This window comes from Rattus norvegicus, chromosome 4, assembly GCF_021556685.1.
Source record: "Rattus norvegicus strain SHRSP/BbbUtx chromosome 4, alternate assembly SHRSP_T2T, whole genome shotgun sequence".
Taxonomy (NCBI): Eukaryota; Metazoa; Chordata; class Mammalia; order Rodentia; family Muridae; genus Rattus; species Rattus norvegicus.
Window position 1 is genome coordinate 163,871,987 of NC_141537.1, and position 128,895 is coordinate 164,000,881.

The 128,895-nt window shown below is 43.5% G+C and overlaps 3 protein-coding genes, 5 long non-coding RNA genes and 1 pseudogene across 20 annotated transcripts in view; 4 read left to right on the plus strand and 5 right to left on the minus strand.

The window, feature by feature from the left end:
* A2ml1 (alpha-2-macroglobulin-like 1) overlaps nucleotides 1-12,068 on the minus strand; it is a 42,258-nt gene extending 30,190 nt beyond the window's left edge. The window contains 11 exon segments of one of the 4 annotated variants that reach the window (NM_001431784.1): nucleotides 169-327; nucleotides 660-769; nucleotides 1,030-1,141; nucleotides 2,144-2,261; nucleotides 5,905-5,989; nucleotides 6,556-6,724; nucleotides 8,533-8,553; nucleotides 9,115-9,167; nucleotides 10,660-10,816; nucleotides 11,288-11,471; nucleotides 11,801-11,962. In NM_001431784.1, coding sequence (NP_001418713.1) covers nucleotides 169-327; nucleotides 660-769; nucleotides 1,030-1,141; nucleotides 2,144-2,261; nucleotides 5,905-5,989; nucleotides 6,556-6,724; nucleotides 8,533-8,553; nucleotides 9,115-9,167; nucleotides 10,660-10,816; nucleotides 11,288-11,471; nucleotides 11,801-11,865 — 1,233 coding nt within the window. In that variant the 5' untranslated portion in view covers nucleotides 11,866-11,962. 4 annotated transcript variants of the gene reach the window in all.
* Nucleotides 12,069-24,088: 12,020 nt separating this feature from the next.
* Nucleotides 24,089-26,537, minus strand: LOC147995079 (uncharacterized). Its single transcript, XR_015687030.1, has 2 exons — nucleotides 26,215-26,537; nucleotides 24,089-24,338 (listed from the first exon to the last, which is right to left on the minus strand). It is a non-coding gene; the product is annotated as an uncharacterized LOC147995079 (long non-coding RNA).
* A 3,897-nt stretch (nucleotides 26,538-30,434) lies between these two features.
* LOC147995080 (uncharacterized) lies at nucleotides 30,435-31,604 on the plus strand. The gene is made up of 2 exons (XR_015687031.1): nucleotides 30,435-30,621; nucleotides 30,919-31,604. It is a non-coding gene; the product is annotated as an uncharacterized LOC147995080 (long non-coding RNA).
* Nucleotides 31,605-46,210: 14,606 nt separating this feature from the next.
* Nucleotides 46,211-64,215, minus strand: Klrb1a (killer cell lectin like receptor subfamily B member 1A). Of its 10 annotated transcripts, none has more exons than XM_087658271.1 (6): nucleotides 64,101-64,215; nucleotides 61,904-62,002; nucleotides 60,710-60,781; nucleotides 54,764-54,918; nucleotides 54,306-54,421; nucleotides 46,211-49,687 (listed from the first exon to the last, which is right to left on the minus strand). In XM_087658271.1, exons 1-6 carry the CDS (start codon nucleotides 64,186-64,188, stop codon nucleotides 49,666-49,668), a joined length of 552 nt encoding a protein of 183 aa, XP_087514397.1. In that variant the 5' UTR covers nucleotides 64,189-64,215; the 3' UTR covers nucleotides 46,211-49,665. The 10 variants fall into 10 exon arrangements, with proteins under 10 accessions (XP_087514397.1, XP_087514402.1, XP_087514400.1 ...); XM_087658270.1 differs by lacking the exon at nucleotides 46,211-49,687 and adding an exon at nucleotides 50,721-52,344; NM_001010964.2 differs by lacking the exon at nucleotides 46,211-49,687 and adding an exon at nucleotides 50,722-51,189 and having other exon boundaries at nucleotides 64,101-64,204.
* Nucleotides 64,216-84,800: 20,585 nt separating this feature from the next.
* Nucleotides 84,801-85,905, plus strand: LOC147995081 (glyceraldehyde-3-phosphate dehydrogenase pseudogene; annotated as a pseudogene).
* Nucleotides 85,906-92,338: 6,433 nt separating this feature from the next.
* LOC134486846 (uncharacterized) lies at nucleotides 92,339-93,208 on the minus strand. The gene is made up of 2 exons (XR_015687032.1): nucleotides 93,046-93,208; nucleotides 92,339-92,478 (listed from the first exon to the last, which is right to left on the minus strand). It is a non-coding gene; the product is annotated as an uncharacterized LOC134486846 (long non-coding RNA).
* Nucleotides 93,209-95,938: 2,730 nt separating this feature from the next.
* On the plus strand, nucleotides 95,939-99,902 carry LOC134486847 (uncharacterized). Its single transcript, XR_015687033.1, has 5 exons — nucleotides 95,939-96,625; nucleotides 96,715-96,823; nucleotides 97,539-97,655; nucleotides 98,897-99,108; nucleotides 99,493-99,902. It is a non-coding gene; the product is annotated as an uncharacterized LOC134486847 (long non-coding RNA).
* Nucleotides 99,903-106,483: 6,581 nt separating this feature from the next.
* Nucleotides 106,484-116,009, plus strand: LOC147995082 (uncharacterized). Its single transcript, XR_015687034.1, has 4 exons — nucleotides 106,484-106,688; nucleotides 108,845-109,021; nucleotides 114,462-114,554; nucleotides 115,921-116,009. It is a non-coding gene; the product is annotated as an uncharacterized LOC147995082 (long non-coding RNA).
* Nucleotides 108,233-121,507, minus strand: Klrb1b (killer cell lectin-like receptor subfamily B member 1B). Its single transcript, NM_173292.3, has 6 exons — nucleotides 121,391-121,507; nucleotides 115,997-116,095; nucleotides 115,300-115,374; nucleotides 113,917-114,071; nucleotides 113,459-113,574; nucleotides 108,233-109,176 (listed from the first exon to the last, which is right to left on the minus strand). Exons 1-6 carry the CDS (start codon nucleotides 121,473-121,475, stop codon nucleotides 109,035-109,037), a joined length of 672 nt encoding a protein of 223 aa, NP_775414.2. The 5' UTR covers nucleotides 121,476-121,507; the 3' UTR covers nucleotides 108,233-109,034.
* Between the last annotated feature and the right edge of the window lie 7,388 nt (nucleotides 121,508-128,895).

Below are 128,895 nucleotides of genomic sequence, written 5' to 3' on the forward strand. Positions count from 1 at the left end.
GAGAGTGGTAGCATCTCATCTTCTGAACTCTGCTCTCACTGAGTACTGAATGGGCAAGCAAGTCACAGAAAAGATGCTACTATCTAAGAGCCTTCTATGTTCCAGGTCCCTAGCATTGGGGCTACAGTGGAATTCTTGACGGTCTCTGCCAGCCCTTGGATGTCTTACTTTTAAGCTCATCTGTGCCTCGAATATCTCTGAAGTGTTAATGGAAAATTGAGCTTCCCCCTTCTCATCTGTGGTGTAATTCCCTAGAGGTTTGCCATCGAGCTCCAGTTGCAAAAGCTTGTTCACCATCGGTGTGTTATTGGGGCCAGAAAATTTAAGCTGTAGAAAAGCAGAAGTGTTAATATTCTTAGAACATGAAACTCTGAATTTCTACAAGGAATTTTTAATCCATGATAGTGATTTAACAGAAATTTCAGTGAATAGAAATATCTATCAACTGTACTAATTGTGCATATGTGTTTACACATAAAGCAGGAGAAGCTGCTGCCTTACACATTGGTTTCTGTTAGCCCTAGAACTTTCCAAGCAAACCAGACATCATAATGATATTAAAATTGGCTTGTGAGCCTAGAATGAAAGTGTCTAGAAGATTTCAAGGGATGAATGGAGAAAACCAGAGAGGTTTCTTTAAAAGTACCCATCAAACCTACAGTTCCAAAATAAGGGATCCCTCTCCTGTAGAAAGAGTCCATGTTCTCGAAGCTGACAGTGCCAAGCACTGAGGTGATAAAAACTGAGTGTGTCTTACTGATCTGTACACCTGTAAGAAATGATGAAACAGAGCGTCAGGAAGAAATTCACTATTTGAACCAACACCCTCAGGGCGGGGCATGCATCCTGGTATCCTCAGGATCTGTGAGGATACGGATTCAATCCCTCCACTCCCCACAAAAGCCACCTTTAAAGAGGCTTCATTTTACCACAGTGACGGACAACTAATTCGTAATTAATAATTGATGTTGCTAACTTCATATTTTTCCCCTCAGTGGGAGGAAGTTGCCTGTAAGATACAATCGTTACCTGTTCCAGATTCTGTAATGACTCCGTTGATATTCAACGTCATGAACAACCCAGAGCGGTACAGCTGGAAGACTTTCGTATTGACAATGTAAGAAGCACAGCCATCTTCCAGCTGAAAAATAAGCAGAGGTGGAATGGAAAAGTTAGCGACCCAAGAGGCTCATGGGACTCATGGGACTTTGTCAATACGAAAGTCTTCCGCCCTTGTGTACCCAGATTTCCCCTCGCTGAGATATTGAATGGAAGAAAACAAAGAGTTAAAGCCGGGAGACTTCCATCAGAGAAGGGGATATCTATGCTTCTCCTGAAAGTAGGGTAGGCATGAAACAGTTAAAGGCTGCGGATAAAGCTAACGATCTCCTGAGAATAAGAATTTAAGCCCTTGGAGAAACACTAACAACAGACGGACCAATGCTCTTAGATGAAGCACGTTGAAGTCTGCGGCTGTTAAGGTCTGCTATTTGAAATAGGGAAAAAGTACGTTTTCGCTACTTACAACAATAACTAGAAAACTGTACATTTAGTTATATTTAAAATAAGAAAAATGCACTAACTTCAAATTTTAAACATCGGAAGGACACGCTCATTCCTTTGGACCTCGCTATCACTTGCACTAGGTATCATGTAGGCATATGCGTGAATTAAAAAAAAACCCTTAAAAGAGAATTTAAAAAGATAAAATTAAAACCAGTGACTTATAGACACGCAGAAAAAAAATATTCATAAAGATAAAGCCCAGTAGACTAGGTGAGGCGTTCAAAGCTGGGATTTAGAATGAAGGAGACCGGAAGTCTGGAACAACGAACACAGAGCATTCTGGGTTGCGGTGTCTCTGAATGAGCTGCGTGAGGAAGGATTCTCCAAGGAAAGACTGTGGAGACCACCCAGATAGTACAGAATTTAGGAAGCCGATGAGCAACTCTGCAGGTCTAAACTTCTAACGGGCAAAAGCACCCGGAAGTCGAGGAACTGGGTGAACCATGATCTTCATGTTCCTCCCCTGACTTAGCTCTCACCCCCACTAGCCACACAATAACAGTGCTGGGAATCCTTTTTAGAGGTGGCCTTAAGTCCCTGTGAGGAGTTCCCTCCAGAGTAAGCCCGTGGTCCGCACCTGCAGAGTGAACTGCTCGCAGATTTCATTCTCGTTGCTCTCACAATACCCCGGGGAGAAGAGCTCTCTGCACACTTTGATCTGGGCTTTTCCACGCACAGGTTGGCCATAGATGTACCTAGTGGGAAAAGGAGCACTGTGATTACAGATGGGCAACATCGTAGTGACAATTACTGGCCTCACCAGAAATCGTATATGAAGTCTAGAAACCGGGTGTTTCCATCTAACTGCCTTTAGGGCTATTTTCTCCCACAGAGTTCAGGTGAAATTAGACATTTAATTTATGAAGAGGATCTAGCTGGTTTAAAAAAGAAAACAAAGTTCAATTTCATTTAATTTTAGATGATCAATATATCAGTGGAGAAAAACTTAATGAGCAAAACTTTGAGATAGACATAATTTGTTAAAAGTGTTGGAAAATGAGCTGGTTTTGTTAGTAAACGCATGTGTACATAGGTAAAACTTGATGATTCTGGATGTTGAAGTCTTTCCAGACCAGTATTTTAAACCTTATTCTTATTTTACTGCCATCTAACATAAAAACGCATTAGATGTGTTGACATCAAGTGTATGCAGACGCCAACATTGCATTCACAGCTTTTCTCCTGCTAAAGCACACTACCTTTTTTTCTTAAAGTCCAAAGCAAAACCAGGCATTATGTTCTTCGTTTGTTTTTATAATTTGAGGATTATTTTGACTTTATTTATAAAATTAGCGACAAGAGCAAAATTTGCGTATAATAAAACGGAGTGTTTTAAGTTCGAAGAGTACAATGCCCTTTCAATAACTGTCCAGCACTGGTGTTGGTCCTATGCTTAATGCAACATTTAACTTATTTTTTTCCCTCTAGTAATTTTGGTTACAAAACTGAGAAGTAACTCACTTCTCCACATTGCGTTTCCGGGAAACAAAGGTCAAAGTCATTCACCTCTGCCACGTTTGCGCCATCCGTCCTGCTAATGTGCTCTGTGCTTGTGAGATTTCAAACCAGCCTATGTCACTAAAACCATCCACGAGTTTTGATTTTTAACACAGGTGAAATAGAGGCCAGACCAATGCTGGGCTAACAGTGCTCTTCCCAATGGCTACTCTTCTGGCTTTTGTTTATAAAGTAAGATTCTTTACAGGTTAGCATACGGCTTTGGAGTGTAGGTCACCATCTTTGTTTGAGACAGAATGTCCTTCTCATTGTTGTGATCTGGGCGACTTTTAGTAGATGATGAGATAATTGTGGGTCAATATTCTGTCTTCACTCTTAAAAACCTACTCATTCCCGAGATTGCTGATATAACCTGGCTTGCCACTGCTTTTTCTAATGGTTCCAAACTAAATCTGCAGACGAGAGGAAAGTGTGGGCAGCTGACCTAGCACTCTTCACCTCAGCGGTTGCACTGTCAGACATTCAGACCACATCAAAACTACTAACGCCACACAACGTCACACAACGTCACACAACGTCACACATTTATGTACAGGTGCTCTGTCTGCATGTACACCTGAATACCAGAAGAGGGCATCAGATTCCACTATGGATGGCTGTGAGCCACCATGTGGTTGCTGGGAATTGAACTCAGGACCTCTGGAAGAACAGCCAGCTCTTAACCACTGAGCCATCTCTCCAGCCAAGGTGCTGGCTTCTTATTCATCCCTCTGGCACCTATGTTAAGGAGGTTTCAAGAAGTCAGAATAAACTGTGTTAACATTTGGTCTGCATGTGTTTTCAGGATAACCCAAGAAAAGACAGTGGGCTCTCCAGTGTTCAGTTTGGTTGCTTTTTTTTTTTTTTTTGCACATTTAATGATAATGTGGGTTCTTGGTTTGTAGAAGGGTTCTCTAATGAAACCCTTCGGATCTTGGATTTCTTCATCTTTATATTATCTATCCCAGCATTTCAGCACAGATTATCTATGATCTCAAATATATTGGACACATTCAGCTACTCTACCCTGAAACTCAGAGAAATGTCTGATCCTTCTCTGAGAGAGACAGACTGATTTCAAGATTCTCGGGGAGATCATGAAGACCCCCCTCCTGCCTCCGGTCACGTTTCCCAGGTAACCCTTTACAGACTGCTGCTTCCGTATATTAAGAAATGTTCAAAGGTCAGTGTTTAAATGTCATCTGTTAAGGCATCCCACAGCTCTCAACAGGTGTTTGTCAAGAACGGCACCAAGCTGCCCAGGGATAACTGTCCACTCAGAAGACCCACGTGCCTGGTGTTGTCCCAGTTCTTACAGCTGATCGTTCTCTATAAAACTGAGATGATAACAGCTCCTATCTCATGGCATCGTGAGAATAATTTTTGTAGCTGTCACCTAGTAAATAGTTTCAAATTATTGTTACACATTTTTGGAAAGATATCACAAGGCCATTCAGAGCCTGCTCCACATGTGGCCCATATATATACAGCCACCAAAACTAGATAAGATTGATGAAGCTAAGAAGTGCATACTGACAGGAACCAGATATAGATCTCTCCTGAGAGATACAACCAGAGCATGTCCAATACAGAGGTCAATGCTAGCAGCAAACAACTGAACTGGGAACAGGACCCCCTTTGGGGGAATTAGAGCAAGGATTGAAAGAGCTGAAGGGGCCTGCAACTCCATAAGAACAACAATGCCAACCAACCAGAACTTCCAGGGATTAAACCACTACCAAGAGACTATACATGGATTGATGCAGGGCTCCAGCTGCATATGTAGTAGAGAATAGCCTTGTTGGGCACCAGTGGAAGGGGAACCCCTTGGTCCTGCCAAGGCTGGACCTCCAGTGCAGGGGAATGTCGGGGGTGGTGGTGGGGAAGCGGTGTGCATGGGTGGTAAGGGGTATGCATGGGACACTCTTACGGTGGGGGAGTGGACAGGGGGCTTATGGACAGGAAACTGGGAAAGGGAATAACATTTGAAATGTAAATAAAGAAAGATATCCAATAAAAAAAAGAAAAGATTTCACAAAAAGGATAAAGGGCATCAGAAATAATTTTTCAAATAGAAGATAAACGCTGCCAAGATCAGGTAGGATGTTTTTATGTTAAGGGACTCAGATAAATTCAAACTAAATTATAATGTTATAATTTCTATAATTAATTTCTATAATTATATAATATACTATAACACAATAATATATTATAATATATTTTCTGGTTTTAAGTGAGAACACTTGATGATGGTAAAGATCTAGTGAAGCCAGTCCCTTCATAACAGTTTCTGGAGTTAGGGGGAACAACATGGCATTTTAAAGACTAGAAGAATCTATGTTTTGACTTGGCCATTCCCCTTAGGGAAATGTTTCTTAAGTAAACAATCCAGTTCTAAATCAGGCTACTATACAGTTTGACAGACGAGCTCTACTACAAATGTACCAATTACTAGAAACACAATGTGATAGATTACATGTTATATCATAGAACAGTAAGTAAAACCCCTATTTTCCTAAGAAGATTTACTTACAAGGTATGGAATTGGAATTGATAGAAAGGCTAGAAAAATATGGAGTCACGCATTTTTAAATATTAGATAGAATGGACAGAAAAGAATAAATATAACCAGAGAAAAAATTCAGAAAGCACAAGGTGGAAATCAGCTACAATGTGTTAGCAATTGGTAGAATGCACTGGAGTTTCGTTACTATGTTTTTCTTTAGAATTTTCTAACATTTCAAAATGTCTACAATAATTTTAATATAGGTGTATAAATAAAGTTCTATGGTGAAGCTTAAGGTGATTTTACCCTGGGGGGATAAATGAATATACACTTACTTTGCACACATAACCACTGGAAACTGATTGTCTGCGATAGTTATGGTCTCTGGAGCAGTAAGCTCAACTTCAAATCTGGGCAATACTGAAAACAAAACATACAAACAAACAAACAAACCAACAAAAAACCCACGCGTCAGCTGACAAAGTTGGAAAGCAAAGCTACAGCAACTATAGCAAACTGTTTCCATGTATCTGTGAAAGTCCCTCATTAAAGGTCAGTTTATTGTTTCTGTTGTTGTTGCTGCTGCTGCTGCTGCTGGTAGTGGTGGTGGTGGTGGTAATGGTAGTGATGGTGGTGGTGGTGGTGGTGGTGGTGATGGTGATAGTGGTAGTAGTGGTGGTAGTAGTGGTGTATTTATTTCTTTAGCCTAAAAAGAATCACCCACTGTTATATTTTAATCTCCTAGATCTTTTCTAGGAGACTACCTGAATTTCAGAAAATGAGATATTTCTTAGGCGAGGGAAGGAGTGGGCAAGGAACAGAGTAAGACCTGGGCCCAGAACGAGGCATAGAGAGGACCCAGGATGAAACAGAAGAGCAGACAGCAGAGACCCAATAGGAGCTCAGTTCCTATGCCTGTGTCTAAAGTGTTGTGTTCTGTTGCTTTGAACTTGTGTGTAGGAGAATCAGAAACAGTACTCGGTTACCATCTTGGTTAACGGTGAAATGATCCACCACCGTCATTCCTGATTGTTTTTTTATGACGATCATGTAATCCCCCAATACTGGCTCTGGAGTCAGTTGGAATGAGAGCTGGGTGATGTTTCTGAAAGTGGTCACGTTTATCCATTGAAAAATCACATTGCCTTGGGGATTCTTGAAAACAGTGAATGAAGAATGACAGTCAGAGGTTGTCTGTGAAAATTCCCCTTTCCATTTTATTCTGGGTATTCTCCATAATTACTGGAAGTAGAGTGAACTGTTATAATACTTAACTAATGACCTCAACACTGAAACAGTGTAACTACTGCAACATTGTTCAAATCCAATCGATACATTCTTAAAACTATTATTCATGGAAAAAATAATTTATAACTGATACCTTTGGTTTTTATCTTTCCAGAGCAGAGTAGCATAATCAAAGAATTAAAAATTCAACATAATTACTTCAAAATAGTGTCCTGTTCCCCAAAGCAGAGTAGACTCATACTAATAAGTGTACAAGAGAACACTCATTCTAACAAACATTTAAAATGATTGTCACAGTGGGGCTGCCTGAGAGATGGCTCAGAGGTTAAGAACACTTGTGATCCTTCTAGAAGACTAGGTTCTATTCCCTGCACCTTCATGGTGGCTCCCAACCATATATAACTCTAGTTCCAGGGGATCTGAGGCCTTTTTCCGGCCTCTGCAGGCCCTGCATGCATATGGTGCAAATACGTACATGCAGGCAAAATACCCAGGCACCCGTGCATGATGTAATTAAAGCAATAATATGTCATTTAATTAAAAATGGTTGTCACAGATTTCCACTTGGTCCCTTTCTATGTTGGTCATGGGTTACGCAATAGCACCTAAGTGGGATTTCTGTGGTTTTTAAAAGGCAGGCACAGCTGTTGGAAGGCAACCTTCATTTGCTTTCAGCCCACTGCCACACATACAAGCTCACTTGAATATTTTACACTCCGATTAAAGAGACGGTGTTTAAAAGATTTGATTCAAAAGGTCTTGTTTAACAGATTGTGTAAGGAAACAAATAGTTACTTACTGCCATTTCAAAAGTTTTAAAGTGGTTTGTTTTACTCTCCTATAATGTTTAGAAAACCTAATATCCTGGACCTCCTTTCTGCTAAGCTGCTCGTGAGACCCCACGCTGGCTTAGGCGTGAGTGGATGTCACAGGGCAGAATAAATTCTTCCCCAAAGAGCCGTTTTACAAGGTGGCTAAAAACACTTCACCCTGTAACACTGATGCTGTTCAGAGTGCCCACACGGACACATTGTGACTTGGGAAATGTCAACTTTTATTCATCTAAGCCAGAGTGAAGCTTTGTGAGAACACAATGTTACCTGGGTCAGATGTGAAAGCAAACCATTGGGTAAGGTAGAGAACCTGAGACAGCTCACCCGAAATTCATGTCACTAGGGGTGAGCGGTTCACTTCAATATGAAAAGTTTAAAGCATCCACACCGTAGGACAGCAGGAAGTTTATGAGTGCCTTGTGTTTGCCCATCTGACTGTAAATTATGAGCCTGGATCCCATACCCCTAAAATTAGCTAATATTGGTAGCCCACACTGTATATAGAGGCAAAACTACAGGTGCTGAGATCTGTTGTTATTTACAAGTAAGCTGTAAATACAACCAATTAAATGATGAGTGTTTGATTTGATGTAGAATGGTATGATCTACAATTATAACATACAGTGGGAAAAACAAAGGAGTCTGCAATTGTCAGCACATTATTCTTAGGGATCCGTGGACAAGAAATCAGGATTCCCAGGTATCTTCAGAGCTCTCAAAATTACATTTTAATCATACATCTAATTGTCTTCAGATGCAGATTTCTTTTCTGTTTGCTTTAATCATCTTAATTTTCACTTATATAAAACTGAAAATTAGAAGCACCCCATTCCTAATCTGAATGTTTTTTTTAAAACTGGATACAGAAAGTAGATGCCTTACCTGAACGGTGATCAAAGGGTACTGAAAGGAAAAACACAGATTAATACTTTAGTGAGACAGATAGTATCAGTTCCAAGATTTATTTTTAATTAATTCTTTTAGCTAGTGTATAAAGCAATGGTCTTTGTTATGATACTTCCCATACATATATATCATTGTGTCGTGCTCGTGTTCACTTCATAGTACCCTCTCCTGTCCACCCCACCTCTCCTTTTGCTTCCGTGTGTGTGTGTGTGTGTGTGTGTGTGTGTGTGTTGAAAAAAAGCATGGTCTTTATCTTTTGGGTTTGACTAATTTGATCTAATACCATGACCTCTAGTTCCATTTATTTTTTTTCTGCAACTGGAAAACTTTCATTCAAATAAAACGCCATTATGCACACCACATTTGCTTTGTCCACCTATCTGCCAATGGACATCAGGCTGGCTCCCTACCTTGGTGATCGTGACTAGTACAGGAATAAGAATGGGTGTGCAGGTATCTGATGTATGCTGGCTTACATTCCGGGAAGGTGCTCTGTACAGCAATGGATTTGATGACTAGATTTCAATCTCGTTGTACCTTTAGAAGTTATGGACTCACCAATTCATCAACAGGCTTCAGCCAGGTGTTCAGTGTCACAACTCGAAAGTGAACTAAGGAAAAGAGAGGACAGCTGTAAAGTGGTTTTTCTTGTGATCCCCACCTTATGGGGATGATCACTTTAAGATATATTCCTAAGTAATTGCCTGTCCATCACAGGATACCACATTCCTTTCCCCCAACCTCTGATCTGAGCCTTTCAGGTTAGGAGTCCACTGGAGAAAATCTATTTTTCTACTTGTTATCCCTCTTTTGATGATTCTTGTTATCCCCCAGACTGACATTAGAAGCTTTTACCCTATAAAACTGAGATATCTTGGAATAGAATTAGTGAAGACTTATCCATAGAGACATAAATGTAAGACATTTGTGGGAATGGATAAGTATAATTTTCCTTGAAAATGGTACTAGCAAAATTAAGGTATTTTAGCAGAACTACAAAAGACAGATGTTGGCTCTTTAAAATGTACAGCGTATTCTAATATCTTAGTAAGAGCAGGAAAGGGAATATCAGGAAGTGAAAATCCCTCTTTAGGCATTATCTTTGTAATATTAAATAGGAAAATAGCATAATGAAATGCACTGCCTTGTGGGCTGACTTAAAATTAATTATAAAAGAAAAAGGAAAGAAGCCTGCATAAGCCTGCCGTTTAGAGTACAGTAGAGACTCCTTGGAGGAACTCCCCTGCCCCAGACACAGTTACATCAGTCAGAGCACAGCAGAGAATCCTTGGAGGAAACCAGCCCCGGCACTTCCACATCTGTGGGTGCTTCAGCTGCCAGAAATAAATGTCTATTGTGTAAGCCAAAATAAACTCCACGTTCAGTTCTTCTGTTTTTTATTAAATCATAGAAATATGCAATATGAATCAGGATCCAAGGGACAGGTGGTTTCATCTCTAACCCTTTCATTTTGCAAATGAAGAAAGTATATCTCAAAGATCAGAATTTTCTTGCCAAAAGTCAATCACTGCTCAACAGAGCTAAGCTTTGAAGCAAGAGTCTTTGAATTATAGCTTGGTATTCTTTGCTCTACAATCTGCTTAGAACAATAAGAAAGCAGAAAGGCTCTGGCTGACTTTCTTGTGTTATAACAATTGACATAAAAATAGAACAGTAGAATTCCTAAATGTTGCTGGTGAGGTCTTTGCTGTTATTGGCACTATTTTCTTTTTTTAAACAATGACTCTCATTGCTTCCCTGAAAGTCCAAAGAAACTTTCATTACCTTCACTCAAAGAATAAAATAATTGGCTTGAAAAGGAGAATTAATGAGCTTGTCAAATGGGTATGTAATGGATCACTGGTTTAGATCAAACAATTACAACTTTGCATTCTGCCAACCACTGTACCGTGAAGCCTCGTCAGTAGGACTTGTGTGCAATCAAAGAACGCACAGAGTCTTATGAAGCCATACACAAGCTCCCGGATCTAATGGCACTGTGACTATAGGAATTATGAGAATGCAGCAGTCAATGATGTTAAAGACAAGCTTTATTCTGTTTTACACGTCACCTCGTAGGAAGCGTTTTTTAAAGTGACTTACCCGTGTCTCCAGGTTTGTGGACCGGTGTGTCTGTCTGCACAAAAGTGGCGTTCTCCTCGGCAGCGACTGCTACAGCTCTTCTCTCAGAGATTATAAGAGTGTTTTGCTGAACAAGTAGTGTCACAAAGGCCAACTGCTCCGGGGACACGTGAGACACCTGTTTGTGATGAAGAGCAGAGAGGGGAAGACTGTGTGTCTTCATTTAGACGGAGAGACAGACAAAGCCTTGTGTCTCTTCCCAGCAAAGGCTCTCTGCTGCGATTGCTAGCTCCGTAGATGAGTCTTTTCTAATAGACTCAGGTTGATCTTCCTGGTGTCTATTTCTTTTATGTCTCCCTGAGCCAGAGCCCTCTACCCTTTAACCCCCCCACCCCATTTCCTTTTAGGCTCTGTGAGGCATGTTCACTGTCTAAAACAGCAGTCGTCTCATTTCCTATAGCAGAAAATCACCAATAACAGCGGCAAGGTATGCTGCACATCAGAAGTTTCCCCTTTGTTTCTTGCTTCTCTTGAAAATTTTCACATACCCCGTAGATTTTGCGAATCACACAAAATTAAGATTTATCATTGAAAAGAAACCTTAAGAGAGCAGGTTCATATTCCTGCGGCATTGAATTTGGTGCCTCACTTTGAAATTTGCACAAGCATAGAAGTTCCCCTCTTTCACACGCTGGTCAAAAATAGTAGTGTTGACTCCGGCATACTCTAGGATGACGCTCAAGGACACAGGCTCGTTGAGGTTTACAAGGTGAAGGCAGGCTTTTTCTGAGGAAAACCGCTGTACCACAGCAGAAACCCACAGGAGGTATCGCCTGCACAGAGAGAAGAGCCGGCACTTTGCAAACAAGTCTAGAGAAGTCTTTACACCCACCCACAGCAGCTTGAGCTATTGACGGATTCCCCAAACCGTGCGTTTTTTTTTTTTTTTCCACAGGCAGGATAACCTTAAACTGGATGCACACCATGGTGACTTAACAAAATAGTAACCACTCTGGCATTTTCTCGACACTTAGAGGTTAGCCCAGCACTCGGCTGCTGAGGGTGAAATAGAATAACGAACCAAGTAGATTTTTAAGGTGGAATCCATTTAACAAAATGATATTGTCAGTACTTCGATACAGAGAGTTTGGAATTCCCTTACGGTTCTGAAGCCACAACGTTAGTGAGATGAAGCACGAGGGCACTGAGCACGATGGTAGGCACCATGTCGTCTCAGCGCCTGGACGGTAACTTCAGAAGAAGCTGCCTTTTCCCTCCTCTCGCTGGAAGTCAGCTACCTAGGTGTTCCACGCTCTCCCCCTCCTCTTGCTTAGTCTGCCTGACGTTGCTTTTATAGTCTCACGGAATGCAAGATCAATTACCTTTTGGAGCAAGGATCCTGAGAGTGATCACTTCAGATCGCCTCTCCGGTTACCTCGCCAGGGGGCATCGGTTTATGTGTAACTTCCTGCTAATGCTGGATGCTGGCCTGGCTGGAGTCGGCAGTGCAAGTCGGACAGGAAGAGGAGAGAAACAAAGAAAGTAGTTGGGTGACACGTAGGAGTCCATCTGATTTGGATTCTCCACACAGGGCTGACGGCAATAGCAGTGCAGCGTGCTGAGGCAGTGTCTCTCGGAAGAGGATATCTCTGTAAAACCTTATCTCGATAGCGATTCTCAGAAGAAAACTGTGTTCAGGGGATCACGCCTTGCAACACGGACTCATTCTCTGGATAGTTAAGTGTGTTGTTTTCCTTTATAATTTTATAATATAGAATTCAATGTTAAAATGTTGGTTTGTAGTCAATATTTAGCATGGCTTTCTTAGTGAGGTTCATACACTGTGTTCACTGTCTCCTCCAATATCATGAGAAATTTAGAGAAAATGTAAAAACACAAGCACCACTGGCAATAAAATAATTATCAGCCGTAAAGTACAACAACCTAATTGTAAGTTCATGCCAACGAAATGCTGAAGTCAGCTTTCTTTCTATTGTTGCTGTTGTCGTCAGTCGTCGTCGTCATCATCATCATCATCATCATCATCATTATGACAGGGTCATAATAGACAGGGTCTCACTCTGTAGCACCTGCTGATAGTCTGGAACTCCCTGTGGAGCACAGGCTACCCTTGAAGCCAGAGTGATTGTCCCAGTGCTGAAATTGCTGATAAGAGCCACCACACCCAGTTGAATCTGGTAGATATCCATCAGCTCTCCAGTATGGCAACTCTCCCATTTTCAATGACTTTCCTTTTTTTGTTTGTTTGTTTTTCTTAGATTTTTTTTTTTAACTTCGAGTAGTGAAAAGTCGAGTTCATGGGCACCGAGGAATGTTAGACTGGGTAGGAAAGGCAGAAACTGGCTTCAATCTGTAGAAACTACTTATCTGATGGGGCAGGAGTTGATACTGAAAATATATAGGGAACTTTATTGAGCAGTAAAAAATGACAATTGGATTTTAAAATGGGCAAGTTATCTGACTAGCATTCCCTAGGGGTACATGTGTAAATTGTGGATAAGTATATAGAAAAGCTCAAATGGAAGCTCTTCTAGAGAACCCGGTTTGATTCCAGCAACCGCATGGAGGCTGACAACCGTCAGAAGACCCAGTGCCTTCTTCCTGCCTCTGAAGCCATCAGGTACTCATGTAGTACACAGACACGCATGAAGGAAAACACCTATATACATACCAGTAAAATAAAATAAAACCATGATGAGAAATCTGCTCCAACCATGGCAGCTACTATCAACATGCACACACACACACACACACACACACACACAGAGAGAGAGAGAGAGAGAGAGAGAGAGAGAGAGATTGATTAGAGGTACATGCAGAATGACATCATCATTATGGAAAGTGTCCTTACATTTTCTTGAAAATATGAAAATAGAATTATCACATGACCTAACAACTCTAATACTGGGCATATATGTAAAGGGAATGAAGGGGTTATAACAAAGAGATACTTATATCTCATGTTTATTACAACCCCTTTCACAGATGTCAAGACATGTAATCAGTCAAAGAATCCACTGGTGTTGGATTGGTCTGTCTACCTATTTATATATTGACATATAATGTGATATTATTCAGTCACAGAGGTAGTAATGTTAATTAACTTGACTGAATAATATGTAATATACACATATATTAAAGTATAATGCTGAATACGTGTCAGAACTACATTAATTAAATATAATACTTTGGTGGAAATAAGTTCTAAAGCCATAACCATCACACATTGTGGAAGCAGCCATTATCCATCATAGAAGAAAGCCACTTATAAATAGGGTTCAAGTTTCTGAATGTAGGGGCATAATAAATAAAATACTAAGGAAGAAATAAAGATAGAAGGAAAGAGTAGAGAAAGCCAGAGAGAACCAAGAAAGGGCAAAAGGAAAGAAGGAGAGAAAGAAGAGGGAGAGAGGTAGTTCTACCTGGCCTTTATTCTACCTACAATAAACACAGGAGAGAGCGATACACCATCTGCTTGTATTCTCAGTGGGTTCTGTTGAGCTAGAAGCTGAGCAAGAAAATGAACAAAACCAGATATCATGTTGAGTCTCATCAGTCTATGTTCTGAAGGACCGCACTCTGGACTTCTCAGGCCCTAAGATGTCTTCCTGAAGGACTGTCTACTGCCTTCCATTTTCTCACCAAGGAGGGCCATAAAAATTAGGGATTCCTGTCTCTTGAAGGAAGTCATAGAAATGAGTCCCTCTTCCCCAAAGGCCACCCTACAGCCTGAGACATTTCCTCAGAGGTGGCTTGAATCTGAGCAGTGTCCCCCAAGGGTCTGTTGTAACAAATGCTTGGTCCACAAGATGGTGCTGTTGGGAGATGGAGGACCCTTTGCAGGGTAAGGCCTAGTGGGAGACTCTGAAGTTTCTCTCTTTGATTTCCTTTTTGGAGATCTAAGATCGTCCACACACAAGCACTTGAGCCTTTGTGTGCCGAGTATCACCAATGGTCAAACCAACGGACTTTGAGAGTCTTAAGTTCAGAACTAAATAGGTCTGTTCTCTTTACAAAATTAGCTGCCCCTGGCATTTTTTGGTAGCAATGCAACGCTGACTAATCATTGCTTATTAAAAACAAAAATAAAACTTCCCTGATCCTCCTCGGCTGATAGTAGATCTAAGGATCTCATTCTAGGGGCCCTGCTTCGTTCTCAGAGGCCAGGAACACTACACAGAGACAAAAGTAGAACTACAACAGACAGGCATAGCTGGGATCCTCTCCTCCATTATCACACGGTCACAAACATTTGGACCAATCACAATTCTGCATGAAAATGGATAGTTCAGGGCCATTGTATCGCTGTTTCTAAAACTTCTATCCAGTAAGTCTGTTTTAAGGGCCTCTTCCCAGCCTGTCTTTTGTTTTAGAAGTATTGGCCATGAGTATATAATTACCGAGGACAGTAACAGGAATTTCTGTCCCCTGATAGATTTAGTACCATGCAGGTCATTGGTGTTCATCAGTATACTTACCTAGGGTGCTTAACTGAATGCATAACTAGTCTACTAGCGTTATGGTAGGTGGTAGACAGGAAGAGGTAAATGTAAGTGGCTGAAGCAATCTTCTTACCAGAAAGACCAAGATTTAATGGCTAATCAGACAGACTACTATTGCGATATCACAGCATAATAATATAGTAATAATAATACTATATGATTACTAAGCAGTAACAATACTATTTCAGCATAATACTATAGTAATGATAATACTATATGATTGCTATGCAGTAATAATACTATTACTATTCCAGCATAAGGGTGTGGAGAATGTGTGTCCTAAGGGTCTCGGGGACGCGCCATGGTATGGTGACAACCCAGTGAACAGTATCCAATGCTTCCTAAGAATAGCTCGCAGTCTGCTCAGAGGAAGATGCAAATATAGACACCAATGCCAGTGGACACAACAGACAGTTTATTTTGGAGCTGCGATTGGTGTTCTGTGGAATCGAGTTAGCTCTGTGAACGAGAGGACTACAAAGGAGCCTAAGGAGGTTTTGAGGCCTCGGGGATTGGAAGTGATAACATGATTAGGAATGTTGCAGGTAGGAGAGAAAAATCAAGGCCAAGTCGGGTTACACGGTGAGGCCTTGTTAGAGGAGACAAGGAAGGAAAGTCATAAGAAAAACAAGCCCTGCGTTCCACACAGACTAGGGAGGTGGACTTAGAATGGTGTGGGGAACACACTCAAAAACCACAGGAACTGTTCGACAACAGTTATAAAGAGAAGGGCCTGGGCGGTGACTTTGGATCTTACCCCGAATCTTAGACTTGAAGCTGCTCTGATGTGGATTTGAAGAGGGAAGAAAGTCCGACTGGTATGAAGGCGGGATTGAGGGTCTGTATAGAGGAAGTAGGAGGTGGCGTTATTGTCAGAAGGCCTCCTGAACAAGGCATGTGCTGTGAGAACAGCTAGACAAAGGTTCAGGACCTGCACAGCATGTGGGTGATGTTAGCCTTGTGGGCATCGATGTGGTTGCAAGGTGCAGCCATTCAGTTTCTGAATGGGGAAGTCTGTGCTGCCAACTGGCTGCGCAGGCCTGGGGCAGCATGTGCTTGTTTCCCTGGCCACTGTGGATGTGAGCAGAGCGCCACGAGTGGTCCTGGCATGACCTGCTTTAAGGCCATAATTAATCATGGTCCATTTTAAGAGGGAGAATAGATGTGAGGTTTATTCTGGCATTTCTGAGAACATCTTGAACTTCAAGTTTGCCTTTGTGAAATGGTAAAGTCAACACAACTCAAAGATTATTCAAGACCAGTAACCTATATTCAGCTAATTATGTCTTAAACTAAACGAAATTACTCAGTCCCGATGTGGCAATCCTTTGAAAGGGAACTTGTCTTTTCCTCCTTGAACAATAAGTTGTTTTACAAGTCGAGGTGCCCCTCTGTTCTCAGATACTTAATTCTTGTGTCACTTCACCATTGTTGGCCAAGAATTTTTCCAGGTACAATGTGCGACGGTGGACAAGTGATTGAAAAGAGGTAAGTGGGGGGAGAAACGGGTGTTGCTAAGAAGGTCAAGTCAATCCATCCACCTGGCTAGTCTGCAGAGCCAAGTACGTGCCAGCTTCCGTACACAAAAGCTCATTTCTAATCTTTCCACTTGACAAGGGTCCACTATCCTTAAATGTCACCCCACCCAGGCAGACAAACAAATGTGAAGTGGACTCTTTATTGAAGATGACCAACAATCCATCAGTGGAGACATATTTTCTCTATTAATTTATTTATTCACCTTGCATTCCCATCCCAGCCCCCCTCTCAACTCCCCCCCTTCACACACAGCTCCTCTCTCTACCCTTCTCCTTCTCCTCTGAGAAGGGGGACACCCCCAACCTCCCCGTCCCTCTGCCCTCCCCCGCCACCATCAATGGAGACATTTTAACTTCTGGCTTTACGCTGGAGGAAATACCGAGCACTTGGAGCGATGGAGACACAAGTTGGAGAGATGATGTGGGCGAGTCATAAAAACGTAGCGTGCAGTTAAACCACCCTCCTTCCGCAAGAAGCTGGGGACTTTAACTGGAGGAAACACGGAACCTCAGCCACCCACGGAGCGTGGATTTATTTGTGGGCTCAAAACTAATTAGAGGTATGAACTCCAGGAATTGAGATTGGGTGGAAATAAGGAAAATAATATAACGGAGTTGATAGGCCACGAACCAGCTCAACTCGGAGCCTGAGTGTTAAATTTGAAGGTGCAACTTTCCTCTCTCCGCTCTGTAATAAAAGATGAAAGGGGTCCCCCCCCGAATTAGACTCTTCCTATGTCTACAATCAGCTCCCCGATTATAAATCTAAGTTTTAATACATTGAAGGACGAGAGAGGTAGTGAGAAGTTGTGCCCTATTTTGTGAATATCATTTCTCTTTCTTGCAACATAAAAAAAAAAACCCTAAAATTAATTGTAATATCCTTTGCCGGGTAGGTCAGGCCTGTTTTCCGACTGGGCAATGTCAAATCAGCCGGGCAACCCCTTGGGCCGGGTTGCCGAGTTCACTGTGATTTCTGTGGTGATATCTGGAAGGTTATATTTAACTGTGACTTGTGTTGTACACACCGGTCTTTCCACCACACTGTTCTATCCCTGCACCACAGCGCTGGTGTGTGTAAGGGAGAGAAGCTTTGTTGTTCGGCCCCAGATGGATTTTCAAGGTGTTTCCTTACATCTGGTTTGCTTCATCGTAATTTCCACCTGATTCTGACATTATTTCCGTGAAAGTAAATATAAGTATGTATAGTCACACAGTCATGACAGCTGATGACAAGATAAGACATCATTTACCATCAGACTCAGTGGCTCTACAATCCTTTTGCTGTTGATCGTAAAGTTCTGATTAACACAGAGCCGCTAGTTCCTCTTATCTTTGGCTTCTTACCAGTGCCTAACCCATTAATATAGCTTTGAAAGTCCTCCAGGTAATTTACTGGGCAAGGGTAAAGCCTAGCGGGATAATTCCTGTAAAATAATCTGCCGTTCATTGTCGAAAGCTGTGAGTATGCGATCATTAATTAATAAACGTATATAGTTTCCTCTCTGAGACTTTTCAACCTAGCCTGAGGCATTTTAAACGCAAGATGTGGAGCAGGGTGGATGCAGAGTGGTTCCGGCGAGGTCAGCTGCAGGGAGGAAAGACAGCGAAGGTGAACGCGTGTTCAGACTCTCATGAGCAAATCTTGCAGGTGCAAGGAATCCAGACAGCTAAAATGGCTAGCGTGTACAAGAAGCAGGAAGCAGGGAGCAAACTGAGACACAAAATGGTAACCTCACGTTGGTTCTCTTTTCACCAACAGCAACTTGACTCCACTGAAGTCGTTTGAGGTAAGAGAGTAGCAGCCACACCCTCTCTGTTGGTGTGATTTTATTTGTTTGCTTGGTTGGTGACTTATTTGAAGGAAGAAGAGGGGTAATCTCAAGACCCGCAGTGAAGAGCTGGAGTCCCAGCGGGGCTGGTACCCTGACCCATTTGGGCTCAGGGGCCGGAGGAGGAGCATGGTGGCCAATGGTGTAATTTCTGCTCAGATCCAACACTAGCAACGCTTTTATCCAAGAGCAAGGCAGACAAAACCTGATGTCTTAGCTCCAAAGTCACGCAGAACTTGGCCTTTTTGCTCTCTGTGGTCTCCAGTTGATTGGAGTTGGCCCAAGTGGAAGGAGGGACAGGCAGCTTTGTTCGGACACCAATTAAAATGTTTCCTCGTTGAGAATGAGGAAGAACTCACATGTCCTTCAGAGAAGCGCCATCTTCTCTCCCTGTGTCTCACCAATAAGCCCTTTATCCACTCAGCCCTCCTCCTGGCCTTTCTTTAAAAGATTTTTTTTTCTTAACTTGGGGAAGTTACAAGTTAGGCATCTTTTGTCGATTTTCCAAGATTTATGTTATATTATTGTATTGTGTAGTTATCTTAGAGATAAGTTCACAGCTATCTCTCCAAAAGAGAAACACCCTTACATATTCAAAGAAATACCTGTCTAATTCTGGTTAGGTGGGACATAGTGGTGTTAGGACTAGGACCGCATAGATTCCATTCTGCTCCCTGTAAAGAGTCTCATTCTGTCATTTATAAATGGACCTGATCATAGTGGCCAAAGTGTCAGCTCTCTGAGAGTTAAGTGCATTTTAACAGAAAATAATTACTGAAAATACCCAGAAGTCAGAGTTTCTGGCAGTAAGGGTTCAGGCACAGTAAACGGGGTTATTTCATGTCAGGAGAACAACACTAAGTTACACTAACTTTCTTTTAAAGAGAAAATTATGGAGTGATATAATTTCTGTAAAAACCTAAAAAGACAACTTAGTACATCTGCTCAGTAAATGAATACCTTGTGGCTTTCAATCTCTCTCTATCATCTATCATCTATCTATCCATCTATCTACCCATCCATCCATCTATCTATCCATCTATCTGTCTGTCTGTCTATCTGTCTATCTGTCTCTCTGTCCGTCTGTCCATCCATCCATCCATCATCCATCCATCCATCCATCCATCCATCCATCCATCCATCCATCCATCTATCTATCTATCTAACTAACTATCTACCTATATCTGATTCTCAAGACAAGGTTTCTCCATGTAACCCTGGCTGTTCAGGAACTTGCTCTACCAACCAAGCTGGCCTCAAACTCACAAAGATGCCTGCTCTGACTTCCAATGCTGAGATTAAATATGGTACCACCACAGCCTGGTTCATACTCTCCAACATTGGTTGGTTTTTTGTTGTTGTTATTGTTGTTGTTGTTGTTTATTAGAGTATCAGCCTCTAATAGTTTCCAATACAATTCAAAACAAAGCTCACAGAACACACTGGTTCTTGAATCAGCCGGTGTTCCAACTCACTACAGAACGTGGACAGCAGGGCTCAGCCATGTGAAGGAGTCTGGCCAGTGTCAACCTGCCACACATATACTAGGGCGGAACCCGGAGAAAGCATAGAAGTACTGTTCTTGGCCTGTCTGGTGGGGCCATGGCTTCATTGTCCCGTCTTCTGTTCACATGCTCAGTTTCTCCTTGCGATCCCTTCACTGTACAGAGCTTTGCCTGTTCCTTGGATTGACACCTTGGAAAAGCTGTTGTTTGCTCAGGGAGGACACACTTGTTCTGGGGCCTCTTGACAATTCCCTCAGAGTCAAGAGTGGTTTCATTACACAGCTCAAAAGAGGCTTCAAAAGCACAGTGATCGTTCGACACACGGGCAAGAATGGGGACTTTGAGAAGAAGGGCTCTTTGTTCTAATAACATAGCCAAGTTGTAAATGTGACCATCATGAGCCCAGGGAGCGCTCTTTGGGAGGTTCCCAAAGTCAAGGCTGTTGCTTAACTCCTTATGAAGAAAGAATCTTTTCTTCCTGGGATATTAATGCCAAAGTATATCACCTGTTCTGGGAAGCAGGGGCAGAGTTCTGGGCCTTTGGGTCAATTTATTTTATTTAATAACAAGTGCACATTTTAAATGCCCTCCTAGCGTTGGTTTCAATGTCCACATTTTCCATAAATGACACATTGATTAAGGCCAGGCCTGAGTATATGTACCTGCAATCCAGTCAAGATTGGGGGATGGAGCCAAGTGGTAGGTGCCTGTCTAGCATGTGTGAGGCTTGAAGCTCCAGTCCTAGTGGAAGGCAAAGCCAGAAGGCACAGAAGTTCGAGACCAGCCTCTGTTTCACAGGGAGACAGTTTTAACAAACCAGAATGGAGGTATAACTCAGCGGTAGGTTTGTCGTGCACACCCAAGGCCCTGGGTTTGAGCCCCAGCATCCCACCTACACGCACGCACGCATGCACACAAGTTCAGTGTTTCTAAATGTAGCGTTTAGTATTTCTATTTATTATTTACTAACCAAGTTTTCTCAATGCAAGAAGATGGTTTCCTTTTTTAAGTCTTTTATGTTCTGTTCTGTTTATTTGTGCTATAATAGTTTGTGGAGAGCTTTTGGTGCAGCTCATAGACAGTTTGGCAAGTGCCTGTCATTGGACTCAAAGAAGTGGGCTCAGATAAGAATATTCACACTTGGGCTAATGCAAGGATCAAGGTAAACACAGCCAAGAAATGTGTGACTTCCCTTCTGTCTTGATAATTCCGTTAAGCCCCCAGACCCAGTGACTTTGGGACCTCATTGCTCTTGAGAGATAGGGTTTTAAATTAGCTAAAAATAAACTAGCTCAAAACTCAGCAATAGGATCTGACTCAGGAAGATAGATTGTTAAAAATACAGGAGAACTGATACAAACTCACTGACGTTTCGTGAGTAAATGAGTAATGGGTTCTGTTCTGCCCCTGTGATGTTTGTTCAAGCCCCCATTGTGCCCTCCAGCCTTTGTGTCCTGCAGAGAGCATTCCAGGAAACCACAGGCTGGCCAAAGTCTAGCCAGATGTGTTTCAGATGCAGATGCTTCATCAACTCTGATAAAAGGACAGGAGTTAAGCTTTGCTCTCAGAACAATGAGGACCTGAGGACCTGACCTTTCTCCTGATTTAGTAGCTCTGTTCCAGGAACCAGGGAGCCATAAAACCTTTTGGTGTCCCCTCATCTCCTGGGGCCATAAACAACCTGACAATCCTGTAACTTGTGGTATCTTTGGCATTTCCCTTTGATGTCCCCCCATCTCCTGGGGCTCACAGCCTCTTCCTTTAAAAAGCCCTTCTCCCAGCCACCGACACCTCTGTCTCCTGCGTGAGATATGTGTTGGTCTGGAGATCTCCGAGTAATAAACCTCACCTTTTGCGTATTACATTCAAGATCGGTCTCTCATGTGTCTGGGGTCCTCGACTTCTCGATACTTCAGGGAGGGTCTCCCTACGGAGATCTTTCACTCTGTTTGATTACTACCTGGTCTTGTTTGTTCTTTGCCTTGCTTGATCACTTTTTCTTTGATCTGAGAACTGTATTCATTGAATGTACCTAGATTGATATGAAAGCAGACTGAGGAAAAAATAAAGCTGCTTCAGCCTCAGCACTGGCTGGAGTCATGTTATTGTTTTGTCTAATTGTCTGTTTTCTTTCCAATCCTCCCTCCCTCGAGACCCTGCTGACTGACTAAGCCAGCTTGCTCAATAGATGGCTGGTCATGGTGGTTCATTCCTGTTACAGTTGGATGGGCTATAGAGTCTCTATTAAAATTGTAGTTCCCAGTCCTGCAGTCTGGGCGGTGAGAGGCTGGCTGCCTCGGGCCTCAGGCCTCTCTGCAGCTTTGAAATCAGTGTTTGCCGAGAGCCTCAAGGGATGTGTGTGCGATGAGGAAAGGACTGGATAGACAACTAAGGCCATTTAAGTTCTCTTCCCTGTGCTTACTGCTGACAAACAAAACTACTGAAGCTTTCAGCCCTCGATTCTGTATTAGACAAGGCGACTTCTGATCTGAGTCCTGAAAGTCATTGCCAAAGTAAATTTGCTAATACAGCATAAATTTCAAGTCACTCTGAGACAAGAGGCAGGAGCTGGACATATGGGTTACGAGTACTGATTGTTTACTTCCAGAGGGCCGAGCTTCGAGTCTCAGCACCTGCATGGTGGCATACAATTGTCTGTTGCTACATTCCCAGGGGATTCAATGGCCTTTTCTGGCCTCTCAGGGTACCAGGCACACACATGCAGGTAAAACAGTCATATACGTAAAAAATTAAAGACATCTTCTTTAAAAAGTTTACGAAGCCATTTAAGAATTTCACAATTTGGAAGAAGAAGCACAAGTGGAGAAAAGTTCAAAATGATTTCCGTAGGAAATGATTCAGTAACTACGTAACCCAGTTGCCGTTTTCTATTTGACTTGGCTTTTCTTCAGGTTACCATAGAGCATTGCCCTGCTTCTCATTCTCTGGAACTGCACTTGTTAAATTGACCATAGAGTTCCCTTCTCCCATGATCCAATGGCTTTAGGGATTGACATGATTGGGGTAATAAAGGAATAAAGAAAGGATAGATAGACACACAGACACAGACACAGACACAGACACAGACACAGACACAGACACAGACACAGACACACACACACACACACACACACACACACACACACACACGCTAAAAGGCTGAGATCATGTAGCATGTGACCTGTTGGACATGCAATAGCAGTGACCTGGAAACTCAGTATCTTGTGCATTTGAGTGGAGGAGGAAGTGGCTTTCTTGTCTACAGCTGAAGGAGGAGCGGGTTTAATTAATCTCTGTAGGAGGTCTCAGTAGGGGAGTCTCTGTAGGGGAGCAGATTCAGACTGTAAAACTTCTGGAAAAGAGAGCCGTCAGCCACAGTTTCTGTATACACTGGCAACACTGGCAACACTGGCACAGGGACCAGGGGAAACCCTTGCCATTCCCATGCCTGAGGCATTGACGTCTTTGGCATGGCTGTGCCTGTATCAACCATACACATTCACAGAGGGTTTCATCAGCTCTCCACGCATTACACTTGGATACTGCAAGTAAGAAGGATGTTTGGCCCAGTGCACTGCAGGGACTCTGAGCTTGGGTCCATCTTGTATAGCTGGGACATTTCAAATTCCTATCAGTATCTTATCATCCATGTGTGTATTGGAAGATACATAATTTGCTTTAGAAAACACTAGATTTCTATACTGGAATACATTCATTTAGTAATCACTCACTGTTGGGGTTTAAATCTCGGCCCGCACCTGGACAAAGAACACCAAACCGACACGGTTCCATGTGGAAAGGTTTAATGAGAAAAGAAGAGTAGAAGGGGGGAGAAGTAAAGAGGCCAGCCATGGGCATGTGGAGGAAAGTGGGGGATGGGAAGAGAAGGGACAGGGAAGAGGACAAGAGCAGGGAAGAGAAGAACAAAGAGAATGAGGAGGGCAAGCAGCCCCTTATATAGTCAGGCACAGCTGGCTGTTGCCAGGCAACTGTGGGACGGAATATACCTGGCTATTGCCAGATAGCTGTGGGGCTTAGACAGAATACCAACATTTCCTCAATTTTTTTTAATTAAAAAAAAAGAAAAAAGAATTAGAAAGGCGATGGTGGAGCAGGAATAGGGTCGTTGTGATCTCTGACTACTTCCTGCTTGCTTTAGGGTGACATGTCTCTAAGGAACCAAGAGAAGTGGGTATGGGATCTTTGTCTGGTCTTAGAGTTGGCTGTTTCCTTGTTGTCCAGGGTCTGTGGAACCATCTGAGGAGAGGTCAGAAGGAACAGGTCCAATAGAAGCATCTGTGTCTGTGAGAGAAGATTGGAACATCTGGATCCAGAGATCACTTCTCTGGAGCTGTCCTGGGTGTAGTAAGTGCCTGGACTTGGCAAGATGCTGGAACACACACAGACACACACACAGACACACACACACACACACACACACACACACACACACACACACACACACACACACACTTATTATAGGTAGAGAATAAGCTTAAGCACATTTGGGAGAAAGACAATTTTTCTTTTCTTAGCTGTACATTTGAAACCCAGAGGAATCCCACCATTTGGAATAGGTCGTACGTAAGTGGGAACTTTAGGCAGATGTACTTATCTGGGTGGAATCTATTTGGTCCATGAGAGGTGGGGGGGGGGGTGCAGAAAAGCTGGCTACACCATAGTGTCAGACACAGAGGTGGTAGAGGCGCAGGCCCTCCCTGCTCATACTACCAATCAACAGGCTGAACTAATAGCCCTTACCTGTGCCTTTCAACTGGCACAGGGACAACCCCTTAACATCTACACAGACTCCAAATATGCTTTCCATATCCTCCTGTCCCATGCGGTTATCTGGAAGGAGCGCGGGTTACTTAAAAGGAGGATCAGTAACTAATGTGAACCAAATTATGGCCATGCTAAAGGCCTCCCACTTCCCCACAGCTACTGGGATCGTCCACTGCAGATCCCACCAGACGGATGACTCTGTTGCCTCCAAGGGAAACAACTGAGCCAATGAGGCAGTTAGAGCTACAGCCCTTAGGGGCCTAGACTCATCTCATCCTCCCCAGGGAATTCTTACACTGCAACCGACAACCCCACTTTCACTCCCAACACTGGCTAATCTCTGTCCTGTCTTCACCAACACTTTCATTCTAACAGCCAAGAGCTGTCCTATTTTGTTAAGACCCACCTACAGCCTACTCCTGAGGACTTAAGTTTCTTAAAATCGATCACTGCTTCTTGCAAATTCTGTCAGGTGTCAGACTCCAACTCAAGGTATCATAGTGTCCCCTTCTCTACCCACCAGGACAGAGGCTCCTTTCCTGGAACCTACTGGCAACTTGACTTCACCCACATGCCCACTGTCAAATGTACCAAGTACCTCCTGGTCTTGGTAGACACCATCTCAGGGTGCATAGAGGCATTTCCCACAACTAACAAAAGGGCTCAGACAGTTTCTGATCTCCTCCTCCAAGAGATCATCCCCCGATTTGGTGTCCCAGCCTCCCTCCAATCAGACAATGGTCCTGAGTCTACCTCCCAAATCTCTCAAATTCTGGCTAAGGCCCTAGACACCTCCTGGCATTTCCACATTCCCTACCACCCTCAATCATCAGGAAAGGTAGAAAGAACTAACCGCTCTTTAAAAACTACTCTTGTCAAGCTGTCACAGGATCTCCATCTAGATTTGGTAAAACTCTTACCTCTGGCTCTCTTCAGACAAAGAGCTCTCCCTACTTGACCTCTTCAAGTCTTACCTTTTGAACTCGTGTATGGACTCCCAGTCCTAACCCCTGGCTTTTCACCTAAATGCTCTCCCCTCCCAGATCATCTACTTTCCCCATTGCTTTGTCACCTTCGTTCTCTCCTATGGAACTTTGCTGACCACCATCTACCTTGGCCACATGCTGTCCCTTGTCCACTGCTTATCAACATTGGAGATCAAGTTCTGCTATCCCCCCCACCCCCAGATCATCAGCCCTCACCCCTCTCCCCTAAATGGCAGGCCCTTTTAAGGTGATTCTCGTGACATCTACAGCTGCCAAATTGGAGGGATTCCCTCATTGGGTCCACCTTTCCCACCTCAAACCTTTTACCCCTTTTCCTAAACATTCTTCATACACATCGAACCTAAAGGACCATGCTCTGTTAAGCTCCAGAAGACATCGAGACCCACCTTGTCCCCAACTCCAGAAAATGAGACTCTACTTCACCAGCTGGGTTCAACACCACTGGACTAGACATGGGCTTCTCATCCTCTCCTTGCTGCTTGTTTCTATCCAGAGTAGGCCATACATCTGGAAATTTGAGGTTCAAGAAACTCCCACAGATTACAAACAGTCTTCCAAATAGCGTCCTGAAACTGCTCCGTGGTCGGGTGCCAGGAACCAATCCACATTGCTGTCATCCCTGTATCAGTTATCCCATCTAAATATTTTGATCTCTTTTCTTGCTTTCTCATTGACCAGACAAAAGATGATTGTAAAACATGGCCAGACACATACGGGGGCTGCCAATATTGGTCTTATCAAATACATATGCTAGGATCACGGACCAATCACTTCTATCAATGACGCAAGACACTTTTCTTCTACATAGGAGATCTATGGAATCCCAGGTGGGAGACAGGAGTTGTTGGTAAGCTCTACTAGAAAAATCAAGCCGGGATTCCAATAAGCACTATCCACATTCAGAGAAAATATGTCTCAACTGTCCAACCTCTAGATATCAGGAAGGTAATCAAACACTCCTCCGAAGTCCTTACCTCTTTAACATCCCCCCTCATAAATGACACCAACCTGTCATTCCACCTTTTGCTCCAGACCTTGACCTCAGCATACCAACTCTTTAATGTCACCGGACACGGTCGCTTCAAAGATTGCTGGCTATGCGTCCCTAAGGAACTAACTCACAGTGACCACTTACAGCTTTTCCAGTGATACAACCCGATAACTTTACCTCAACCTTTGTCAGCTGCCCTGACTCTGATGTCGCCACAACTCCATACCTTTCCTCTACTTCTCCTTTTGGTGTGGCAAACTCTTTTAAAACCTCTGGGACACATTCTAGTCTAGGGAGCGCTAGGCTCCCTAGACTGCAATAGAACCACAACCCTTGATACCCCATCTCTGCCACAATGCCCTGCAGTCCAAAACACGTCAATCCTCCTGGTCAAGAGTTTGCACGTTGGTGCTCCTTTTCCCTGAACTAGGGGTAACCCAGGGAAACGAGCCCCTGCCAATCCCAGTAGTAGGTATGATAGCTGCCCAACGTAAGAGGGCAGTTCAGGTCGTGCCACTCTTGGTCACCGCAGGAATAGCCACAGGTGCTGCTGGCACTGGGGTTGTAGGGATAACTACTTCCGTGACCCAATATGATAAGTTCACTTACGAGCTTGACAACGGTTTTCAGAAAGTGTCTGAAACCATGCTTACATCCAGAAACAGATTGATTCTTTAGCAGCTGTGATGCTTCAGAACTGATGGGGGTTGGATGTCCTGACAGCCAAGGAAAGTGGTCTTTGCCTGTTCCTCCAAGAAGAATGCCGTCTCTATGGCAACCAATCAGGGATAGTGAGAAATAAAGCCCAGGAGCTTCAATCGGACATGCAGAATTTCAAGGAACGTGAGGCCTCCAGTTCCTGGACTTTCGAAAACCCTATAGGGAAGTGGAGACTCCCTTTTGTAACACCCTTTCTAGTCATCTTTCTGGCGTTACTATTCACTCCCTGCCTTGTTAATCTTGTCTCTACATTCCTTCAACGACAGGTACAAATCAAACTACTAATCAGTTCCTGTCACAGGATTACCAGCTGCTGTCCACTGAGGGGCCGGATGCGAACATTTACCAAGAGGAGCCTGATGGTGAAAGTCAGTGGTACCCCGACACTGATGACACCCCAAGACAGTAGGAAGTAGCCTGAGACACAGTGCCCCTCTCTCCCTTTCACCATCAGCTTCCCCCTCCCTTCCCCCCCCCCCTTCTTTTTATGCTAAGAAAAAGGGAAGTATGTTGGTATCAGGAATTGCCTTTACCTCCAACAGCGACACCGGTTGGTCACTGTTGCCATGGCAACGGCCGTACATTCCCAGTGTTCCTTTAGTTTAATTCCCACCTCCATCTGGGAGTAGTTACCTCACATTCCAAATAAAAGGCAGCCCTCTTCTGCCCTCCTTCTCTTCCTCTTCTTTCTCTCGATCCTTCCCCTTGTCTCGTTCTCCCATTAAATCTCTCCACGTGGAACTGTGTTGGTTTGGTGTGCTCTATCTGGACGGGCGTGGGCCCATATTTAGCAACAAGGAGATTTTAACAACAACAGTAGGTCTGAGAGGGTTTCCTGTAACTTACAAGTTTACAAGAGAGATAACAACATGAGTTAACAACATGAACATTCTTTAAGATAAGCTTTTTGTGGAGCAGAAGGAAGAATTTGTCCTGTAGAAAGTGTCCTGGGTGTCTTAAAACTGTTTGTCATGACAAAAAGGACAGTTAAGACAGTTTCCAGATCCTATTTGGAAAGACTGTTTAGCAACAGAGGGGTTCTGGACCTCCCAGACTCAGGGAGGTCTACCTGAAAAGCTGGTAAAGGAAGCAACATGTCCGTGTTAGTAGGTTGGCTGGCTAGGAGAAGCAGAGGAGTGCAGGCGAGCTTGGTTTTAGGCAAATGGGTGGAGCAGAGGAAATAAAGGCTCCCAACTTAGCTAGAAGATCCCTTCCCAAAAGAGGACAGGGCATGTCGGCACCACCAAAAAGGAATGAGTGGGAGGTACACCCCTAAAATTGAAACTAAGCAGTAGGGTTTGGTGAGGAAAGTTAGGTTACCCCTTACCCCGACAATGGGGAAACGGGAGAAAGAAATGGGTCCCCAAAACGCCATTAGGAGTAAGTGGCCCCGGTGTCCAAGAGGAAGGAGATGGGCTACCCACATACCATAATGTCTCCCTGCTGGAAATGGCAGTGGTCAGGTCCAGGGAACTCAGGACCCTTCAGTCATCCATAGCCAAGCCTAGAAGATCCTCTGGAGGGTTATCTGGGCATGATGTCCCCCTGTCCTGCACAACATGAGGGCAATCGACAGCCCAGTGTCCCTCTTGATGGCATCTAGGACATGGACCCCTTGGTTTTCAGAAGTTAGGGCAAGCCCTCGCCCAGTGACCTTCTTGACCACATTTTTGGCAGGAGCCTGGTGGTCTCTTAGCCTTAGAAGACCAGGAGTTCCAGGGAGTGGCTGAGGCTGGTCAGACAGCCGTTACCAGCATAAGGTGCTTTTGTCTGCAAGCCTTCCCATCTCTCCCATGGTACACCTTGAAGGTCAGCGCCAAAATTTCTGCCTGCGGGGTTAGGGACCCCCTCTCCAGCTTTTTAAGTTTGTCCCTTTGGGAAAAGAAATAGTTCATCAGAAGTTGTTTACCTTCTGGGTTTTCCGGGTCTAGATTAGTGTATTGCAATAAAGCCTTTGTAAGGCGTTCTAAAGATTGGGGTGGGTTTTCCTGTTTCTTCCTGGATGACCTCTTGTAGTTTTTTCAAAATTCACTGGTTTTAAGACTGTCCTGCTCCCAAACTTGCCGGTGTTCCTCAGGAAGTAAATTATTAGTAAGGACCATATGCACATCATGAAAGGTCAAGCTGTAAGATTGGGTAATGTACTGGAACTCTTTAATAACAGTGAATGAATTAGAGGTATAGGAACCCAGTCTGCTTTCTATTTGAGAAAGTTCATTCAGTGAAAAAGGAGTGCCATTATGCAGCCATTTTGAACATTATCTAATGAATACTGCATAGGTGTATCAATTTTGATGTCCTCAGATGAGGTGTTAATTTTGAAGTTTTGAAATTCTCTAAAAGACATCCTGACGGTGAATTTGGGGGTACGGTCGAAGACCTCGAATTTCCCATTGGAGGAAGTCACCAATTAAATCTCACCAGCGTCCCAGGAGAAATTAATGGTAATGGTAATACTCTGCCACGCCTGGTGTTTGAGTCGTGGATTAGACTCCTGGCAGCTATAAACGATGGGTCCCAGACACACAAGAAAGCGTTCCTATCCAGGCCTGGGATTTTTTTTTTTGTTGGCTGTGAGAGCCCAGAGCAGGAGGGGAGCGAGGAACCACTTTTGAGGGAAACTCCACTCAATGATCAAGAAAATTCCCGTAATCTCAGAAAAGCTGGCCAGACTTTATCTGGGAAATCAGGGTCCTCCTTGCCAACTGGAATATACCTACCAATCTGCCGGTGTTTGTGAAGAGACTGTAGCTGCAGTCTGGTAGCAGGAAAAGAGGAACCGTGTGGTTGGGGCGGGCCTGTCTAAGCAGCAAGAGCTGGCACCACGTGGTGAACCGCAGAGGGCAGCGGCTCATGCAGAAGTCTGCATGTGGGCCAGCTGAAGCAGCAACTCATGTGGTGGAAGCCAGCAGGTGGTGGTGGTGGTGGTCGGATGTGTAGATGGCATAGCAGAGGCAGCAGCTGCAATTGAATTGGGGTGGTGCACACAGAAGCAGCAGTGAATGTAAGAGTGGAACTCAATGGCGGGACGTGCTGCAGCGATCTTGGGTGGTGCATGCTCGAGCCTTGACAGGTGGTGGAGGTATGCGGTGGAAAAGGCCTATCTTCTGCCCCGAGGTCAGCAGTGGCAGGGTGCCAGGCCATGTAGGCACGGGGAGATCAATCTCTTCATATGGGCCCCCACTGTTAGGGTTTAAAATCTCAGCCCACACCGGGACAAAGCACACCAAGCTAACATGGTTCCACGTAGAGAGGCTTAATGAGAGAAGAAGAGTAGAAGAAGGGAGGAAAGGAGGTTGGCCATGGGCACTTGGAGGGAAGTAAGAGGGAGGAGAGAGAAGGGATAGGGACACTCACTGTGCTGTGTTTTCCTCCCAAGGACAGAATCAACACAGTTCATCACAGGCCTTTGTGCCAGGCAAGAACACAGAACCTCAAACACAGTAAGACGGTAATAAGTGTATGTTAGTTTAAGTCATCAGTAAATGCAAGTTTTATGGCTTGAAAGTGTTTCTCAAAGGATGCAGGTCCCTCAGTAAGGAACATTTTTTCATTCACGCCTCGCTGTTCATGATTTCCTGTTCTTCCTCATTGTGAACTTAAAAACATTATGTATATGGGTGTTCTGACTGTATGTCTGTGTGTCTCAGAGGCTAGAAAAGGATGGAGGCACAGCCCCTTATGAGCTGTCATGTGGATGCTGGGAGTCAAACCCGGATCCTCTGGAAGAGCAGCCAGTGTTGTGTTCTTAACCACCAAAGCAGCCCTCCAGCTCAGTGTATGGTTTCATTAGTTGGCAGTAAGTGGAAGACAGGTTTGGGGTGAATTATGCTCTTATGACTAATGGAGTCCCATTTGGTTTTGGCCACTAGATGACTCATTAATGAGGGCAAGGAAGAAAGGAAAAGACCAAAGAGAGAAGAAAAGAAACAAGAAAGAATGGGGGAGGGAAAAGAAAAAGCTCACACCTATCTATCATCTTAGCACTCGCTTGAAAGGTTAGAGCAGGAGGATTAGAGTTAGAGTGAGTTTGAAGTCAGCCTGGAATCCTTCATGAGTTCTAGGCCAGCCTGTCTCAAAAAACAAAGGACAACAAGACAACGTAAGAAAGACATACCCGCTGGATCTGTAATTCACACCGATTCTATTAGAGTCTAATCTAATGCTTTAGGATTAGTCAGGACTTCTGACTGGACACGTTTACGGGTACATTCTCCATCACAGTGAAACTTGGCGCTCATTATCAACAATGCCTTTATTTATGTATTCGACCAATTTAATTATTTGCGGTCTGATAAATCTTCAAACTTCCCCCAACACATCTCTCCATCTGCAAGTCCTCCTCCTCCCTGGACTGTGCTCCTTCCTGCCTGGCTGTCCTTCTCAGCCTCAGCACCCTTCCTGCTCCCAGCAGGGCTCCCTAGGTCCCCCAGCACAGATGGACTCTGATGCCTCCCGTACTGGAGGGAAAGAGAGACAGGGAAACAAGAAGAGTTAAAGAGGAAACGAGAGAAAGGAAGACACGGAGGAGGAATCGACTTTTAGTTGTCATTTTATCTAGGTGCTTGAAGAACTATTTATCTTTTTATTTTAAACTTTGCTTCCTTGATCAGTCTTGGTAAGCTATTGTCCTCAAAATATTTTTGGTGGACATAGTGCTTGTTGGACAAACACAGATAGTGATCACCTACATCAGGAGCGATTTTTCTGCGTTGTGAAAGCTGCTCGAAGTTTGAACCGAAGCCTGACCTGTGAGGCTCTGTAGGACTGGCTGCCACCTCTCCCTGTAGCCTCAGCTTCTTGGTACAGAGAAAAATGAAAATGAAGGCATTATTTAGGAGATGGGCTTCACTGCTGTATCTTTCTTCTTGACCTCACTATCAGGTCTTTCCGTAGAGAATGCCTTTGTCCCCACCGCCAGGCACTCCTTCCTGCTGCTTGGCTGATATAGCATTTGTTACTGACTCTGGGAAGCCTCCTCTGCCTCCCCCGGGGACTCTGTCTCTTCCCAAAAGCCATGATTCTGCAGGCATCTCATTTCCCTAGATCTTAAAACTATGCGAGTGGGTATTCTGTCTAAGCTCTACCCCCAACAGCTACCTGGGAACAGCCAGGTATGCTCTGCTCCACAGTTGCCTGGCAACAACCAGCTGTGTCTGACTATAAAGGGGGCTGCTTGCCCCCTCCTCTCCCTCTTACCCTCTCTTGCTCTTTGTTCTTCCCTGATCTTCCCCTCTTCTCTGTCCCCCGTCCCCTTTCCCCCCACGTACCCATGGCTGGCCTCTTTTCCTCTTCTCTCCTCTTCTCTCATTAAATCTCTCCATGTGGAACCCGGTTGGCTTGGTGTGCTTTATCTGGATTCGGGCTGAGATTTAAACAATGTGTGATCAGATTTTTATCTTTCATGCAAGCTCATGAGTTAGTCTGCCTGGCCCATGAATTCAAGCAGAGAAGACATGGACTCTGGGGGACAGAGGCAGAGGACAGAGGGACTGCACTTTGTTTTGGATCTACTTGTCCACCCAAGTTCCAAGTATCTTACAGCTAGGCTGTGTAGAAGCATTTGAAAATACTTTGAGTTTTCCAGGGATATAATGTTATACCTGTATCTTAAATTGCAACCGCTTCTGATATGTCTTTTCCACTTCTCTTTGAGGAATTACATTTCCAGATTATAATTTCACAAGAGGCAACTCTGACTCAGATAACTGCATGGTTCTTCCCCTTCCATTAAATTCACTCATTCATTAAACTCACCGTATTGACTGAGCGCCTCCTGTGCCAGCAATGGGGGAGGTCATCCTGAGAAATTCAAGGCCAGGTGGCAGTGACACAGAGCCTTTAATCCAAACAAACAAAAAATTCAAATAAGACACAAGCTGAAGTGTTTTAACTCAAAGGGGGAGGGGGCAGTACTGATTACAAATTAAGTTTTCTCAGTGTTTATTCACTAGAAACGATGGTATAATGTTATAGTACGAAATTTGTAAAGCGGTATTTGTTGTTCATTTTGGGGATAAAACTGAGGAAAGCTGAAAGCTGTTGAAAAATCAACATCCTTGTCTGTCAGGCGAGGAATGCAGCAGCATCCACAACATGGGTTTTAAATAAAGACCGAGCTGGGGGAAGGACTGAGGGAGCTGGAGGGGTTTGCAACCCCATAGGAAGAACAACAATACCAACCAATCAGATACTCCAGAGCTCCCAGGGACTAAACCACCAACCAAAGAGTAGATGTGGAGCGACCCATGGCTCCAGCAGCATATGTAGCAGAGGATGGCCCTATCTGGCATCAATGGGAGGGGAAGCCCTTGGTCCTATGAAGGCTCAATGCCCCGGTGTAGGGGAATGGTAGGGGGTGAGGCGGGAGTGGGTGGGTGGGTGGGTGGGGGAGCACCCTCATAGAAGCAGGGGGAGGGAGGATGGGATAGGGGGTTTTCAGAGGGGGAACCAGGAAAGAGGATAACAATAAAAAAAAAATAAAGGTGGAGTGGATCATTAATGACAAAATACTTAGAGCGGTGCTTGGCCTGCTGCAAGAACTCAATAAATTGCGAGGCTGATAAATCAGTAGAGAATCTGGGCCTAGGACCACCTTGGCGATGGTCCTGGTGCTGTTGCAGAATGTGGCCGCGGTACCGTGTGCTCTGTCGCTATGGTTCCATGCACGTTGTACAGCCTCATCTATGGCTAGCTTAACTGATACTCCAAGCCAAAGAAAAGGTCAGTTTACTTAGGAAAGCAACCGGTCTCAGGCTGTCTGCCAGGCGGTGGTTTGCACTGTTCCAGGAAGGAGGAGGGCCATAAACATTGTGCTGTGCCTTGGACTCTGCCTAATTGATCTGTCACTGCGCAAATGATTACAACAATGTTTGCTTGATTCAGTTCAGCCCATGCACAAAGACGTTGATTCCACGCTTCCGCCTTCTTCCAGGACTCAGAAGCTTTGGAGGGGAGGGGTGAGGCGACGAAAAACAAAACAAAACAAAACACCAAACCACAACAACCCCAAACAAAATCCAAGTGTTTCTCAGATCTTTCAAAGACCAGGCATTTTCTTTTAGTATAAATAAGGAAGTTCTCATTTGGGATTAGAAAATATTTGAGCGGCCACATAACACTAATGTCTCTGTTAAGCCTTTTACGATCTGAACTGTGTCCAGTTTCTTTTTGTTCACTGTCCTGTGATACCTTCAAATATTAGAAAGAGGAACAGGAAGACTCTATGGATGCCATTGTCCCATATCAAAGGGAAACCGTTAAAAAGAAAAACAATGGAGGTTTTAATTTTTTAGGTAAAATGGTTATTATGAAAGATAGCCCTCACCAAAAATAATGTAAATCGAAACATGTAATTTTAGTTTTGAAGAAATTAAGCAGCCACACAAGTTAGGGCCTCATAGAACAAGACCTTTGGGGGGTCCAAGTACGTGGGATTCTTTACTGCCCCAAAGGTCTATCCCTTTACACCAGTAAGATTAAGAACAAGTCTTCTGTATAGCTAATAACTTCATCTAACCATTTTCTATCTGAAACTATTCTGCTCGAACTATTTTTCATGGTGTAAACACTTGGCATGAAATCTGCTATCTTAGTAAGTTTTAAGAGCAGAATTTAAAACTGTTAATAAGCACAGTGTTTCATAGTAGACTTCTAGAAATTGCTATCTTGTATAACTGAAACTCTATACTCCCCCCTTATTTCCGTTTTACTCTCTTTTCTATGAGATCCATTAGTTTGCACGCTTCTTGTAAGGGGACTCAGATGACACTTGTCCTTAAGATTAAGTAGAATCTGGGGCTGGAGAGACGGCTCAGTGGCTAAGAGTAAGGACTGCTCTTCCGGAGGCCCAGAGTTCTATTCCCGGCACCCACAGAACAGCTCACAGCTGTCTGTGGCTCCAGCTCTAAGAAGAGATTGGACACCCTCTTCTGGCCTCTGAGTGCAGCTCCAGCAGGTGCACAGACACACCTGCAGGCAAACAAATACACATAAAATTAAAAATAAGCGAGCTAAGCATGGTACTGTCCTCCTTTGATTCTAGCACCTGAAAGGCAGAGGCAGGAGGATCTCTGTGAGTTGAAACCAGTCTGATCTACATAATGAGTTCCAGGTTACATAGAAAGACCCTGTTTCAAAACAACCAACAACGACACAACAATAATAAACAGCAAATCTTTACCTTAAAAAAGATTAGTCGAGTCCCACTTAAGCTCCTCTGACTTGCAGTATGCTGTGTTATTTGCTTCAGTGCTTAAATGATGCTACCAGTGTCTTCTGAACTGAGCAGGGCGGGGCAGAAGGTGCTGCCTCTCTCTGTGTGAGGCCTGTGGAGTTGACAGAAATCCCACTTCAGATCAAGTAGAAGGCGGCCTCCTGGAAGAGCTGGCGTTCTGCCTTACACAGACTCCATTCACACAGCTTTAGAGTAATAACCAAGTTCCTTTTCTTTCTTTCTTGAATCACAAAACTCAACAACTTCCTAAAGCAATGCAAATATTTCAAAATGTGTTTTCTATGTCAGAGCCAGTAGACCTCTTCAAACATAAAGGTCTTTGTCACCAAGAGATTTTGCCCCCACTAAGATCTGCGCATAAAACGCCTCAATCTTTCATTTCCCGGGAAGCCTGTGCATTTTGAGCCAGTGTGTAAGACAACGTTGAATGAGATTCCTCAACGGGAGAATTCCTTCCCTCTTTGTGACTATTTCTATTCTCCCTGGCAGAATTTACAATATTTCATTTTCATTGCTACTGACATCTGTCTGTTCTACGTAAATAGCAGAAAACAAAGTCTGTCTTCTGCTTTCTGTTTCAAAGCATAGGACAATTGCTCAGGATGAATTTTTACACAAATGGCTACTTATATTAATATTACGAAGGAACTGACCCAAAACGAATTATTCAACTACTAGCTGTGAACTAGGTTTATTTCCTCAAACAACCACCTTAGCTTCTTCAGTGAAAAATAGCTTTAGACTAATTTACATTTTTTTATTTGTGTCAATGTTTTGCCTTTGCAGTTCCCTTGTAGGTCAGAAGAGGGCGACAGATCCCCTGGGATTGGATTCGCATATTCTTTCAGGGTTCTCTAAAGTGACAGTTTAGAGTGCATCTTTCTCTAATATTATAAAGGGGATTTATTGGAATGATTTACAGGCTGCCATCCAGCTAATCCAACAATGGCTGGCTGCGAACGCAAAGTCCAAGAATCCAGTAGTGTTCAGTCCACAAAGCGGGATGCCTCAGTTGCTCTTCAGTAGATGCTGGGATCTCAAACATGTAGGCTCTCTTGCCAGTGAAGGGATGGACGTGCTAGCAAGGTGAGGGCAAAAAGGCAAAGAGCAAAAGCTTTCTTCTTCTCTCTCCTTATATAGATGTCCAGCAAAAGGTGTGGCCCATATTAAAGGCCTGTCTTCTCACTTCAAGGTCTGGGCTAATGGTGAGTGTCTTCCCACGTCAAAGGACCAGACTAGAAGTGGATTCACCTACTTCAAACCAAGCAAGAAATCTCTCACTTTCTGGACTGAGTTTTCCATTTTCTGGATTGTGGTTCATTTCTGATAAGAATCACCCATCACACAGGTGGTTCTGAGATGATACGTGGATGCTGGGAATCGAACCCAAGTCCTCTGGAAGAAAGGTCAAGAGTCAGGAATGAATCCTCTGTTCTTGATCGTGGTGCTGTGTTACTGAGTCATTTATTAAGAATCTTACTTTATACACATTGTGCATAAAATAAAAACACCCTTTAAATTACTATATAGCAAAGTCAACCAGGCGATTGAATAGATTGGTCTGAAGTATCATGAAGAGATGAAGCCTTCAGATATGCATTTTCCCAGGCATGTTGGCATGTACCGAAAATCTCAGGACCGAGGAGATGGGAGGAGAAGGACTAGGAGCTCAAGGTCATTTCCAGCTACATAGTGAGTTTGGAGCAGTGCTATTCACATGAGCCTCTGTATGAGTAATAAGTAAATAGACAAAACCAAAACCTACCGCCTTAGGCTGCAGGCAGCAGTCCAGGAGACACTCTTTCAGTGCACTCAGTACATTTTTTTGTTTAAAATATTGAGTTTGAGGTATTTTCATTATTACCATATAGTGTCTGCCCAACCAGAGCCAGTCAGAGTCTTGTGGGATATTAAATCAATAGCCACAACTGTATTTATCTTAAAAAAAAACAAACACATAAAATCAGGGTTTATACACGTCAGGAAAAGGATTTCATGATATTTGTCAAGTGTTTTTGATACATGATCAAATACAACTTTAGCTAGAAATCGAAACATAATTTTACTCTGAGTTTTTGAAGTATCTGTAGCAAATTTCATCATGCTAGGGCAATGTTTGCTAGGTGTGTGTGTGTGTGTGTGTGTGTGTGTGTGTGACAGACAGACAGACACACAGAGAGAGAACAATGACTTAGGTCATCAGCCTTTGTTCTTCCTTTGTTCATTTCAGATTAAATTTAAAAATATGAAGTATGAGATCGTAGAGGTATAATATTCGCTATAACATTCGCCACCACAAGATGGCACTGGCTTCCACTGCGCCCCACGTGGAAGGCCAGGATAGCTTCCGCCATTACAAGATGGTGCTGGCCTCTGCCACGCCAGCTGACTTCCTTTCAGGAAGTTAACTGTGTGCGCATGTGCAAGAGTGCCTTTGTGCCAGGTCTTTGCCCACTCCAGGGCGTGCCTAATGAGATCATGGGTAAGCGACCAATCAGGTGTGGATGCGCCGCGCTAGGGTGTATATAAGCCGTGCCATGCGGGCGCGCAGGGCTTCTCCTTAAGATTGAATAAAAGTTTTGGCTGCAGCAAGGATTCGTATGTCCCCGCGTGTTTTCTTGCTGGCGAGAGGTCGCGCGCGGGACATTTGGTGCCTAAACCCGGGAAAAACGCCTCACCATCGCCGGCGTGAAGGGGAGCCTCCGTTCACGGAAAGGGTCCAGAAGCTGCGGGACGCAGGTGAGACTCTGAGAGACAATGTTTAGCCTTGATCTGTTCCACCTCACTCTTTTGCTAGATGCGGCGGAAGCCTCTACTATTGTCTTGGCAGCCTTTGGGTTTTTTCTATTGGCCTTTGAGTTTCTAGCTACCGTCAGGCAGCGTCAGAGGTTGCATGGGAGCCGCCCAGCTGTAACAGCAAAGCAAAGAGCGTGGGAGGAGGGGGGACAAGGCGGCGTGTCAGAAACAGGGTTGAGTAAAAAATTAAAGAGTTCAAGGAAAGGTAACAAGGAGACAGTCCCCTTCAATGCGGAGGCGAAAGATTGGGGAAAAAACGCCCCGGGAGAGAAAAAGGGAGGAGATAAAAGGAACACAGTATTTTGGGAGAAAAACTTTGTCTTTGTGCTTGTAAAAGGTGTGATTAGGCTCTGGAAGCTTTGCAGAGTCATACTGATTAGACTTGATAGAGGCAGACCGCCTGAAAATTTATTCAGGAGAATCAAACAAAAGGACATCTCAATGCCCATGCACAGCTTGATGGAGTTAATGCAATTGGGTTGTGAATAAAAATATTCCGGACTGTGTTTCACTTCCATACCATCTGTGAATGTCAGTCGTGCTGCTCAGATATCCTGTAATATATCTCAGTATCTTACAGGAATTTGGTTTCAACACGTTGATGGACTAATCCAGGAATTGAGACAATCCATCGTCCATATCGACTCCACTCGAGTGGATAGTCACCGTGAAAGGGAAAATCCTACCTCTCTGCTGACATCATCTGGTTTTTTCCCTCTTTGTCTATTGTCTGTCCTTGGTGCACCAAGATGTCCCCATGTCTGTCAGTTTCTGTCTGTGGTTCTTGCTTCTCGTTGTTTAAATGTTTTATGTTTCATGTTCAAAAGAAAAAATGGTAAAAACTTTATCTGCCGGTCGTTCACATCTTGATTTGGTTTTAACTCGTTTCAAAAAGGGTCAAATGAATAAAAAACAGTTTCAATCAGGCATTTAGAGCCCTGCACCTGCAGCCAGGAGTCTGGGTCAGCTGGAGAAGCTGCCCAGGAGCTAAGCATCTGCACGAGCTGATCTTAAAGGCGCCAGCAGCTCCTCAGCTTCTTTGATACAAAACGGATGGCTGTTAATCTTAGAAAAATCCCTGACTTATTATTTGACTCAACAGGTGACAAGGTGCTTCTCTTAAAATCATAGCTAAAAAGGTAAAAATGGTGCTTGGTCTAAATATTAAAGATATGCGTAGCCACTTCAATTTTGTTTCTCATTGGTTTTAAATGTATAAATATGCTCTACATGCCTTGGTCATAGATTGTTGGCTTTCATATTCAAGTTATTGGATATGGTTAAAAGGTATAATATTGGTAACAGAAAATTGACATAAAGCTGGTAATTTTGATAGAGTCATTCTAGACAACATGTGGCATGAGCCAACCTAGGGAGACAGGTCTAAATTGAGATATTCTTATGGAATTTTTATCCTAGAAACCAGGCTTCTAAAAGAATTTAGGACAGTGTCTCTTTGTTGAGGTACTGGAGACTACACCATCGTGCGTTCATATGTAGGAATTGGCAGTCAAACTTTGTACTAGATTGTTGGAGGTCGAGTTTTGCTTTCCAAAGTTGTGGTTTGCCCTGAAGCTATCTGTATTTTGATGCTAATTCCACTGCCCCAAGGACAGCTGCCTAGTCAGTACTCAGAACTCAGGTGACTTCCCAAAGTTGTGGCTGTGCTCTGGTGTTACAAGGAGAATTTAAGGATTGTGATTTAGGATTGCCAATGTTACATTGACTAACTCAAACTTATTTTTAATTAAGAAAAATCAAACAGATAGAGATTGTTACAAGATTTATGAAAGATTGATGAGGTTTTGGAACTTGTGAGAGCATTACAGCCAGTCTGTTTACTCCAACTGCCATTTCAAGATAGATTTAGAGGATTGATTTTGAGTTTTCATTTCGTGAGCTTGCTTATAATTTTAGAGAGCCCATAAAGTGATATCATTAAAAATTTTACAAAAGAATGGCTAATAGCCTTATATTATGTAATTTTGTTGCTTCTTCAATGTAAGGAGTTAGAACTTTGAATCTTTCAGTGTGTATGAAAATTTTTACTACAAACCTTTGCTCTCAAAATGAGCTTTAATATTTGGGGAGTAGCTGTTAGACTACTCCAGAAAAGAATATTTGAAACTAAATTTAAGCTTCTAAGGATATGTTAATTGGCTAAGTACCTCACCTTACCAGAGGACTTAGGTCTTTGTTTGTTATCCTCATTGGAGATAAAGCTTCAGCTGTGTTAATACAGAATTGTAGGCTAGAGTCATGGAAGTATTTTGAAAAGAAACCTGGTAAAACATATCTTATTCCAAACAACAATCAAATTGGTTATTACAAAATACTGATATTTGGTCTATTACATATACAAAATTTTCAGGCAAAATTGATAATTTTACTCTTTACATGCTTTTGTACTTCCTATACATTTGTGCATACAACCCATAGGAAATGCGCTTAGTGTATTTGTAGGTGGTTCATCTAATGAAAAGGCTACATATAGGATTAGATCACTTGTTTATTCTCTTGAGTTTCTGCTGCTTCAACACAGATTATTAAATTCCGTGGTTTAGCCACTGTTTTTAAATCAAGCTTTCAATTCACATACTGATAGCCAATGTGTGGCTTGTGGTTTACAATTGATTTCAATTACTTAATGCTTTATTAGAGACAGGTTTTCTACTTAAAATCAGTGAGTGATTTCAGTGTGAATGTCTGACAACTCACTGTCCTTTCAGTGCTCTGGCTCAGATAACTAAATTAAACCTTAGGCTCATACCTAACTTTGAAAATGGTAATAGAGTTGATATGAAAAGAAGAAGACTCCATTTGCTTACTTTAAATTCCCAGCCTCGCCCTGCCAGCTCAGGGATTTCTAGTAAGACTGAAATTGGACAATATTTACAGGATTTGACATTTCTAATTAATGCTTATGTTTAGGTAAATAAAGTTTGTGAGGTGCTAGAGAAATGGCTTAGTGGTTAAGAGCACTAAGTACTGTTCCTTAATAGACCATTTAAGAACTCAAACTGGATTGCCTGGGCTCCTTAACAAGGGAGGACAATGATACCAGACAGATTGTAGGCCTTACATAGGAACAATTAGTCAAAAAATCTCATTCTTTATATATCCAAAACAATAATGCTGGAGACAATAATTTGGTATACAAGTCAATTTATAAATACAAGTGCTCAGTGTCCTCAATTTAATCCTCGAGGACTTACCTTAATAAATAATATCTTTACTATATATTAATAAATAAAAGGGGGGAGTTATCCCTGTATGCTAAATAATGCTCCTTTTATTTCAATTTTAAAATTTGGATGCCAAAGTTTATGGCACCCTACAACTAGGCATACTTCTGCCTAGGTGATATAGAGAGATCCACATATTGACATGATCCTGTCCAGATATTTTATATGGGGAAGAGGGAATGTTTGTGTTTTTTCTACAGGATGCTACAAGAGTGTGCCACCTGCCAGAGGTGGTTGCTGAGACTTGCTGATCCTGGGAGCATAAAGATTCAGCTCTCCTGGTTCAGGTCCCTAGAGTCATTCCTCTGCCCTGAGAGGAGGATGGAAGATCCCCCCTCATCTTTTGTCATCACAGAGATTTTGCCGTTGCTGCAGTCAGTGTTACCGCTGCGTGTGTCCCGTCCCACTATGGCCTGCTCTCTGACCCTCTGTACACTGCTGCTTGCTGGAAAAGACTGGACTCCAGCCATTGCTGCCCCCCTCATTTCCCTGGTGACTCTTGCTGCCTTAACTGGTCATTTTGCAGTCTGTAGCTTCACAGGAATGCCACCTGCGTGAAGCTGCTGTGGACTGGGGAACTCTGCCCTGGTTGTACAGATCTCAGAAATGGTTCCATTGTCTGCTGGTTGTTCCAGAGAAAAATGACTGATCCTGAACTGTCCTGGAAAAGACCTTGACACTTTCGCTGCTATTTTAGCAGCCATTACTGTTGCAGACATTGTGTCTGCAGTGTCTGGAGTTATCCTCCCCCAATCTATTGTTAGACAAACACAGTGGGTGAACTTTCTGGAGTAGTTGCTAACAATTGGGAGTTCAAAATTTTATTATAGGAGTGGCTTGACTACGGCCCTTGGTGGTAACAGCTGAAGAGAACCAAATGAGGTGCCCACTACTTATCGGGAGTGGCTCTGTTTGGTGCAGCCCTATGCTGTGGATTAGTGTTCATGCTATGGTTGGTTTGCAAACTCAGATCTCAACAGAAACGTGACAAGGCCGTTATCACTCAAGCACTTGTGGCCATTGTACAAGGGGCCTCCCCTGGAATTTGGTTATCTATCTTCTAAAATTAGTCGGTATCTGAGTTCTCTGCTCTTGCACCCCATGGATCTGTGAATCCATTGCACTGGGATGAGAGAGACTCTCTCTCGGTATCTGAGTTCTCTGCTCTTGCACCCCATGGATCTGTGGATCCATTGCATTGGGATGAGAGAGACTCAATGATCCTTTGATCAGCCCTTCCACATCACTGAGGTTTCCTCATTGCACGCGATAGGGTGATCATGATAAAATAAATAATAAGGGGGAGATGTAGAGGGCTGCTATAACATTCGCCACCACTAGATGGCGCTGGCTTCCACTGCGCCCCACGTGGAAGGCCAGGATAGCTTCCGCCATTACAAGATGGCGCTGGCCTCTGCCGCGCCAGCTGACTTCCTTTCAGGAAGTTAACTGTGTGTGCATGTGCAAGAGTGCCTTCGTGCCAGGTCTTTGCCCACTCCGGGGCGTGCCTAATGAGATCATGGGTAAGCGACCAATCAGGTGTGGATGTGCCGCGCTAAGGTGTATATAAGCCGCGCCGTGCGGGTGCGCGGGGCTTCTCCTTAAGATTGAATAAAAGTTTTGGCTGCAGCAAGGATTCGTATGTCCCCGCGTGTTTTCTTGCTGGCGAGAGGTCACGTGCAGGACATGAGATGTGTTCCAAGGACTGACAAAATGCTTGAAGAATGGAGGAGTGTGAATGTTACCAGTACATGTTGATTTTCAAATGTTCTTTATGTCGTAGTTGAAGAATCATCTTTCTGTTATGCTGTTATTCACATTCTATAACTGGAGTGCGGTTCTGCAGCTGTACACTTGGCTTAATAATTATCCCCATCAAGACGAATTACACATTAAACACGACTTGCTAGATGTATTTATGATACTCAATACTGTCTCTTGCTCATTCAAAACAATGAGGTATAAATCCTGAGAGTTACATCCTAAGCACTTGAGTGCATAAGACGAGGTACTTGGTCCAAAAGATAATTCTGTCTGTCTAACATTAGATATTTTTACACAATTGGCAAATTTTACTAGTACATTCTACAAGTCAACTGAGAAGGAAATAATTGTATCTGGTGATAAATAGAGATATTTCATTTATTTTTCCTTATTCTTTGATAGTTTCATGCATACAATGTATTGTGATTATAGTCAACCTCCCATCACTCTTCTTTTTTTTTAAAGATTTATTTATTATTTTATGTATTTGAGTACATTGTTGCTGTCCTCAGACACACCAGAAGAGGGCATCGGATCCTGTTAAAGATGGTTGTGAGCCACCATGTGGTTGCTGGGCATTGAACTCAGGACCTTTGGAGAGCAGTCAGTCCTCTTAACCACTGAGCCATCTCTCCAGCCCTCCATCACTCTTCTTATCCTTTCTTCCTCTGAATTTCATTTACTGCCGAGCTAATTCCCTCCAGAATTTGTGCCCCGCCCCTATCTTTGATACACTGAGTTTGTTGGGGTTGTTTGCAGGAGCAATGGGCAACTCACCAGTGGCTGCAACACTGAAGAAAATGCTGCCCTCTCTACTGGAAACCATCAACTCTCACAAAGGGGGTTGGGTGTCATGACAGCTCCCCATCCCTGGTGGATGCTGAAGGTGTCTTGTGCAGGTGTCCTTGGCTGCTCTTTGCTTATGATCAGTACAGCCCTGTCATAACCAGAAGGCAGTTTACAGCAATCCTCCTCACTCGTTCCTACATTCTGCCGTTTCTTCTCTGCTTCATGGCTGAGCATACAGCTCTCACTTACCCTCCACACTTCGGCCAGATGAGTCTCTGCACGAATGGTTGCCTTCTGTAAAAAGAAGATTCTCTGGCCAAGGTGGGAAGCTGCTCTAGTCTAGGTGTACAACAGAAAGCAGTTGGACAACACATCCATTTACTGTTTTGAGGAACCTCACAGTATTCTGCGTGCATGCCTTCCTGTGTAGAGGCCTCAAATCTGATTGCAGAGCAGTTGGTTATCCCTAAACACTCATGTCAGCATTGCCTCAGTGGCAAACCTGGCCTGGCAGGTCACTAACTTATCACACTGGCTCTAGAGCTGGGTATGACCACTGACTACTCTGCTTTTCCAGCAGAAGTCTGTGTACCTCCTGGCACAATGAATGGTCACTAGAAGGGAAGGAGCCCCCAGCTTTGTTCTACGATGGTTTCTCTGTACCCTGTAACTGAGATATGTGGCATCTTCAGGAGTGGGGAATTACCATCTATTTTGGGGGGCCAACCAGGAGGAATGACAATTGCATTATTTGAGAATCCTCTGAGATCTCTCTGGCCAACAATCCACAGGGTGGTATCTTGTGTGTGGCACTGTGTTCTTAATTCTAAAACCCATAGTCTGGGAGCAGCACTATCCACACATTCAGGGTACCTCCATTTTAAGCTCTTTTGTCTATTTTTAAGTAGCTCACAAAATAGTAGATTTTCACATGACTTTCCACAAAAGGTTCACTTCTCGGATTTTAGACGTTATTCTTCGGGAGTGACATGATGGCCCTACTGTATTAAAAGGTTCTCATGCCTTATCTTTCTTCCTGCATTACTACCTATTACTCTAGCCTACTGAGTGCTTGAGAAAAACTCCCAGTGTTTAACTTTACTGTAAAATTATCTAGTCTTTACGCAGGTATTTGTACATTCCTTCAGATAATACTAATTTCATTTCATTTGTTAATGGTTTAGATTAAAAGACAAAAACGTGGTTTACATGATGTCCTTCTCTACATCTCCAGACTGAAAGGGAAGGGTCATCCTTCACACACATTTCCCCGTGGAAAAGGACGAAGAACTCGGGAGCCCAATTTTAACACTGAAACGTGTGGGATGATGTCATCATAGAACGAGGCCTGTCATTGGATGAAAAGGAAGGATAGGCGGGAGAAAAGTTTGAGGGAAGAAGAGGAGACTGAAACGGAAGGAGGAATGAGAAAGAGGAGAAACCGAGAGAGAACATGGAGGCTGGCGTTAAGATTCCATGCTGTAACTTTACAGGTTGTTATGAATGTTCTTAAGGGATGGATGTGTACAGGGCTTTGTATGTTTAGGTGGGCAATTATATCTTATCAATTGTATCAGAGGTTATTGTGTTGTGTGTTCTTTCTTGTGGCGATTTGACTTTGGGGGAGTGTGTGGCGGCAGAGACACTGGGCCGCCACAGAGTTGGGATGGGTGCTTCTGGCAAGGTGTCTACCAGATATTTTGGGGCACTGCAGTGGATAAAAGCGGGGATAAAAGACAGCCTTTTTATAATTTTGCAATAACAAAACTGAAATGAGGATAAAAGATTCTGTCTAACGCACCCAGAACGCCCGTCCTGGACTCTTCAATGGATACCAGTGGGAGAGGAAAGGGTGGATCGCTCTTTATTAGAAGAGACCAAAGTGTCAACAACCAACTGTAAACTCTAAACTGGGACTGGGCTCTAGATTGAGAAGGGAGTGTCTAAACTGTATTAATGAGACTTTAGTAAAACTTAGAAAATTCAGATGTAGAGTGTATCTTAGAAGGTGAGGTTGGTTTTTTTCCTTAGTTTTTTTTCTCTATGTGCAATTTTCAAGTCATTGAGAAAAGAGGAGTCCAGGGAGGGGTGAAGTACATTTGCAAAACCTTACAACGGTGACTGGGCCTGGGTTGAGAGGTATCAGTGTACACTGAACATGCTCCTTCTTTCCATTTCCAGTAAATGTGAAAAGTCCCAAGTGCTGTATTTTCAACTTGCAGCTGTATATTAGGACACCAGGTGGCGATAGACTCACTTTTGAGATTCCGTGAAAACACTTCTGTAACTCACACAGTGTGCAGAAGCAAGCCTTGCTAATGTAACATCTTCCCTGGTTTGCCCAATGTAGGAAGAGAACAAGCGAAGGTGCCTCAAAAGGCAGGGGGCCCTGAGAAAGTTCACCAATGATTAGTTAATGTGAAAATCATCTGGGAGTCTAAGAGGCAACGGTTGGTAGCTTTCAGAGAGATCTGGATTCGAGTCCAAGCTCTCCTGCTGATTAATTTTGTGACTCAAAGCTCAAGGCACAAGCTTTGGACAAAATGAGGGAACTGGTTTTGAAGATTTGAGGCAGCTTTTCTTCTGGTCAGAAGAACTACCATTTCCCTTTTGGTTACACGCACGTGCACACACCCACATCCACACCCACACCCACATCCACACCCACACCCACACTCACACCCACACTCACACACACACACGAGAGAGAGAGAGAGAGAGAGAGGAAGAAGGAGAGAAAGAGTAATAAATAATATTAAAAATTTGAACTGGCAGTAGTGGTGCACACCTTTAATCCCACCACTTGGGAGGCAGAGGCAGGAAGATCTCTAAGTTTGAGGCCAGCCTAGTCTACAGAGCAAGTTCCAGGACAGTCAGGGCTACACAGAGAAATCCTATTTCAAAAAAACTCAAAAACTGTATTTTTAGATATATATGCAATTACAGATACTATGAAAATTTTCTGCCCAGTGTCTCTATTTGCAGAACAGAAACTGTTTCTAAAGCAAAGAGGTGGATTGGTGAGAACTAAGTTATTGTTGGCCAGGAGTATAAAGTTCCCCCGCGCTATTGCACAGTGAGGTAACTATAGATAATGAGAAACTCTGTAGGGGGGGCTAAAAGAATGATTTAATGCTTTTATCATTAAGAAATGATAATTGTTTGCATAGTTAGCTATGTGTACCCTGTTTCAGACATTATCCACTGTGTTCATGTATCTAAACATAGTACCCTAGAAATATGTACCCTTTTTTTTTTCTTCTTTTTTTCAGAGCTGGGGACCGAACCCAGGGCCTTCCGCTTGCTAGGCAAGTGCTCTACCACTGAGCTAAATCCCCAACCCCATATGTACACTTTTTTAAAGATTTGGGGTGTGTGTGTGTGTGTGTGTGTGTGTGTGTGTGTGTGTAGCACCCACAGACACCAAAAGAAAGTATCAGATCTACTGGAATTAGAGTTACAGGAAACTGAGCTACTCTACATGAATGCTGACATCCAAATGCAGACCCTTTGAAGGAGCAGCTAGCACTGTTCACCACTGAGCCAACGTCCCAGGCCTGGTGTTATGATTTTATACATCAAAATTTCAATGAAAATATCAAATGCCTGGACCTCTGTTAGTTTTACCAGAGAAGCCAGCTGTTTGAGGCCAGTTATGTCTCCTGCTTCTAAATCTCCTACCAGGGAGGCTGGATAAAGTAACAGATTAAAAATGAAGAACCACACAGAGATGGGGGGATTTTGAACTGGCAAGATTGAAATGTTACATATTAATTTTTTTTTAAAAAAATTACTTGTTTATGTATGTGAGTACACGTGACTGTCTTCAGACACCAGAAGAGGGCAACAGATCCCATTACAGAGGTTGCGAGCCACCGTGTGGTTGTGAAGAAATAAATTTCATAGATGCAAGAAACAAAGTTGTAAGAACGAAGTTCTGTGAATACAGGAGCAAGGTCTTGGTGGTCAGAGTGACCAGGCTTAATGGAAACTAGCCAAAACAAAAACAACTGTTCTCAGAAAGACCCCCCTACCCCTCCCTGTGGTGAATCCCGAGAACGATCACAGGGTGTCATCCTGACCCTGCCCAACCACCCAGTTCACCCCCTCTAAGGGACGCGCCAACTTAGCCCTTTCCCAGTGATTCACCAAGGCCAGGTATAGGGCTGGATAAGGAAAGTGACTAATTGAGCCAAGAACAGCCCCTTGAGCAGACCGGCCAATACCTGACCAGATCCTTTGTCCTGTGTACCATCACTGAGAATGGGCCAGCTAACCCTGTTGCTGAAGTCTGCCCTCTGTAAAGAATAAAAGTCGTGTGCTTTTTGGGTTCCGGGTTGCCTCTCCCTGGATGGATGAGCAACACCACGTACATAGAATAAAAAACCTCATGCTATTGCAGCGGTCACTTTGTCAATCTGTGCTCTGTGGGTTGCGCTCCTGAGGTGAGGCCACTTCGGGGTCTTACAGTTGCTGGGAATTGAACTCAGGACCTCAGGGCTTTTAACCACTGAGCCATCTCTCCAGTCCCACATATTTCTTTTTTGGAAAAGGAAATAGACTGGCCTTCTAAGGAAAATTACACCGTATACTATGCCACAATCACCTTGCTCAGAGCTCCTTCTAGGAGTCTGCTGCCTTATGCTACCCTTTCAAAGTTGCAGCTGTGAATTTAGCATTCAGAAACTTAGAAAACACCCGGATCTTGACGATGCCTGCATAGTCAGGATACGGATGAAAGGAAAATTATACAGATTTGAGGTTTAAAAATATGAAGTTAAAAGAATAAGTTTTAAATTCAGGCTCAGGGCTAAACACTGTGAAAAGCAAGTCCAGGCAGCCCTGCCCTGCCGCTAGAACTAACAGACCATAAAAGGAAAGGAATGCAGAACAGACCAGGAGTACCGGATCTGACTCACAGGCCACCTGGCAGGAAGAGATAAGCCCCAGCCCCCGACATCCAGGACGCCCCAAACCTGCCAATGTGTGTAGCTATACCTTATTACCTCATCATGTGAAATAGCCAATCATATGTGAACATGTCTATGTGCCTCGTTTGAATCCACCAGTCCCCGTAACTATGCATCTGCTTCTGTACGCCTGCTTCTGCTTCCCCAATCCCTATAAAAGCCCCATGCTGGTGCTGCTGGGTGCGCAAGTCCTCCGAAGAGACTGTGTGCCCGCAGGTACCTGTGTTTTCCAATAAACCCTCTTGCTGATTGCATCCGAGTGGACTTGGCTCGGTCATTGGGCGCTTGGGACTCCTCCTGAGGGAAAGGTCCTCTCTGGGGGTCTTTCACGGAGAACCGGGCGCAGGCCTGCAAGATTTAAAAAGAAACACACAGACTCGGGCCACTGTTTCAAGAAAATGAATGCCAAAGTTTTTACTGGGTACACAGAATATATACCCCAACCACTGAGTGGAAGCACAATGGCGGAGACAGAAACTGAAACTAAAGCTGAGACCAAAAGATCTAGTGTTCAGGTGCTAGCTACCCGCTATGGCAGACAGGAAGGCCAGGATGTTTCTTCAAGAGAACAAAGGCTTTCACATGCATTGGCGAAGCTCAGCAGGGGGCAAACACTGACAAAACCCAGCGTGGTAGGGAGATGATCCCTACCCCTTACAGAGCAGCTAGTGACAGTGGCCCAGGAAGAGAGACTCATTCTTTTTTTGCGGATGTGGCCATTGGTAGTTTTCTCATGGACACATACTGATTTTTTTTCATCTTTATTAAATTGGGTATTTCTTATTTACATTTCGATTGTTAGTCCCTTTCCCGGTTTCCGGGCCAACATCCTCCTCCCCTTCTATATGGGCTTCCCCTCCCCATCCTCCCCCCATTACCACCCTCCCCCCAACAATCACATTCACTGGGGGTTCAGTCTTGGCAGGACTGGTTGCACACATGTTCACTCCAGCTAACTGTCAAGAGCAGTGCTGCTGTTGTTTCTGACTAACTTACTATGTGGCCCAATTTATTAGTTACTTTTCTGTTGTTATGATAAAACACAATGACCAAGGTGACATGTAGAAGAAAGAGGTTAATTGGCTTTCTGTTCCAGAGGGTCAGATTCCATAGTGGCAGGAAGAAGACAGAAAGTATGGCACCTGGAGCAGAGAGCCAAGAGCTCATGTCTTTGGATCAAAAGCGTGAAGCAGAGCAAAGTCCGAGGCAGTGAGGCTTTTACTCTCAAAGGCTTTCTCCAGTGACATCCCTCCAGCAAGGTTGCACTCCCTAAACCTTCCCAAACAGTGCCACCAATCCACCACACCCAGGCTGGCCTTGAACCTGATAACCCTCCTGGAATAGCTTTCCCATTGTCGTTGACACAGACATGAGGCACCAGTCCCTGCAGAGGAGCATTTTAATGATTTTTGCAAATGGCTATTTTGCAGATGACCTCAGACACAGAGACCAACGAAGGTCACACAGACTCCAGGATTAGAATCCAGTGACCCTCAGCTGCCTGGTCTTCTTTCCACAGAACTCCCTCACAGGATGGCACATCTGTGTCTGCGTACGTTTACATCTACACAACGAAGACTCTATAAGACTCAGTGCTTTCAGAGTCCATGCTTTGTGCCAGTGCTGCACTGGGAGGCAGGCAGCAGAGACAGACAGGTCAGGCAGAGATCTGGTGTGGATGGTAAAGTAATCCAGGTGTGATTCGCAGTCAGGAGTCATTACACATGCATTCACATTTTAGTTCCTTTTGGCAGACCCATATATTGTCTGAATCACAGCTCTCAGAAAGCACTTTGTCCTGTGAGACGGAGGCACAGCTGTCCTTTTCAGTGTCACCAGTGATGCTTAATCTGAGGAGGAAGAGAATGGCCACCCTTAGTGTTTAGGACTTTCTAGTATTATCCTGTCTGCAGTTGATTTCCTTTGGACTTAAAAGGAGAGAGGAGAATGCACAGTTATCACAGTAGAGTAAACACAACATCATATTGTAAACATTGAAGACAGAGCTGATAGAAACCTCTAAAACTTGTTGTTTCTTCATTGGCAAAGAATCCTTCCAGCAATAATCTTGTAGGAAAAGGAGAAGGCTGAGGAAGAGATAATTAGTTTCTTTATTCTACCTCATCGATTTACACTCTAACACATGTGAAATGCCTCATGTTGTTGCCTTCAGGTTTGTTTAATATACAGGGTCAGGGGCTGGAGAGATTGCTCAGTGGTTGAGAACACTGGCTGCTCTTGGACAGGATCTGAGTTCAGTTCCCAGAACCCACATGGTTGCTCACAGTGTCTGGAACTCCAGTCCCAAGGGATCTGATACCCTCTTCTGGCTTCTGTGGACACCAGGACACTCATATACATAAAACAAAATAGATCTCTAAAAATAGATTAATATCAGAGAAGCATAAATTCACACACACACACACACACACACACACACACACACACACACGCGCGCGCGCGCGTGTATGTGGTTTAACTAGCTAATAGTTGGGGAAGTGTTAAGATAACCATGAATGCATGACAACAGTTACACACAGTAGGGGCACAATGAATGTATTCAATATACAGAGTGAGATCAGGGTCTAGATCACAGAACTGGAGGCAGAGGGGGAAACAGGCTCAGCTCACGTGATATACAGTCACAATTCCTTTCTTAGGTTGGTAAGCATTTAATTAACACATAAGTTTCAAATGTGCATGGCTCCCATCGCTCCATGCTGGTGAAAACCCAACTAGAATTCAATCTCAGGGTTGATTGTAAGGGAGAGATGAGTTCTAAATGCACTGCTGGATCTTAAAAGAAGGTGGCATATGACCGTGGGCGGGGCTCTCTCACGGTGTCCTTCCTTTGTTTAGATCCTCATGGAGCCTTTGATCTTGAGAGACAATCTGGGGTCATCCTGGTGATCTGCATGCTACTCCAGCCATGATTCTCCCTCTTTTCTCTCTTCCACCCTTCTGGATCTTTCTTCAGCTCTCAGGATAATTTCCTTCGTGCTGATCTGTTTAAGTCAATGACTTCCTTTCAAAATTCCATTAAGACTTCCCAGGACTTCTCCTACCAGACTCCTGAGGGGTTCTCTAGCATTCCTTATTAATTCCCAAAACAATCCTGTTAGGGAAACTGTTTCTCCCTTTTCCTTACCTGAAAGCCAGGGACAGAGAGTTAAAACAACAGTGGACTTGCGTGACTGACACTCTTCCGACTGAGCTTGGCAGCCTCCAGGCTGACAGATGCTTTTGTGAAATCACAGTTTCACTTTGTCCTCAGAGTAGTGACAGATTCGCTGAGCTTACTCTGCACACTTCACTTCTCTATTGTACGCCAACTTGGTCTGTTTAACAATTTCCATACTTCATACATTGTCATTTCATGTTAAGTAAACCTACATGTGTTTCAGCATTTGACATTCCAATCCCATGTGTTCTGAGTAACAAGTACATTTTCCATATCAATTTGTGTGATTTGCTTAAGTTTGTTCAAACAAGATTACTAAAACAATCCTCCATACCACTCCTGAAAACCTCACTGAAATCACTGTATAGAAATTTGACTCAATCCTACATACTTTTGCTTATGAAATGAATGAATATCTTCTCTTATTATACGATCATGAACATTGCTAAATTGTATATCTTAACTCTGAGGTTAAGCTCTCTCACTGCATTCACGGTTACCATGACAACTCACACAGGAAGAAAATGAGGCGCCTTGAACTGTGAATCAACATAATTTTCCTCTCTTGTTTATTTGTGATATTTTGTTACAACAATAAAAACTGATTAATGTCTGTTTCTGCCACAGCTCTTCAAGTAAGGGTCTCATAACACCAGTTAATCTGTAATGTAACCTATGACTTTGTGGTCATTTCCCTCAGCTGTCAAAGCTCTAAACTAACACCTGCTGCTTCTTCTTCCACATTCACTCTTCCTCTACTGGTTGGGACTGAGAAACCAGCCTCATGACACAATATGGATATTTGAACCACGGCATGAACAGTACCATTTAAGTAATTCTTTGAAACATATGTAAAGCATAAGGGGGAAAAGAGAAAATTTCTATGTGCCTATAGGCTCTAAGTAGACATTCTAAAAATGCACTTATGGGGGATACCCAGAGGGGCCCCCACCCACTCAGAGAAGAGGGGAGGGGAAAGAATTGTGGGAGGGGATGACCTTGAGGGGGCAGTGAGTGAGATGTAAAGTGAATTAATTAAAAAATTAAATTAAAAAATGTATATCCTTTCCAAAGAAATTAGTATAGTACCCAGCCTTAGAACGTCATTGTTTATACATACATACATACATACATACATACATACATACATACATACATATGACCTGATAAAAGGCTGGTATCTTTTCATACATGGAAATTTTCAACTTTGAAATCATATTTTCAGACTGTTCATATATCAGTGTAGAGCCCTACAGTGTTCTGACCTGAAATGAATATTCAAATTAGCTCTTCTAGTATATATTATATATGTACTCCATATATATATTCCACATATATATTCCATACACACACATACACACACACACACACACACACACACACACACACACACACACACACACGTATATATGGGAGTAGTCCTGCTGCTTGCTGATTGGTTCCTGAGTAAGCTCTGAAGCCCCTCCCACTATACCAATTAACTTTTTTTTTTTTGTTTTTTTGTTTTTTTGTTAAGGAGAAGGCTTTGAATAGGAAAAGAGCTGGAGGCTGGTGCTGGAGGGGGAATGAGAGCAGAGCAGGGAGACAGAGCAGAGAGCACCGATGGAGGCACAGGCAGGGGAGGCAGGTGGAGGAGATAGCTAACTGAGGGACTGCACCCAGCAAAAAGGCTAGCAGGCTTATACTGCACAGACTCTCCATGTCTTTATTATTAAACCCAAAGGGGGAACCCCCAAAGCCCCTGCAACAGAAATAAATATTCAAATTATCTCTTCTAGTACTCACACATCAGAATTTAAAGTCGAGCCGTTTATCCACTTCCAGTTCTCGTCTGACAATGTGTAACTTAATCCAATCCAGAATGAGCTGCTTATTCTCTTTGTCAAGTTCCGTAGGAATCTCTACAATCAAAATAGAGCAGAGAACTTAACCCTGAGTCTGTATTGGTGACTCATACTCTACCAGCCTCCTGAAACCTAGTTCAGGGGTCACCTGTATCTGTCCTGAGTCCTCGACATAGTTAATTCTTCCCCCTTTGTGAAATCTGTGCCCCATATTGATGATCCGGAGGACACATGCCTTACATATGCAGTTATTGGCTCATGTGTCCTATTAGTCTCTCAGACTGTGAGCTTCCATAATGTGAAGTCTCCACTTCCTTTGTGTAGAAAATCTGTTAAGTCCAGAGACACTGGTGTAGCTTAAAGAACATGTGAATGTCTCTAGTTTATTGAACAACCTACCAGTTCTTCTTGGTCTTGAACGAGCAGCAACGTGGCTCCTTTTCCACCACAGTCAGCTAGACTTTCCTTCCAAGTGATGGAAGTTTGAGAAACATGAAAGCATTTATCTCGGTGTGAAAGCCAGTCTTTTGGGCACTTTAACTTAGCTGGACTACCTGAAGAGAGAGGAAGATATGGTGTATTATATCCTTTTCCTGCTGAAACATAGTAGTTGCTCTAGTAACATACCATTTTATTAATATGTGCAGGAACAAGATTGTTGTTATGACATATTAAAGAAATAACAATAACAAGGATTACACTTTTTCCTATTAATTTACTTAAGACAAAATTAACTGTTTGGCACAGCATTTTCTTAAGTTAATGATAAAGTAGGCTAGCATCCTATAGGCAAGATCTCAGTCCTCAAGGTGACACCATTTCAAGATGTTTTGAGCCTTATTAACTACCAATCATGAGACCCTCAACTTCCTATGCAGCAATTTCCAATAGCGTAAGATATGGGGATATGCAAAACCAAAAATTTACACAGTATCTACCCACAAATTCAATCCTATGAAGGTTAATAGATGGAAAACTCCAGCACAAGGAGGGAAACTACATCCTAGAAAAAGCAAGAAAGTGGGGCTGGAGAGATGGCTCAGTGGATAAGATCATGGACTGCTCTTCCAGGGGTCCTAAGTTCAATTTCCAACAACCACATGGTGGCTCACAACCATCTGTAATGGGATTTGGCGCTCTCTTCTGGTGTGTCTGAAGACACCTACAGTGTACTCATATACATAAATAATTTAAAAAGAAAAAGAAAAAGGAAGAAAGTAATCCTCTTGCAACAAATTCAAAAGAAAATAGTCACACAAACATAATTCAACCTCTAACAACAAAAATAATAGGAAGCAACAATCACTATTCCTTAATATCTCCTAACATCCATGGATGAAATTCCTCAATAAAAAAGACATAGACTGTTCGGAGCAATGCCCTTAAAACCCTCCATTATCGATGTTAATATTATGGTTAGAGTTAAGTATGACGGGTTCATGGAAAATCTCCAGCCAGCTGCAGAAGACTAATACAAATCTGGTGGTCAGGATGACTAGTGATATGAGAAACCTGTGACCTTTCTGAGAAACCAACATCTGATGGTCAGGTTGCTTAATGATATGACAAACCTGTGACCTTTCTGACATCCTGTTGATGTCAGCCAATTGCCTGACCACAAGAGCTGTGTCTTTGGTCTGTGTAAATGTTTCCCACTAATCCCTTCCCTCTGTTACCCCTGCTATGGTATAAATTCAGTCTTGGGAAAAAATAAAATTGTCGCCTTGATCAGACTCTTGTCTTGGCATCCTTCTTCGAGTCTCTTGTCCCCCATTGTCTTCTAGGTACTCTCTGCACCCTCATTGACTGTCCTGCAGGATGGAATAACAGACCGGGACAATAGACTAATAAGCTGGATATGTAAACAGGACCTAGTATTTTGTTGCATACAGGAAACACACCTCAGTGACAAAGACAGACACTATGACAGAGTAAAAAGCTGAAAAAAATTTTTTCCAAGCAAATGGTTCCAAGAAACAAGCTGGAGTAGCCAGTCTAATATTGAATAAAATCGACTTTCAACCAAAAGTTATCAAAAAGTATAAGGAAGGAAACTTCATATTCATCAAAGGAAAAAATCTACCAAGATGAACTCTCAATTCTGAACATCTATGCTCCAAATGCAAGGGCACCCACATTCATAAAAGAAACTTTCCTAAAGCTCAAAGCACACATTGCACCTCACACAATAATAGTGGGAGACTTCGACTCTTCACTCTCATCAATGGACAGATTATGGAAACAGAAACTAAACAGAGACACAGTGAAACCAACAGAAGTTATGAACCAGATGGAGTTAACAGATATCTATAGAACATTTCATCCTAAAACAAAAGAATATACCTTCTTCTCAGTACCTCATGGTAACTTTTCCAAAATTGACCATATAATCAGTCACAAAAAAGGCCTCAACAGATAAAAGAAGATTGAAATAACCCCATACATCCTATCAGATCGCCGCAGATTATGGTTGGTATTCAACAATAAAAGCAACAGAAAGCCCACATACACATGCAAGCTGAACAAAGGTCTACTCAATGATAACTTAGTCAAGGAAGAAATTAAAGACCTTTTAGAATTTAATGAAAATGAAGGCACAACATACAAAAACTTATGAGACACAATGAAAGCAGTACTAAGAGGAAAACTCATAGCTCTGAATGCCTCCAAAAAGAATATGGAGAGAGCATACACTAGCAGCTTAACAGCACACATGAAAGCTCTAGAACAAAAAGAAGCAAATACACCCAAGAGGAGTAGAAGGCAGGAAATAATCAAACTCAGGGCTGAAATCAACCAAATAGAAACAAAAAGGACTATACAAAGAATCAACAAAACCAGGAGCTGTCTCTTTGAGAAAATCAACAAGATAGATAAACCCTTAGACAGACTAACCAGAGGGCACAGAGGCAGTATCCAAATTAACAAAATCAGAAATTAAAAGGGAGACATAACAGAAACTGAGGGGAAAAAAAACTCAGATCCTACTACAAAAGCCTATACACAACAAAACCAGAAAATCTGAATAAAATGGACAATATTCTAGACAGATACCAGGTACCAAAGTTAAATCAGGACCAGATAAATCATCTAAACAGTCCCATAACCCCTAAAGAAATAGAAGCAGTCATCAAAAGTCTCTCAACCAAAAGAAGACCAGGACCCAATGGTTTTAGTGCCGATTTTATCAGACCTTCAAAGAAGGCCTAATTCCAACACTCTTCAAATTATTCCACAAAATAGAAGCATAGGAGAAGGAACACTACCCAATTTGTTCTCTGAAGCCACAACTACGTTTATACCTAAATCACACAAAGACCCAACTAAGAAAATTTCAGATCAATTTCCCTTATGAATATCAATGCAAAAATACTCAATAAAATTCTTGCAAACTGAATCCAAGAACACATTAAAGAAATCATTCACCATGTAGGCTTCATTCCAGAGAAGGGATGCAGAGATGGTTCAATATTCGGAAATCCATCAACATAATCCACTATATAAATCAACTCAAAGAAAAAACCCCACATGGATCCTCATTAGATACTGAGAAAGCATTTGGCAAAATTCAACACCCCTTCATGGCAAAAGTGTTGGAAAGATGAGGAATTCAAGGCCAATACCTAAACATAGTAAAAGCAATACACAACAAACCAGTAGCTAACATCAAACTAAATGGAAAGAAACTTGATGTAATCCTACTAAAACCAGAAACTAGACAAGGCTGCCCACCTTCTCCCTACCTATTCAATATAGTACTTGAAGTCCTATCCAGGCAATTAGACAACAAAAGGACAAAGGGATACAAATTGGAAAGGAACAAGTAAAAATATTACTATTTACAGATGATATGATAGTATTCTTAAGTGACTCCAAAAATTCCACCAGAGAACTTCTAAGCCTGATAAATAATTTCAGCAAAGTTTCTGGATATAAAATTAACTCAAACAAATCAGTAGCCTTCCTCTACTCAAAGGATAAACAGGCTAAGAAAGAAATTAGGGAAACAACATCATTCACAATAGTCCCAAATAATATAAAATACCTTGGTGTGACTAACCAAGCAAGTGAAAGATCTGTCTGACTATAACTTCAAGTCTCTGAAGAAAGAAATTGAAGAAGATCTCAGAAGATGGAAATACTTCCCATGCTCAAGGATTGGCAGGATTAATATAGTAAAAATGGCCTCGTGCTGAAAGCAATCTACAGATTCAATGCAATCCCCATCAAAATTCCAACCCAATTCTTCATCAAGTTAGAGCAATTTGCAAAATTATTTGGAATAACAAAAAACCCCAGTATAGCAAAACAATTCTCAACAATAAAAGAATTTCTGGAAGAATCACCATCTCTGACCTCAAGCTGTATACAGAACAATAATGATAAAAACTGTATGGTATTGGTACAGAGACAGGCAGTTAGATCAGTGGAAGAGAATTGAAAACCCAGACATGAACCCACACACCTATGACAAAGGAGCTAAAATCATCCAGTGGATAAAAGATAGCATTTTCAACCAATGATGCTGGTTCATTCTTATCATCCTGTACAAAGCTTAAGTCCAAATGGGTCAAGGACCTCCACATAAAACCAGATACACTCAAACTAATAGAAGAAAAGTTGGGGGAGAGCCTCAAACACATGGGCACTGGGGAAATTTTCCTGAACAAAACACCAATGGCTTATGCTCTAAGATCAAGAATCAACAAATGGGACCTTGTAAAATTGCAAAGCTTCTGTAAGGCAAAGGACACTGCCATTAGAACAAAATGGCAACCAACAGATTTGGAAAAGACATTTACCAATCCTACATCTGATACAGGGCTAATATCCAATATATACAAAGAACTCAAGAAGTTAGACTCCAGAGAACCAAATAACCCTATTAAAAATGGGGTACAGAGCTAAACAAAGAATTCTCAACTGAGGAATATCAAATGGCTGAGAAGTACCTAAAGAACTGTTCAACATCCTTAGTCATCAAGGAAATGTAAATCAAAACAACCCTGAGATTTCACCTCACACCAGTCAGATCAAAAACTCAGGTGACATCAGATGCTGGTGAGGATGAGGAGAAAGAGGAACACTCCTCCATTTTTGGTGGGATTGCAGACTGGTACAACCATTCTGGAAATCAGTCTGGAGGTTCCTCAGAAAATTGGACATAGTACTACCTGAGGACCCAGCTATAACACTTCTGGACATATACCCAAAAGATGCTCTAACATATAACAAGGACACATGCTCCACTGTGTTCATGGCAGCCTTATTTATAATAATCAGAAGCTGTAAAGAACCCAGATGTCCTTCAACAGAGAAATGGATACAGAAAATGTGGTACATTTACACAATGGGTTACTACTCAGCTATTAAAAACAACGGCTTCATGACATTCATAGACAAAGAGATGGAACTAGAAAATATAATCCTGAGGTAGGTAACCCAATCACCAAAGAACACACATGATATGCACTCTCTGATATTAGCCCAAAAGCTCAGAATACCCAAGATACAACTCACAGACCACATGAAGCTCAAGAAGAAGGAAGACCAAAGTGTTGATGCTTCATTTCTTCTTAGAAGGGGGAAAAATACTCAAGGGAAGAAATACGGAGACAAAGTGTGGAGCAGAGACTGAAGGAAAGGCCATCCAGAGTCTGCCACACAGGGAATCCATCCTATATACAATCACTATACTGAGACACTATTTTGGAAGTCAAGAGGTGCTTGCTGACAGGAGCCTGATATAGCTGTCTCCTGAGAGGCTCTGCCAGAGCCTGACAAATACAGAGGCAGATGCTCACAGCTAACCATTGGACTGAGCATGGCATCCCCAGTGGAGGCGTTAGAGAAAGGACTAAACAAGCTGAAGGGGTTTGCAACCCATAGGACAAACAACACTATCAACCAACCAGACCCCCTCCCAGAGCTTCCAGGGACTAAACCACCAACCGAAGTGTACACATGGAGGGACCCATGGACCAGCCTCATATGTAGCAGAGTATGATCATGTTGGACATCAGTGGGAGGAGAGGCCCTTGTTCCTGCGAAGGCTCAACGCCCTAGTGTAGGGAAATGCCAGGGCAGGGAGGAGGAAGTGGGTGGGTGGGTGGGTGGTGGAGCCCCCTCATAGAAGCAGGGGGATGGAGGATGGGATTTTGGGTTTCCAGAGGGGAAACTGGGAAAGGGGATAACATTTGAAATGTAAATAAATAAAATATCCAATAAACAAAGATTGGGATTCGGCATCTTCACAGGTGGTTGCTGTAAGCCTTGGCTGATGTAACCCCTGGTAAATAGCAAACCTCAGTCTTATTCTTGAGAAACACAAGCCACAAGAATTACCTGTTTTACTCAGGTTCTCTTGAATAAGCACTCGGCATGGCTCCACTGATGGTTTTTGAACTAAGACTCGCACTGGTAAATGAGAAAATAGAGGATTAATGGTGAAAAGAATGGTGGAACTGGTGTGTTCCATTTCTCAGCTCAGGAAACCAAGTTATTTCAACAAACCTGAACTTCCGGACTGAGAATAAAGTATTAGCAAACTGGGATGAGGGAGGAGTTTGAAGACAGAATGTATAAACAAACAAAGAAGAAAGAACACAGAACACGTGGGTTCATACCTCTGTTCAGCCACATACTATCCGATGGCCTTACAGAAGCCCTTAACTTACTGGCACTGACCTCCTGAATCCTCATCTTCAGAATGAGTGTTAGCACACCCTCTCCACCTAAGACAGCTGGTGCCATCGGAGCTTAGAAGCCACTTAAACCAAACACTTGAGCTTTATCATTTTCTTTGTTATGTTTCTGTCACAATTATGATTTATTTTTTTAGGTTCTGGGTACATGTGTGGTGTGTGTGTGTGTGTGTGTGTGTGTGTGTGTGTGTGTGTGTGTGTGTGTGTTGGGGGCTGGGGGCTTGGAGTCAGCTCAGAACACACTCAGACACCAAATTCTCAGCAAAAAGACATTTATTACCCTGGAGGGATCGGGGTGGGGTTGTCTCTGGATCCGGCAAAGACAGCATCAGATGTTTTTGCAAGAGTGAGTTCTTAAGGAGAAAAAGGAGAAGTCTGTGCTAGGGTCAGTTGGGAAGTCCTGATTGGCACGTTAGTCAGGGTAGCCAAATAATGGATTTTGATGACTGGACCTTGATGCTTTGAGAGCTGGACCTCAGTAATCAGCCTCAGGAATAAGTCAGGCATAAGGAAGTGACTGAATAAAGGAATGGACATTGGGGGCTTTAGCAAGGGAGAGGGACAGGGAAAGGACAGAATCTGCTGGTGCCATCTTTGCTATGCTTGGGTCTCTTAGAGAGCCTTTCATGTGTAAGAGCCTCTAATGGGTCTCCGGGTAATTTGGAAGCATGAAGGAAATGTGAAATTTCTCACTGGGTATGGAATACTGTCCTGGACATACTCACGTCATTGATCCTCCCCCAGGATCAAGGGGGCCATATCATATGAAGAGGCATGGATATTTATGACAGAAACAGAGGACAAATTCTGAAGCACAAGCTCTTGCCTCACTTACCTAAAATACTCATCCCAACCAGGGCCAAGACAAGAAGGATCAGCCCAGCGCAGCTGAGCTTCAAAGCCAACCTGTGTGAACGTGGGCACCGACAGGCATCTGTGAAGTTAAATACTTTGTAACTCACTTAAGTCAGTTGAGGACATCTGGAATAACAGTTAAAGGTGGTTTCGACTAACAAGAACAATTTGATTCAAGTAGAGGGTGGGCTGCAGAGAGAAGCCTTTCTCCACCATCTTAAAGCAGAATTCCACGAGATGAATTCTCTGTTAGGTTTAACTGTTTGCTGTGATTAAACAGGACTCAAAGAATAATGCTATGCAAGTATTATGTACAAAGGAGCATTGTCTTAATCAAACTTGATAAATGTAAGATGTGTTGACAGCCGCTGAGTGCTGTCCAAAAATAAATGCTCTGTCCTGTTGTGGAAAGGGAGTCAAAGCATCTCTAAGGAGGATCTTCTTTTAATCAAGAAACATTTTGATACTCAGTTTTGTGGTAATTTTGACTTTCAGTGCTAATGACATATGATTCTATTCCTGGACGTGGAGTCTGCTTCACTAATGCCTACAATGATCTCCATTTTGGATCAAAGGCATGGCATCCAAGGAGAAGCATCTCATGTATTCAGACGGCATTTTCAGTATTTCAGTTGTGTTAGTCCTGCCTTATTGGCTGAGTTTTAAACTCTCTATTGGATAGATGAACTGAAACTGTGGGAGTACCAGACTCTAGGTACACTGCTACACACACACACACACACACACACACACACACACACACACACACACAAAGCACACACACAAAGCACATATTATACAATGTGGCTGTAGTTTTCAGTGTTCTTTCCTTCAATAGAATGCTTTCAAATTTTCTTTTTGCTGTGCTCTGCTCTGTTTCTGAGACAGGGTTGCCCTTGGTCAATGCCCACTGCTAGCTCTCCACGTGGCTGAAGATGACCTTGAGCTCCTGATTCTCCTGCCTCCACCTCCCAAGTGATGGGATTATAGGTGTGCACCAGGCACAACATGTAGAGAGCAAGAGACTATGAAGTACTCTGCCCTAAATGGGACATCTGCACTTCATCCCATCCTCAACCGAGGCTCAGCCATCATCACAGAGGAGGGGGCAAGAATGGCTGCAGAGCCAGAGATGATGGATAACAACAATGAAACACTGTCTTCTAGACACAGCAGAGCAATTGCACACATGAACTTATGCCATTTGTGATAACCGCATAAGCTCAAGTCACACAAAGGCCCAGCATGTCGGGGGTGAGGGGAGTTGGGCATGGAGGTCCAACCCCAGCTGGGGAGACATTGACAGTTGATGACTGCCAGGAGTGGGAGAGTCAGTTTTATTCAAGCTTTTCAAGCCCCTTCTTCCACATTTGCAGCCATAAAGAGGGGAAACAAATGCTTGCACGTATCACACATAACTGGCTCCCTCAAATCCTCCCTCTAGTTATCAAATCCCTCCACCTTTCCCAGACCCATCTGTCAAGTTTATAATAAAGCTTATTTGGTGACTTCTTTCTCAGGGCTTTTTTGTCCTGATTAAAGAAAAAAAATCTGTTAATTTAATAGTTCTTGAAAGAAGCCTTAAAGAGTTGTGGTTCCTATTCTTGACGCAATACAGAAAGGCTAGATTTTAAGCACTGCAGTTTTCTTTAAGGAAGCTTAGTTATGTCACAGAACCTCATACCATACCATGGCCACTGTAGACATATTTTTTGCCTCTGCGTCTGTCTCTTCATCCCTAAGTCATGGCACCCTTCACATACACCTCCTGTCAGCCTTCTGTATTGACAGACAGGGTGTCAGCTCCTTCAGTGCTCAGTGCTAGAATGGCGTGGAGAGGAGTCGTGGCATTTGTGCTCTGTAGAGCAGTTTGGACCAGACAAGATGCTTTATAGTGGGTCTGCCTGCTAGAAGCACCCCTGCCCTTGTAGATGTAAATTATCCTTTCTTTGAGGCCCTTGACTAAAGCCAAAAGGAGCGCCTGCCCAAGTTTCACACCGACTAACTGACTAAAGATGGATCCGGTGAGCTTTCCTACTCTCTCTAAAGTTGAACCATCCACGCTCTTCAGCGCCGACAGGAAGGTGCTCGTCTTCAAAGCAATAATTTAAAACTGTAAGAAAAATGATAACTCTGGAAGAATTTCTAATGCTACAAAGGAAAATAAAGCTACTGACCTGGGGGAAGAGATGGAGGTGATACACACTGAGCCCCCGCGGCAGTCTTGGATGGCTTTAAACTGAGGTAGACACGTGCTGTGTCCATTGTACTTGGGAGAGGCGACACTGAACTGGTGAGCTGGGACAAACTCTGAGGTCTTTGAGGTGAAATAAGGAAAAGGAAGTCGTCTGCAAATGCTCTTCTCGGTGCCCACACCCACCCACTCTTGTGTCTGAGGGTTCCTCCATAGTTACTGCCTGTCCTGCTCACACACCTAATGTCTTTTTTTTTTTTCATCTTTATTAAATTGGGTATTTTTCATTTACATTTCGATTGTTATTCCCTTTCCCAGTTTCCGGGCCAACATCCCCCTAACCCTTCCTCCTCCCCTTCCTTATGGGTGTTCCCCTCCCCTTCCTCCCCCCATTACCACCCTCCCCCCAACAATCACGTTCACTGGGGTTTCAGTCTTGGCAGGACCAAGGGCTTCCCCTTCCACTGGTGCTCTTACTAGGATATTCATTGCTACCTATGGGGTCAGAGTCCAGGGTCAGTCCATGTATAGTCTTTGGGTAGTGGCTTAGTTCCTGGAAGCTCTGGTTGGTTGGCATTGTTGTTCATATGGGGTCTCGAGCCCCTTCAAGCTCTTTCAGTCCTTTCTAAGATTCCTTCAACGGTGGTCCCATTCTCAGTTCAGTGGTTTAATGATGACATTCGCCTCTGTATTTGCTGTATACTGGCTGTGTCTCTCAGGAGAGATCTACATCTGGTTCCGGTCAGCCTGCACTTCTTTGCTTCATCCATCTTATCTAGTTTGGTGGCTGTATATGTATGGGCCACATGTGGGGCAGGTTCTGAATTGGTGTTCCTTCAGCTTCTATTCTAAGCTTTGACTCCCTATTCCCTCCCAAGGGTATTCTTATTCCCCTTTTAAAGAAGGAGTGAAGCATTCACATTTTGATCATCCTTCTTGAGGTTCATGTGTTCTAAGCATCTAGGGTAATTTGAGCATTTGGGCTAATATCCACTTATCAATGAGTGCATACTATGTGTGTATTTCTGTGATTGGGTTACCTCACTCAGGATGATATTTTCCAGTTCCAACCATTTGCCTACGAATTTCATAAAGTCATTGTTTTTGATAGCTGAGTAGTATTCCATTGTGTAGATGTACCACATTTTCTGTATCCATTACCCTGTTGAAGGGCATCTGGGTTTTTTCCAGCTTCTGGCTATTAGAAATAAGGCTGCTATGAACATAGTGGAGTATGTGTCTTTGTTATATGTTGGGGCATATATTGGGTATATGCCCAAGAGAGGTGTAGCTGGGTCCAGAGGTAGTTCAATGTCCAGTCTTCTGAGGAACCTCCAGACTGAGGTCCAGAATGGTTGTACCAGTCTGCAATCCCACCAACAATGGAGGAGTGTTCCTCTTTCTCCACATCCTCTTCAGCATTTGCTGTCACCTGAGTTTTTAATCTTAGCCATTCTCACTGGTGTGAGGTAAAATCTCAGGGTTGTTTTGATTTGCATTTCCCTTATGACTAAAGATGTTGAACATTTCGTTACGTGTTTCTCAGCCATTCAGCATTCCTCAGCTGTGAATTCTTTGTTTAGCTCTGAACCCCATTTTTTTTTCTTTTTTTTTTTTTTTTTTGGAGCTGGGGACCGAACCCAGGGCCTTGAGCTTGCTAGGCAAGCGCTCTACCACTGAGCCAAATCCCCAACCCCTCTGAACCCCATTTTTAATAGGGTTATTTGCCTCCCTACAGTCTAACTTCTTGAGTTCTTTGTATATTTTGGATATAAGCCCTCTATCAGTTGTAGGATTGGTAAAGATCTTTTCCTAATCTGTTGGTTGCCGTTTTGTCCTAACAACAGTGTCCTTTGCCTTACAGAAGCTTTGCAGTTTTATGAGATCCCATTTGTCGATTCTTGATCTTAGAGCATAAGCCATTGGTGTTTTGTTCAGGAAATTTTCTCCAGTGCCCATGTGTTCAAGATTCTTCCCCACTTTTTCTTCTATTAGTTTGAGTGTATCTGGTTTGATGTGGAGGTCCTTGATCCACTTGGACTTAAGCTTTATACAGGGTGATAAGCATGGATCTATCTGCATTCTTCTACATGCTGACCTCAAGTTGAACTAGCGCCATTTGCTGAAAATGCTATCTTTTTTCCATTGGATGGTTTTGGCTCCTTTGTCAAAAATCAAGTGACCATAGGTGTATGGGTTCATTTCTGGGTCTTCAATTCTATTCCACTGGTCTCTCTGTCTGTCTCTGTACCAATACCATGCAATTTTTATCACTATTGCTCTGTAATACTGCTTGAGTTCAGGGATAGTGATTCCCCCTGAAGTCCTTTTATTGTTGAGGATAGTTTTAGCTATCCTGGGTTTTTTGTTATTCCAGATGAATTTGCAAATTGTTCTGTCTAACTCTCTGAAGAATTGGATTTGTATTTTGATGGAGATTGCATTGAATCTGTAGATCACTTTTGGTATAATGGCCATTTTTACTATGTTAATCCTGCCAATCCATGAGCATGGGAGATATTTCCATCTTCTGAGATCTTCAATTTCTTTATTCAGAGATTTGAAGTTCTTATCATACATATCTTTCACTTGCTTGGTTAAAGTCACACCGAGGTATTTTATATTCTTTGGGACTATTATGAAGGGTGTCATATCCCTAATTTCTTTCTCGGCTTGTTTCTCTTTTGTGTAGAGGAAGGCTACTGATTTATTTGAGTTAATTTTATACCCAGCCACTTTGCTGAAGGTGTTTATCAGGTTTAGTAGTTCTCTGGTGGAACTTTTGGGATCACTTAAATAAACTATCATATCATCTGCAGTAGTGATGTTGTGACATCTTCTTTTCCAATCTGTATCCCTTTGATCTCCTTTCGTTGTCTGATTGCTCTGGCTAGAACTTCAAGAACTATATTGAATAAGTAGGGAGAGAGTGGGCAGCCTTGTCTAGTCCCTGATTTTAGTGGGATTGCTTCAAGTTTCTTTCCATTTAGTTTAATGTTAGCTACTGGTTTGCTGTATATGGCTATTACTATGTTTAAGTATGGGCCTTGAATTCCTAATCTTTCCAGGACTTTTATCATGAAGGGGTATTGAATTTTGTCAAATGCTTTCTCAGCATCTAATGAAATGACCATGTGGTTTTTATCTTTCAGTTTGTTTATATAGTGGATTAGGTTGATGGTTTTCTGTATATTAAACCATCCCTGCGTGCCTAGGATGAAGCCTACTTGATCATGATGGATGATTGTTTTGATGTGCTCTTGGATTCGGTTTGCCAGAATTTTATTGAGTATTTTTGCGTCGATATTCATAAGGGAAATTGGTCTGAAGTTCTCTTTCTTTGTTGGGTCTTTGTGTGGTTTAGGTATAAGAGTAATTGTGGCTTCATAGAAGGAATTCGGTAGCGCTCCATCTGTTTCAATTTTGTGGAATAGTTTGGATAGTATTGGTATGAGGTCTTCTATGAAGATCTGATAGAATTCTGCACTAAACCCATATGGACCTCGGCCCTTTTTGGTTGGGAGATGTTTAATGACTGCTTCTATTTCTTTAGGAGTTATGGAGTTGTTTAAATGGTTTATCTGTTCCTGATTTAACTTTGGTACCTGGTATCTGTCTAGGAAATTGTCCATTTCCTGCAGATTTTCAAGTTTTGTTGAAATATAGGCTTTTGTAGTAGGATCTGATGATTTTTTGAATTTCCTCTGATTCTGTAGTTATGTCTCCCTTTTCATTTTCGATTATGTTAATTTGGACACATTCTGTGTCCTCTCGTTAGTCTGGCTAAGGGTTTATCTATCTGGTTGATTTTCTCAAAGAACCAACTTTTGGTTCTGTTGAGTCTTTGTATAGTCCTTTTTGTTTCTACTTGGTTGATTTCAGCTCTGAGTTTGATTATTTCCTGCTTTCTACTCCTCCTGGGTGTATTTGCTTTGTTTTGTTCTAGAGCTTTTAGGTGTGCTGTCAAGCTGCTGACATATGCTTTCTCTTGTTTCTTTCTGCAGGCACACAGCGCTATGAGTTTTCCTCTTAGCACAGCTTTCATTGTGTCCCATAAGTTTGGGTATGCTATACCTTCATTTGTATTAAATTCTAAGAAGTCTTCAATTTCTTTTTTTATTTTTTCCTTGACCAGGTTATCATTGAGTAGAGCATTGTTCAATTTCCATGTATATGTGGGCGTTCTTCCCTTATTGTTGTTGAAGACCAGCTTTAGCCCGAGGTGGTCTGATAGGACGCATGGGATTATTTCTGTCTTTCTGTATCTATTGAGGCCTGTTTTATGACCAATTATATGGTCAATTTTGGAGAAAGTACTATGAGGTGGTGAGAAGAAGGTATATCCTTTTGTTTTAGGATAGAACATTCTATAAATATCTGTTAAGTCCATTTGGTTCATAACTTCTCTTAGTCTGTCTACATCTCTGTTTAATTTCTGTTTCCATGATCTGTCCATTGATGAGAGTAGGGTGTTGAAATCTCCTACTATTATTGTGTGAGGTGCAATGTGTGTTTTGAGCTTTAGTAAGGTTTCTTTTACGTATGTAGGTGCCCTTTTATTTGGGGCATAGATATTTAGGATTGAGAGTTCATCTTGGTGGATTTTTCCTTTGATGAATATGAAGTGTCCTTCCTTATCTTTTTTGATGACTTTTGGTTGAAAATCCATTTTATTCGGTATTAGAATGACTACTCCAGCTTGCTTCTTCTGACCATTTGCTTGGAAAGTTGTTTTCTAGCATTTCACTCTGAGGTAGTGTCTGTCTTTGTCTCTGAGGTGTGTTTCCTGTAGGCAGCAGAATGCAGGGTCCTCATTGAGTATCCAGTTTGTTAATCTATGTCTTTTTATTGGGGAATTGAGTCCATTGATGTTGAGAGATATTAAGGAAAAGTGATTGTTGCTTCCTGTTATATTCATATTTGGATGTGAGATTATGTTTGTGTGCTTTTCTTCTCTTTGTTTTGTTGCCAAGACAATTAGTTTCTTGCTTTTTCTAGGGTGTAGCTTGCCTCCTTATGTTGGGCTTTACCCTTTATTATCCTTTGTAGTGCTGGATTTGTAGAAAGATATTGTGTAAATTTGGTTTTGTCATGGAATATCTTGGTTTCTCCATCTGTGTTAATTGAGAGTTTTGCTGTATACAGTAACCTGTGCTGGCATTTGTGTTCTCCTAGGGTCTTTCTGACATCTGTCCAGGATCTTCTGGCTTTCACAGTCTCTGGTGAGAAGTCTGGTGTGATTCTGATAGGTCTGCCTTTATATGTTACTTGACCTTTATCCCTTACCGCTTTTAATATTCTTTCTTTGTTTTGTGCATTTTGTGTTTTGACTATTATGTGACGGGAGGTGTTTCTTTTCTGGTCCAATCTATTTGGAGTTCTTTAGGCTTCTTGTATGTTTATGGGCATCTCTTTCTTTAGGTTAGGGAAGTTTTCTTCTATGATTTTGTTGAAGATATTTACTGGTCCTCTGAGCTGGGAGTCTTCACTCTCTTCTATACCTATTATCCTTAGGTTTGATCTTCTCGTTGAGTCCTGGATTTCCTGTATGTTTTGGACCAGTAGCTTTTTCTGTTTTACATTATCTTTGACAGTTGAGTCGATGATTTATATAGAATCTTCTGCTCCTGAGATTCTCTCTTCTATCTCTTGTATTCTGTTGGTGATGCTTGTATCTACAGCTCCTTGTCTCTTCCTTTGGTTTTCTCTATCCAGGGTTGTCTCCCTTTGTGCTTTCTTCATTGCTTCTATTTCCATTTTCAATTCCTTCACCTGTTTGAGTGTGTTTTCCTGGAATTCTTTCAGGTATTTCTGTGATTCCTCTCTATATGCTTCTACTTGTTTATTTATATTTTCCTGCATTTCTCTAAGGGAGTTCTTTATGTCTTTTTTAAAGTCTTCTATCATCATGATCAAATGTGATTTTAAATCTAGATCTTGCTTTTCTGGTGTGTTTGGATATTCAGTGTTTGCTTTGGTGGGAGAATTGGGCTCCAATGATGCCATGTAGTCTTGGTTTCTGTTGCTTGGTTTCCTCTGCTTGCCACTCGCCATCAGGTTGTCTCTGGTGTTACCTTGTTCTGCTATTTCTGACTGGCTAGACTGTCCTATAGGCCTGTGTGTCAGGAGTGCTGTAGACCTGTTTTCCTGTTTTCTTTCAGCCAGTTATGGGAAGACTGTGTTCTGCTTTTGGGAGTGTAGTCTTTCCTGTCTTCTGGTTTTCAGCTGTTCCTGTGTGCCTGTGTCCTGAATCCACCAGGCAGGTCACTTGGAGCAGAAAAGTTGGTCTTACCTCTGGTCCCTTAGCTGAAGTTGCTCCTGGGGGGCTGCTTTTGAGCTCTCCATGAGGGGGACAACCAGGAGGGCCTGTGCCACCTTTTCCCAGGGGCCCCATGCACCGGGGTCCCAGATGGCATTAGGTGTTTTCCTCTGGAGTCAGAAATGTGGGCAGAGTGTAGTCTCTTCTGGCTTCCCAGGCGTGTCTGCCCCTCTGAAGGTTTAGCTCTCCCTCCTACGGGATTTGGGTGCAGGAAGTTGTTGATCGGGTCCCTTCAGATCCAGGCAGTGTCTGGACCGCAGGGGACCTGCCTCTTGAGCATGTCTTTTTTTTCTTTTCCTGTATTCTTCTCTCATACAAAACACCCTGACCACAGTGTTCACTCACTCCTTCCTTTCCTCCCTGTTTCACCCCCTACTTCTCCACTCCCCCAGATCCACTCCTTCTTTGTTTCCCTTCAGAAATGAGCAGGACTCCCAGTGATATCAACTGAATGCAGGATAGCAAGATGCAGTAAGAATAGGCACAAACCCTCTTATCAAGGCTGGACAAAGCAACCCCACAGGAGGAAAAGGGTCCCATGAGCAGGCAAGAGTCAGAGACACTCCAACTCCAACTGTTAGAAGTCCCAGAAGAACACCAAGCTAACAGCCATAACATACATGCAGAGTGCCTAGTGCGGACCCATACAGGATCTGTGATTGCTGCTTCAGTCTCTGTGAGCCTCTATGAGCCCTGCTTAGTTGATTCTGTGGGCCATGTTCTCCTGGTGTCCTCCATGCCTCTGGCTCCCACAATCCTTCCTCCCCAGCTTCCATGGGGTTCCTGAGCTCTGCCTAACGTTTGGCTGTCGTCTCTGCATCTGTTCCCATCATGCCTTACTGTCTTAAGAAAAGAAGGTGTAACATGTGGTCTCCGTTTGTTCTGATTCCTGTATCCATCTGTTTTGAGTTATTCTCTCAGGGCGAATGAAGCCCAAGAAGAATGAAATATAACATTCTTCCTCTATTTAAATTTAAGTGACTGCTTTCCCCAAAGTATCATCCATCAAGCTACAATATATTATTCTATGTTGTAAAAGTAAAGTTTAATATATGAAAGTCCACGGTTGTACATGACATGAGTTGAAGCTCTGAGGTCCTCCTGAAATCTCCATGCTGTGAAGGAAGCTGTGGAATGTGGAAATGTCGTGAATGTGGGAAGAACTCACGACTGACACAACAGGAAAAACACTGAGGGCAGAGCCCCACACGCTGTTCTGCCTTGTCCTGAAGGTCCACGTGGATGTAACATCATTCACCTGAGTGAAAGGACTTCCTCTCTCAGAGCTGGAGTGGAGGACTGGGGTCTATGGGATGTGCTAACTTCTCCAAGGTCTAGAGCCTTAGAGCAAGGGCTACAAACGCCAAGTCACAGGCTTTCACATTACAAGTGAAGAAGAAAAGCCAGGGTTTCCTTAAAGTCACTTTCTGTGGTCAGAGTGGAATTGCACCAGGCGCTCATCATTACATGGCTTGGCAGTGGTCAGCTGGCTGTGAGTTCTAGGAGACGAGGTGTGCACATTCATAGCATAGGGCTCAGACTCATCTCCCAACCCCACTGAAGAAGGAAACAAGGGGAAATATATATGAGGGTCTCAAGGAGAAGTATATATGAGGGACTCACAGCTCACTTAGGACTCAGTGGAACTTCCTCTGCTGTCTCTGATGACAGCCATTTTATTCAATACCAGTTGAGCACAGGGTTCTGCACATGGTCCATCTATTTATTTATTTTTTGGGGGCTTCATGAATTTGAGGCAAGCACTCCATCACCTAACTATGTTCCTGACCCTTCATACTTTGCTTAGACTGAAGATTCTAGTAGTTACACAGTATTTTCCACCTCCAGTCATGATATTTGCAATCAAATATAGAGAATTCATGAAAATAGGCTCAACTTTCAGTACATAAAACTTTCAGCATGTATATGGGCCTCAAACCTTTGTAGATAAAGAGCACGCCCAAATGCTTACTACTGATGCTTGTTTCTGCTTACAATCCCCTTCCTTTGCCGAGATACCAGGGTGGGGACTCTAGGTGGGGAGTGTGTGAATAAACTCTGCAAATATTTAGGTGACTTATAACCACCTAATAACCCGGTAACCAATGAAAACTGGGGGTGTGATAGAAAAGTCAGGAGGAGAAGGCTGGTGGTCTTAGCAGAAGACTCAAATGGTGCTTTGGAGACACTGAGGTTTAACAAAGCTCTAAAGCCTCTGTGGTTTCCAGAAATCTACAGAGGCCCTGTGAAAAGTAACACTTCTGAGGTGTGATGTTTTCTTTAGCAGCTACTGGCAAAGGTGTGAAGTGACCGGAAGTGCCAAGAGCCTCTTGTGTCTGTGGGCAGCAGGCAGCATGCACTAAGCTGAGATGGTTTGGCCTGATATAGAATCTAGAGAACGGTGTTGAATATCTGCATAATCATTTACACAGCAGTAATCCCATAATCATTATTACACCTACAGAAATAAAACCTTCTGAGAATCCATACTTGGGGAATTTATCTAGCCACTTGGATAGTGGATGGGAGGCAAAGTCACCAATTTTCTTAAAGAACTGCAGTTTCAATCTGTAGCCCAAGAAGGCATCTTCAGCCACCCACCCTGGAGAAGCCAATCGTGCGTGCATGGGACAGGGGATCAGAAAAGGGAGACTTCCCCAGTGTGGCAACAACAGGAAGAACACAGAGATTAGTGACCCTGCCTCTGTCAAATCAGTTTTGGAGCCCTCGGAACATACATAAACAGCGTGTCCCAAGTGTAGTTCCTAGGCAGATTCTAGGGAGAGTGAGACATGAACAAAGATTTGAGGAGTGTCTTTATGTCCACCTGGGCTGACTGGTGAGAAATTCCCTTCAGTGAAGAGCGTTTGTAAAGCCTGGAATGGCTGACTTGCTTTTCAAATGCTTAAGCCACTGTGAGAACTGGGTTCACTTGTCCATGCCTTTGATCCTAGCACTCGGGAGGCAGAGGGAGGTGGATTTCTGAGTTCAAGGCCAGCTTGGTCTATAGAGTGAGTTCCAGAACAGCCAGGGCTATGTAAAGGGACCTTGTCTTAAGAAACAACAACAACAACAACAACAACAACAACAACAACAACAGACCCAACTTAAAAATAAACCAACAAAAAAGACAAAGGGAGAAAATATTGTAAACAGATCCAAAGAAACAGGGAAAGATGGCTCCATGGAAATGATGCTTCATAGACTAAGTCATTAGACATGTGGGCACTGCTTGACAGAACTAAAAAAAAAAATGTTCTAAATATACCAGAACCCCAGAGAAACCCCTAAGGGGAGACCGGAAATGATGAATGGATAAAAATTATCTAACAATATAAATGGAAGTAAACAGGAAGACAAAAGGCATTTGCTCATCTCAGTGAATGCAGAGGGGAAGCAGCACTAGGCAAGATTACACACCACTGCTGCTGAGGTGCTTATCAAGTCAGGGGCAAGCCTTCTGTGAGGACAGTGGCAGACTAGAGAGATGGCTCTTTGGGAAGTGGCTCCTCCCACCATGCCTGTTGATCCGAGTTCAATTGTCAGGACCCATGTGACGGAGAAGGATGACTTCCATAGCTGTCCTCTGTGCTCTGACCTCCATGAGCACACTAAGGGACTCAGGTATGGCATCCTTGCACACACAAACACAGTAGGTCAGTCCGTTGGTCAATTAATCAATCAAGCAATCAATCAATCAATGTGTTAAAATTTTTTTTATATCTAAAAGCCAGTGACTAACATCATCCTCAGTGTTGTAAGACTGAAAATGTATTCTCTAAAACTGGAACGTCTGCCCTCCCCACTTCTGTTCACGATGACATGGGTCCGTATCGAAGTGAACACGTGATTATTTGCTGTGTTTGTGCTGTGCTTCCTGTTTGCACTGCAGAGCAGATGTGGAGCACTTACACATCGGATTTTCTAGGATTTGCATAAAGAGTCCCACAGTCTGGGCAGCTGAAACAACAGGAATTTATACTCTCAGAGTTCTGGACGCCAAAGTCTACAGAGTGTTCTCAATGTGATTCCATCTCAGGCCTCCCTCATGATCTCAAATTGATTTTCTTCTCTGTGTGTTCCCTCCCCTGTATCTGTGCCCTAATATTTCTGTCACAGTAGATTAGGATATAACTTAACAGCTCCATTTTAGCTAATGAAACAAGACTCTCTCCAGTACAGTTCCATTCTGAGGTATCAAGGATTTTTTTTATTGTTAACACTCTAGAACAATTGTGTATTTAACGTTTTTGTGTATTTGTGCACATGCTACGACTTATGAACTCATGAGAGTTGGTCTTCTCTGTTTATCCTATGGATTTTAAGTGACCAAACACAGGCCATTGCATGTGGCAGTCACCCTCTGAGCCAGCTCCATTGGTAAGTGATTCTGACTGTTATGTTTGAATATCACAGCTGAATGGATTGTTACTGACATACACAGGACAAATAGCAAAGACCCACGACTTCTAAACGCCAAGTGAAACCATTGACTAGCATCAGCCTTAAGGCGAACTCTTCTGAACAGGAAGCACTCTTCCTGACTTCTCCTATATTAAATGACACCAATACTCATAAAACTTTCAAAATCACAATGAAATAAGACACTGGCTTAAAGCCTTTGATAGTCAAGGTTCAGAATTTTCCACTGCAAACAAAAGCAGGCCAGTTTTCCTTGTGCACAGGAAACCATGAAAGTCTTTGTGTGTGGAAAACCACAAAGGTCTTCAAAGAAGCAGGTTTTTGTTACTATGGTCAGTAGACAGTTTAACCATTTGTGTACTAACAGTCCTCCATCTGCCTGGAGTCTATAGACATCAACTTTGTTTATTTCATTTCTGTAACAAGTGGTTCTATAATTCTGTTATCAAAAACAAAGACCGTAGATGGGGGAATGATGGGGGGACAGCCCTGGAGTCCACTCTTCTTCAAGGGCCCCTGGTAAGGCTTAGGTAAAATACTAAGGCCTAGATGGCATGTTAAAACCTGGATAAAATGTTAAGACCTGGGTAAAATGTAAGGCCCAGGTGACAGTTACCTGGCTAGGCTGCCATTATAAGGAAACTTTCTCATGTGTTTCTGCTGTTACTAGGAAACTTTCTAATGCCAAGATTGATTACATATTCTGTTACATTCAGTGTCCTTGGAAACAAATCACGATAAAAGTCAATAAAACTGTTTTGTATAGTTACCTACAACAAGCTTCAACCCAAACCAACCACCCCACAGCGCTTCCTCCACCTGTGTATGAGCTTTTACGGTATAAGCTGCCCTTGGGATGGACCCCAACATGTGAGACACCTGCACCAGTATAAGAAACTCTTTGGAATAAGACTTCCATTTTGAGTAGTGGTCTAGTAAGGTTTAAGTTCCCAAGACCTCCCTGGGAACTGACATCCTACTTGGCAGAAAGGGACACGTACATGGGTGTGGTGGTTTCTACATGCTTGGCCCAGGAAGTGGCACTGTTGGGAGGTGTGGCCTTATTGGAGTAGGTGTGTCATTGTGGGCGTGGGCTTAAGACCCTCATCCTAGCTGCCCAGAAGTCTGTCTTGCACTAGCAGCCTTCAGATGAAGATGTAGAACTCAGCTCCTCCTGCACCATGCCTGCCTGGATGCTGCCATGTTCCAGCCTTGATGATAGTGGATTGAACCTCTGAACCTGTAAGCCAGCCCCAATTAAATGTTGTCCTTTATAAGACTTGCCTTGGTCATGGTGTCTGTTCACAGCGGTAAAACCCTAACTAAGACAATGGGTAACTGACATCCTGGTTGGCAAGTTAAGGGGTGAATATTAGATAAGTCCCATCCTGGTAGACAGTTAGGACATGAACTTTAGGTAAGACAAGTGTCCTGCCATAGTTGAAAACCCCACCAATGGGAGAAGGATAAATGTGCAATCAAGACAAGTTCCCTAGGAGATCTCCTAAGTCCTGATTGGTGAGGTGACATAGATATTTGTGGATTGGGGGCTTTAAAACCCTTTAGGATCTTAACTCTGGGTCACAGTTCAGTTCCTGAATCTGTACCATGGCCCTCCTTAACCAGTCCTGGGGCATGTGCTCAATAACTATCCCTTTCTGACTGAGATTGGTGTCCTTGTAGTTTGTGAGACAATTCCCAGACCCCAACATCTTTCATAGACAATGTGGCCCCCTTATTAGGTGGTCAACTGTTCAGTAAACACTCACTACACACGTTACAAACTGCATTATTTGTTGGGAGGGTCACATGTAAAAACGGAAGTACAGAATACACGTCATGTAAAACAGTGTACAAACAGAGCTGGATTCCTGGAATTAAAAACAAAAGCGTGGGTGCTCACATGATGTTGCGTGGACCGATGGCTGTGTTTTTAGGAACAGAGCGAAAGTAGAGAATGTGCCTCAAGCGCAGGAAGTCCCAAACCGGTGACCAAGAGTCCTCGGTTTCAAGTACACCACCAGATAGGAAATTACATAAATCAATGTATTTTATTTATCACCCAGTATTTATGGTGAGGTCACAGGAAGGGCACATGCAAATAACCTCTGAAACCTCATATCACGGTTACCTCTGAGAGTTACCTCTGTTTATACAGGAAATGGGGGCTGCATCAGTGTGCGTTTTCCCCTTGACTTCTCAGGCTATTTTCTGGGAAGCTTTCCCACGTGAATGTTGAAGCTCTGTGCTGTTTGTTCTTTAGAAACATCAGGTGTATGCATGTCAGATTTCCTGGTTATTTCATAGTTACCCGATTTGTTGCTTTAGCTTGGCTGACAGGTAACTTGATAGCCGGTTACCTCGTAGTTTTCATTGCCCTATGTCTCTGCTAATTGAGGCTCATTTGCTCTCTCTGTTTTCATTCATTCTTTTAATTTAATCTATTGCAGAAATCCTCTTACCAATGTCAAAGCTGTCCATAATGTAACTGAGTATGATAAGATTGCCATATGACTATCTAATTTATCCTAAAATATCTATTTGGATACAAATTCTTCACCAGCTTTCATATTTGTTCCCCCTGATTCTGGTGCAGTTTGTGGTCAGAGCCATGTCTATGCAAAGTCCGCACAAGCCATTCCTGTAATTACTCGCGGTGTGTGGAAATGTCGGGATCTGCTGGCTGAAGGTTCTTTCCCTCCACCTGGATAGACAAGAGGCTCTGCCATTTGTGGTTCTGGCAGCTTTTGCTTCCGGCTTTCCTCATTGTTTGCAGTGAGCCACAGGGATTGTCTGGCAATTGGTGCCCTCTAGTGTTCAGTCATTGAGTAGACCTCTAGGACCAGGACCCTCAGCTCTCAAGATTTCAGACCCTAGAGCTCCTCAGTCCTTGGCAGAAACCTGTGTTACAGCTCTCAGCCCCTGGTCTGAGACCCTTGTCTGTGAAGACTCGGTAGCTCTCCAGGACGCTCCTGGCAACAAGGACCTGAGATTTCTCTTCTCTCTCTTCTCACAGCCCTTTATGCTTCTTCAGCCTCAGCACTACCTGCTTTGTCCTCTTTCTCCTTCTCCCTCCTGCCCCGACTGTTCTGCCTCTGGAACAGTCCTGTGCTGTGCCTCTGCTCTCTGTTGCTACTTTCCTAGTGTTTCCAGCTCAGGCTGAACCGCTTAGAGAAGGCATGAAAAGGCCACTCCAGGGAAGCTTTTGGGGACTTTTTTCAATGCGGGGCGGGGGAGTGGGGGGCGGTGGGCAGCACAGGAGGGCCTCTAACAGACTTGGTAAGGCAGAGCAACCTTCCTGATTAGCTTGAGAAAAGGCCTTGGGACCACCATGGTGGTCGATTTCTGACCAGTCACAACAATTTGTTTGGACCAATCACAACCTTGACTCTTGGGCCAATCAGAGACTTCAAGGCTTATGCTTTGGACCAATCACAGGCTGGACTCTTAGCACCAGCCATAGAAGTGTGTTAGACCACCAGGAAGGTCTTCCTCCTCCGTCCTAAGTGAAAACGGTCACAAGGTCATCTAGAGCTCAGTGAACCTTCCAATAGCAAAGAGTCTGTTTAAAACTGTCCCTGATAGTCAAACCGTGATTTAATACAACAAATGGTGTGTGTGTGTGTGTGTGTGTGTGTGTGTGTGTGTGTCTGTGTGATGCATGAATGGACTGTGGGGGAGTATGTGTGTGTGTGTGTGTGTGGTGGATGAAGGGACATGTGAGGGAATGTGTGTGTGTGTGTTCATTCTTGAGTGTTGAGTATGGGCAGCCCTGTGCTAGGTCGGGTACACATGTGGAGGTAAGAGGACAACTGGGAACATGAATCCTCTCACCTCTCTACTTTGTTTGAAACTGTTTTGTTTGTCCGACTCCCTTCTCTTCATAGGGCCACACTGGGATTACAGGTGTGTTCACTTCTGCATAGCTCTTGCATGCATTCTGGGGACCCCAACTCAGGTTAACATGCTTTGTGGCACGTGTTTTTGCACACTAGGCCACCCTCAGTCCACAAATGGTATCTTACATCACAGTCTGTAAGTCAACTATCTGAGATAGCTGAGCTAGAAAGGGAAGAGCCTGCAAGCCTAAGAAAGACAGAGGGGCTTAAATTACAGTTCTGGTGGCAGAGCGGCTGCCCAGGGTATGTGAGACCCCAAGCTTGAGCCACAGAGCAAGAGAGAAAGAGAGGACGGGGAGGGGAGGGGAGGGGAGAGGGTGGGGGGGGGAGGGCAGAGGAGAGATGAGGAGGGAGATGACACAGAACCATCTCTCTCTCTCTCTCTCTCTCTCTCTCTCTCTCACACACACACACACACACACACACACACACACACACACACCTCACAATGTGCACACCCGAGTTCTCTTGCTTTACCTCTGTTTTACTCCTGGATCCACTGGCACTGACTGCAGCATGGACAACGTTGTCTGCTTTAGTAAGGGAAGAGAACACAGTGAGTTAAACCTCGAGACGCCAACTCTAACTAATCCTAGACATTAGCTCACTGCAAGAGTCACTAGGCCAAGGCTGAATTCGAACAGGAACACAGTACAATCCTACCACAGCCGTTCTTGCACTTTACACAGGAAGTGTGCTCTGAAGGAGGCTCACGTGCCTGTGCCTGGGTCTCCAGACTGATTATAGATGCGGTCCTTGAGAGCTTATGAGAGAGTGAGGACTCTCCCTCACTTTAATCCACTCTTGAGCTCATCACTTGAGAACAGTACTGAGGGATGAGGAAGCCTCTGAGGTCAGGTTTAGCTGAAGGAAGACTCCAGAAGCGAGCCTTTGGAGGTTCTGGTTTGTCCTTGGTCCTTCTTTGTCTCGCTCTTCTGCTTCCGGTAGTCACGTGCTCCCCACCCCCATCACATCCTGCGTCTCCATGAGTTTACGTTTTTCTCTCGGCTATTTTCAGTAGAGATATAAAGTCCAGCTAACACCCTGGAAAGAAGAAGAACAAGGAGGAAGAGAAGAGAATATATTTCCAGATATGCGTAATATTCCTCTGAATCATTCCAGAATGCAGAACGATATTGCCAGGACTCTAGTTGGCAGTGTGAACCTGGGCGAGCGGGGCCTGAGGAGGAGGAGGTCAAAAGTCTTGGTGATAGCCAACTTTATGTAGAGCATCAGACAGTGCATGTATAGTCTGAGGGCTGAGCAAGGTCATATGAGCGAGGTTCACATGCATTCAAGCTATATACAATCACAGGGCAAGGTATATTCACATGAGCTCTTGTTGTATACAGCCTCGAGGACAAGCCGTGCTTGGAAGCATCATCTGAAGAGTGAGCTAATGGGTAATCTGAAGTAAAACCGCTTCTACATACTACACTTGGCCGGGGGGGGGGGGTGTCACAAAAGCATGTTCTACGAACAACTCTTCGCTTTGGAGGGCTGAGGTCCCAGGACTCTTGTCCTGTTTTCTTGGAGTTTTCTCATGAGCAATCAGAATTCTCACCCAGCTTCATTCATGGACTATGCACTGACAAATAGAGTGTTGATATTCCAGAGTGTCTGATCAATGGACAAGGTTTTTAACCTTTCAGGTAACACAACCCGTGTGCTTCCTGGGAAGCAATCGGGAGAACTGGATGTCGTCCAAATAATTTTATCTTTCAAACTTAGAGCACTGGGAGACCAGGGGCCGTTGCGGACAGGGTGTTCCTCAGAGGATATCAGGAAACAAGACTCTATAAGGAGGGAAGGGGTCAGTGAGTGAGGTGATGTCTAAGGGAATCTCGCAGCTCTGACTGACTAGCCACCAGGTGCCTCTTTATTTACACAGCTTTCACAGAGCAAAGACAGACTAATGGTTATCCAGGTGGAACAAGATTACGTGTTTGCTTTTTCATTACGTGTCCAGGGCTACAGGTTCAGTTATAATTAGAAGACAGAACAGATTTTACTTTTATTATCAACCCTATAACTCCAGGTTAAAGAATGTCACCTCCAAGGCAAGCACATTTATTATATATATGACAGCCCACTTTTAAGATTGGCAATGTTTGTAGTTTGAAAGCACTCCAGTCAAACAGAAAATATCTAAACTGCTCTTTTCATGAATAGTGAACATTAATACCTAACTCCTATAAGGCAGGAAATTTTTATTTTATGAACCTATCTTGTTTACTGAGCTCTATTTCTCCAGGGGTACCCTGAACAACGCCCTATTTTTAAACTACGTGTTCAGAGAGCTCTAAGCCTATAATAAAAAGAGGCCTTGAATCTGTAACCTATTCTCCTGGCCTGAAAGAGTTTGTCAATTGTCTCTGTTTACCCTGCACCAATTATACTGTTCGGGTTTGCTCAGGAGCAGACACCCCAAGAAAACTCATGGAGTAATGGTATCCTCTAGCTATGCGCTTAACGATCTCCGGAGCTTCCAAGTAGTGGCCAGATAAAGGCAATTTTTAAGAGTTTTCTAAAAAAAAAAAAAAAAAAAGTCAGATACCATTTTCTTGGGGGAAGACAGAAAGCGAATCATGATGCAGAAAGTCCCCAGGAGTGCAACACACAGAGACCAAAATCCAAAAGTGAGAGAGACAGGACAGCGATTGCAGCAATCTCTTGGTTTTGCTGGAACTGTGTCAAGCAGCTGTGCTGGCTTCGTGACTCTCGCTGTTTCCAGTGGGCATGGCCGGTGCCACTGGAATTCGTAACCTCCTTCCCCAACCCCACTTTCCTCAGTGTATATCCCTGTCTGTCCTGGAACTCGCCATGTAGACCAGGGTAGCCTCAAGTTCACAGAGATCTGCTTACCTCTTGAGTGCTAGAATTAAGATGTGCTCGACCAAGTCCAGCAATTTTTTTTTTTTAACACTCTTGTCATCTTGCCAACTTCTTCCCAAAGGCTGCACTATTTTAATCAGATTCTAACTAGGTCACAACGCCAGGTCACTTTTCCCTATTTACTTCATCATAAGAATACAACCCAGTACTTTGTCTTTTAAATTTTTAAAATGAACTTTTGCGTTATGAGCGTTTGCCTATATGCGCGGGCTTGACCGCCAAGCCCAGGTCTCAGGAAGGCCAGGAGAGGAGGGCAAGGCATGGCTGTTGGATTCTCTGCCTTGCCCTGGACGTGGAGTTCCAGGGGACTGAGGGCTGCCGTGTGGGTCCTCTGAGAGTTCTCTCCTCGGCTCCCTCTCTTTTGAAATTTTAAGTACACAGTAGATAATTGGGGACGGCAGGTGCAAGGCAGTGCATCTCCACCCTTCCTATTCCCTGTTGACCATCTCTCCTTTATTTGATGTTCGTGTGTGACTACTGTAGATGCTTCCTGTGTGGGAAATCAGGCAACATTTGTTTTCTGAGTTGCTTGTTTATTTAGCACGAAGTCCTCCAGGTTCACTTGTTTCCTGAGCCACATGGCTTTCTAAGGGCTGACTACCATTCCACCGTATGAATATACCATACGTACACACCTAGACATGCTTAGCTGTTGGATTTGGGCTGGCTGCACACCATGCAAAGCTATTTTGAATAGTGTCTCAGAGAAGCCGGAAATGGTCACATCTCTTCTTTTTTTTTTCCAAGCGATTTATTTATTTTTACCTTGTGTGCTTTGGTGTTTTGTCTACACGTTTGTCTGTGGAACTAGAGTTACAGACAGTTGTGAGCTGCTATATGGGGGCTGAGAATTGAACCCAGGTCTTCTGGAAGAACAGGCAGTGCTCTTAACCAGTGAGCCATCTCTCCAGCCCCAAGGTCATATCTCTTAAAGGCCTGGATTTTGATCATTTCAGTTGAACATCTAGAAGACGGACTGCTGGATCAAACTGCAGTCACATTTAACTTTTTGAGGCATTTCCATCTTTTTCCAGGGGCTGCCCCATTTAGCATTCCCACAGATAACGTTCAGGGGCTCCAGCTTCTCCCACTTCTCTGTGATACTTGCCTTCTTCTGTTTGGTCCAGAGACAGGAAGTGATTTCCCAGGAGGCTCTGATTTAGACTAACTTTGTGTTTGTGTGTTCTGTTCCCTCTTTAAAACACTTTTGGCTATCTGTGTAGTCTTTTTTTTTTCTATAATGCTTATTGAAGTCCTTCACCCATTTTTATGTGGTTATTAAATTTGTAAAAACTGGTAAATCACTCATGGTATATATCATCATATATTTGGATATATATATGTATATATGTATATACATACATATATATACACACACATATATATATATATTTATGGCAGGGTAAGGGCCTCCCCAGTTGTCAAAACAAAACAAAACCAAAAAACTAAGACAGTAACAGGATGCTACCTAGAGCCCAGATGCCTTTCACAGCCGACAGCCAAGTCCAGACCACACATCATCCATGGCACACAGATAGATGGAAATCCTGAACCTAATCCTGGCAAAGAAATAGAAAGTTGGAGATGAGATGTACACTTGAAGAAGATGTTTACAACTGAATGACCGATGGACGGCCAATGGGCCAAGACTTGTAGCTTATTCCTGTTCAGTTTTCTTCCCGCCCTGATTCGGTTCTGCTGGAATCCTGCACTTAGTAGCAGTGTCAAGCCTCGGAATGCTAGAGGTCCCAGCGGCTTGCCAAGGATTGATTTTTGAGGCCTGTCAGTCACCACTGAGAAAGGCTGCTTCCACGTACAGCCTTCCCCCAGCACCGATATTCCTCTATGAATGTGGAGCGCCCTCATTCAGGGCAAAGGAATAGAGAGCACAGACAAACCACAAGTGCACTGAACAGGGCAGGCCGGGTGGAGCTGTGGGTAGTGTGTTTCCTAGAGTGATCGGCAGGGGGCGCACAGATGAAAGGGCTTTCTGTTCTCCGGAGGACGCAGGTCCCTGAAATGAGAAAGGCGTGTTTGAGGCGTGAGGTGAATATCACTGAAGAGATTGGGGCAGAATGATCAGGAGTGAGAAGCCAGTCTGGGATACACATTTTTTTTCCTTCAACACGAAAACATGAATCCATGGTGACACAGCATTCCAAAGCATCCCTCCAACAGCCACAAAAATTCTTCTACCATTCTGATACCGCTGGGCTACCCGGCTTAACACTACCAGTAGCACAGATGGATCCCCCCACTGGGATCCCCACGTCTACCCACGCCCGCCCGCACTCTACACTCAAGACTTGCTCCGTTCCTTCCCATCTGCATCTTTAGCTCTCCGAACTCTTAGGCTCCTTTTCGCTAGTCCTAGACAAGCAAAGCAGCAGCAGTCCCCCTCCCCCCATCAGAAATGATGGTTATAAGGGTTTGGGACTTATCCAGTGTTTGTTTTTTTAACCTCTGAATCAGGCAAATAGTCCCTCGTGGATTGGAAATAGAAACATGCCCAACAGAATTGTTTCTCAATGGTTCTTAAGTACTTCAGAGAAAGATTGGAAACCAGCAGTAGGCTGGAGAAATGGTTCAACCTTTAAGGGCTACGCTCACAACCTCAGCTGTCTCTCAGGCTACCTTTTATTATTATTATTATTATTATTATTATTATTATTATTATTATTGTTGTTGTTGTTGTTGTTGTTATTATTATTATTATTATTTATCAGGCTGTGCATACTTCAATAAAAGGAAAATAAGATCTGTTAAAAAGAAAAAGAAAGCTCTCTGCTCCTCCCTTGTCCCGCGCTATCATCTCGCCAGCAAGAACGCACGCGCGGACACACGAATCCTTCTGCAGCAAAGCGTTTATTGTATCTTAAAGGGGGGGACGCGGGGCGCCAGCATGGCGCGGCTTATATACACCCTAGCGCGGCGCATCCACACCTGATTGGTCACTTACCCATGATCTCATAGGCACGCCCCGGAGTGGGCAAAGACCTGGCACGAAGACACTCTTGCACATGCGCACACAGCTAGCTTCCTGAAAGGAAGTCAGGCTGACGCAGTGGAAGCCAGCGCCATCTTGTGGTGGCGAATGTTATTGCGGTTCTCCACACTCCCTGTTCCAGAGACAGCCACATCTTCTCATGCAGTGCCAGCCTCGTCTCATAGACAAGATGGTGAAGGTCGGTGTGAACGGATTTGGCCGTATTGGGCGCCTGGTTACCAGGGCAGCCTTCTCTTACGACCCCTTCATTGACCTCAACTACATGGTCTAGATGTTCCAGTGTGACTCTACCCATGGCAAGTTCAACGGCACAGTGAAAGCTGAGAATGGAAAGCTTGTCGTCAATGGGAAGCCCGTCACCATCTTCCAGGAGCGAGATCCCGCTTACATCATATGGGGTGTCTGACGCTGGTGCTGAGTATGTTGTGGAGTCTGCTGGCGCCTTCACCACCATGGAGAAGGCTGGGGCTCACCTGAAGGGTGGGGCCAAAAGGGTCATCATCTCCGACCCTTCAGTCGATGCCCCCATGTTTGTGATGGGTGTGAACCACGAGAAATATGACAACTCCTTCAAGATTGTCAGCAATGCATCCTGCACCACCAAATGCTTAGCCCCCCTGGCCAAGGTCATCCATGACAACTTTGGCATCGTGGAAGGGCTCATGACCACAGTCCATGCCATCACTTCCACTCAGAAGACTGTGGATGGCCCCTCTGGAAAGCTGTGGCATGTTGGCCGTGGGGCAGCCCAGAACATCATCCCTGTATCCACTGGTGCTGCCAAGGCTGTGGGCAAGGTCATCCAAGAGCTGAACGGGAAGCTCACTGGCATGGCCTTCCGTGTTCCTACCCCCAATGTATCCATTGTGGATCTGACATGCGGCCTGGAGAAACCTGCCAAGTATGATGACATCAGGAAGGTGATGAAGCAGATGTCCGAGGGCCCACTAAAGGGCATCCTGGGCTACAGTGAGGACCAGGTTGTCTCCTGCGACTTCAACAGCAACTCCCACTCTTCCACCTTTGATGCTGGGGCTGGCATTGCTCTCAATGACAACTTTGTAAAGCTCATTTCCTGGTATGACAATGAATATGGCTACAGTAACAGGGTGGTGGACTTCATGGCCTACATGGCCTCCAAGGAGTAAGAAACCCTGGACCACCCAGCCCAGCCCAGCAAGGACACTGAGAGCAAGAGAGAGGCCCTCAGTTGCTGAGGAGTCCCCGTCCCAACTCAGCCCCCAACACTGAGCATCTCCCTGACAATTCCATCCCAGACCCCATAACAACAGGAGGGGCCTAAGGAGCCCTCCCTTCTCTCTTGAATACCATCAATAAAGTTCGCTGCACCCCCCCAAAAAAAAAGAGAAAGAAAGAAAAAGAAAGGCTATTTTCATTTTTTAAACTTACTTGAAATTCAACCTTTAAGCTTAAGCTGATCCTTCTTAATTTTCCTTAGAAAATTAAATTCATTTCAATCAATTAATTTAAAGTCCAGCTTCAACCCAAGAAGTTTTGGGGGTGGTGGTGAAATATTTTGAAAAATATAATGGACACCACGTTTGTGTCTGGTCTGCACCATCCTTGTTCTGTGGGGGACAGGTTTTACATCAACTTTACATTTCAGAGCAGTGTGGGGCTACAGGAAATGTCCAGCCAAACAAGATGCACATTTCCCATGGGTCACGTGCCCCACATCCTACATAGGACATATACCACCTGCCCCACATCCTATATAGGACATATACCACCTGCCCCACATCCTATATAGGACATATACCACCTGCCCCACATCCTATATAGGACATATACCACCTGCCCCACATCCTATATAGGACATATATCACCTGCCCCACATCCTACAGAGGACATATACCACCTGCCCCACATCCTATATAGGCATATACCACCTGCCCCACATCCTATATAGGGCATATACTGCCACAGACCACTCAGACGGAGGACACCGTGGGAGAAGCAGGGCTCTGGTACTCAGGAAGGCACAGGTTCGGTGCAATGACAGACAGACACAACACACTCAGGGAGGTTTGAATGTGCTGCGATTTTACTGAAATCCGCTTTGTGATTATATACAATGCTTGAACAGGAGCTAATTTTTTGGCCCCTTGCCAGGGTACACTCAAACAATAACCAAGAAAAAGTTTAACAGTTTACGGGAAGTTCAGAACAGAAAGCAAGACAGGAAATAAATTTTCCTGAGAATCAGACTGGTGCCAGACAGTGGTCATAAACCTCATTTACCTCAATCTCTAAATATCATCTCTCGGATAACAACAGGGCAGACGGCTGTAAGGAATCTTTAGTCTTTTACTCTCTCTTAGCCAAAATTTATGTAATTGTCTTTTTAAAGATAGGATAGTTCCTTTTAATAATAGGCAAGCACGGGGACATGATCTGGCCAGGTGTTCTATAAAATTTAAAGAATAATATAATACTCTCTTTCCATCAATATTAACCCATCTGTCACCTTCTTCATCACATGTCCCTGTGTAGGGCAATGGCTCTGCAGTGGTCCTGTATGTACTCATGCTGTTTTTACCTAAAGGAGGGGCCCACCACCTTGCTCTAATTAAATAATGTTTTCTCCCATGTAACTACTTGATAGGAATTCCTAAATGTTTGGATTTTTTATAGTTGATGGGACTTTCCCCTCTAATAGCTAGCGCCTTAATTCTTTCACTATCCAGGAGATATTTCACAGTTAATTCTTCCTGTTGTAAGTTATTGATCACATCTCTTAGAGTTTCATTCTGATTCTACTTAATTTTTGCTAGTGCTTTCAAAGGAGGCATGGTCCATAAAGACCAAATCAGGTCCTGATGTTCCTGTTAATAGAAAAAACAAAAAAAAAAAAAAAAAAAGAGCCAGTATGTAACTCCTGATCAGACGGATTGGAATCAGCTAGGCAGAAAGTCGAGAAGGAAGAGGCCAAGTGTCTCCAGGAGACCAAGTTCCGAGGAACACATATCTCTGGCCTGCTGACCACGATGGTTTCATGTCAGACAGGCTCCACTGGAGCTGGCACAGAAATATACCACCTGCCCCACATCCTACATAGGGCATATATCACCTGCCCCACATCCTACATAGGGCATATACCACCTGCCCCACATCCTACACAGAGCCCATAATTTACCATTCTTTCTTTTTTTTTTTTTTTTTTTTTTTTTTTTTTTTCCCCGGAGCTGGGGACCGAACCCAGGGCCTTGCGCTTCCTAGGCAAGCGCTCTACCACTGAGCTAAATCCCCAACCTTTACCATTCTTTCTTAAAGCTGAAGAATACCATCTATACACACAACCCTTGCTGTCTAACTGTCCCTGGGGAAGCAAGCTTATCTGCTGCTACCTTTTTGGCTGTTGTGAATTGCAGTGACTATGAACCCTGCCTTCTCATCCTTCAGATATGTATCCAGTGACAATTTGCTGGATCATTTGGTGCTCTTTATCATTGAGTCCTTCAGTCAGTCTGTCATTGACTGATTGCATAGTCAATAATCCACTTATTTCTTTGCTTCTTTAGTGATGGGCCCTACTGTCTTCCACAAGAGCTCAACCATCTTGCATTCCCACTAGCTGTAAACCAGCTTCAAGTTCACCAACAACAGGTTCAGCAAACATCTCTTCTCTCCCCTTTCATTCCGGTCAATTCCTCTGACTACTTTTGCATATATCAGACCAAGTGGAGTCAAAAGTGCTCTCAAAAGCCAGGTGTGGTAGAGCATGCCTTAGGTGGATCAGTGAGTTTGAGGCCAGCCAGGCATATAGAGTCAATTCCAGGACAGCCAGGGCTACATGGAGAAACCCTGTCTTGAAAAAAACAATCCAAGAGAGCCTCACACACATTTCTAGGTAAGTACAGTGCAGCCATTAGTGGTCAACCCCAGGGAGAACAAGATGAAATGACACATTGACTTTTCAACTGGAGATACGTCAACAGGGAGAGAAGCTGTGCCTTGAGGTGAATCCTGTGTGTGGGAACAGAGTGGAGATAAGAGCTCACCTGAAAGCCCTGGAATGGAGAGATAAAATCTCGTCCAAGAGGAATAGTCAGCAGGAATGATCAAACTCATGACCGAAGTCAGTAAAACAGAAACGAACAAGAAACCAATATAACCAATATATTGAACAGGATTTTTTTTTTGAGAAAAAAATCAGTAAGACTGGCAAATTAATTAAATTAATTAAAAGGCAGAAAGAGTGTATCCAAAATCAGAAACAAAAAAGGGGGGTTGGGGGAAGGCGTAACAACAGATTCAGACGAAATCCAGAGAATCATACGGACCTACTTCAAAAACCTGTACTCCACCAATTGGAAAATATAAAAGAAATGAATGATTTCCTCAGTAGGTACCACATATAAAACTTAAATCAAGATCAGATAAGTGAGTTAAACAGATCTATGACCCCCATTGAGACAGAATCAGTCACTAGAGTCTCTCAACCCCATCCCACAAAAAAATAGTCAGGGACAGAGAGAATGACTCCTAATGATACTCTCTAATATTCATAGGTCGGTGCCTTGCTGAGCCATCACCTCAGAAGCTTCCTTTTACCGCAGATGGGAACAACTGAGACCCACAGCCAGACATTATGCAGAGAGGTGGGGGAGGGGCCTTCAGCAGATTCCTCCCTCAGAGCTCAGGGAATCCCATGGAAGAGAAGGCGAAAGATTGTAAGAGCCAGAGAGTGTGTTGGACAGCAGTAGAACAAAGCTCTCTAATCAACTGAGCAAAGCTTTCTGAACTCACAGAGATGGAGCAGCAAGCACAGGTCTGCAAAGGTCTACTCTAGCTCCTCTGCACATAGGTTACAGCTTTCAGATGAGTATTCTGATGGGACTCCTGAGTGTTGCGGTAAATCTCCAACCCCAACAAGCCCGTGCAAAGAACACACAACACAGTTATAATATTTATAAGCTGCTCGCCTAGATTGGGCAGATTCACCACTGCACTGCTCTATTCCCCAGCTGTGAGATCCCTTGCCACTTGTGTCTTCTCCAGGCCATCTTCCTTCCACCTCCTCTTCCTTCATCTTCCTCTCTCTCCTGTCTCCTTCTCTCTCTTTCTCCTCCTCCTCCTCCTCTTCCCCTCTCTAAAACTAGCCCCGACTTTCCTTCCCACTTCCCAATCACAGGCTCTAGCCTTTATCTGATCAGTTAAACTGGGGAGAAGCTTCACTCGGAATCACCTGAGTGATTCACTCCTGGTCTCGGCAGATCCTCTTGAGGAAGCAGAATTAACATCAAAATACACACAGCACCAGGACGATCCACAACAGCGTGGGTCTCTGACTCTTGTGCCTGCTTTGGGGCTCTATTTCTTCTGTTGTTTTCCTTGTGCAGGTTTGAGGTGATGGTTTTTGTTTTATCCTATTGTATTTTATTTTGTTGTGTTTGGTTGTTGTCTCTTACTAGAAGACCATTCTTTTCTAAAGAGAGACAGAAAGGGAGTGGATCTGGATGGGAGAGAAGGTATGGGGGAATATTCGGAAAGGAGCAGAGGGAAGCAGAACTAATCGGGATTAACTGTCTGATGAAAGAAACTATTTTCAGTAAAAGGGATAACAAGGAAAAGGAAAAAGAAAATCTAGGGATCTAATCTTACAGCTGTCCAGCAGACACACTTAGTGTCAGCTGCACCTGCATGCACAGCATCCAGGCAGGGAGCTCACTTAAGAGAAACCAGAGCTCCTCCTGGTGTCTCTGAACTGTGGCCAGGACAGACCCAAAGACCCTTGCACGTTTCAAGGAGAATCAGAACTGTCCACCTATGGAACCTCTGCTTCTAACTCTGCTTGCTCCTGTTCCTTCTCCTGTCCTAGGCAGCTTACGCATCCAGACCCATGTCTCAACTTTCCCATACTTTAAGCTGAGGTTCCCCGTTGTCCTGGAGTTTGGTGAACATGAACAAAATGCAGTCGTTAAAGTCAGCTTTAACTTTTAAATATATGTGATTTACATTCAGTCAAGCTCATTAGTTTGTTACACATTTCCATGAATTCTGAACATATATAATCATAGAGTCTCCATCATAATCAAGGTATAGACCCAGACCCCACCCCAGTACCCCATGTCCTTGTAGACACTCCTTTCCTCTGTACCCAGCCCATGGCACTCTTCTCTTTCTGCTTTTACACACTGGCTTTTCAAGAACACCAGGGAGCTGGGTCCCTGCAGTAGTAATGCATCTGAGAGTCATCCACGGTGCACTCAACAGCTGTGTGTCAAATACCAACACAGTTGGATACAGAAGAAGATTCCAGAGGAGAGATGTGAGGTGCAAGCTGGGGTTGCACAGTACGCATCTCAAACTCTAAAAGGCAGCGTTAGGAACAGGTCAGAGCAAACAAATAGGAAACTGGTGGGTAAAGTGTGAGCAGAGAGAGAGCAGGATGGTGGCAGGTAGAATTTCCCAGCAGAAAACCCCGGCTCTACAGTCAGATTCTCTACTGCAAGGGGGTGGAATTTTGGTGTTGTTTTGATTTGGGGGGTGGTGGTGGTGGTGGTGGTGGTGGTGGTGGTCTATGTGTGTGTGGGTGTGTGTGTGTAAGGGGAGGGGATAGGTCACACACAGGCGTGTCCCACATTTAGAGGTCAGAGGACAACTATATGTAGTTGGTTCTCTCCTTCCACTTTTATGTAGGTTCCGGGGAGGGAAGTCAGGTCACCAGGCTTGAACCATAAGCACCTTTACTCACAGAGCCATTTTGCTAGCCCAAGGGAAAGAGTTTTGGCAGAAAAGTGCTTTTAGTGTAACTTAAGATGTCCAGCAAGTTGTTTAGCGACCTTGGACAGAAAGTTGAGGGACATTTAGCCAGCAGAAGAGATGGGCAGGTGCAAGCACGAGTTCCTGTTTTCCCTTTTTGATCATTTTCTTCAATGCCATGTTCACTTTGTTACAAGCTTAGGTTTTTGTTTGAGTTTTTGCAAAATATAAGGGTCAATTCATAAAACCTTGTAAACACAGGCAGCCTTTTTATGTAAACATGGGCATTTCTCTTGGGGGAGGGAAACCCAGGACATGAGGTAATTGTATCATTTTAAAAAAATGCTCAACTGTTTTCCCCCAAATTCCAGTGGTATTCAGAATATTCAACATATGTATTTGCTGTGTATGTGTTATTTTATCCCATATATTGGCTCACTTTGACTTTTAAAGATCGGTGTTTTTATGTGTGCATTTTACGTGGTATGCGTGAGTACGATGTGCACTGTAGACTGACCAAGGTCGACAGTTCTCAGGTAGAAACATGATTAAAGGCGTGTCCAACAGGCCCTGACAAGAAATAGCAGGTCGCAGAAGAAGAGGTGGTCATTGGAGTTGGTGGGAATTGCTGCTCTTCCCAGAAAAACCACTGGCGTGCTGGTTATGTTTGCCCAGTTTGAACCAAGCTGGGAAGAGAGAACCTCAGCTAAGACTTTGCATCCATCTGATTGGCAACTCTATGGGGGCGTGCACTCAACAGCTGTGTGTCAAATGCCAACACAGTTGGATACAGAAGAAGATTCCAGAGGAGAGATGTGAGGTGCAAGCTGGGGTTGCACAGTACGCATCTCAAACTGGTGATAGATGTGAAAAGCCCATCCTTTTCTGGGCTGTGCCACCCCTCGGTGGTGGTCCTGGGGTGTAGACAAAGGCAAACTGAGCAGGACAAGAGGAACAAGCCCGTAAGCAGTGTTTTTCGGGGTCTTCTTCAGCTCTTGTCTCAGCTTCCTCTCCTGGTGAGCTGTTGACTGTGAGTTGACAGGTCTACCCCAGATTGGTTTGGGCCATGGTGTTTTATCACAACAGTAGAAACCTAAGTAGGACAAAGAGAATCATAGCGGCACACCAGCCTTTGACCAGCCCCTCCTCTTACATGGCTGTTCTGAGAACACTGCGCCCCCTTCTCCATCCTTTAACCACTGCCTGGGGCTTCTCCTACTCCATTTTTGTCTCTGAGGTTGCTGACCGTTTCCAGAGGCAGCAGGGGGGCTTTTAGTTGTTGTTGCTGTTGTTGTTGTTATGGAAAAGGCAAGGAGTTAGGTTCCTGGGGTCCATTGCAGGATAAGGAAACTAGGAATTCTTTCCTTGCTCTGCCTTTCTAAAACTCTCACCCTCTTGCGAATCCAGAACCTTCTTTACTCTGTCCTCTAAAGGTCTTGACCACAGGCAAGGGTATCGAGTCAGGGAACCACTGTATCTCAGGAGACATCCAAACATTTTCACTCCACATAGCCCAGCCAGGCCATGTGCTCAGAGATCATACAAAAGGTCCGTCAGGGTCACTCATGCCACAGAATTTTCTAGGTATGCGCCGGGTACACACAATTTTATACAATAGTTTCTTTCACTCATTTGGATCACAGGATTTCTGATCACTTACCACCATAGACCTGAACCACTGAAGCACCAAGGGTGCTGAGGTCCTGCTGGTAGCAGGCAGCACTACAGCATCACCTTTGACAGACCTTAGGGAAACAGCCAGAGCCAAGGGCCAGCCTTGACACTTAGGAGGACCCCTGTCGGTGAGCAGACAAGCACTTTGACTGTCATCAACAAAGAGGATTATGATCTCATCCTGAATGTGTCCCTGGGTCTGCTGCAAGTGTCTGGGGAGCGATCCTTGGGGTCCTTATTGAATAGCGGCGAGAGGCAGATCAGCACAGGAGCCTAGTGCAGGGTGTGGAGCAGCAGAGATGTCGGAGTGCAGATCTCTTTGACTGGGTGTTTGCGGTGATCCCACACTGTGAGCTCTGAAGTTGATGTTAAAAACACCAGGCAGACGAGAGATGGGGCAGAGCAAGCTGTGTCTTTGAGTGTCTGCGAGCATTTGCAGTGCGTGTAGATTTGAAGCTGGCTTTGATAAAACCAACTGAAATATTTGATTAAGTCAATTGAAACTGATTATACGTTGCTTAATTGCAACTTAGTTAAGTTAAGAGAGATGGGATTTATTCCTTTTATTTAGTTTTCCTTTCCTTTTCTTTCTTTTTTAACTATCAATTTATAATTTTGCGTGCTCCGTGTGTACTGTAGTATAAGACAAAAAAGGTGGCTGGAGAGACAGCCGTGGGTGCTGGGAACCGAACTCTTATATATTTGGTTGTGAGCCTAGCCTTTAACGGCTGAGCCATCTCTCCAGCCCACCCAGGAGCTAGATTCTGGATCTGATGTAGGTAACAGGCGTGGCCGAATGCCATTGACATTGAATATTTTATTTCTCTATCCCCTGAACTCCGGTCAAAACCAAATAAAAACAAAACGGAACTCTTTGCAGTGAGCATGTCTAGTCTGGGCGACTACCGATCGCTGCTTCGCCCGTGCAACACTAACAAAATGAAGCATAAGGGTCGGGAGAACTGAGGACACAGATTGGAAGGAGGGGACCCTGTCAGGACAGAAGTGTGGAATGAGGACATGAGGGTCGGGAGTGTGCAGTTCTGCGTGGACAAGAGCTTGGGAGTTGCACTGGTGCCTATGTGGCAGAAGGAATTGGTGCGAGCTGGGTGCATGGGCGTGAGGGGCGGGGAGGAGAATGGATCTGGGAATCGTGGCAATTATAGGGATGTGTTTAACGGTGGCGTGTGCCCATGAATTCATTTTCATATTGAACTTAGAAAAAAAAAAAGATTTCCTCAGGAAAAAATTGGAGGTTAGAAAAATGTGTATCCCAGGCTGGCCTCGAACTCCAGATCCTCCTGCCTCTGCCTCCTTCAGCAAATCCTACCGGCCTGCGCCACCAGAACCGGCAAGCAAGGGAGCTGCTCCGATAATACTTAACTATGCGATTCAATGACGTCACTGCCTTACCAAATGGGAATACTGTGTTTATACGCATTTATTGAGTGCACCTCTCGGGTTCTGGAGAGGTCATTACTCCATTCAGCCACTTGTCTTTTCTTACACCTCAGTCAGAATTGTATTCCTGTCCTCTTTAAGTGCATTCACAATCCTATTGTGTGACCTCTTAAGCCCCCATCACCTCTTTACTTCTGTTTATCATTACTCTTTTAAATCCTACGCCCTGTGACTTATTGAGGGAATTCTCACTGGAGAACATTTCCACAGGATGCCCACTAGAGTCAAGACAGGAACTAGGAAGGACTAGGCCCCACTGTTTCAGCATCCTGCCCCTTTCTGTATCCACACAGTGAGGACCCCATCACTCTTGAGAATTACATGAGTGAGTTATAAAACAAACCACAAACATCCACCACCACCACTACCAACAACAACAACCTTCACCACCTCCACCACCACCACCACCATCATCATATTTTAAGTAAGTTTACCATTTTGTATAGGGCTGCAATCCTAACTATCTTGTGGCACATTGTGGCCCATGGGGTGTGCATGCAAGGTTCTAAGTACTCTTATGCCCACGTTGATGACAACAGGACCCAAAGGACCACCGGGTAGAAACAACAGCCTTGGTTGCTCGCTGTTAGGAAGAGTTACACAGTGAATGGTGGGTGTCAGGGCTGGACATTCTCCAGTCTTAAGGAGGAGGGGCGGGTCTTTGAGTATCGGCCTCCCAAACGCCACGCAGACTGAGTGAGGAAGACACTGAGCTTCCAGAGCCAGCCTCGTCCCTAATTTCTAACCCCGGAAGCACAGAGGATGCTAAGATACTGACGGCTGCATGCATTAGACATTAGCAAAGTCAGAAGGAGAACTCAACACTAGCAGACAACACAAAACTCCTCCCAGGAGGACAACCTAGACACATACGGGCCCTTGGTCAGTAAGCATACAAGCACAGTGACTGCCCTGACTGGAAGACTTGCTCCGCTGCACCTGGATCCTGGAGCGCTACCACAGGAGGCTGGGATGGGAGAGATCGCTAAGGGGCTGTGAATAGTGAGGGACAGCAGCTTATCTCAGGAGCCTTTGAAAGATGAATGAGGATGAGAACACATGTGTCCTGGTGACTTGCGGGGTGTTCATGAAGTACTGACAAAGAAAGAAAGGTAGAGGAGGAAAGGAAGAAGATTGGGGGGCGGGGGAGACTGTAGGGTCACCAGCAAGGGAAGCTGGGGAGAAAGAAAGTACACCACAGGGACACCAAGGCACAATGAAGAGGAAAGTGGTCACTATGCCAAGAGATCGGGACAGACATGAGAGGACAAATCTGTGTATCATATGCAGGGTCTGAGGCAGAGAATGGGAATGCGAATCTCTGTGTTGGGTGTTCCCTGTGACCACACACAATGAGCCCTGAAGTTGACGTCAAGAGGCAGACCCCTTGAGCGTAGAGAACTAGAGAAAAGGAACTTAAGGGTCGGGATGGCTGAGCAGGGGAACTGTGGAGAGGGAGCCTGTCGGGGGAGAAAGGAGTGTGGAGTGCGGGTGTGGGTAGGCGTGGGGTGATCGTTTGAGTCCGTGTGTGGGTAAGACCTTATGAGTAGCAGTGTGGAAACATCAAACAGCTATTATTTTTTTGACAAGGAAAAAAAATGTGTATCCCAGGCTGGCCTCGAACTCCTGATCCTCCTGCCTCTGCCTCCTTCAGCAAATCCTACTGGCCTGCGCCACCAGTACCGGCGGCTGCCGGGGCTGTTCTGAAGATACTTCACTATGACTTTGATGGCGTCACTAGCCCTGCCCACGGAGGAGAAGCCTTGGCTGCAGCACTAAGCCTCACCTTCCTTCAACCCAAACCCGAGTACTACTCAGGCCTCACGCACACTCCCGACCTCACGTCCACCTCCCCTTTCCCTAAGGAATCACAGCCTTACAAGCCCCGAAGGCGCTTCTCGATCCTCCGTCCCCTGCCGGTCATTCCGGGAAACACACTCCCGTCAGGCAGCTCCTGAGCCTAGTGGCCCCCGCTCTGCGATCAGTCTCAACTGTGACTACTGTAAAACATGTTCAAGATTGATGCAGCCTCTTTTGCCTATTTCGTGTCTGTTGACAGTGCTTTCGATGTCACAACCAAGAAGTCATCAAATACAATGTCATAAGTATTCTCCTCTATATTTTCCTCTAGAAATTTTAGAATGTTAGGGGTTTGTTTATCTCTTTAACACATTCTGATTTAATTTTTGTACAGGGCAGTAAGACCTAAACCGGTCATCCAGTTTTCCCATCATTCGCCCATCACTCAATAGACTGTCGTCATCGTCTTCCCCCACGGCCCCGCCCCCCCATGGTGTGGTTTGGTATCCTTGTCGAGATCATGTGACCATATATGTGAACATATAATATTCTTGGTTCTGTATTCTTTCACTTCGGTTTATTTTTCTTCTATGCCAGTCTCATACTTATTTCATTATTATATATTTCATTATTATAGGTTACTAGTGTGTTTTCAAATAAGCCCACCGAAGTCCTCCAGCTTTGTATGTATTCAAAGTGTTTTGAATGTTCAAAATCCCATGCAGTTCTAGAAGACATTAAGTTTTGATAGGGATTGCTTTGAATCTGTAGATTACTTTGTTAGTATGACCATCTCACCAATATTTACTCATTCAACCCATTAGCCCAAGGTGTCATTTATTAGTGTTTGCTTTAAGTTTATGCAGCAATGTTTTCTGACTTTCATTATGTAAAGCATTCATAATTTGGTTGATTCCTAAATAATTTAGTCTGTTTCATGATATTGTTAGTGGAATTATTTACGCTTTCTCCTTGACTTGCTCGTTGTTAGTGATCACTGTAGTGATTTAAATAAGAAATGTCCTGCACAGTCTTGAGCATTTGAACACTTGGCCCCCAGGTAGTGGTGCTGTTTGGAGAGGTTTAGGAGGTGTGGCCTTGCTGGTAAAAGTATGTCACATGTCACTGGGGACAGGCTTTGAGACTGTAGGGTCCCATCTTACTTCAAGTTGGCTCTGCTTGTGCTTCAAGATTTGAACTCTTAACATTCTGCTCCAGCCACCATGCCTGCTTGCAGACTCTGCCCTGCTATAATGGATTCTAATCTTTTGGAAGTATAAGTCAAAATTAACCCTATCTTTTATAGATGTGATGTTTCATCCCAGCAACAGAAAAGTAAGTGATATAGTGGACAATTTCTGCGTTGGAATTTTACAGTCTAAAATGTTAACTTATTTTGTTGGCTGTCAAGAGTTTGTGTACGACTCACCCCCCTCCCTACATACACACACTGGGAAAAGGGAAGGAGGGAGGGAGAGAGGAAGGGAGGGAGGGGAGAGAGAGAGACAGAGAGACAGAGAGACAGAGAGCATGAATTTCATCCCTGGGACTTCTGCTAAATGTCCTGAACTCCACATGTATGTCATGGCATGTGCACAGGTACACACATGAACACACACACAAAATACATAAATGTGTACATTTATATTTTTCAAAACCAACGCTAAGAAGTGTACCTAAATGCTTTTACCTCCCTTCTAGCTCACCACCCACCAGAGGTGGTGGAAAGGAAAGGTTAATAGACAAAGGAGGATGGGGACCTGTTTAAGACTAGTTCTTTGGGGGAGAATCAATCTGCCTTGTCAGGAAATCAGCAGTTCAGTTCACACAAACCAGCAGTAGCCACTGAATCCACTCACAAACACCATTCGCGCATCTGCAACGACAGTTCAATCCAGAAGACAATGCAAGGTTCTGAGCAGAGAGTGGCAAGGAGAACCAATGCCACACAGCGTCTCCCACGGTCTGTTGGGTTTTATTTATACCCTTTCCAAACACCACGTGTTCTCTCAGGCGTCCAAACATCACATGCGGTTTTTTTCCAGAAAAGCACCATGTGTCTATTCTCAGCTAAACATCCTCCCACGTGTTTGCTTCAGCAAAAACATCCTCTCATTAAGACAGTTTCCAGAAAAACACCACATAACACAACGGAGTCTCCAAAGGAACCAGAAACTTCCATTACAAACATAATTTTAAAGAGCATGTTCCCTGCTAACATGGTTTGATGTCTTTAACACAGATGTCTTTGTTTCTTACCCCTTTTCTGTGCCTCCAGTCCTACGCTGAACAACAGTGTGTTTATTGGCCAGCAGGGGTCAGCACTTGCCCTGAGTTTTACTCCCCTACCCACCATGAGTAAGCTGTTAGCCATTGACTTTTTTATAAATGTTCTTCACCATGTTAATGCAGGGCATTCTACCCCTAGTTTGTTAAATGCCTCACCATAAAGGGGTGTGTAACCTTGTCAAATGCTGTTTCTGTGTTCTCTGAGATGACCCTGTGACTTTTGTCTTCCCTCTGTCAACACCGTGCACTGGGATTTTCATGTGCTAAAGTGTCGTTGTATCCCACAGGGCTGAAATCAGCTTTCTTGTCTGTCAGAAGGTTTAGTAAGCTGAGTCAAAGAAATGTGGAAGGCCAACAGGAGGTCATACACGAAGGACATGGATGAGACGAGACAAGAAGCTCTATCAGAAGGGCATGGATGAGAAGAGACTCTGAAAGACCCCCGAGTGGGGAGACCCTCACTCAAGTCTCGGGATGACATGACCCCCCAAGAACTCACGTAAGACCGTCCTTGCTGTAATTTACACGAGGTTCATTGATAGGAACCAGTGCACTGGGGTCGAGACTCGTATCCCACGTAGGGGCAGAGGAGCTCGACCACCAGTAGCTAAGAGAAGGGGAATTTAAAGGAAGAAACCACAACCCAAGGGGGTAGGGATGGCATCATTGGAAAATGTCGAGAATACCAGTGAAAAACCACGAGGAGAAGCTTCCTGCTTCTCAAGATTGTTCTCTAAGATTTTAGTCTAACTTTATGGTCAGCTAGTTCCTGGGAGAGAGTTGAACTGCCTGATGTGATCATCAGTTCTGTGGTCAGTCAAGTTCCTGGAACAGAGTCACTGAGCTGGCTGATCTACATTTTTGGCTCTACTCTGTTTGCTAGGGGGTCTGAATTTTCCTGGTCCTTCAACTCTATCGGAAGATACGAACGCAGCTGTCCTGAAGCACTGTCCCACTCTGCACTCTGAGCTCCTGGACTTCCGATCTGATATGTCTCCCAGGTGTGGCAAGCATGTGGATTCTCCTGGTCTTTTCGTGCCATTTGGTAGTGTTCCCATGAAGCCTTTATTTTCACAGGGATGACCTCTCCTACAAGGGGAGAAAACCTGCTTGTCATGGGTTGAAAATGTTGCTTTTTTTCTTCTCCATGTGTAAGCATTGCTCTATGCAGAGCACATTAAATAGTCACGGGTCTATCTCCGTGACGTTGACATTTGGGTACGACAACTACAACAAACAACTAAAAGGCATGAAGACACTACTATATAAAATGGTTGAGAAATACTGCTTTAATATTTCAGAAAATGGAGTTTTTCTTTTCCTTTTAAAGATTGTATTTTGTAATACTGGGAATATGGATGGGAATAGTTCTTGGGGCTGCATGCATGTAAGGAGAGAAACACTGACTTTAAACCCTTTACCGGAAAGTAGGTTTCCTTTTGTTTCTTTCATGGGACTTTTTACTTTTATATATTTCCTTATTATTTATTGTCAGACCGACCAACAGATAATGTGAACTGTATCAGGGCCAGGATCTTTGCCTGCTCGTTACAATGATGTATCCCATGTCCAAATAAATAAATAAATAAATAAATAAATAAATAAATAAATAAATCATCATAATCCCGAATATTATCAATCTATCCGTATTTCTTCAGTGAGTAAATCTATCTTGCTCTTTAATAAATGAAAAAGTAAAACATCATCAAGATATGTAAAATTTACAGACCCAAGTCATAAGAAGACATCTACACTTGCTGGATTCACTCGACTAGAGTAGCATTAATAAACAATGTACTAGGACACAAATAAAAGAGCAGGCTCGAGAGCTATCTGCCTTCTACATCTCAAGAGATACATAATTTTCTCTTTAAAAAAACCCTTTAGCCTTTCACCATTATTTTAGAATTTATGTAAAACATTCTAAGGAGCTTATCCTTTTACAGAAGGAAAATCACTTTTCCGTGTGACTGTTCAACTGGAAGGAGTTTCACTTAATGATAGAGTATCCATAATTAATAGTATTGGCATTGGAGAGATGGGGCAGCGGCATTGACGTGGGTGGTATGAAGATATTCATGCACACAAAACACCCATACATGTAAAATAAAATGAATCAAAATAGTCTAATAAAAAATATTGACAGTTGTGTATCTAAAGAGCCGAATCTCTGTCAGAGAGATCATCACAGTGCTTAATGTTTTTATCAACAGTGAGGAAATTTAGCAGGGCAGTGGCAGTGCACACCTTTAATCCCACCACTTGGGAGGCAGAGGTGGGCAGAGTTTGGCACCAGCAGCCTGGTCCAAGACAGCCTAAGGCTATAGGATGAAGCCCTGTCTGGAAAAATCAAAGAGAGAGAGAGAAGGAGGGGGAGGTTGGAGGGGGAGGGAGAAGAGGGAGGGGGGAGAGGGAAAAGGAGAGGGAGAGAGAGATTGAATTTCACTTATCAGATTGAATTGATTATTTTGAGATCAACCCATTCAGGTGGACAAATGACTCCCAGTGCAGCTATTTTCTCATTATGTGCATACATATGTACATCACACACACACACACACACACACACACACACACACACACACACAGAGAGAGAGAGAGAGAGAGAGAGAGAGAGAGAGAGAGAGAGAGAGAGAATACATATGGCATCTTTGCTGCTATGTCTAATCTTCACAGATTCTGCCTCATTTTGAAAGCAAGAATAAATTAAATATAAGCCGGTCTTGGAGGGAAACACCTTTGACTCCGGCATTAGGGAGGTAAAGGAAGGCAGATCTCTGAGTTCAAGGCCAGCCTGGTCTAAAAGAGTGAGTTCCAGGACAGCCAGGGCTATGCAAATAAATGGTTTCAAAAATAAATAAATAAACAAATATAAAAAAGGAATTAAGTATAGGAAATGATTCGGTGCTGGTAATAGCAGTCACATGAGTACAGTGTTCACTTCAGCACTGGAACACATGATTGCACCAAGTGCCACACCAACCCCAGAAGAATCTGTGTGACAAGTTCCACAGACTGAGGCAGAAACCTCAAAGGAAGGAGGCCTCCTGGAACTGTTTGTGGAACTCTTGGCCGGAACAAAATATTGAGCCATAGTTCTCAGGGCAATTTACCTGTTTTATCATCTTCTATTCCCTAGCCATATTTACGAGATGTTCCTGATGGTCTAGGTTGAGATTCTAAGCGAGAAAAATTAATAAGAAACCATCCATTGAGACCAGGTCACTAGCCATGACCTTACCTTCGGTAAAACCAGCGCTTTACTTCATAATTTATTTATAAAATTACAGAATAGTATTATTATAAAAACAGCCCCAACAATAAAATTCAATAAAATTAAAAATTTTTAATTTTATTAAAAATAAAAAACAATAAAATTGATGTGCCATCGAAGGTGGGGTTTGGTATATGGTAAAGAAAGCCTTAAATAAAAAAGAACTAAAATAATTTAAACTTACACCTTGAAGAGTCACAAAAATTAGGTACTAGATGTCAAACAATAACTGGCCATAAAAATGTATTAACCTGCTCTTGAAGATATGCCATTAGCCTTGGGTGATTTTGCATTTTACTGAGCCAAATGACAATGCTGTCATCTGTCCTATTCGTGATTGCTTCACTAAACACAACTTTAAGATTTTTTTTTTTGCACTTAAACAATACTGCAGTTTATCCAAAAACACATAAGAAATTTCAGCTCTTATTCTCTGGGTTACAAAAATCAAGGTTTGGCTAAACACGTTTTTTATGTAATTATTTGCATAGTTCTAATAATGCTCAGTGCCTTAAGATCAGAACTGGTTCTTGAAAAAAAAAAAAAAACTAAAAACATAAAAATCCTTAGCCCCTGTATTTGTCTGTGGAATATATTCATTTACGCTTACATTCCACGATTTTCTATATCAGGTATAACTTTAAAGGTCGCATCCAAAGGAGAAAGCAAACCACCTATAAACTGGCATTATTTATTTATTTTTTGGCTTGTGAAACTTCCTTAATTTGTTGACATAGCAAACGCATTTAAACTCCGCTATGCAAATGACAGAAAGAATCTGCTCAGCGATTCACTTTAGAGTTCAATTTCATACAGGCAACATGCTATACGTGAAAATATGTGAAAAAAATTACCAACTGAACTACAAATATTAAATACTGAAAAAAATTAACAGTTTATTATAATGTAATTTATTTAGCAATCTAGGAAGTTCGCGGCCATCAGCAGTTCCAGTCAGTTTCAGGTGCAATTGGGAATTCAGGAATTTCAGTGGAGCTGTTAGTATAGCGGACCTTGTAGGTAAAATACATGCACGCTTTGGATAGCCCATGGGAAGCCATCTCTCTAAAATTGACCTCATCGGTTTCATTCTCCACAAACTGACCTGGGCCACTCAACACGGCCTTTATTGTTCCTGATGTTAATGCATGTTCTCTTTTTACAATAAATTCATGACCATCAGAAGATACTAATTTCACACACATGGCATCAGGGCCTTCACAGCCCCCATAGGTTTGCTCCTCTCCATCATTTGTTTTTACAAAATTCTATTTGATCCCAGAGGAACTTAGTAGTTTCCTGGGGAGGACGAGAAGCGGTCTGCTAGTAACTTGCGTCCGAAGGAAGTGCTTTTCTAAGATTTTTAATACCTGTTTCGTTATGTCTAAAAATCCTTGCTTGAGAGCTGCAAAATACACTCAGATTCAAACTGCCTCTGTGTGTGTTTCTGTTTGTCGCTGCCGAATCCTTACCTACCTAGCCGTCAAGGACCCTCCTCCCAGAGACCCCCATATCCGACTGGGGTGGTCCGCGGTAACTGAGGATTGTTCACAAGAGGAAGCTTGGTTAATTACTGGGCTGCTTTAGACCAAGACCTTCTCTGACTTTGTTTTTCTGTAAATAAAAGTAAGCTGTGATGCTGACGTGTCATTAAAGCTAGCCCCAGACGCTGAACTTAGAGCGGAACGGGCAAGCAAATAATGCTCTCTGTTGAATTTAAAAGTACCATCTGTTGCTAAACGAATCCCAAACCAAAATGTGCTAGACCGAAACGTCACTCGCTTTATGGGAATCTATCATAGCACAGAGCCTGCCGAGGCTCCGCCAGGTGGCAAATGTGAAATTTCTCCCCTACGCACTTGACTTTCAAAGCTGCAGCGGTGCGTTGCAGCTTGCAGCGGACCCGAGATGGCGACAGACTCGCTTTTGAATTTATGAGCTAACACTGTGAAAGTAAGATGATTTGAGGGCCATCCTTCCACTCCACACAGAGCTTCCGGACCCAGTCCCCAAAAACCAAACCAAAACAGAACGAATTGGTGTAGCGGAAAGCTGACTAAAGACCGAAGCAGTGATCAGAGAGTTCTGGGTGGGAGTCCTCTTGCTGGTTAATTTTGTAACGTTCCGGAGACGCGAGGCTCTGATGGGCAACTGAGGAAACTGATACTCCACTGGGCGTCATTATGATCACTCCACCACCCGTGCTTGATTAGGTTGATTTCGTATCTTGGCTCTACGAATAGTCTGCAGTATGAAAATGACCCTGCATTTATCTTTGTAAGGCACTGACCTTACCGACCCTCCACCCCCAACCCCGTGTATCGTTAAAATGAAACTATTGGGATCAAGTTTTCCTTAAATAAAAGGATTTGCTGAGCTGCTGTGATACTAGCAAGAAAAAGACTAGGTTGAGGACAGTTTCCACATTTTCCACCATCAAGGCTGGAGGGCATTTGGAAATTGGTTCAAGTTAAATAAAAGTCATCCTCAAAGCGTTGGTTTTGTTGGGTTTTAGGTTCCTAAGGTAAGTAAGCTCTTGCTGTGTGGCCCAGTCTGGCCTTGAACTCTCTTTTCTTTTTTTTTCGGAGCTGGGGACTGAACCCAGGGTCTTGAGCTTGCTAGGCAAGCGCTCTACCACTGACCTAAATCCCCAACCCCTGGCCTTGAACTCTTGAGTCTCCTCCCTCAATGTGGTTATCCCCGTATGGGTCTCCAGGCCCTGTGTCAAAATCATTTTTATAATAAACACTTTGGGAAGGAAAGCAGTGACGGCTTATGCTGAATTCACTTCGCCTGTGGATAAAAGAGAGGGATAAGAGGAAGAGGGCAAAGTTTAGGGACACAGGTAGACCACTGGGAAGGTCCTTGCTGGATTATTTAGATTTATTATGAGGACAGTTTCTATAATAATGGAGAGAGGCAGTGCCCGGTCATCAGTTCGATTTATTGATTATATTTATATGGGTACATTATCACTGTCTTCAGACACACCAGAAGGACGGCATCAGATCCCATTACAGATGGTTGCAAGCCACTATGTGGTTGCTGGGAATTGAACTCAGGACCCATTACAGGTGGTTGCAAGCCATCATGTGGTTGCTGGGAATTGAACACAGGACCTCTGAAAGAGCAGTCAGTGCTCTTAACCACTGAGCCATCTCTCCAGCCCGGGGGGAAGCTGAGGCCAGTGCACCTTAGGATATATCTTAATCTACTTTAGTTTCCCAGCATCAGTTCTAAGTTAAGGTTGTAACATATGTACTTGAATGAAGGAGGGAGTCTTTTGTTGGTTTTTGCTAATAGCTACAAAGTGATTATACTCCCTTATCTCTTTCCTGTCCCATCCTCCATCCTTGAAAATTAAAACTAAAAACATTTCAGATTGTTTTCCTTTATCTAGCCATAGGCGTAGAGTGGGACTGTTGGATGGTGAAGTAGATGTCCCTTGCTATTTTTCAGAACGGCCATGTCAGCTTTCATTTCTACCTAGGTAGCATTTTACCTTCCTTCCAGATCCCCATGAACACCCATCTCCTGTTTTGCTTTTAATTGACAGGAGACAGGGTTGGAACAACACATTTCGGATGTGCCTTAGAGTCGCCGTTAGTTTATGTCAACAAACACTGAGCCTGTCAGGTAACCACCTGATATTTTTCTTCCTGGTGGAATTTCACCTTCATAGCTGGAGTTCCAGAGATGATCTAAGTAGCATCCTTTCCAATAGTGAGTTAATGCCGAACAAGAAGAGACAGAGACAGACAATCTAACTCTGAGAAAAATTTCCAATGTGGTCTTTGGGTTGCTTGATCGTGTGGGGGGCGAATCATGAGCCATCAGGAAGGACTCAGCAACTCCTCCCAGATGACCCTGCCTTGTGTCAGGTTGGCACCAGGTAAAGATTTCTCTTCTCCTTTTGTTTTTCCCAGGAAAGAGTTCAGCTAAGACACCATTAGAGCCCAAGTTTATTTAGCAAAGCAAAAGAACTCAGAGTAATTACAAACTCCAGAAGTCTACTGAAGCAGGCTGGGCTGGAGGTGGGTGGCAGCCCTCTGTGCTCTGCATGGTGGATTTTTAAAAAGTGTATAAAGTTCTTAGCAATGCCATCCCCGGGGGCAAGTGTGTACATGATCATTGATGGGAATATTCCCTTCAGATGTGTGCTCTGATGGTGCCATTGTGATACTGAAATGACTGAGGTGACACCATCCTGTCCCAATGTGTCTGCCTGTTCACTTCTCAGCCTTCTACCTCCGACAGCCACATCCATGTTGGCTATACTTTTATAACTGTCTATGACCTTGACCATGGCTCAAACACAGTATGTAGTATTCGGAAGATATCGCTGAGCCGATGTTGCTAGGCAACTCTACATCTCTAATGTCCCCACCCTGAAACTTCTGTAATACTGGTTTTGTCTTTTAAAACGCTGTACCCCTGAGCACAGGCACTGCGGCGGTTTGAATATACTTGGCTCAGGGACTATGACTTCTAGGAGGTAAAGCTTCGTAGTAGTGGGTGTGGCCTTTTTGGAGGAAGTGTGTCACTGTGGGGGGTGGGCTTTGTGACCCTCCTCCTAGCTTCCTGAAAGACAGTCCTCTCCTGGCTGCCTTCAAATCAAGATGTAGAATTCTCGGGGCTGGGGATTTAGCTCAGTGGTAGAGCGCTTACCTAGGAAGCGCAAGGCCCTGGGTTCGGTCCCCAGCTCCGAAAAAAAAAAAAAAAAAAAAAAAGAAAAAGATGTAGAACTCTCAGCTTCTCTTCCAGTACTGTGTCTGCCTTCAGGCTGCCATGCTGCCAGCCATGATGTAAGTGGACTGAACCTCTGAAACTGTAAGCCAGTCCCCAAAAATGCCTTTATAAAAGTTACCTGCTTCTCTTCACAGCAATGAAACCCTAAGACAGGTGCCAAGAAACTTTATGGAGGCACAAGCCCATCTTGATCTGACCATCAGTAAAGGACTCAAAACTTTTAATTGGGTTAATCAGCGTGCTTGTCGGTAACTATCTCAGCGTGAATCATTTCATTACCAGGTGTTTTAGTCAGGTTTTTGTTACGATGATAAACACTATGCCCAATAGGAGCTTGGGAAGGAAAGGGTTTGTTGCAGGTTATTGTTTACAGTAAATCTTCTAAGGCAAGTCAGGTGAAGAACTCAGGGCAGGAACCTGGAGGCAGGATCTGAAGGAGAATCGATAGAAGGCTGCTTACTGGCTTGGTCCTCATAGCTTGTTCAGTTCGCTTTCTTATATAATCCAGGATCATCTTCTCAGGGGTGGTTCTGTGAGAGCTAGTAGTTTTCCACCAGCCTCAGACAGCCCCTCCCCTCCAGGAGGGAGTGCAGTAATCCTGTCTGGCAGTTCAGGGTTCACCTCTCCTCCAGAGGTAGGCGGGGCCCCAGTTAGCTGGAAATAAAAAAATTCCTCATGCCATTATAGCAGTCTCTGGTCTCACATCTCATTCACCAGAGTCTCTTGGGTTGAGTCTTACAGCACCACCCACAGTGGGGATCCTACCATATGGATTAGTAACCGAGAAAATGCCAGACAGGCTAGCTTACTAGCTAGTTTTATGGAGGTGTTTTCTTAATTCAGGTCCACTCCTCCCAGATGACCCTGCCTTGTGTCAGGTTGGCACCAGGTAAAGATTTCTCTTCTCCTTTTGTTTTTCCCAGGAAAGAGTTCAGCTAAGACACCATTAGAGCCCAAGTTTATTTAGCAAAGCAAAAGAACTCAGAGTAATTACAAACTCCAGAAGTCTACTGAAGCAGGCTGGGCTGGAGGTGGGTGGCAGCCCTCTGTGCTCTGCATGGTGGATTTTTAAAAAGTGTCTTTTGGTTCCCTCTCTCCTATGTCAATGTCAAGTTCCTCCTGCCTTGGGAAGCCAGCTTCATTTATCTACTCTGCTGAAATTGATGTCCCCACTGCTGGCCTTCCCTGCTCATCAGCATATTCATTGGTGGCAAGCAGGGTCACGGGAAAGTCCCCTGGTGTCTTACTTTCTTACATGGGCTGCCTCCTGCTCAGAGCTGCTTAGCTGCATGTTAACAGTTACAGGCTCGTTCTAAACGATCACTGCTGTTACCAATTGACTTTTAGTGCTGCTTTTCTCTGAAGGTTTTCCTAGGTAAATTGTTTCCTAAGAATTTTCATGAATGTCAGTTCTTTGCGTGTCTGTACATTGAAAGTCAATATTATCAAATATTAAAACTCATTATTCCTGGCAAGTAGGGGTTGAGAATTTATTTGAATTGTGATAATGTGTTCTTCAGTTTAAGTAATTCAATTTGAAGCGGAGTGATCAGAGCTTGTAGAAGTCTATTTTTAAAGAAATTTTGCATCTTCTTATAAATTAAATTCAATACTCTTACTCCTTTTATTTTCATGGACAGTTTGGCAAATTTTTAGAAAGGGGGACATCCAAAAGATGTATCTCTTTTTAAAGCTTAATTTCCCCCAAGCCTGGAAAGAAGAAATGCCAAGCAAACTAGAAAAAGGACGGCAGGCGGGAAGAGCTAAGTTACCTTAGTTTGCTTTTCTGTCACATAAACCGAAACCTTTCAAAGAAAAGCTCTTCTCTTCCAGTTATAGAGCTGAGAAGCCTAGCACCAAGGTGCCAGCATTGGCCCAGGGTCTGCTGGTGAGCATCGTGGCCTGGTGGAGGTGTCACATGACCAGAGTTCAGTTTACCCAGGATTTTGTGGGCGCTACTTAAACCACTGTCAGTCTTTTCCTTAAATCCCTTAACCCTGGGCTTTCTGGAGTCAGTCAAGGTCAAAGGCTTTAATTCATGCTCTACAGCCCAGAGTGATGGCTGGGAGGAGTTAGGCAAGAGAGCGGGGGCTTTGTAAACAGTTTTCCGTGGTCGTCTGCTGATGACCTCAGACACAGAGACCAACAAAGATCGCACAGACTCCTGGGTTAGAATCCAGCGCCCCTCAGCTGCCTGGTCTTCTTTCCACAGAACTCCCCTCATAGGATGGCACATCTGGGTCTGCGTACGTTTATATCTACGCAACGAAGAATCTGTAAGACTCACAGTGCTTTCAGAGCCCATGCTTTGTGCCACTGCTGCACGGGGAAGCAGGCAGCAGAGACAGGTCAGGCGCAGAGATCTGGTGTGGATGGTAAAGTAATCGAGGTACGATTCGCAGTCAGGAGTCATTGCACGTGCTTTCTCGTTTTAGTTCCTTTTGGCAGATCCATATATTGTCTGAATCACAGCTCTCAGAAAGCACTTTGTCCTGTGAGACGGAGGCACAGCTGTCCTTTTCAGTGTCACCAGTGATGTTTAATCTGAGGAGGAAGAGAATGGCCACCCTTAGTGTTTAGGATTTTCTATAATTATCCCAAGTTGGTCATCTTCTTCTCTAGACTTCAAATACTGTAGAACACACACACAGTTCTTAGGCACAGAAAGTTCTTTTTGTAGTGGGAAGCAGTTAATGCAGAGACTCACAACTGGTCATGATTCTGAGAATAAGTGATAGTTTAATGCTCAGCCCTAAGTGGGACATTATTACTTCATCACCCCTACCACCTGGCTCAGGGGACATCATGAGAAAGAGGGCAGGAGGACTGCCATGGAATTGTCTCCTGCTTGACAAGGTTAGTCACTCATGAACTCATTGCCACTATGATGACCTGCACAAGACCTGTACAAGATTGGGACTGGACAGTCAACATTACATCACAGGTAGAAAGGAGCTCTTGAGACCGCAGACTTCCTTAAGGATATGGGCAGTTAATAGTTGCTGGATGACAGATGTCCTTCAACAGAGGAATGGACTCAAAAAATGTGGTATTTCTACACAATGGAATACTACTCAGCTATTAAAAGCAATGACTTCATGAAATTCATAGGCAAATGAATGGAACTGGAAAATATCATCCTGAGTGAGGTAACCCAATCACAGAAAAACATACTTGGTATGCACTCATTGATAAGTGGATATTAGCCCAAAAGCTCGAATTACCCAAGATGCAATCCACAGACGACAGGAAGCTCAAGAAGAAGGATGACCAAAATGTGGATGCTCCCACTCCTTCTTAAAAGGGGGAAAAATATCTATAGGAGGGGATATGGATGCAAAGTTTAGAGTAGTGACTGAAGGAACAGCCATTCAGAGCCTGCCCCACATGTGGCCCATAAATATACAGCCACCAAAACTAGATAAGATTGATGAAGCTAGAAAATGCATGCTGAAAGGATCTGGATATAGATCTCTCCTGAGAGACACATCCAGAGCAGGTCCAATACAGAGGTCAATGCTACAGCAAACCACTGAACTGAGAACAGGACCCCCTTGGGGGGAATTAGAGGAAGTATTGAAAGAGTTGAAGGTGGAGTTGGGGATTTAGCTCAGTGGTAGAGCGCTTGCCTAGGAAGTGCAAGGCCCTGGGTTCGATCCCCAGCTCCGGGGGGAAAAAAAAAAAAAAAAAAAAAAGAGTTGAAGGAGCTTAAACCCCATAAGAACAACAATGCCAACCAACCAAAGCTTCCAGAAACTAAACCACTACTGAAAGTCTATACATGGACTGACCCAGGGCTCCAACTGAATATGTAGCAGAGAATAGCCTTGTTGGGGCACCAGTGGAAGGGGAAGCTCTTGGTCCTGCCAAGGTTGGACCCCCAGGGCAGGGGAATATGGGGAGGCAGTAAGGGGGATGATGGGGGGAATACCCATATGGGGAAGGGGGAGGGGGAGGGGGATGGAGAATTATGGACAGGAAACCGGGAAAGGGAATAACATTTGAAATGCAAGTAAAGAAATACATCTAGTAAAAAAGTGTATTTATAAAAAAATAGTTGCTGTGTGAGGATATGTCATTTTTTTCAGTGATATAGCCGTGATTCATTTGCCTATGCTCCCATGAGTAGCCCCCGATTCATTTTCAAGTTAGCAATCAGAATTAAACTCAAAGGATCACATGCACTGTTGTGTAACAATTTCTTCTGAACTGAAACATTCCATCCTGGAGGGAGACTTATTAAGATTTGGAAAAGTTTCTGGGTAGTGGTGGCTTTTAATTCCAGCACTTGGGAAGCAGAGGCAGGTGGATCTCTACAAATTCAAGGCCAGCCTGATCTATAGATCGAATTTCAGAACAGCCAGGGCTACACAGAAAAACCCTGTTTCGAAAAACAAAAACAACAAAATAATTACTAGTATTCCTACTACTCCAGGAGTAGTGGGAGTAGTAACAACAACAATAATAATCAGAAAGATCTAAAGGGAAGCTCCATAAAACTCAGTAAATAAACAATTCACAAGTCTTAACAGAAAGCTCCTGAAACTGAACAGAAATGGAAACAAACATAGGTTGTTGTAATGGCCCAGCCCAGTAATGGAGTGGTATGAGAAGTTTGAGTGCTTGAAGTCTGACTGCTTGGGGGAACACTCCAAGATAACATCACAAGAGTCTTGTGACTTGATTTCTTTTTTTTTTTTTTTCTTTATTTTCGGAGCTGAGGACCGAACCCAGGGCCTTGCGCTTCCTAGGCAAGCGCTCTACCACTGAGCTAAATCCCCAACCCCGTGACTTGATTTCTTTAAAACATGAAATGTTCTTAGAATGTGTTTTTGTTTTCCTCCAAATTCAGCAGAAAGGACTGGGTTTACTTCAGATTGTTTATTACTACTTACTATTGATAATTGATGTTTAAACTATCCTTTGTTTGCTTCTCTGGAAAAACACATTTGTCATGCTCAACTTGTCTTTGCTATTGTATACAGCTTGAACTCATGAACTTTCTTAACCCTCAGTATAAATTGTCTGCTGCTCTGAATAAAGTTGGTTATTGCTTGAGACTTTAGTCTGTCTCATTTACCAACTCCATTCTCCCAGGTCTTACTGCCTCTGGAGCCTTGATATACCAATAATTATGAATTCTGCTAAACTATGAAGCACCAGCTCTCCCATTACATTCATGGTTGTCATGACAATCTCACACAATAAGAAAATGAGACACCAAAGAGCAAATGGCTAATGACTGCTTTGTGGTCTATATACAGTTGTGGCTTATAAACTAAGTGTGCCCTAACTGGGCACGTATTGAAACCCAGGTGTCCAGCTGGTGATTCTACTCATAAGTGATTGGATCATGAGTGCACTGATTCTGCCAATGGATTAACTCACTGATGAGTTGCCTGCTGTATGAAGTGAGCCTCACAGGAAAAGGCCAGGCCTTTGAAAGGCCTTTCTCTCTGCTCCTGTCCACCGTGAGGTGAGCAACGTGGCTTGTCTTTGCCCTTCAACAGCATTGTCACAGGAGTCAAAGCAATGGAGCAGCAGACTACAGATTGAGACCTCTCAAATTAAAAAAAAAAAAAAGATACCCAATCACCTTTCCATTCTTGCTCATCTCAGGTATCTTATAACAGTGACAAAAAGCTGATTGATAAGCAATTTTATTATATCATCTACAACAACTGTTAATATGTAGATAGTTTCTCTCAGATGTCAGAGATCCATACTGATATTTATTGTACTTTTTCTTTCATACTCTCTCTATACTAGTTGGAACCTGACAAATTGATCTGAAGACAACCTGTACAATATTTTCACCAAAATTAGAAATGTGCTGCTTAAGATATTCCATGTAAAGTATAGAAAAGTACAAGAAAGATAAAAGAAAGAAGCAATTATATATGTTGCTGGGTTTCTAAGTAGCCATTTTCCAAAGGAGTTAATCTTGTCTCTGGTTTTAAAACTCCATTGCATCTATGCACACATACATATATACATACATATGTACATTCATACATACATACATACACACATACATGCATACACACATACATTCATACATACATACATTCATACATACATACACACATACATACATACATGCATACATACACACGCACAAGGCAGCCCTGATGGGGAATGAACACCACAGTCAGGCTACAGCATTAGGGAGTCTCTGCTCCAGTTGTTGGGGGCCCACATGGAGTTGGGTCCACACTTAGCTGTATGAGTGCCAGGGTCTCATTTCAGCCCCGTGTGTTCTTCAGCTGGTGGCTCAGTTTCTGTAAGCTCCCAGAACACCTGCTTTCTATACGTAAATGTTAGTCACTTCCTCATCTGCCCAAAAAGATGATTTTATATATATATATACATATATATATACATATATATGTATATATATATATTCCACATATATATTACACACACACACACACACACACACACACACACACACACACACATATATATATGGGAGTAGTCCTGCTGCTTGCTGATTGGTTCCTGAGTAGCTCTGAAGCCCCTCCCACTATACCAATTAACCTTTTTTTTTTTTGCTAAGGAGAAGACTTTGAATAGGAAAAGAGCTGGAGGCTGGTGCTGGAGGGGGAATGGGAGCAGAGCAGGGAGACAGAGCAGAGAGCACCGATGGAGGCACAGGCAGGGAGGCAGGTGGAGGAGATGGCTAACTGAGGGACTGCCCCAGCAAAAAGGCTAGCAGGCTTATACTGCACAGACTCTCCATGTCTTTATTATTAAATCCCAAGGGGGAACCCCCAAAGCCCCTGCAACAGAAATAAATATTCAAATTAGCTCTTCTAGTACTCACGCATCAGAATTTAAAGTCGAGCCGTTTATCCACTTCCACTTCTCGTCTGACAATGTGTAACTTAATCCAATCCAGAATGAGCTGCTTATTCTCTTTGTCAAGTTCCGTAGGAATCTCTACAATCAAAATAGAGCAGAGAACTTAACCCTGAGTCTGTATTGGTGACTCATACTCTACCAGCCTCCTGAAACCTAGTTCAGGGGTCACCTGTATCTGTCCTGAGTCCTCGACATAGTTAATTCTTCCCCCTTTGTGAAATCTGTGCCCCATATTGATGATCCGGAGGGCACACGCCTTACATATGCAGTTATTGGCTCACGTGTCCTATTAGTCTCTCAGACTGTGAGCTTCCATAATGTGAAGTCTCCACTTCCTTTGTGTAGAAAATCTGTTAAGTCCAGAGACACTGGTGTAGCTTAAAGAACATGTAAATGTCTCTAGTTTATTGAACAACCTACCAGTTCTTCTTGGTCTTGAACGAGCAGCAACGTGGCTCCTTTTCCACCACAGTCAGCTAGACTTCCCTTCCAAGTGATGGAAGTTTGAGAAACATGAAAGCATTTATCTTGGTGTGAATGCCAGTCTTTTGGGCACTTTAACTTAGCTGGACTATCTGGAGAGAGAGGAAGACATGGTGTATTACACCCTCTTCTTGCTGCACCACAGCCAGTTACACAGGGCAGTTTTTACTAACACACGCTTTTATTAACATTTGCAGAAAACAAGATTACTGTTATGACATCAAATAAATATAAATAACAAAGACTTTATTTTTGTCTCTATTAATTCAGATGAAGTTAAATATCTGAAATTTTTATTGAAACAGTCAGGTATTTCTTGTGGTGTTTGAGTAAGAATGGCCCCCTAGGCTCATACATTGGAATGCTTACTCATCGAGGGGTGGCCTCATTGGAGGAACTGTGTCATGGAGGGGGTTGTGGGGGGCTTTGAGATCTCAAAAGCCCAAACCAGATTCAGTGTCCTCTCTTCCTGCTTCCTGCAGATCCAGATAAGAGCTCTCAGCTACTTCTCTAGGACCATGTCTGCCTGTGTGCCGCCATGCTCCCCACCACGCATGGACTAAACTTCAGAAAGTGTGAGCAAAGCCCAGTTAAATGCTGTTTTTTATAAGAGTTGCTCTGGCCATGTCTCTCCACAGCAATAGAACACTGAGTCTACAGCATTTCTCTAAAGCATATTACTTTTTTGGTATGTGTGCGTGAGTGAGTGAGTGAGTGTGTGTGTGTGTGTGTGGTGTGTGTGTGGTTTATGTGCATGTGTGTGCAAGTACACATGCCTGTGTACATGCGGAGGCCAGAGAAGAATGTAAGGTCTCCCCTCTCTTCCTCTTTACTTAATCTTTAGAAGTAGATCTTTCCTTCAACATGAAGCTAATGTTTTTTTCTACAAAGCTGAAAACCAGCAGGCCTCAGTGACTATCCTGTCGCCACTCCCCCCCCCCCCCCCCCCCCCCGCACTGTTGGGTTGTTTATTAAATGGGTTCTGGGGTTGTAATTATGGTCTTCACACTTGCACACAAACACTCTTAACCTCTGAGCTGTCTCTTAAGCCCCGTATTTTACGTTTTAGCCTGATTATCTGTCTATCAGTGACCAAGTGTGCTAGCAGCCTGAGGAAGCATGGTCAGGTAGCTAAGATGCTAGATCTCAAGGTCACGTACTTCAGTGAAGTTTTCAGCAACAACATCTACCAGTCGCGTGACTTTTGACAAGTTCTTCCCTTTCTCATGCTTCAATTTTCTCAAATGTAAAACCCACAATGATGTGAGCTTTGACCAAAGGTGTTTTGATAGGGATCAAATATCAGGGTGTCAAAATTACCTGTTGTTTTTGTCCTGTTCTCTTGAACATCCGCAGGGCTGTTTTGTATCAATGGTTTTTGTAATAATGTTAGCACTGGTAATAAGAAAACATAGGAAGAAGATGAAACGTTGTTAAACTAGAATTAATATTGTATCTATCACTCCCGGGTGGGGGGGAAGTGAAGCTATCTTAACAAGCTTGAATATGGACAGGAGAGGATGCATTAGCAACATGTTAACAAAGAACTGGGCAGAGATAGCAGGAAGAGAGAACAAGAAAACAGATCACTTGGGCTCACAGGGCTGTTAGGCTACAGGTTATCTCAGGGCATTGCTGAGACTGTCACACTGCTCTCACTTCTCCTCTGGCAGTGTACTCACACCCACACCGTCTGTGAGCGTATTCACACCCACACCGAGCAAAAGGTTGCTGACGACCTTCTGGAGTTCAGTAGACTCCTGATAAACTCATACTCAGGCATTGTGGCTTTCATTGTTATTGTCACCTTGTCACATGTGTGACCTTTTGCAGGGTTCCAGGTACACATGTATCACCTCGTAATGATTCTCAGAACAAGTAAGAAAAGGAATGTGAGAGGCGAGATTGTCTTGTAACTGCTCGCCATTGATCTTTCCCTAGGCTCAAGGCGGCCAGATCATGTGAAGAAGCCGAAATACTTATGGTGGAAATAGAGAAAGAATTCTGTCTCACTTACCTAAGACACCGAGTCCAATCACACTCAGGACAAGAAGGATGAGGCAAGCACAGCCGAGTTTCAGAGCCAATCGATGCCAGCGCGGGCACTGGCAGGTGTCTGAGAAGTTAAAGAAAATACACTTTTAATCTAGTTGAGTGCATTTGGAATGGAAGTCAGAGGTGATTAACATGGATAGTTGGATTCAAGTCAAGGGTGGGGTTGCAGAAAGGAACCTTTTCTCAGCTAGCTTACTGTAGAGTTCCACAAGACGAGTTGGGTCAAACAGTGCTTTCTCTGATAACATAGGACTACTTGACTTCTCGTGCATGTTTCATGTGAAAGGGGCGGTAGGAGGGATGAACTGGTCGACGAGGAGGATGTTTTGAAAATTGCTGAGTGAGTGCTTTACAAAAATAAAGTATAAGTTCTGTATGGAAAGGAGCCAGCATTTTCCCCAAGAAGGAAGATCTCATTTATAGAAGGGACGCACACACAGACACAGACACAGACACAGACACAGACACACACACACACACACACACACACACACACACAGAGGCATACACACAGACACACAGACACAGACACACACAGGTACACACACAGGCATACACACAGACACAGACACACAGACACAGACACACAGACACACACACATAGGCACACACATAGGCACACACATAGGCACACACAGGCATACACACAGACACAGAGAGAGAGAGAGAGAGAGAGAGAAAGAGAGAGAGAGAGAGAGAGGGAGGGAGGGAGGGAGATGAGGGGGCGATGGGGAGGGAGAGAGAGAGCACTCAGTTTTGTGCTAAGCACCACCTTTGGTGCTGGTGATGGATAGAAATTCTGTTATTTAAGTGGGGCCCCCTTCACTGGTATTGAGGATGAGCTTCTCTAACTTGGAGCAAAGCTCAGGCATGTATGTTGCTTTGTTTGTTTGTTCTGGACGGGGTTTCAGGGTGTAGCCCTGCTGGTCTGGGACTCTAAGCAGACCCGGGTGGTCTTAGCCACCACAGTGTTTTCAGTGTTTTAACTACAGCAGTCACTTGTCACACTGGCCGAGCTCTCACACTCTTAGCGGAAGGCTGAGCTGTGGATAGAAGCAAACTCTATTTATATTCCTCCACACACAAACACAGCTTTCTATCTTAACTATAACGTTTACAGCTCAGTATGTAGTAGCAAAATCTGTTTTGTTTTCCCCCTTTCCTTTCCTTAGAGGTTTCCACCTTCTCATGTAAAGGGAGAGCCCCATGGCTTCTCTTCAATACAACAGGGTTGCTAGCATTTACAGCACTCACAGTTTGAGGCTTACTACTCAGTAAAATGAGGGTTATTTGGGCCACAAACCTGGGTGACTGGCAGGTGGTGAGGAGGCAGGGACTCACGTCTTGACCAAGATTGTGTGAAATCTCATCGTGCTGTTCAAAACGATGTCCAGCTTAAAACACAGAGTTGCTTATTCTGGAATTTTCTATTTAATATTTATCAACTAGTTCTTGACTACAAGCTGTGAAAGTGCAGAAATTGAAGTGGCAGGTGAAGGGGGTGCTGTGGTAATATAACACATGCTGACATCGACAACGCTAGGCTGGTGAGCGACTGGGGCCTTCTCTTGGTGACCATATCAATTACCGTACAATGAATGCCTCACGTTTATCAGAAGTTGAGATACAACAGGTTATGAAATATGTTCATGAAGTCTCATGATTTGGTCAATTTATTGTGATTTTAGACAACTTTGAGAACATGAGTGTCAGGTGGAAAATAGTAACAGTAGTTTAATTTATGAAAATACTACGGAGAAATACTAGCTAGCTCCTATACCTGAACTGTTATAATTCCCCATTTCTCACATTTGGCCTCTAGCATTTACATTTTACAATGGCTTTATGAATTCTAAGAATGCTTTCCTAGTTGACCTTTTGCTGAACTTTGATCCCTTTTTGTTCAGGTTGGTTAAGAGTGGCCTTGAACTCCTGCCTCCATCTCTCTGGTATCATAGGTACGAACCACATACCTAGCTAAAGTTCTTACTTCTGTGTAGCACTATTTGATTTATGATTTATATATATATATATATATATATATATATATATATACATATATATATATATGGTCTATTTTGTATTTTTATAAAGTGGATACATATGTTTTGAGTTACATGCTAAATAAAAAAAAAAATAAGATGGGCTATTGCATGGTCTTTTACTAGCACTGTAGTTTCCAGAATTGCCGTATATCCATCTCTACATCTCTACTTTCTCTCCGTATATATTGTTTACATTATCCATTGCAATTGAATTGCATGACCCAGACTGAAGACAAACACCAGTTGTCTCTACTTTCCAGACCAGAATTGAGACATGACACCCACTAACGCAAGTCAGTTCCTTTTAAAATGTTCCTCTGGAGAAAGGATAAAAAGAAAGGATGGAGAGGGAGAGAAGGGGGGAAAATGTTCCAGAAGAGACAAAAGACAGTCTAACTTATGCTTTAGCGGTATCTGTAGACCCATCAAACTACAGACTGAAGACAGTTACATACGAAAGGCTGCATTTGTGTGGAACGCACACGCCCTTTCTCCATCAGTACTCTCTGGACAAATACATCATGGCAGCTGTTTCTGTGGCTTTGAAAGGATCCTAGGTGCTGTGAGCTAGCTTCGGAAGCACACAGCAGCATGCACAGCAGGTTACTTGTAACCACTACATTTTATATAAGAGACCAGCATATATGCAGTCAACAGTGAGCATTGTTGGTAAGAGGTGATACGGGACAGTCATGGTTGGAAGCAGTCACTGTGTTAGGTTTGAGGGTGTGGCCAAGTGGGTCACCAGTGCTGCTCTGTCCTGGACAAGAGGACACCAGAGGAGCCCCACAGGCCCAAGGCCCATAATATTTTTATAAGCCAAGAGTGTTCTTATTTATACAATGTGAACAGTATCTACTACAGAATGTTCTAGAGAGTGCTGCACGCAGTAGTCATTCTAAATCCCCGAGCATAGCATCTGGCCTGTGGTAATGCTAACAAATACCATTTTTATATTTTCTTCTAAAAAGCGAGAGTTTTGGTTTTGTTTTAACTAAAGGCAAAAAAGTCATTTGAATTAATTTTTTTTTATACATTCATGACAAAATTTAAAGAACTCCCGTCCTCAGAGTTGGGCTCCCTGTACTATCTTGTTCTACTATTGAAGTGACATACCGAAGAAGCTGTGTGAGCACTGGGTATGTGGAAGTGCTGCCACCGAGCTCTTCGGTATTACACAATGCTAAGTCATCCCCATTGTTCCAAGCATTTCAATGGCTTCCCCCTCAACATCTACACCTACAAAATATGCTCCAGATCCCTTTCTGCCTGTCACCATGCCTCCTGACTTGCTCTCCACAGCACAGCACGAGCGTGCATGCTCCCCTGTGTCACAGGCTTGTTCTCCCTTTGTATCTGCCGGTCCAGCTTCCTAGCAGACTCATCTCTCAGACACTCAGCCTTGGTTCCCTGCATCTTTCGGGGCAGGACTCCAGCATCGCCTCTCTGGAAGGCCTGCCTCGATTACTTGTTTGACACAATGCTGTCTCTCTAGACAAAACTCTGAAGTTCCACTTAAATGCTTCTCTTGTCATTTGACACCACACAGTTGTTGATGTGAGTGTTTAGAATCTACAGGAAGAAAGATGCTTTCCTCTTTCTTCATGCCTACTTCCCCGGCGTCTAGAGCAGTGTTTGTTTTAGAGCAATTGGCTATTTCCGAATGAATGAGCGAACTCCAGAGGCATTCGTACATTTTTTTACCTGGTGTACCATCAAAACAGACCTTTGGCCATTTAACCACAAACAAACTAGGTCACTGCCCATGTCCCCCTTTCCTGTTCTCTTTGCTGGCAGATCTAATCATGGTGCTTTGAATTTACCACGGTTTGAGTCCTTTAGCTAACCGGTCCTGGTGGTTTCACAGTTATTAAGCTACTGGGTCAGTATTTTCTCTTCAGACATTGTGCTCTGTTTTTATTCTACTATTATTTGGGTTTTCGTTTTTCCCTTTCAGGTTCATTTTCAGATTAGTAACATTTTAAATAATGATAACTTGCTTTTAGACTTTTAAAAAAGACTTTCTAGATACTTTCTTCTCGTTTTCTTATGTTTTTGGTTGTGAGCCTAGCCTTTAATGGCTGAGTCACCTCTCCAGCCCTCTAGTGTTTTGGATTTGGGATCATGAACAGTAGGATTTGAGGGGAGCATTGTTATCTTTCTCCATATTTGTTTTCTTACACCCTTTGAAACAAGGCTTTTTCTCCCCTTTTCCTAGGTAGGATGGGAAAAGAAGACTTGCTTTTCACTCCCACAAAAAATATCAGGAACCACGAGCTCCCCATGTGGCTGTCAAACCAGCCCCTCCTTCCACTTTCCACTGACCCTCGTGTAAACATTCCAATAAAACGCATTTGGTGACTCCGAGTCTTTCTCCCTGATTCAAACCTTTGACAATTTAATAGTTTCTAACAAGAGTCACTAACGTTGGAAATTCACATGTCACAAAACATGGAGGACAGCAAACTGGAAAACAGCTGCATTAAGACCCGTGTTCAGTTAGACAGCAGCCTGGAATTCTGTTATTGTGATTATTTTCTACACTTGCTGCCTGAGCTTCCGGTCTCTTACACCAGCCATCCTTACGTCATGTACTTCACCTCTCGCCAGACTCCCACATTTCTTTTGGTAGGATTACAAAATCCTCTGGTGGATAAGAATGCTACTTTTGGCCAGCATTGAGATATTAATTCCAGACTGGCTCTGGTACCTTGTGGTTCATCCATTTAAGGCTGTTTCACTTTGCAAGACAGAAGGAGCCAGCTTTTTAAAAAATTAAATAAACGTGTGTGTGTGTGTGTGTGTGTGTGTGTGTGTGTGTGTGTGTATCACCAGCTTTTAATTTAGTTCAACCTTTGGTTTTGACTATGAGTTTCTCCCCGAGGACTGTCCACCTTTGGGGAGACATTGTCTACACACTGCACTGTGAAGGGACAGCTGGGGTTGCCGCTGAGGTAGAATTGGTTCACAGTGTTCTTGTTGCATAGATGCATTTGCAATTAGCAATCGAATGCAGAAAGTGTCTCTTAAAACACCCCTTTGCTCTCGTGAGTCAAATATACTTTCTTAGGATTTTTGGCAAAGGCTGACTAGGAGAAGTGGCGTTCAGATTTCTTTCTGACTACACGAGTGAAATGGAATGTATGGCCTTTCTAGAACTGTGGTTTTTCTGCAGGCAGAATGCCTACACTATTTGACACTAACATACACCTGCTGGTCACCTTTAACACAATGAGTAACACCCGTAGGTTTTAGAGGAAAATCTTAACTCTGGAAGATAATTCAAATGCCAGAAGAGGCAAGCTGCTTACCTGGGGAAAGAGATGGAGGTGGCTCGCGCTTGGGCTCTCCGGTCCTGGCTAGGTGTAAGTCCGCATAGACCACTGCCGTGTCCATCGTAGATGGAGGGACTTGACACTGGACTTGTGCACAGGGACAAACTCCAAGTCCTGTGAGGCGAAATGAGCGAAAAAGGAAGTCCGCTGCGTATGCTCTGCTCTGTGTGTCCACACCCACCCACACTGGTAATTGAGGGTTTCTCCATAGTTGTTGACCTTGGGGTGTCCTGCTCACACAAGCTTACTTTTTTTTTTTTTTTAAGGCAAGAACATACAGAACATAGGGTTTGGTTTCTCAACAAGTTTCTGGAAAGGTCTTTCTTGTTCTTATTTTTCCAACCATCCCTTATGAGTTCTCCTCTCAGATCTCCAAAGAAATATTCATCTTTAGTTCAAATTTACCTTAGCTCTCAGCCCCCAGGGATTAAGACTTATGACATTTTACGCTATGTTATGAAAAATGAGGATTAGGACATAAAAGTCCATGGTACTGTTTGCCAGTGAGTTGAAGCATTAAATTCCTCCTGAAATCTGTATACTGTGGTGGGAGCTGTGGGGTGTGGAAATGCGGCTGGGGCTCTGCTAAGAACCCATGATGAAACAACAGGGAAAGCAGCAGGTGCCACTCAGTGTTGTTCTGAGCTAAGGACTCCATCGGCAGAGGGACAGGGAGTGGAAGATTTGGGTCTATGGGATGTGTTAACTCCTCCAAGGATTTTCAGGCCTAGCAAGGACCACAAATGCCCCCAAGTGAGACATTCTCATATCACGAGTAAAAAAGAAGAAATGCAAGAGTTTTTTTAAAAAGACGCTTTCTGTGGTTAGAGTGGAATTGTACCAGGTACTTGAAAGTATCTGGTAATGGCAACAGTCTGCTGGCTGTGGGTTCTAGGAGATGTGTGTGTGTGTGTGTGTGTGTGTGTGTGTGTGTGTGTGCCTGTGTGTATGTGTGTGTGTGTGTACAGACAACATGGGGCTCACACTCATTTCCCATGACCATGATGGTTATAGAGTGAGGGGAAGGCTGTGTGAGGGTCTCACATCTCACTTAAGACTCAGTGAAACGCCCTCAGCTGTCACTGATGATGGATGGTCACCACACTCAACACCATGTCCGGGACTCTGCCTCATGCTATTGAAACCTAAGATTTCAACAAGCATACAAGATTTTCCAGAGTGGTCCCTCTTGAGAGACTCTGTATTTATTTTGCTCAGATTACTAAACCTGGCAGACAAGAGTGCTGATTTCAACCATTAGAGTAATATAAACTTCATACACATCAGGACCTCCGGCTTTAGTATATATAAGAATCACCCGAGGGGTTGGGGATTTAGCTCAGTGGTAGAGCGCTTGCCTAGCAAGCGCAAGGCCCTGGGTTTGGTCCTCAGCTCTGAAAAAAAAGAAAAAAAAATCACCCGAAAGTTTGCTAATAATCCACTTCCTATCACTCAGCCCTCCCCTCCCTTCCCCAGATATGAAGGTATCTTCAGTGGGAAATGTGCGAATAGCATTCCAAACATTTGAAGTGGCTCATGGATCCTGCTTAAGCAAGCAGCCCCGTGGTCAGTGACTATGAGGACACATTAGAAAGATGAACAGAGAAAGAAGTCTGAAGCTGTGATTAGGTTAAAAAAAAAAAAGTAAAGCTTTGAGGACACTGAACTTTCAGGGTTTTTTAGGTTTACTTCATTATTTTATGTGCCTTGGTGTTCTGTGGCCATGAGCTGCCTCGTAGGACAGGAACTGTCCTCTGGGAGAACAGCCAGTGCTCTTGACTCCTGAGCCATCTCTGCAGGCCCAACGTTGAGATGTTGGATATTCTGAAACCTGCCCGTGATGGATCTACAATGGCCTTGCTAAAAGCAAGAGAACTGAGGGGAGGTACTTTTTACCAGCAAGTGCTTCCAAAAGCCTCTAAGCCACAAAGCAGAAAGAAACTAAAATTAGCAACCAATGACAATTGTCGTGGCCCCTTGTTCCCATGCAGTGGATAGACGACTTTTTCTGTGACAGAGTGGCAGGGGCAACACTAACTCCTGCACGGCTATTTTTACAACAAACGTGTTGTTATGTAGCCATAGTTGTGTAGATAAAAATAAAACTCTCCTGAGAACTCGCATCGGGAGAATCATCTGACTGACCAAAGTCATCAGATCACCTAATTGCCCAAACGATAGTTCCACTGCAAAATATGTCGGATCTCAGGACGATATTGACCTTGTTACTATAAAATATAAGGAGAGTGGGCAGACGTGTGTATTTGTGTGTGAGAGAATACAGTGTGATATTAAGCACAGACAACATGCTGTTAAATCTAAAGGCTCAAGTGGTAAATGCTTGTACGTGATCCTGGGTTATAATTATTTTTGTTTGTCTACATAGGTGTATGTATGTGTTTATGCCTGTGTGTGAATACAGTATATGTTTGTGTGGTGTAAGTGCGTGTGTTTGGGGATGTATATACCTCTGTGTATGCCCAGAGTTTTGGATATTCTTTCTTTCTTGTTCCTTTGAGGCATGGTTTCATTTGGACCTTGCAATGACTTTGTGTTTCCAGCTAGTCTGAAAACCAACGCCCTCCAGCCACCCTCCTTTCTCTTCCCCTCTGGATGTTGGGGTTATAGGTATTCCCGGGACCACACCTCGATTGCTACACCATTCTTATCTGCTGAGCTATCTTTCCAAACCCTGATACGGAGTTCTAAAGTGGCGATAGTTTAAAGTCATATTGAAAATCTCAAGGATTAAGAAGGGCAAGCTTCCCCGTGGTCGCCTGCTTTGATATTGAACTCTTTTTCCTTTAAGAGTGGAAGTTAGAATGTGTAGGAAAAATAGAGTTAAATATAAGCATTTCTCTTGAGTGTGTGAAGGTAGAAAAGAGGCTGCAAAACAACAGTGACAAAAAAAGGGACTGGAGAGATGGCTCAGTGGTTAAGAACCGCGACTGCGGGTTGGGGATTTAGCTCGGTCCCCAGCTCCAAAAAAAAAAAAAAAAAAAAAAAAAACACCACAGACTGCCCTTCCAGAGGACACAGGTTTGGTTCCTGGAATCTACCTGGCAGCTCAAAAGTGTCTGTAACTCCAGTCCCAAGGGTCTTGATACCTTCTCCTAGCTTCTCTGGACTCGAAGTGCTCACACAGTGCACAGATACACATGCAGGCAGAGCACCCACACACATAAAATAAAAGTCATTTAAGAAATTAAAAAAAAAAAAGACCAAGAGAGATTTTTCAAATGTCAAAATCAAAGAAAACTTTACACAGATACAAAAGCAAACAAACAAGAACAGGGACAGGGAACGCTTTATAAATTCAAGCACCACAGACGTTTGAGCGTCTTCAGGAAGAGTTGTAAAAACTTATTCTAGAGTCAGCAACGTAGGAACTGAATGAGCTGATGGACTCCACGGAGAAATAACTACAGGGAGACAGGAAGTCAAGAAGCGCACGAGCAAAATCGTCTACCAACAATAACCAAATCGATTTGAGGAGTGAAAAGCTACAATAACGGAAAGGAGGCGGTCGCTGGGAGCCAAACTGTGATCGGAAACAAAAAACCACCTCTTTTCCTGAAAGCAGAAGATGGAGTATTTGTGAAGGCTAAGAGGATGGGAGAAAAAGAGAAGGGAAACTGTTCAAGTAACGGGGTGTCAGTACGACCAAAATGTGGCATGTGCATGCGGGAAGTGTGTCACAGAGAAAACTATTATGTTGTATGCTTAATACCTTCTAATAAAACGTAAGGGGAAAAAAGACAAACGGTTTTCCTTTATAGCCATTCTGGGCTCAGTCATTTCATAATAGCTGCAGAAAACGGAGTCACACAGACGATGTCTTCAAAGTGGGGATAAATTCATTCCAGCCAAAACCATCCCAGTCAGCCCAAATTACCCTTCAAAAACAAAGAAACTGAGACTTTTCCAAATATTCGAAAGTGGAAGGAAGTTATTACCTGTGGACCTGCTACACAAGAGAGAATCCAGAGTCAAATCGAGTCAAAGGGAGAGGACAATGAGGAGAAAAACAGAGTCATAAAATGTTTTCAGCATACACGGCAGCACAGGCTACACAGGTACATAGATTTTAAGTGCTGAACATATGTGAAGAAGTATTCATAATTGTATGACCGTGTACAGAATATTTTAAAACTCCATGCAGAACACCAGTAGCAAAGCCTTGGCTGACTAAAATCAGTGGGATGTTTGTGGTTGAAATTAAGCTAATGCCAGTTCAAACTAAAACTCTGCATTTTTAAGAAGCTTTATATAGGAATTGACAGGATGGCTTGGTGGGTAAAGGTGTTTGCCACCAAATCTGAGTCTGAGACGGATACTGGAACACGCATAGAAAGAGAGGACAAATTCTAACAAGTTGTCCTCTGGTCTCCATATATGTACATATGGACTTTAAATTTGAATAGCACTTTTCAAAAGTTCTTAATTTTTAAAATTTTTTTATCGGATGTTTTTTATTTAGATTTCAAATGTTATTTCCTTTCCCAGTTTCCTGCCCATAACCCCCCCACCCCCTCCCCCTCCTCCTACTTTTATAAGGGTGTTCCCCCTCCCAAACCACTCCCACTTCCCAACTCCCTGCCCTGACATTCCCTTACATTGGGGGGTCCAGCCTTGGCAGGACCAAGGGCTTCTCCTCCCACTGGTGCCCAACAAGGCCATCTTCTGCTACATATGCAGCTGGAGGCATGAGTCTGTCCATGTATATAGTCTTTGGGAAGTGGTTTAGTCCCTGGGAGCTCTGACTAGTTGGCATTGTTGTTCTTATAGGGTTGCAAGCCCCCTCAGCTCTTTCAATCCTTTCTCTAATTCCTCCAACGGAGACCCCATTCTCAGTACAATGATTGGCTGCTAGGATTCGCCTCTGTATTCATCATGCTCTGGCTGTGTCTCTGAGGCTCCAGCTATAGCAGGCTCCTGTCAGCATGCACTACTTGGCTTCATCAATATTGTCTAGGTTTGGTGGCTGTATATATATGGGCTGGATCCCCAGGTGGGGCAGGCTCTGAATGGCTGTTCCTTCAGTCTCTGTTCCAAACTTTGTCTCCATATCTCTTCCTATGAATATTTTTGTTCCCTCTTTTATGAAGGGCCGAAGCAACCACACTTTGGTTGTCTTTCTTTTTGAGCTTCATGTGGTCTGTGAATTGTATCTTGGGTAATTTGAGCCTTTGGGCTAATATGCACTTATCAGTGAGTGCATACCATGTGTGCTTTTTTTGTTCTTGGATTACCTCACTCAGGATATTTTCCGGTTCCCTCTTTGCCTATGAATTTCATGAAGTCATTGTTTTTGATAGCTGAGTAATATTCCATTGTGTAGATGTACCACATTTTCTGTATCCATTCTTCTGTTGAAAGGCATCGGGGTTCTTTCCAGCTTCTGGCTATTACAAATAAGGCTGCTATGAACATAGTGGAGCATGTGTCTTTGTTGTATTTTGGAGCATCTTTTGGGTATATGCTCAGGAGTGGAATAGCTGGGTCCTTAGATAGTACAATGTCCAATTTTCTGAGGAACCTCAAGACTGATTTGCAAAGTGGTTGTACCAGGTTGCAATCCCACCAACAATGGAGGAGTGTTCCTCTTTCTCTACATCCTTGCGAGCATCTGCTGCCACCTGAGTTTTTAATCTTAGCCATGCTGACTGGTGTGAGGTAAAATCTCAGGGTTGTTTTGATTTGCATTTCCCTGATGACTAAGGATGTTGAACATTTCTTTAGTTACTTCTCAGCCTTTCGGCATTCCTCAGCTGAGAATTCTTTGTTTAGCTCTGTACCCCATTTTTAATAGGGTTATTTGATTCTCTTGAATCTAACTCCTTGAGTTCTTTGTATATATTGGATATTAGCCTTCTGTTGGATGGAGGATTGGTAAAGATCTTTTCCCAATCTGTTGGTTGCCATTTTGTCCTAATGACAGTGTCCTTTGCCTTACAGAGGCTTTGCAGTTTTATGAGGTCCCATTTGTCGATTCTTGACCTTAGAGCATAAGCCATTGGTGTTTTATTCAGGAAATTTTCCCTGGTGCTTATGTGTTTGAGGCTCTTCCCACTTTTTTGTCTATTAGTTTGAGTGTATCTGGTTTGATGTAGAGGTCCTTGATCCACTTGGACTTGAGCTTTGTACAGGGTGATAAGAATGGGTTGATCTGCATTCTTCTACATGCTGACTTTCAGTTGAACCAGCACCATTTGTTGAAAATGCTATCTTTTTTCCACTGGATGGTTTTAGCTCCTTTGTCAAAGATCAAGTGACCATAGGTGTGTGGGTTCATTTCTGGGTCTTCAATTCTATTCCATTGATCTGCCTGTCTCTGTACCTATACCATACAGGGTTGTTTTGTTTTGTTTTGTTTTTTTCCGGAGCTGGGGACTGAACCCAGGGCCTTGCACTTGCTAGGCAAGCACTTTGCCACTGAGCTAAATCCCCAACCCCTGTTTTTTGTTTTTTAATCACTATTGCTCTGTAATACAGCTTGAGGTCAGGAATGGTGATTTCCCCCAGAAGTTCTTTTATTGTTGAGGATAGTTTTCGCTGTCCAGGGTTTTTTGTTATTCCAAATGAATTTGCAAATTGTTCTTTCTAACTCTATGGAGAATTGAGTTGCAATTTTGATGGGGATTGCATTGAATCTATAGATTGCTTTTGGCATGATGGCCATTTTTGCAACATTAATCCTGCCAATCCGCAAGCATGGGAGATCTTTCCATCTTCTGAGATCTTCAATTTCTTTCTTCAGAGACTTGACGTTCTTGTCATACACATCTTTCCCTTGCTTGGTTAGAGTCACCCCAAGGTATTTTATGTTATTTGTGGCTATTGTTGTCAACAAGGGGGCAGAAGGTACCTGGGAGAGAATGGGGGACAAAAGACGCGAAGAAGGATGCCAAGACAAGAGTCTGATCAAGGTGACAATTTTATTTTTTCCCAAGGCAGAACTTATACCATAACAGGGTGACAGAGAGAGGGGGCAAGTGGGAAACATTTATGCAGGCCAAGGACCCAGTATTCGTGTGGTCAGCTGATGTCAACAGGATGTTGGCTTTTCAGAAAGGTTACAGGTCTTCACATTGGGCATCTTTACGTCAGATGTATTTCTTAGCAAGGTCAGAGCTTTATCATACCATTATTCATCCTGACCACCAGATTTGTATTAGTCTTGGGCAGCTGACTGGGGATTTTCCATGAACCCAGTCATACTTAACTCTGACTATACTATTAACAGCAATAATGGAGGGTTTTAAGGGCATGAGTGAAGGGTGTCATTTCCTTAATTTCTTTGTCAGCCTGTTTAACCTTTAGCTTTATTATATATTGCAATGATATCCACAAAACTAATACATATAGTGCCTTAGTTGTTTATTGCTGCGAAGAGACACCATGACTAAGTCATCTTATAAAAGAAAGCAATTAATTGGGGCTTGCTTACAACTCCAGAGAGTGAGTCCATTCCCTGCCCC

Coding starts and splice junctions, on each gene's coding strand:
- Klrb1a (NM_001010964.2), bottom strand. CDS start 64,188: ATGGACACAGCACGTGTCTACCTCAGTTTAAAGCCATCCAAGACTGCC. Junction 62,003..64,100: donor ACCTCCATCTCTTCCCCCAG/GTCAGTAGCTTT, acceptor TTAACTTCACAG/ATGCCTGTCGGTGCCCACGT. Junction 54,422..54,763: donor TTCAAGACCAAGAAGAACTG/GTAGGTTGTTCA, acceptor TTTTGATTGTAG/AGATTCCTACGGAACTTGAC.
- Klrb1b (NM_173292.3), bottom strand. CDS start 121,475: ATGGACACGGCAGTGGTCTATGCGGACTTACACCTAGCCAGGACCGGA. Junction 115,375..115,996: donor GATTGGACTCGGTGTCTTAG/GTAAGTGAGACA, acceptor TCTTATTACCAG/TGCTAACATTATTACAAAAA. Junction 114,072..115,299: donor GAACAGGACAAAAACAACAG/GTAATTTTGACA, acceptor CTCTCTCTCCAG/ATAGTCCAGCTAAGTTAAAG.